The sequence below is a fragment of the Microtus pennsylvanicus genome, chromosome 9 (genome assembly GCF_037038515.1).
Source record: "Microtus pennsylvanicus isolate mMicPen1 chromosome 9, mMicPen1.hap1, whole genome shotgun sequence".
In the NCBI taxonomy this organism is placed as follows: Eukaryota; Metazoa; Chordata; class Mammalia; order Rodentia; family Cricetidae; genus Microtus; species Microtus pennsylvanicus.
The window spans coordinates 60,773,567-60,916,368 of record NC_134587.1 but is presented as its reverse complement, the minus strand read 5'-3'; the positions used below and the strand labels follow the sequence as shown (position 1 = coordinate 60,916,368).

Here is a 142,802-nt window from a genome sequence, read left to right as displayed (position 1 = left end):
CCATTGAGAAGTCAGGTGTAATTCTAATAGGTCTGCCTTTGTATGGTACTGGATCATTTTTCTTGGAAGCCTTTAATATTCTTTCTTCCTTTGGTATGTTTAATGTTTTGATTTACTGGTCCAGTCTATCTGGTGTTCTGTATGCCTTTGTACCTGAACAGGCATATCCTTCTTTAGGTTAGTGAAATTTTCTTCTATGATTTTTTGAGAATATTTTCTGTGACTTTGACTTGGGTTTCTTCCTCTTTCCTCCATTCCTATTATTTTTAAATTTGGTCTTTCATAGTGTGCCAGATTTCCCAGATGTTTCATGTCAGGAGTTTTCAGATTTAATGTTTCCCCCGACCTAGGTATCTATTTCTTCTCTCCACCTTCCATGCCTGAGATTCTCTTCCATCTCTTGATGACCATCGCCTCTCTGGTTCCTGTCTGAATTCCTGAATTATTCATTTTCAGACTTCCCTCACCTTGAGTTTTCTTTATTGATTCTGTTTCCATTTTCAGGCCTTGAACAGCTTTATTCATTTCCTTCCACTGTTTGTGCTGTCATGGATTTAAGGAATGTATTCATTTCCTCTTTCAGGACGTCTATCATATTTATAATGGCTGTTTTAAGGTCTTTTTCTCATGCTTCATCTCTGGGGGAATACTGAGAGCCTGCTGTGGTCAAGTTGCTGGTCTCTGGTGGAGACATACTGTCCCGGCTGTTATTGGTTGTGTATTTATTTATTTTTGCTGGTGTCTAGGCACCTGGGCCTGGGAGGATTATACTTCAGGGTGCTGATACCTAGTTTTGTCTTCATTAGGTGGGCTCTTATTCCTTGTTTTTGTTTTGTTTTGTTTTTTTGTTTTTGTTTCCTTCCTGGTTCTTAGGAGAGTGTGGTAACTGTTTACTGCCTGGTAGAAATTTTCTGTGGCCCTGACGGGTGTGGCTACTGGGGTTCCAGTTTCTGGGTATTCTCAGCTCTTCTTAGGGATAGGCTGGGGTTTTGAGGGGACTCACAGGAGGGAGGAAAACAAATTCACCAGAGTTCCACCAGGATCTTTGGAATGGAGGCAGAGGGTAAAGTGAGGCTCCTCTAGAAGGTCTGCTATGGAGCTGGGGATGAGCCTGGGGGATTGGATTTGGAGAAGCAGAAGGGGAGGGAGGATCTGTAGTCAGCCTGCCTGTTTTAAGGGCAGTACCGTGGGTCCCAGGTACTGCCTGCTGGAGTTGGGGAGACACTGAGTTTTTAAATGTTTGCATTTTTAATGACTGTGCGACTTTTAAAATTTGGGATGTTTTATATTGTGATAGTCACATTAGTGTGAGATCTTGGGGGTGGATGAATGGGAAAGGAGGTTCGAGGCTTAATAAATGTTTGTGTGTCGCGCTGACAGGGAGTCCATTGTGATGGCTGGTATTATGTCAGCTTGACACAAGTTAGTGTCCTTGGAAAGGAGGGAAGCTCAATTGAGAAAAATGCCTCCATAAGATCTGACATTAAATAATAATTAATGGGGGAGGGCCCAGGCCATTGTGGGTGGTACCACCCGTGGGCTGGTGGTCCTGGGTTCTATAAGAAAACAAACTGAGCAGGCTATGGGGAGCAAGCCAGTAAGCAGCTCCCCTCCATGGCCTCTGCATCAGCTCCTGCCTCCTGGTTCTTGTGCTTTTTGAGTTCCTGTCCTGATTTCTTTCGATGATGAACCATGTTGTGGAAGTGTAAGCCAAATAAACCCTTTCCCCCCCAACTTGTTTTTGGTCATGGTGTTTCGTCATAGCAATAATAACCCTAACTAAGATACAGACAAGGTGCAGCCTGAAAAAAAAAAAAACTATTCTATATGATATGGATTAACTCGGGCAGAGCCCAGCCTGATCTCAATGCCATTCCTTCATTCTCTTGGTGAAGGGTTGGGTCCTGCAGGCCCCCAGAGAGTGGACACAGGATTCTCCTTGTCATTACCCTGCCCTGTCCTCAGGCTTTTTAACCTGAGTTCTGTGGAACTTGCCAGCTATAGGGATCATTCCCTTCCCTCGCAAGTTTGTAAGGGGACCAAAGGGCAGATCAAGGGAAGAAAAACCATTGGCTTGTTTGTGCCCGGCATGGGAGACAGGAAGCAGTGAGGAACTATGGTAGCTTGCCATCCCCAACAGAGATGTGGCTTCCAGAGGCAGACAAATGTACTATGCTAGAAATAAAGGGATACATGTGTGTCTTTCCATAATGTCATATTTTAATGGATAAAAATAAGTCCACAAGCTTGGGGGGTGCAATTGTCCTTGTGTCGTGGTTCTTTTCTTGTTGCTGTAATAAGATAATCTGGAAAAAGTGTGGAGAGAGGAGGGTTTTGTTTTTTTCTGGCTTACATTTCAAGCACGAACTCCGTTGTGGTAGGACGTCAACGCAGCCAGGGCTTGAAGCAGTCGGAAACATCTCACAAAACTGAGTAGCAAACAAAGTGTTTCTGGTATCCACATCCACATATGTCAGAGGACTTATTTATAGAAGGGTTTGTAGTGTATGGGGTTGTATGTATGGGTGTGGTGTGTATGGTGGATTATGGGTGTGTGTGCAGTGTGTTGTGTATATGTGGTGTGTGTGTGTGTGTGTGTGTGTGTGTGTGTGTGTGTGTGTGAATGTGGTAATGATGTATGGGGTGTGTGTGTGGCAAATTGAATGATGTAGTGTGTGGTGTGGTGTGCATGTGTGTTTGTGTGGTGTATGGTGTGGTATGTGTGGTATGGTATATGGTGTGATATGTATCTTGTAGTGGGTGGTTGGGGAATGTGAGGGGGTGTGATGTATGGTTTGGGGTGTGTTGGGGGGAGGGAATGCATGTGGGATGTGCGCGTGTTTTGAGATGGAGTCTAGGCTTATACAGCCTAGGCCAGCTCTGAACTGTGGATCCCCTAGCTTGTGCCTTTGGACGCCACACTAAGATCGCAGGTGTGAGGCATCACGCCAGTCATAAAAGTTGTTTTTTAGCAGGCTCTCGGTGGCCGCTCCCTTCCCATACAGGCTGCAGGAGCCCCTCTGCTCTGTCGGTGCCGCAGACTGGTGACTAGGAGCAGAAGGAACAAGAGTATGTAAACATTAATGGGCTTCCAGAACGCTCTCATCCTGCCAGCTGGAGGGCTTGGACACAGTTTACCCAAACAGTCGTTGCCATGGAGGCAAGGAAGCCTGGAGTCCTGTTGCCAGCAGGATTCTGCATGGCTTTGGCTTGGGGAGGGACGGGAGGGGGGTTTTGGCCTTGCGGGTCCTTAGAGGGGACGATTTGAAACGCTCTAAGAGCAGGGGCCAAGAGGCTGGCAGACTCTCTCGGACCAAGCACGGCCAAGCCTCATGCAGTCCCCCCTCCCTGGATCCCCAGGCTAGCCTCTTGCAGCAGGAGGTAAAGAGGCCAAGCATTTTTGGTTAGGCTGCCCACAGCCACGTTGCTCATAAAAAATTTAAAAAAAAATTAAAAAAAATAGCCAGGGCCAAAGGCCTCTCTGCCTGGTGTATTCAGCCCTAAAAGTGGCTTTTCAGAGCTGGTCTCCTCTTCTTTAAGTTACTGGGTCCTTGGGGGAGTCAAGGTAAGGCTGAAGCATGAGCCAGTTGATCATGGAGTCCTGTTACATCAAAAACCAAACAGAGGACCTTCCTGGAGACAGAAGAGGGTATAGCTTCTTGGAGTTGGGGACATCAGAAATCCAAGGTGTCCCCAGTGATGATCAACCGGTATCATCAGAGTGTTAGGGACACAGCCGGGGTCCCAGAAACCCAGACAAGTTAGATCCAGCCACCCTTCCTCAACATAGCAGTTTAAACAAGTAATAGTAACAACCACAGAGAGGGATCTAGTCACCCTGACCATATGAGAAAGAGGAATGAAGATGCCTAGTGGCCTCAAGTCATCTCCAGAGCTCTGATGCGAAGTTTAGCCTTAAGTAGAGGGCAGAGAGCAGAAGCCCATCATTGACCCGTCTTCGTCTGGGCTCCAATCTCCTTCAAAGTGGCCTGACCAGCTGTCAATGCTGGGAAATTTCCTTGTGAGAAGCAATTTCACCTCTGGCTGCCACCAGAGAGTCATCCTTTCTGCTGAGATGTGCCTTGCCCAAAGTTACTTTATATTATATAAAACACTGGTTTTTTCCGTACTGTACCTTGCCTCGAGAGACTCCATTTTACAAGCAGCTTGTTGAGGGCAGAAGCTAGTGTGTACTTGGGCAGACATGTGAGTGGAACCACCTGCCTGGCCTTACCCAGAGAGCATAAACTGGTAAATGACTTTCCTGGGAGTAGAAAGCATACTGCCCTAGAAACTTTTTTTTTAGATTTATTATGGATACAGTATTCTGCCTGCATGTATGCCTTCAGGCCAGCAGAGGGCACCAGATCTAACTATAGATGACTGTGAGCCACTGTGTGGTTGCTGGGAATTGAACTCAGAACCTCTGGAAGAATCAGTGCTTTTAACCACTGAGCCATCTCTCCAGCCCTCCCTATAAATTCTTTAGGGTGAGCTGGCTCAGAATAAATCAGAAGACAAAACCCCCGAATGGCAGTCATCAGAGTGATCCAAAGCGAGCAACAGCTCAAAAGAGTCCGAGCTACAGGAAAGGCAGCGTTCACTCCAAGTGTACGCTCACACTGGGGCCAGACGCTCTCGGGAGGCCAAAGCAAAGCACCCATTCCTCCGCATCACCAGGCTTGATGGAGCACACCTGTAATCTCAACACTGGCGGCTGAAAGAAGGGGTTGGCTACAAGCTTGAGGGCAGTGTAGACTACATAGTGAGTTCCAGGCCTGCTCCGGGTACTGAGTAGGGGAGCAAGAGGGAGAGGGGAGGGAGAGACTTGACACCAAATTAACCCCACTGGCAGAAGGGATTTTGGAGGACAGGCCACAGGCCTGGCCCCAGCCTTGACAAATCAGAAGGGACATTGACCTCCCCAGATGACCTATAAGGGACAGAGAAACAGACAGGACTGGGTTGAAAATAGATGGTCTAATTCTGGGAGCAGTGATTGTGACTTTTAAAATGTTGGGATTTTTATGCGGCGTGATCGAATGAGAATCAAGTACTATAAACTGTGCATATGTCTGCGGGGCACGATCGCACGGCTTCAGGTGCTCAGACACTAGCGTCAAGAGACAAAACTGTAGCAGATGTAGTTTAAAGGTACCAGGGCTCTGCTCTGTGACTCCAGTCGGGGATAAACTACTTCCAGCAAGCAGTAGTTTGCTGTGAGTGGGGGGGTCAGCAGGGCTTTGAGGACTAAGGACGCAGAACGGACTCAGAGATGGTTCCACAGCTGGTTTTTTTGCAGTCAGGTGGTAGAGCCTCCTTATCACCCTGACTGGGGTGGACTGGCCTCTCACGGTGTGGAACTTTCCAAATGATTACTTCTTTTAATGTCTTCATGGTAGCCTGTTCTGGTCCATGAGCCTTGCTCAGTGTTCTACACAGAAGCCTTCTTACCATAACCATACCTTAATGCATTCTTTCTGTCTATGACCCCTCTCCCTCCCCATCCCCAGAGGCTGGCTTCTATTCTAGGTCTCAATGAGGACTTGTAGGTTGGGAATCGTGCACGGTAAGAGCCTTAGCCATGGCCTCTCCATGCTCTGGCTTCTGGTATGCAGCACAGAGATTCTGAAATTCTTTCGTGATGGTGCACACAGTTCTAGTTTCTTTACATCGTCTGGCATTCCCTTGTACCATACACGACTCTTTGTGCACAGATGACCAAATGGTGGTCATTTGGAGTTCATGATATTGACTGTCACAGGCAGAGCCTCAAGTGTACATCCTGGTATCAGTGGGGTTTTGTTCTTGTGGTGTAGTCACGTAGTGTTGGGTGGAAGAGCAGTTACGCTTAGGATTTAGTTTTCCAAAGCAAGCTGTGTATGAGGCACCTGTCCCACATCCCAAGCTTGGTCCCATGCGTCTTGCTTCATCAGATGGTTCTGCTGGTGGCAATGGCATCACACATCTCTTTCCAGGCATGCCAACCCTTCCTCTGTGTTCCCATATGAGCACCAGCATAAATCTGAACAAATAGGAGGCCAAGGTTTTAGAATTTGAGGTTTAGAATTTTTCCATTTTGTAATTTATATTTGTATTTTGTAAATCATTTAGAGTTTTATTTGTTATGTTGTGTTAGATAAAGGTCAGGGTTTTAAAAGTAAGTCTGAATCTAATGACTGTTGGAAAGACTTTTTTCCAATTGAATTAATTTTGTACTCTGATAAAAGTTAATTTACCAGGAAAGCAACCCTGATGATATCTCTGTAAGTCTAGCTCCTCAGAAGTCAGGCATGAGTCAGAGGCCAGCCTAGACAACTTGGGAAGAACTTATCAAAACCAGTCACTGCTAGAAGGATAGAAAGTGGGGGCAAAGAGAGGCGCAAGGGAAATCATCTACCAAATGGATCTGACCTGTTTGTTTCTAACCGTGGCTTTTAAAGAAACAGTGCAAGATGTTTTCCTCTATTCGGGGCTGTTCCATTCTCTCTGGCCACTGCACATAAATACATATGCACATACTTAGGACCCAGCAATCATAGCCCAGGTGTTGGTCCTCGGGCAATAAGGCTTTGGTTGCATATTTCCAGAGATTTATTTTATAACTCCTGGAATTGGCCACACAGGTTGGGAGAGCATCACTCCTGACCTAGGCCATGACTTGGAACCTTGGAATCATGCTGAGGCAAACCCAGACACACACTGTATCACATAACATTCCTGAAATGATCAATTATGGCCATGGAGAATAAGCCAGTGGCTCTGAAGGCTGCAGAGGGGCCCAGGAGGTATAGGGTCTATGTGAATGACAATTAAGCTTAAGGCAGGCCTACAACCCATCAGAATGGCCACTCTGAGGGCTGACCGTGAACATGGGACAAATAATTCTAGAGACTGTTGGCCGGTACATAAAGCAATAATAGACCAATGGAGAATGGCTTGCCAATTCTGGAACAAGGTAGATAGGTACTCTTCCCCAGCCCACACTTTCTTTTTCTGGGTGCTTATGCAACGATTGGGATACAGATGTTAGTAAAAGCTTAATCTGTCTGTGATTGCTCAATCCAGAAGCAACCCAGATGCCCTTCAAAATGATAGGAGGTGAACAAATCTAAGAGACTCACAAAACGCTATTGACCAGGATTGGGAAAAACTCAATATAACTGTGCTGCATAAGCAAAGAATGGGCAGCAAAAGTGTTTTGCCACTTATATCAGATTGCAAAGCCTGAAGAACACAATACTAAGAAGACATGTTATCTAGGGAGAAGAGTAGGGAGGGAGAAAGCTTTGGGGTGACTGGTGAATTCGTGCTCTTGACTGTGGCTCTGCATCCAAATATAAGACTTACAAGACCCTTAGATACATCTCAGATGCAGATGTCCCCCTGGGTGCCGAGAATACATGGACAGAGATAGCAGTGACCTAAAGTGCATGAAAATTTACATTCCAGTGGAGTGAGTTGAGGTCAGCAAGCTGCAGAGAATCGTCACCAGAGGCCACCAGTCTCTGAGGCGCTCTGATACCTACCGGTCAGGTGTGTTTAAACCTTAGGACTAGCGAGGACCCTAAGCTGTAGTGCTAAGCTTGCTAACTCACATACTATCTTGTGTTGCCCGTGGGAAGGATGGAAATAAGTGGCTGTACCTTTAAAAGTCTATACCAGTCCCATACACCGCAGCAGGAGAATTTCCCAGTGAGGCAGATACCTACTCCATCACGTCTTCCTTCGTCCTCATCATCCTCTCCCTGGGTTCAAGGCCACATCCTGTCTAACAAGCTATTTCAAGAGTTGACAAACTGGGAAAAGGGAATGCAAGTGTTACCTCCATCCACTGGGAACCTTCCAGATTCAAGCAAAGAAGTCAGACAGAGTACGCTGTGGTTTTACTTATCTCACCGTCTAGAACAGGCTTAGGAATCCAAGTAAGCCAGGAGTCAAGTTTGCCTCTGAGATAGCTCAGAGGACACCTGGCGTCTGGCTACATGAGTGTCTCTATCAAGGGAGCCTGTCTGCGTGGGGACCTCTCAGAGAGACATTGGGTAAAAACAGTCACAAGACATGGAAGCTGCTGTCCATGTTTTCCAACCATGTTAGCCAGCCTGAGTCATTCATTCCCAGTCCAGCCTGGGACCCACAAGTCATCCTCCCTCCTGGTCAGGAGTCATCTCCTCCCAGACCCCCAATGCCCAGGAACCCCTCTGCTTAGGCCACTACAACTTGGTTAACTGCTATGCCTTCACTGTCTCTCAGGAACATGGTCATCTTCATGGGTGAGCCTGCTGTCAAAGCTCATGACCACAGCCACCCTTAATCCCACCCCTTTGAGGTGGGCCTTGGATGCTTCCACTCTGTAGCCCAGCTCAGGTCCTTGACAGTAAAGAGCATCCCGAAACCTCAGCACCACCGAGATTCAAAAGGAATGCAGTCAGACAAGGATATGGGACATCCAGGGACATTGAGCCCTCAGACACAGGCATCTCGACATAGAGGCCAGGACAGTCTAGGTGGGCCTGGATATCATGCTGGAAATTCAAAGGAAATGGCTTAGAAAGAGCTCCTATTGCTCATCTGCCTGATCTGAGGGGTGGACTTTTCCCACCTTATGCAGTCTGGCAGAGGTCTGGCAGCTAGCCGACTCGTGGCCAGTGACACATTTCAGAATGGACCATGGAGCGGAAGCAGGGGCTGATAGCCTCTGCTCCCGAGCCTGGGCTGGCCTCCAGATTCCCCAGGAACTTTTCTGCCTTTGCCCCATGCCTCATCGGGCCAAGAGGCAGTATCACATGGCGGCCTTGGTGGCTGAAGCCCAACATGGGTGGCAGATAAATAGACCTAAAACCAAAACATCTCCTCTGAGCCCAGGACTCCACTGGGGTCCAACATGACCGCAGGAACACATGACCACAGCATGACCAATCACCCTGACCCCAGTGGGGGGGCATCCAGGATGGCCCCAGGGCTGTGTCAAAACCAATTATGGTTTCCTATTAGAGACCCAACAATCCAGGGGGTAAGGAGAAAGAGGCCTGGGTAGCATGGCACTCAGCTACCCAAAGAGAGATCGGAATGCTAAAAACGCTAGGGTCCATGCCTTGGCAGTGTCATTGGGGCTTGGGTACAAGGACTATTGGGGTGCAGTCATCATTTAGAGTCATCCTGGGTGGCAGTGCACACCTGCACTAGTGAGGTGGCTCACCCCATACTTTATACAGTAGATCTCAATGACCTGCAGTGCACAATACCGCCCCAGCCCCCAAAGAGTCCACTCTCTGCCTACAGGTTGAGAAACAAGGGCAGGACACAACCAGGCCAGAGCACTTCAGCAAACAGTGGCAATCTCACTGTTGCCTCCCTTATGCCCCTGGCTCAGGAAGCTACTCACGAGCATGTGGCAGGGACTCCATCCAGAACTGGCCATCCTAGGACAGTGGGGACCAGGTAGCTTGCACCAGGACATGAATGGCTGGCCATGGCGATCCCTAGTCATCTGTGGGAGTTGGACATCCCTGGGGTACAGTGTCCAGATGAGAACAGCACATCCCCCAAACCCCAACAACTCAGGCCCTCAAGGTCTAAAGGTCCTTACTTCCTTTACTCTCGGCTTCTGGAGGTTCTGAAGGTGATGGAGGTGGGACAAAGGGTGACTGCAGGGTCTCCATGTGCAGGACAGGAGCTTCTCCTCAAGACTGTGGCAGATGTAATTCCTCTCCTGGCCGAGAGCCTGGTAGTTGGATCCTGTGGATTCTGGCGAGGACAGTTAGGGCTTGGCACCCTCTGGCCTTGGCTTAAGTCCCAGCCTCTAAAGCCTCAGCTCTGAGTTTCTGCCTTACCAAGAACACAGGAAGCCCCACACTGGGCCGGACAGAGGGGCACAGTGACCGAAACAAAGCACTTAGTGTCAACACAACCGGTGTCGACAAAATGGGGAACAGGTCTTCCGTGGGCACCGAGGGTGTGAAACCCTTGGAAGGGGAGACACATTCACCTGCAAGAGAACAGAGGAGGAAAATGAGGGTGGAGAGACTTCGAGCCTGCCATGGGATCGCTTCTACCAGCCTTGGTGAAGTCACCCAGGAGTGTGGATCTCTGGCAGTGCAGACACTGTCTGAGGTGCTGCCTCCTCTCAGGTACAGTTTCCTTCTGCCTGACTCCGGGGCTATACTCCCTCCCCCTGTCCATCCATGAGCTGGCTCACATCCAGGGCCCGGGGAGGCTCCAGCTGGTCTATGAGCTGAGGAGGCCATGGCTGAAGCTTTCCCCTGTGCAAGACCGAGGGCCCAGCACAAGCCGGGCCAGCCCACTCCTCTGGCAGACCAGGCAGTACCCACAAGAACATTCTTCCTGGCCGCAGTGTCTCCACAGAACCCATAAAAACAGAATCTCGACGGCCTCACACCTCAGGAATGCAGCTGTCTTCCCAGACAACAGAATCTCGGGCTCAGTGGTGGTCAGGCCAAAACCCTGTGCCTCACGTGTTCTGGAGCTGACAAGATAAATAACTGTCACTTCCAAAGAAAAACAGAAATTCCACTTTTCTTTTAAATACCCTGGCTACACTTGGAGTTAATGTCTCTAAATCTGGAGGAACATGAAGTTTCTCTTCCAGGAATCTCCTTAGCTCTGCGGGCTGCCTCAGAGCCTGCAACACGTTCCTTCAGCAGCAGAAATAGGTCTGAGTTCACACCACTCACACGGACAGGCAGCCTTTCTCAGGGATCTGGGCATGTACGCTTGAGGCTTCTTAGGAAGGGTCCAGGTCTCAACAGAGCTGGGGATGGACAGTATGGTAAGGTGCAGCCAAGACCCACTGAGTCTGCACTGGGAGGCAGACGGTTCCTAAGCTGCTGGTGAGGCGATCTGTACTTGGCCAGGCTGGGAATTCTGGCAGATTGAGATGTAATAAACCTGAGTCATGATTACTAATGGCTCAGCTCTTGCTGAAGCAAGAACACTGATGTGCATGGGTATAGCACAAGCCGCCCACCCAGTGATGGTGATCACTGGGCAGACTGGGGAAAAACAGGTCTCTGCAGTGAAGCATCGACCGTGAAATGAGGGCTAGGCATCTCCACAGAAGACCCATGAGCCTCTGCAGGCCATGAGGAGGGCACGAAGGGAATGAGATATTTGTGAGCCTGGAACCGTGGAACAGCCACGTAGCGTGCCTATGGATGTCTAGCGCCACAGAGGACTCAGGCTAGACCTCCTTCACAGTCCCCAGCCTCAGGGCAAGAACCAAGGGTCCCCTCCAGGAACTGATATTTTCTTGCTGAGTAAGGCCCACCGGGGAGGTACTTCTCATCGGCCAGAAAGGGGAGCTGTGTTTTGTTGTTTGTTTTAGGCAGTGTTTTGTAAGCCCCACACAGTCGCTAGTGACAAACATGAAGGCTAGAGGTGTAGGGGAGAATGCCTGGAACTCTGCAGAGGCCTTGGAATAAGTGGGAAGGTGAGATCTCCCATACTCTGGGCAGTGGCAATATCACCTGCAGCAGACAGTAGACTAAGACCACACACAATAGAGGAGAACCCAGGGACTGTCTCGGTGGCTTTCATCTGCCGCTGATATTCATCATTGTCCTCTTACTGAGGGGACAGTCGTAACCTACCTACCTTCTTAGAGGCCATCTCAGGTTTGCACCACCACATCCACTCTTGAGTTTCTAAACATTGTCAATCCAGAAAGGCACGTGCCCCTAAGTAAGCACCCTCCATTCCCTTCCCTGGCCACTCAGACTGTTTCTTATTTCTGTGGACTCGACTTCTGTCTTTGCCGGTGTTAGGAATATTTCTCAAGACGAGCTTCCCTGCCGATGCAAATAATTCCCATCAGACCAATTAGACCAAATAAAAGATGCCCGTGTTTAATTAATGCAGCGCTCCTGGGTGGCCTGGAAAAGCGTGGTGAGGGAAAGAGAGCAGGGGAGACCATGCAAAACCCAGAGACCATGGGTTCCTTTTCTGGGCGGCAGGTTCTGTTGCCTCTGTCTCCATGTCTGTCCTTGGGAAACCCTTCACAGTTGTTCATGAAGTGGGATATGTGAGTGACCTTCTCTGGTCTGAAAGCCCTTGTCTCCCTGAATTCATACATTGAAAGCTAACACTCATGGTGATGTGGAGGCGGGACACTGACATGTGACTAGGTCGTGAAGGCTTTGCTTATTCCCAGGGAGCCCCTCTGTTCTTCTGCTTGAAGACACACAGCAGGTAGCATTAGGAGGAAATTTTCTCATCAGACTCCCAATCTGTTGATGCTGTCATTGGCTTTCGTGTCTAGAACTGTGTGATAAATTCCCCTTGTCTCTAAATTGCCCGGACTAAGGCATGTTTAATGAATGAGAGCATTGTTTAATTTTGATTTTTATACTATTGCTTGATAATTTGGCATCCCTTACAGTTCCACATGAAGCCCAGGACTGGCTTTGCCATATATGTGTTTGAATGGTATGGGGATTTTAACAATGTACTGAATCAGGGGCTCCCCTTAGAGTGAAGGGCCTTGGGGGGGGGGGGTCAAAGATGACAGGGCAGATTTTACAGGTGAAGTATTTAGTGTAGATGAGAATTTCTGTCCCACTTGGTCCCACAGCCATCCAGTCTGAAATAAACACACAGAAGCTTATATTATAAACAGTTTGGCCTGTTGTTCATGCTTATTACTAACTACCTCTTACAACTTAAATTGACCCATAATTCTTATCTATGTTTAGCCACGTGGCTTGGTACCTCTCTTCAGTAAGGAATTCTCATCTTGCTTCCTCTGTGTCTGACTGGTGACTGCATCTCTGCCTTTCCTCTTCCCAGAATTCTCCTAATCTGGTTGCCCCACCTATACCTACTGCCTGGCTATTGGCCAATCACATTTTATTAAACTAACACGAGTGACAGATCTTTACAGTGTACAAGAGCAAGAGTGTTATCCCACAAGACCTAAGAAGGGGACCCCAGAAGCCTGTAGAGCAATCTTCCCCTGGATGGCAAGTCATATGCAATCGTGAAAGGGCACCTTTGTTTCTCAAAGCTAATAACTACTTGCAGAGAGCCGGTGACTGATGGTCAGAGCAAGTCAGATAACACACGGAGGCCTGGATAGAGGATGAGGACTGAAATTACATCCCAATCCTGTAAGAGCCTTAAGGAAATCCTGAAGCCCAGCTTAAGAATTCTTTTTCCCCCTGAGGAAGAGATTTATACTCCAGATCTCTCCACACAGGCAGAGCCAGGGGTGACACAGGGTAGGTCACATGACATTCTCTGTGTGGTCTGGGCATCGCAGGGCATAAACAGCAATCAAGGTTCTGTGAGTTCAGGAAACACTGTCTGCTCTGCTCATTGCTCAGCGCCCACATGTGGTGCTCACTGAAGCCTGCTGTGCTCCCCATGCCTCTGCAGTGGTGCTCAGCACCCGCACGTGGTGCTCACTGAAGCTTGCTGTGCTCCCCATGCCTCTGCAGTGGTGTTCAGCGGCTGCATGCGCTGCTCACTGAAGCTTGCTGTGCTCCCCATGCCTCTGCAGTGGTGCTCAGCACCCGCACGTGGTGCTCACTGAAGCCTGCTGTGCTCCCCATGCCTCTGCAGTGGTGCTCAGCACCTGCACGTGGTGCTCACTGAAGCTTGCTGTGCTCCCCATGCCTCTGCAGTGGTGCTCAGCACCCGCACGTGGTGCTCACTGAAGCTTGCTGTGCTCCCCATGCCTCTGCAGTGGTGCTCAGCACCCGCACGTGGTGCTCACTGAAGCCTGCTGTGCTCCCCATGCCTCTGCAGTGGTGCTCAGCACCCGCACGTGGTGCTCACTGAAGCCTGCTGTGCTCCCCATGCCTCTGCAGTGGTGTTCAGCGGCTGCATGCGCTGCTCACTGAAGCCTGCGCTGCTCACTGAAGCCTGCGATGCTCACTGAAGCCTGTGGTGCTCACTGAAGCCTGCGGTGCTCACTGAAGCCTGCGATGCTCACTGAAGCCTGTGGTGCTCACTGAAGCCTGCGGTGCTCACTGAAGCCTGCGATGCTCACTGAAGCCTGCTGTATGACAAAAACGGAGCACTGTGAGCAAGACTCATAGTCTAACTGTAAGAAGCCATGACTTAAAATTGCCCCAGAACCAACAGTCGAGTGAATGAACCAATGAGAACTTTATGGATCCTGCCACTGTGGCTGAACTTCACTCATCCCCACTCATAGACAGAGTTCAAAGTCTTGTTTCCATGGTATTTAGAGCTGGGGGCCTTCCAATGGTAGGTTTAAATGAAGTCCTGAGGGTATAACTCCCACAGGAAACAAGAGTCTGACATGGAGCCCCATCCCCAGCTCTCTGCCACATGAGAAAACAGAAAGTCGCTGCAGGAAAATGGTTGTATTCCTCAAAGTTTATAACAGCAAATGAAATGCTTGAGAAATTCAATGCTACCCTTCCTCAAGTCAGGCTGCAAAGGTAAGGCCTGTACTCCTGGCTGCCCACCGGATGCTCTGCCTTGTCTGGGCCCCAGTGTCTTCATGTGTGTGACATACAATAAATATGCCACAAAAGATGGGCAGTCCGTTGTAGACATCAAAGCTACTAACGTCTTTGTGTCAATCAGGTTTAGGAGAACAGTGTGAAGAGGAAGGCATCATGACGTAACCCAGTCCCACAGTGCAAGTACACAGCACGACTCATCGCCAGGAGAGGGAAATGCAGGCAGCACGGCCCTGAGTGCTGGAGAAGAGCTGCGCACACAAGGTCTAGGAGTTTCCTGGAGAGCATGGCGGGAGTGTGAAAGAAACTCCCGCAGTAAAGAGACAATTCTGTTGGATGAAGAGAGAAAAGAAGCAGGTTCTGGGCCCCTGACTTGGTTTCTCTCCCTGCTCTGTCACCTCACCTGTTTCTCTTGCCTTTGTAAAGCAGGGTCAAAGCGGCATCTCTCTCAGAGGGAGAGAAACTCACACGGTCCCATCGCATCTACCAGTGACTGCTACCCAGAATCCCTCATCCTGGCCCCCTGAGAGCAATGCCACCACTGCTCTGGGTGGCTAAAGTTCTCATCCTGTTTACATGTGACTCTGTTTGGAAATAAATCCTGCGGCGGACTTCTTGACCGGAGACGGAAGAACGACCACCACACCAGGATTCCACTCAGATCACGCTTTACTGGAGTGCCCTTGATTGATGGGGGGCAAGGAACGGAGGGGGCAGGAAAACGAGGGACAGGGAGCGAAGGGGCAGGGCGCACAGGGGAGAGGCAGCAGGAAGCGAAGGGAGAGCAGGAAGCGAAGGGGAGCAGGAAGCGAAGGGGAGGGAGAGCAGGAAGCGAAGGGGAAGGAGAGCAGGAAGCGAAGGGAAGGGGGTGCACTTAGGCAGCCGCTTAAATAGGAAATTGGCACACGGGTCGCCCTGTGATTGGCTGCCACCAACAGCTGACACCAGACCGCATCGGGATAGGCTCAAGAATCTACATCCACCGCGCATGCGGGAAGCGGGAAGACACGCAGCTCTCAAAGCCAAAGCCAAATATGGAGTTGTTTGTAACAAACAAGACAGGATGTCGGCGCCATCTTGTAATGGCGATCCTGTCCGGCTCACTACAAAATCCCGTGCAAATAGAGGAATTAATAGAGTCAACTCTCGAATATGGCAAGTCCGGACCTAAGGAGACAAGAAAATCCAGCTGAGAAATGGTGCAAACTACAAAATCTACAAACCAGATGATGGTGGCTCACGCCTTTAATCCCAGCACACAGGAGCCAGAGGCAGGTGGATCTCTGTGAGTTTGAAACCAGCCTGGTCTACAGAGCAAGTTCCAGGACAGGATCCAAAGCTAAACATAGTGACCCTGTCTCAAAAAAATAAACAAACAAACAAACAAAAACATTTACAACACCAGCCCACAGAGAGGGTGTACCTTGATTTTGCCTATCTGGTCTCCAGGACTGCAAAATGGTGGGTTTTTGAAGGCTGAGGCAGGAGAATCGAAAGTTCAAGGCCAGGGGACTGGAGTGATAGCTCAGAGGTTAAGATCACTGGCTACTCTTCCAGAGGTCCTGAGTTCAGTTCTCAGTAGCCACATGGTGGTTCACAACCATCTGTAATGAGATCTGGTGCCCTTTTCTTGTGTGCAGGCATATATGTAGGCAGAAAATTATATAATTTATATAATTCATAATAAATAAATTAAAAAGCAAATACAAAGGATATTTTTTTTAAAAGTTCAAGACCAGTACCACGTACATACTGAGATCTGTCTTTTAAAATGTAAGAAGACATTTCTACACAGAATAATAGCAAGCAGCGGTCAGCCCCATCGTAGAAGAAGAGTTCACGAGTCCAATCTGTGTTTACCTTAAGACTGCTAGAGCAGGTCAACGTTGGACAACACCATGATCCAGTCACACATCAAAAAGAAAGGCTCGGAGAAGAAAGCTGGGAGTTGTTGTTGTTGTTGCTGCTAATACTGAAAACATATGGATAAGATCTTGTGACTTCATGTCATAATGAAACTGGTTTTTGCTCCTGTAAGCTGGTGGGAAACTGGCTTAAGTGTGCCTGACGTGCCAGCTTCATCCACCTCTCCTGGCAGAACATCCCGAGAAAAGCCGTAAAGCCCTGTGTGATGACAGCCCTTCTGCCTGGAAATACTCCCTGGCTGGCTTTGCTCAGTGCGTTTCAACATTATTTTAGACTTTAAGATTAGTTGGGGCGGGGCACATAAAGCGTGTGTGAAAAGATCTCTGTTAGGCATTGTGACTCTCAGGGTGGCTGGGAGGTAGAAGGGATCAGGCAGAGAACCCATAGGGAACCACTAAGGGAACAGAGAGCCCTGGGGTTAGCAGGCAAAACTCCCAGCGCCTGGCCCATCCAAAGGCTCAGACCCCAGGGCCCAGCCTGCCTCAGGCACCCTGGCCCTAGAGTCCAGCCCATCCAAAGCACTTAGACCCCCATGCTCAGATTTTTGGCCGCATTATTTCTCTTTTTTAAAGTAGCTAATATTGATACCAAAAGCAGAGGCAAGAGACTGGCAGGTGGTAGGTCTGAGGACAGGAGGAAACCATGTGACGGATGGAGAGCCGTACCCGCAGGCTTGAGAGTTTGTGTGCGCTGAATGTTTAGTTAAATAAGTATTAACTGGACTGTAGCAGGGACCTAGCCATGATAACACAGGAATCCCCCAGCCTCATTATCACGTAGTCTGTAATAGTAGGTATGCAGGCTGACTCACCGTTCTTGGGAGGCTCGCTCTGAATTCTTTCCTCATTGCATGGCTGCCTCTGCTTGGCAAGAGTATAAATTCTGTATGTGTTCCGAAACCCAGCACTTGGGACTGCAGGTTTGATCTGCCTCTGCTTACCCTGGAGCAGACTGTAGATGCTTTCGCGGTGAGACAAGTGACCAAGCCTGTGGAATCTTTGTTTCTCTTCCATCTTTGCCGTTTCCCTGTGTGCCTTTAGTTTTACTGCGCTGGGAGGCCTTTTGCCAGCTTAAGGCGACCAAGTCGCTCTCACAGAGGCTGCATTGAGAACCGGCAGACTGGGATCGACATGCCGGCTCCTACTGTGCCCTAGCTCAGTCACAGGTCAAGGGAAGCTTAGGTCTTTATGGTCTCTGGTGGGGTGTAGAGGAAAACAGAAGCAGGCTAACCACGTCAAACACAGCCACCTGGGAGTGCCCTGGATAGGGAAGTAAGGGTTCCAGTTCAAATGCATAGGGGCTGGCTCAAGGGCAGAGTGCTCACTCAGTGTTTTCCAGGCTTGGTTTGAACCCCAACATCCAAACAACACCAAAACTCTGAAGTTTCCAGCTGCTCACCTTGGTCACTGTTGATGTGTTTGTTATTCTTGCTTTTTTTTCTACTTAAATCCAGATTTCAGTTTCGCCTCCCCTTTTCGCATTCCCATTCCTTCATGTGTTTCAGCAAGAATCCAAAAACATCTGCCTGTTTTCAAAAGGCTTTAACATTTCCTTCCTACAGTGGCCAACAGTGGCCCCCCTTGTCATCCCTATGTGGCATGTCGTCTGGGGAGGCCGCGTTCCTGTAGCCCATAGTAAGATGCTTTGACTGGCACATGGGTATTCCCTAACAGTTTCCGATTCACCTTGGTGATCTGCAGGAAAACAGTGACACAGATCCCTTCCTTCCCAGTGACGCCGAGTGCAATGAAGTGCCAAGACCCGAGTCTGCTACAGAGACATTAATCACAAGGCTCATCAGATACAATTAGATCCCTGGTTCTCTACCTGTAGGTCGTGACCCCAGTACGGGGTAAAAGACCCTTTTACAACGGTTGCCTAAGATCATCAGAAAACACAGATTTTACATTACAAAAAATAGTTCTGAAGTAGCAATGAAAATATTTTTGTGGTTGGGGGGTCACCGCAACACGAGGAACTATATTGGAGCATTAGGGAGGCTGAGGGCCGCTGGGCTAGACGATCTGTCCTGGAAAAATTCTGCAGCAGCACACGAGAGGGTGACATGTGGAAAACATTGAGGAGAACTGAGGAGAAAGCCACACATGGGATACACTGCAAAGAGCCTACGTTTAGGGCTTTGAGTTCCGTTCTGATTGCGTCCCTTATAAACACCATTATGTCTTGACTTAGGGAAGAAGACAATCTCAGTATCTGTAAGCTTTTTTTTTTTTTAAATCATTTCTCCTGTTGTCTCAATATCATTATGATTGGATGCGTGCAAGTTTTTGTTTAGTAGTGGTGTGTGTGAGTGCATGCATGTGTGCTTATGTATGTGTTGTGTGTGTTTATGTGTGTATGTGTTTGTGTGTGTATAGTATGTGTGTGGTGTGTGTATATGGTGTGTATGTGCAATGTGTGTGGTGTGTATTGCATGTATGTGTAGTGTGTTTTGTGTGTGTGGAATATGTTATGTGTGTATGTAAGTGATGTATAGTGTATGTGTTTTGTGTATGTGTGGTATGCATTTGGTGTGTGTGTGTGTTAAATTTGAGACCGATCTCTATATAAGCTGTATGTCCTGACCAGCATGGAGTTCATTGTGTAATCCTTCTGCCTCTGCCTCCCGAATGCCAAGATCACAGGTATACACCGCCATGCCCAGTGTCACACAGATGTTTTAGAGATTTGACTGAAGCATCTTTGTCTCCTGGATTGAGTTTCTCCAGTATTATTGTTGTTCAGTGTTAGTGAGTCTGGATACTGAGACACAGTCCACCCTGACATTGGCAGCACCTTTCGGTACCCTCTAGTCAGATGAAGCTGGCACTTTTTTCTTTTGTTTTTAAAGATTTATTTAAGTGGGCATAATGGTGGCACACGCCTTTAATCCCAACACTCAGGAAGCAGATGTAGGCACATCTCTGTGAGTTCAAGGCCAGCCTGGTCTACAGAGTGAGTTCCAGGACAGTCAGAGCTACATAGTGAGACCCTGTTTTGAAAAACAAATAAATAAATAAAAATAAGTAGTCAAACCATGGTGGAGCACACCTTTAATCCCAGTACTTGGGAAGAACAGGTAGGCAGATCTGCAGCCTGGTCTACAGAGTAAGTTCCAGGACAGCCAGGGCTATACAGAGAAACCCTGTCCTGAAAAAAGATAAATAAATAAAGATTTATTCTTAATTTTAATTATGTGTGTTGTGTGTGTGTGTATATACATGTGCACAATGTGTGTGCAGGTTTCTGGAAAGGCACCAAGATGCCCTGGAACTGGAATTCCAGGTGATTGTGAGCCAGGCAGTGTGGGTGCTGGAACTGAACTTACGTCCTCTAGAAGAGCAGCAAGTGCTGCCAACTGATTAGCCGACTTGTAGCCCTAGAGCTTGGACTCTTGGCTTCATCTCAGAAAATAACGTTAGGGTGAGCCAGTGTCAAGCAGAGTTTTAGTTTTTACTAGGAAGAGATTTTAAGGCTGGGCAGAGGTAGTGCACGCCTTTAATCCCAGTACTCAGAGGCAGAGGCAGGCAGATCTCTGTTAGTTTGAGGCCATCCTGGTCTGCAGAGTGAGTTTCAGGACAGTCAGAGCTGCATAGTAAAACCCTGTCTCAAAAGAGAGAGAGATTTTAAAATAGATTTAATCGTAGAGGTTAATAGAAGGGTGCTCAGGAAAGGACAGTATACACATAAGCAGGAGTGTGAGCATCCTAAGAAAGCCATGCTTAAGGCTCAGCAGTAAGCAGTAGCCATATGATTTAGTGTGTGTGTGCATGAGTGTGTATGTGTGTGTGGTGTGTGTGTGTCTCTGTGTTCATGTGAGTCAGAGGGTTCCTTTCAGGACTTGCTTCTCTCTGTCTGCCATGACCACTGAACTCTGGTGACCAGGCTGGGTGTCAAGCCTGTTCCACATCTCATGGGCCCGTATAGAAGATCTTGATGGCTTTCTCAGAGGATTGCTGAGAGCCCCTTCTTCTTGCCTTTTAGTAAATGAGATCGTAGGGTGGTTCCCAAGGCACCGTGAGTAGGAGAGCAGTCTGATGAGGTAAGCAGTGGACCGCATGGGTTGCAGAAGTGGGCTGAGGCAGAACTTTCACGAGAAGTGGGGTTTCTGGTGAGATTCTAAAAGGTTGTCATATCACAGCTGGGAAGAGAAGAAAGGCCTTACTTGGTCACATGTGCTGAAGCCTTAGGAACAGTTCATCACTATTTTAACATTCTTATTTGAAATAGCTATATGAGAAGAATAATGTCTTTTGCAGCTAGAATTCTTTTTTATTTATTATTTTATTAATAATATTCATTTTTATTATTTTTGTTCCAAACCACTTGAAAAAGTCAGTTTTTTCCTTCTACTGTACAGGTGTGAGGTATCAAACTCACATTGTCATGATTGGAGGCAGACTTTATCCACTGAGTAATCATCTCATTGGCCTGCTAGAATTCTCTGACACTCATTGGTCAAGAGATCACAACCAGACTCCAGAGCAAGAGGGCTCATTGGCCATTCTATGTGCCCTAAGTTTTGACATATTTCTATCTTTCAGTTCTATTTTGAAATAGAACAAGCTCTCTTTATCAATATATGTGTGATCTAAGTACCCAGCAACAGGGTGAGACTCCACTCCTAAGGTTGCTTAGCAAGCAGGCTAGTTGAACACTCAACAGCCATACCACTCTCTGCCCCACTGACACCACTCTGCTCCAGTTTGAGTTTAGCTGGGGTCATTCAGAGTTCTCCAGTGCCTAGGGTGCACTGGTTGCCTGAGGAACTCCAGCCTGGGAGAGAGTTGGATACAGGGACCCTCTAGGCATAGTGGGTTGAGTGAGCAGTGGAGTTGGGAGGAGGGAACTGTTGTCCAGAGGGGTTGATGCTGGTCTGAAGAACAGTCAAGTCGGTTGGCTTGCCTTGAAATATCCATTGGGCTGTTACAGGTGGAAGACAAACTGTCACATATCCCTAAAGTGCTCCATCTCTGGGGAACTAATTCCGAGTTGCTCAGCACCTGTATCAGTTTCCCTTTCTGTAGCTGTGATAGAATACCCAGATGAAAGCGCCTTGGAAGAGAAGGTGCTGATTTTGGCTTACACTCCAAAGGGAAAATAGTCCATCACGGTGGGAAAGGCATGGCTGCAGAAGCATGAAGCCAACTGGCAGTCTGGGATGGAGTGATTACGTTTCAACACACATGGGAAGCAGAGGAGAGAGAGAGAGAGAGAGAGAGAGAGAGAGAGAGAGAGAACAGCAAGTAAGTCATGCTGTAAAACCTCAACACCCACCGAGGGATGCACTTCCTCCAGCAAGCCTCCACCTCCTGAAGGTTTCTCAATCTTCTCAAATAGTACAGCCAAGTGGGGACTGAGTGTTCAGATATATGAGCCTATGGGGACATTTCTCATTCAAAGATGTCTTAGTTTGCATTTTTATTGCTGTGAAGAGATACCATGACCACAGCAACTCTTATAAAGAAAACATTTACTTGAGGGTGGCTCGCTTACAGTTTCAGAGGTTTTTGTATTATGACCATAAAGAGGAGCGTGGCAGCGGGCAGGCAGACGTGGTGCTGGAGCTGAGCGTGCTACATCTTTTAGGAAACAGGGTCAGCTACAGTCACACTGAGGAAGCCTGAGGACAGAAACCTCAAAGCCCACCTCCACAAAGACACACTTCCTCCAACAGGCCACACCTCCTAATAGTGCCACTCTCTTTGGGTGCCATTTTCTTTCAAACCACTACAGAATACCACCACTGCTGTGTAGCATGAATTCTAATTGGTCTTAATAATAAAAACCCATAGTCAGATATATGAGTTAAAGCTGAAAGATCAGAGAAGCAAATCAGCCAGCCACTAGTTCTTACCGCTACTGAATCCTCAGATCAAAGGGGTGCTCCTGTCCTTATGAATTCCTCTCTGCCCAGCCATATCCCTTCTGTCTCCACCTCCTTAGTGTTGAGATTAAAGGTGTGTGAGCCGCCACCACCTGATTCTTTCTCTCTTTTAGACTGGATCAATCTCGTGTAGCCCAGGCTTGCTTTTGAACTTAAAGAGATCTGTCTGCCCCTGTCTCCCAAGTGCTGGGTATGAGCCACCACTGCCTGGCCTCCACGGCCAACTAGTGACTTAGCTCCACACTCTGATCTTTAGGCAAGCTTTACTTGTTAAAACACAAACAAAATATCATCACACCACTGTTTTCCTGTCTCCATGACTGTCCATGAGCCATGAAGAATCCATGAGATTCTTCCTAGTATCTTCAACTTGGTAAGCAGGTGCCAAGTGAGTGGGCTCCCTGCAGAACGGCTCTGGATGAGCTTCCACCTACATGTCTGCCCCATGAATGCCAGGACTCCCTGATGGTCAGGGAACTTTCTGGAAGTAAGCATTGGGTAAATCATTGCTATGTCTACAGTAAGGTCTTAGAAGTTGTATCTGGGTTGTGAATGTGTTCCAGCTTACTAACTGAGCCAATGCCTGCTTGGAACTTCTGAGAACTTGGCTTACAGCACAATTGTCTCAGGAGGGAGCATGATCAAACCAGTAGAGGGATTTGGAAAGGACTTACACTGTTTCCAAGAAGCCCATCTATAGACCACAAAGAGTACCAATTTCCTAATACCCTGACTCCACCAAGCTGTGAGTGCATCCTCCCCTCTGCCCGTTTCTTAACCTTGCGGGTACGTACAGGTAAGATATCCCGCTGTCGTGACCAGTCACAGCCTTGCAGCCCAGCCAGGCACTGTGGGCTCCAGGGCTCTGGAGCAACACATTTGTTCAGGAATGTTCAGGGCAAAGTAGGAGTGTATTGCACACACAATGAGGTGTCAGGAGGGTAGAAACCACACAGGCGCGAGCAGAAAATAATGTGCAGGTTGAAGCCAAGGCTTTTTGGAATTTTCCATTATGATATACTCGGTGTAGGAGATTTGGGAAGGGATAGCGTGGGGAGAACGGAGGATCACCAGATTCCACAGAAAGTCATGAACATTTAGGGCCTATTTTCCTTGCAAACTTTATACTATCGTTAAAACTATAGTTCTTCTATGTCATATATAAAATTTTACATTTCTTGGAGCAGAGTTGCCGTGCAGAACCTGTTACCATTCACAGGGGTGGATGAGTGAGTGTTCACGGAATGACTAACTTTTGTTTCTTACGGGCACTCACTGAGAGTTTCCACAGCCTGTTTACCTCCTGCAGGACATTGAGATTTTCAACATTTCCCGCTATGATTAAAGAAAAATGCTATGCTGGAAGTGAGTTCAGGGGACATTGGGATTTCATTTCACACTTTCAGTTCCTTCTTCTGGATCCATTCCCAGAGTAAAACCCTAAGAAGAAGGGCACCCCCAGAGACTGTGGGGTTCTGTACTAACCTGCGACCTCACGCCAGTGCAGCCTCCTAGTTAATTAAATGTATTCCTCCTGGAGACGTTTTTACTTTGTTGGTAGTTGAGGAAGAAGTTTGTTTTCATGCTTGGAGAACAATCGGAAATATGCTAAGACACCAGAAGAGAACGAATGAGTTCCATGGTTCATCCCACGATTTGGGGAGCATCTATTCCTCAGAGAAAGAAGAGGCCCAACTCCTTGGTCACACTGTCACCTCCTGGAGTTATGACCAGAGTGAAGGAGGTTCTGAGAGTCTGTCCTGAAGTAGAAGTAGTCATGGGGAGCCCTGACTCATGTAGCAGTGCTCCATTGTGCAGTGGGACATCCTGCAATGGCAGTCCACAGTAGGGCACCCCGCAGTGGGACACCCCGCAGTGGGACACCCCGCAGCGGGACACCCCACAGCGGGACACCCCGCAGTGGGGCACCCCGCAGTGGGATAGCTCGCAGTGGGGCACCCCGCAGTGGGACACCCCGCAGTGGGACACCCCGCAGTGGGGCACCCCGCAGTGGGACACCCCGCAGTGGGACACCCCGCAGTGGGGCACCCCGCAGTGGGACACCCCGCAGTGGGACACCCCTCAGTGGGGCACCCCGCAGTGGGACAGCCTGCAGTGGGACACCCCGCAGTGGGACACCCCGCAGTGGGACACCCCGCAGTGGGACACCCCGCAGTGGGACACCCCGCAGTGGGACAGCCCGCAGCGGGGCACCCCGCAGTGGGACACCCCGCAGCGGGGCACCCCGCAGTGGGACAGCCCGCAGTGGGACACCCCGCAGTGGGGCACCCCGCAGCGGGGCACCCCGCAGTGGGACACCCCGCAGCGGGGCACCCCGCAGTGGGACAGCCCGCAGTGGGACACCCCGCAGTGGGGCACCCCGCAGTGGGACACCCCGCAGTGGGACACCCCGCAGTGGGACACCCCGCAGTGGGGCACCCCGCAGTGGGACACCCCGCAGTGGGACACCCCTCAGTGGGGCACCCCGCAGTGGGACAGCCTGCAGTGGGACACCCCGCAGTGGGACACCCCGCAGTGGGGCACCCCGCAGTGGGACACCCCGCAGTGGGACACCCCTCAGTGGGGCACCCCGCAGTGGGACAGCCTGCAGTGGGACACCCCGCAGTGGGACACCCCGCAGTGGGACACCCCGCAGTGGGACACCCCGCAGTGGGACACCCCGCAGTGGGGCACCCCGCAGTGGGACAGCCTGCAGTGGGACACCCCGCAGTGGGACACCCCGCAGTGGGACACCCCGCAGTGGGACACCCCGCAGTGGGACACCCCGCAGTGGGACAGCCCGCAGCGGGGCACCCCGCAGCGGGACACCCCGCAGCGGGGCACCCCGCAGTGGGACAGCCCGCAGTGGGACACCCCGCAGTGGGGCACCCCGCAGTGGGACACCCCGCAGTGGGGCACCCCGCAGTGGGGCACCCCGCAGTGGGGCAGCCCGCAGTGGGACACCCCGCAGTGGGACACCCCGCAGTGGGGCACCCCGCAGTGGGACACCCCGCAGTGGGACACCCCTCAGTGGGGCACCCCGCAGTGGGACAGCCTGCAGTGGGACACCCCGCAGTGGGACACCCCGCAGTGGGACACCCCGCAGTGGGACACCCCGCAGTGGGGCACCCCGCAGTGGGGCACCCCGCAGTGGGACACCCCGCAGTGGGGCATCCCGCAGTGGGACACCCCACAGTGGGACACCCCGCAGTGGGGCACCCCGCAGTGGGACACCCCGCAGTGGGGCACCCCGCAGTGGGACACCCCGCAGTGGGACACCCCGCAGTGGGGCACCCCGCAGTGGGACACCCCGCAGTGGGGCATCCCGCAGTGGGACACCCCACAGTGGGGCACCCCGCAGTGGGGCACCCCGCAGTGGGGCATCCCGCAGTGGGGCACCCCGCAGTGGGGCATCCCGCAGTGGGACACCCCGCAGTGGGGCATCCCGCATAGACACAGCAGCAAGTGCCAGCCTAGGCATTCCTCTCTCCCAGTCCATGTGGAGTAGGAAGAGCCCTAAAGGAGAGCAGGCTAATGAAGCTCAAGCCTCCTTTTCTGTAATTTATTGCTCCTGGTAGGGCGGCCAAGCACATTCTCTCTCCTGAAACGACCCCACAGGTTCTATAGGAAGCAAAGGGGGTGGATGAGGAGGGCAAGGAGGGGCCACCTGGGCTGGTGGATGAGCAGCTTCCCTCCTACTGGGTCAGATTCTGATCTGCAGGCTGACTGCCAAGCGTGCTGGAGAGCTGAGCTGTGCTTGGCTTGTGGTCCAGATTTCACCGAAGAGGCTTTCATCTTCCTCCAGCAAGTGTCTGGGTGGTTCTGATAAAGTGGTCTTTGCTGCCTTGTTGAAGCTTGGATCCAATTAATCATGACATGTTCTTACTCTAGGACCTTTAAGGTTTGGAGCAAGAGTCCAAAGCCTTTCCGATGAGCTGTAGCCCTGGCTTTGTTGACATCAGCTCAGAGTATCAAAACCCCTGACGTTGCTGGAGGGAAAACAGACCCTCGGCAAGAGTCTAACCATAGGCCATGGAAGACAATGTACAGCCTCCTTCAGCCTACATCCCAGGGGGCCCCTCGGCAATGCCAGTTAACCCCTCCACTGCTATGACCTGATGTCAGGACAGGTGCCCTTGTGATCCGCCCATGCCTTCTATGGCTACTACTTCTCTGTCACTCATCCTAAAGTAACTCAGTGGTATTGACGGCCAAAACTATTCTTCGGAAACCACTTTCTCTGAAACAGCTTCCTTCTTCACACTCATATTTTCCTAGAGTCACTGGGAGGTGCTAGGAGTTATGACAGTACCACATGAAGACAGCTCTGGGCAGGTGAGAGACCGTGGTCACATTTGGGCTGTGGACTTATAAAAGCCAGTTCTGTGGTTAGGCCACCCTGCCCAGGAGACCAAAGATCTCTTTGCATGGGGCAACCTCAGGTCGACCTGTAACTTGCCCATGCTTCAGGCTGTCAGATGTGAGTGGTGGGCCCTACAGCCTTTGGGAGCCTGACCTATGTAGTTGGTTTACAGCAGGGATGGGAGAGAAGTTTGAGTAAACTCAACAGTAACATTGTAAGTTGTTAACAGTGTGACCTGGAACAATGTGTTTAACTTGATCTCAGATGTGTCGCCAGTCAAAGGGGATTGACACCCACTTTCTAGGGTAAGCATTGAGGACTTAAGGCAAAATATTTAAATCGTAAGCTAGTCAGTTATCAGTGTCAGGATGATCACTGTCCTCTTGGTGAACATAAAACTCCTGTTGTATATTATCATCTCATGTATTGAAATTTCAGAATAAATGCAGGATATGAATGAATAGGAGGAGAAAACAGATAGACTCATCACACACACACACACAGAGAGAGAGAGAGAGAGAGAGAGAGAGAACCAGAGAGAGAGAGAGAGAGAGAGAGAGAGAACCAGAGAGAGAGAGAGAGAGAACCAGAGAGAGAGAACCAGAGAGAGAGAACCAGAGAGAGGTGTCCATTCTGCAATATTGGAATGAAGGCCTCCTAAGGAAAATCTGAACATCTTTCTGAGATGAAAATATTGAAAATAGTGAGGAAGTGGCTGATACAGTGAACATACCCATGGCCAGAATAATATATTGGATTTTTCCTTATATGTGTGGGCAAATATAAAAGAGATGACCTGCCTTATCTCACAGTACAAGTGTGTTTTAAGAAATCATTCATGTGATCCGCAGGATTGCAGAATAAAGAATTCATTCATAAGGGAATTATTATAAAGGGGCCTTTTGGCAGCTCTAGAGCTAACATGATATCATGGGTTAGTAGTGTTGTCCGCAGACAGGGGAAAGGGGAGAAACACATTTGCTGCTTTCCCCCAATCCTGTCCTGACATCAAAACAGGACACAACAGGAATTAAATAAGTCCCTTAATCCAGGCTAAAGTCTGTTTCCCTCAGCTCCCTACCCGTGTAGAGAAGGGAGTAGGAGAGGATGGCAGGGCTAGGGAACAGGAGGGAGAAGCCAGCTGCTCAGTGAGTAGGTTCTCTGGATGCTGGAGGTGACAGTGTCTCCCATTAGCCACACCAGCCTTGAATGGGACTGTTCCATGGGATCTCGAGCCCAGAACTCCCCAAGGCCAGGGCAGATTTTCACTCTCCAGAACTTGAATGGAACCAAAGCACTTGTGAATAGAGGCCATGGCCGGTACCCAAATGTATGTACACTGCCTCCTTCGCCCACATAAATGGTCAGGTTTTCTCATTTTATACTCTTTATAGCTGGTTGGATGAACTTAATTTTGAGACATGTGGTGCACATTCAACAGAATTCCAGCAAACTGTCCTGGGTGAGCAATGAGTGGACTCTAAACTTGAACCATGGAGTTGTATCTGCTCTCAGAGTGTCAGCTGGACAACATGGTCCTAATGTCCCTCCCGGTCCTGGAACCTGGTTGTCATGTTACACCATGAAAGGGTCCTAGCAGAGGTGACTGAGTCAGGAACTGAGAAGCAGTTTGTCCAGAAAACTCAATGGACCCCAAGTAAAAATGACAGGTCCTGCTGAGAGAAAGACAGACCACTGTTGGGCTTTCCCTAAGGATGGAGGGATGGCTGTGAACTAGGCATGCAGTACCTCTAGGAATGGGCACCACCACAGGCATGCCTCCAGAGCTTCTGTCAGGCATGCACAACCCTTGGCCCATAGGCTACAATTACCCAAAGACGGCTATGAATGTGATCCATTACAAAACCTTAAGCTTCCCTGAAAAACTAAAGGGTGTGTGAGAGAGAGAGAGAGCATGGGTGCTCCTGCGTACACATGGGTGTGAGGACCAGAGGTCCACATCAGTATCATCTCAGTTGCCCTCCGCCTTAGGCTTTGAGACTCTTTGAAACTTATTTAACCTGGAGCCTGCGGATTAGACTGGGATGGCTAGACAGTCATCCCCATCCTCCTGCCTCCCCATCCCCAGTACAAGGATTATAGGCATACGTAGCCAGACTCTACTTCTATGTGAATAGTAGGAATCAGACACAGGTTCTTGTGTGTGTACAAAAAAATTCTTTAGTGACTGAGCAATCTTCCCAGTCTTTTGATATATTTTTGGAACTTAATTCTGTGGTTCTATAGCATGAACTTATATATAACATTGCTGTATCAGAATTATCAAAGGGTGGGAAACCCTGCACATCTACAGAGTAAAACTGGACACATTCACTTCAGAACTGTAAGATAATAAATGTGTGTTGGGGGCTTTTTGTTTGTTTTGTAAGGGAGCTAACCCAATTAACTGTTTTCTTTATAAGAGTTGCCGGGGTCATGGTGTCTCTGCACAGCAATAAAAACCCAAACTAAGACAGAAGCTAAAACCAGAAGTGGGTCATTGCTGTGACAGACCTGACCATTTTTGGGGAAGGGTTGTGGAAAGAGTTTGGAACTTGGGGCTAGAAGAACCACCAAGTGTTAAGAGCTCCATGGGATGTTCTTTAGAAGCCTGGAAGGTAAGAATGTTAAAGGCAATGCAGAGGATGGAGGCCTGGCTGGCAAAATTTCAGAGAGAAGTTTAAAGATTCTACCAGGGTCATTTATTATTTTGAATTAATATTCTATGCTTTTGATTAGCTGGGGCTGAAGAATCAGCTGTTATTAACAAGAACCCAGAACTGCTGAAGCAAAACTTTGCTTTCCTGGGGTACTTGATGCTGGTCAGCTGGAGCTAAGAAATTAGTGGTGATTCAGAAGAGACCAGTATCACTGAGGTGAAATCTTCTGGGACGTGTTTCCTGAGAGCACAGAGGAACTGTGTTCCAGAGGCAGCCAAAGCTGTACCTTGTGCTGGCAGCTGGACTTGTATAAGAGTCACTCAGGTGGTACTGGTTTTGAAGGCATAAGGAGGTCAGGGAGAAGAGCTGAGACTTGGCACTGTGAGAGGCCACTGGAGAAGGTATAGTCTCAGTGGCAGTTGAAGGCCCAGGACTGACGGGGTCATGCAAAGAAGTTGAACCTTGGCCCCATGAGGAATCTAAAGAGGTTATTGGTGAAAGTGCAACCCAGTTGCAGCAGAGACCCCAGTGTTTTGGAGATGCCAATACCACGGGGTGAGCACCAAGAACAGCAGCGGCAGTGGAGTGGACTCATCCGGAGCCCAGAAGACAAGCTGTGTGTGCTGCAGAGGGCAGAGCTGGAGAAGTGACCGAGGGCCTTGGAGGAGTTTAGAAAATCATGAGTAAATCCCAGATAATTGAACATTGAGTTCTTTATACTGTTGGAGTTTCATTTTGTTTGGTTCAGATTGTGGTGGTGCCTTGGTTCTTCCTTCTTGAAGAAGGTATAACTTTGATTTTTAAAGTAGCCCACAGATGAAAGACTTGAACTTTTAAAAGAAATTGGATTTTTTTTTTACATTTAGTATATATACAATGTTCTGCCTGCATGTCTGCCTGAAGGCCAGAAGAGGGCACCAGATCTTATTATGGATGGTGGTGAGCCACCATGTGGTTGCTGGTAATTGAACTCAAGACCTCTGGAAGATCAAAACCCCACTGCGATTGTTCTTGAGTTCTCAGTATTCCTCATTGTCCGCTATGTTCAACTAGTCCGGATTTATCCCATGGTTTTTCAGACCCGGGCCAGCTGGCCTTGGTGAGTTCCCGATAGAACATCCCCATTGTCTCAGTGTGTGGGTGCACCCCTCCCGGTCCTGAGTTCCTTGCTCGTGCTCTCTCTCCTTCTGCTCCTGATTTGGATCTTGAGATTTCTGTCCAGTGCTCCAATGTGGGTCTCTGTCTCTGTCTCCTTTCATCGCCTGATGAAGGTTAATATTCATGAGGATGCCTATGTGTTTGTCTTTGGATTCACCTTCTTATTTAGCAGTGGGTTTTTGATCCTACTGCACTTACTGGCTTTGGGGGAGCCTAGGCAGTTTGGATGCTCACCTTACTAGACCTGGATAGAGGTGGGCGGTCCTTGGGCTTCCCACAGGTCAGGGAACCCTGATTGCTCTTTGAGCAGATGAGGGAGGGGGACTTGATCGGGGGAGGGGGAGGGAAATGGGAGGCGGTTGCGGGGAGGAGGCAGAAATCCTTAATAAATAAATAAATTAATAAAAAAAAAAGACCTCTGGAAGAGCAGCCAGTGCTCTTAACCTCTGAGCCATCTCTCCAGGCCCGAGATTGGATATTTTAAAGAGACTGAAATTTTAAAAACCAAATTTGTAAGGACTGTGGTCCTTTTAAAATTATGATTTTAATGTGAGATCTTGGGGATGTATAAGAAAGGAAGGGATATGGCTTAATAGTGATGTGTTTGTGTGTCCAGTTGACAAGGGGTCAGTTGTACTGTCTGGTTTTGTATGTCATCTTGACACAAGCTAGAGTCATTAAAGGAAGGATCCTCAGTTGAGGAAAGGCCTCCATGAGATCCAGCTGTAAGGCATTTTCTCATTTAGTGATCAATGGGGGAGGGTCCAGCCTATGGTGGGTGGTGCCATCTCTGGGCTGGTGGTCCTGGGTTCTTTAAGAAAGCAGGCTGAGCCATGGGAAGCAAGTCAGTAAGTAGTTCCTCTCCATGATCTTTGCATCTGGGATCCTATCCTGTTTGAGCTCCTGTCCTGACTTCCTGTGATAGACAGCAATGTGGAAGTGTAAGCCAAATAACTTGCTTTGTCATCATGAGATTTAGTCACAGCAGTAGAAGCCCTGACTACAACACTCATCCTGTATAGTCCACAGGCATCTCAAGGAGAATAGCATCCTTGCATGAAACAGATGGTACAGAAGCACCAGGCAGATGGGGCCTGGGTGGTCCAAGAGCAGGAAAGACATGTCAGACTTATGAAGGACCTTCCACAGGTGGCTCAAACTGTCTCCTTCCTCTGTGAGACTCCTTAAGTACAGATTTCACAAGAGAGTGCTGGGCTCTTTGTCAACATTCCTCGGGCTCAGGACCCCTGGGTTTCCTAATAAACAGTCTACCCTTTGCAAGCCTGGCTGTCTTCTCCTGGGTCCGGCCTCAGAGAAGTTAAAGAACCTCTTAGCCATTCCTAATGAGCTAGACTCAGCTACCCGTCCTCAACACACCAATTGAACAGACAAGTAATAGTGAAAGACAGAGAGAGGAGATGTACTTAGTGTGGCCACATTGGGAAGAGGAACGCATACAGATGCTAAGTGTGTCTTCAGAGTTCTGATGTGAGGCTTAAGTTCAAAGAGAGCTAGAAGTGCATAGAACTCAGTAGCTCAGTCAAGGTGTGGTCCTGCCCATCACTGGCCCATCCTTGTCTCAGCTCCATTCTCTTCTGTGCAGATGGACGGGTTGTCAGGAGTGTGTGAAACCTCTTTCTGAGAGACAAGCTCTGCCTCTCACTGGCATCAAACGTCATTCTTTTCCTTCTCCCAGCGTGAGATTCCTGGGGAAATTCCAGCTTGTTGGAAGCCATTGTTTCAACCGTCTGATAGTAAAAGGGCAAAATGTCTGCCTTCAGGATGTCTCTGTTCTGCCAGGAACAATTGCCCATTCTTCATCTTTCTACTTCAGTCTTTTAAAAATGTTACGATTTGTCTATCTATTTATATATTTAGAGTTTGTGCATGCCAAGGTGAATGTGTAGAGGTCAGAGAACGACCTGCGGGAGCCATCGGTCGGTTCTCTCCCACCATGTGGTTCTGAGGATTGAGCTCAAGCGTCAGTCTTGGTGACAGTGTCCTTTCCTGCTAAACCATCTCAGTCTTGAGGGACTCGGTGTGAAATTTCCTGAAATGTGCCTGTGTCTGAAAGAGCACAAGCAATACAATTAGTTAACAGGCACTTCCGTTGCTGTGAGGTGACCATGTGTAAGGACCACTTCTCCACCACCTCTCGGATGTCGTTACGTTTGGAAGGGCTGGCACAAGTGACTTGGTCTTTGTGGTTGGCACTGAGATATCTTGTCATGAAGCCCAGGCTGGCCTCAAACTTACCACTCTCCTGTGTCAACCTCCCACCTGCTAGAGTTAGAGGCAGGCATCAGAACGCCCGGTGCGACTTTGATTTAGAAATTTTCCTGCCGTATCTCTGATCAATTTTTTCTAAAGATATTGCTGATTATCTACCTTGTGCTTTTATCTGTCTCTTGTCACCAGGATGAGGTCAGTTCTAGTTAGTCAGACCTTACTCTGTGGGATGCATTTGTGCATGCGTGTGTGTATATGCCTCTGTGTGTGTGTGTGTGTGTGTGTGTGTGTGTGTGTGTGTGTGTGTGTGTGTTGCGGGTGAGAAAATGTAAAGGAGTTAGTACCAATAAAACCTGTTTGCCTCTAATCCCAGAACTCGGGAGGTAGAGGCAGGTAGATCTCTATGAGTTAGAGGCCAGCCTGCTCTACAGAGTGAGTTCTCGGACATCCAGAGATATACAAAGAAACCCTGCCTTGAAAAACAACAAAAAATATTATATTAATATATCATCATACTATTATATAATATACTTAACCCTACAAACTTTGCCCAGTGCATAAAGCTCACACACAAATGTTATCCACACATTTTCAGTCACAGAGCCATAGGGTCAGATGTGCTAAAGCCACCTAAAATTAGTTGCTTATAAAGTGGTCATTTAAAAACATTGCTAATAAACAGATACTTATGAAAACCCTGACTCTGTTTAGACACAATTCTTTTTTAAAATAAATTTATTTATTCATTTTACATCCCAGCTGTAGCTTCCCCGTCCTCCTCTCCTCTCAATCCCTCCTCCCCCTCCTCGGTTCCCCACACCAATCCACTCCTCCTCTATTTCTGTTTAGGAAAGGGCAGGTCTCCCATGAGTATCAACAAAACAAGCATATTAGGTTGCAGTAAGACTAAGCGCGTCCCCATGTGTTAAGGCTGAGCAAGGTGACCTAGTATAAGGAGTAGGTCCCAAAAGCCTGTAAAGGAATTGGAGACAGCACCTGTTCCTGCTGTCAGGAGTCCCATAAGAGGACCAAACTACGCAACTGTCACATATATGCAGTTCCTAGGTCAGTCCCATGCAGGCTCCCTGGTAAGACAAAATTCTTAAGAGGTTACAAGTCCAACGCAATCAGTAGGAAAATGACTATCTTAGAAAAACATAAAATCCTGATAAACAGATACTGAAACATCTAATCTCATAGAATTATTTACAACAAAATATGCTACCTATCTGCAGTGTATTAATATTGAATGATAACTATTATCCCAATAGCAAAATTAACCCTTCTCAATATTGACAAAATATATGGACATGTCATATGGGGCAAAGCCTAGGAACCATTAAAGAATTTCTACAAATAATGCATTCATAAAATTAATCTTTTAAATTTAAGTTTGCCTTTAAAGGGAAATTTTAGAAATTTCCTGAACTTTAGCAAAAGCATGGCTTAGCAATCTAATTGCTCTTTAAGCTATGAGCTGCTTATATTATAATCCTGTATCGAAGTTGCTGAAGAAGGCAACAACACAGGTCACCTTTGGAGATGCTGAGAACTTACCTTTACGGAAGCTGGTGAATAGGCAGGAGATCAAACCGTTAAGGGAAGCAGTTCAGCTGGTGAGACAGGACAGAAACCAGCCTTGCTTTGCAGCTATGCAGAGATGCAATGGAGCACAAAGGGCGTTCTAGGCCCTATACCCCACAGGAGCAGCAGACGATACGCTGGCACATGGCTTCCACCAAATGGGCCACACTACAGGCAAGACATGGGACCCATAGGCCCAAGAGACAGAACAAGCGTTGAGGGGTGGCCCATACAGTTAGCCTACTCCCAGCCTGGAGAGTCAGAAGAGTCAGAAGAACAAAGGAAGAAGGTAGAAAGTCCTATAGCCCCCAAGAAGAGCAGTGAGGAGGGGCAGTGGGCCACCAGGAGCCCAGCCCGCTACCTGGGCTTCTGAATCCTCCCTTATTTCCGGTGCAGATGTAGGATCAAGGTGGTGGAGGAGTTCCCGTGCTCTTCTTCACAATTGTTTTCTAAGAAATTTCTGAACACAATGTTATTATGCCATGCTGTGGCATTTGAGACAGGTGTGTGTGTGTGTGTGTGTGTGTGTGTGTGTGTGTGTGTGTGTGTGTAGACGGCTAGCATGACAGTAGAAGTGAGGCACATGGGCCATTGTGGGGCCTCTGTTTTCTTTTCTGTCCGAGAGCTTCACAACAAATTCTCCGTGTGTGAGCATGGTGCCCTGGTTATAGACTAGCAAGCTGCTGGAGCTGGGAGTCCAGCCTCTGGTTCCCAGGCTCCACAGACAAGGTATCCTTGAGCCGTGAGGCCAGTGTGTAGCCCCCTCACTGTGGGGGTTCACCCGCAGGAATTTCTGCTGTGTATTGACATCCATTTCAGGCGCACGCACGCGCGCGCACACACACACACACACACACACACACACACACACACACGCGCGCGCGCACGCGCGCACACACGCACACACACTCACATCTGTCTCCTAGTCCTATCGTCTTTGTCCTCTTCCATAAAATGGATGTCATCAGCTCGTCAACCATGACTTGCTGTTTTACAAGGAGTTCAGGAATACGGGACACATGATGGGCTTCAGACAGCTGTCTTAGAGATGCTGGGCTACACCTGCCTCCTGTCTCTCCTCAGGGTTTAACTACCCACACCCACTCCGAGTGTCCCATGTCCAGTCACAAAATATGACATAGCTGTCCTGAGGCAGGGGCCACTGATCAGACATCTGGGATGCACACGTGGTGGCATTTCAACTGTATTTTAATAAAGACTGCCTGAAGATCTGAGAGGAAAACAGTCCCACTGGTCAGCCTTACAGACCAGGTTACGATAACACACACCTTTAATCCCAGTAGCCACCCTAGTTGCCATAGAAATCAGGTGGTGCACGCCTTTGATCCCAGCCATTGAGAGGAATATAAGATGAGGGGGGAACAGCTGTCAGTCACAGTCTCATTCTGAGATTCCTGGAGGCAGGATCGCCATTTCAGACTGAAGTAGAGGTAAGAGCCAGTGACTGGCTGTTTTGCTTTTTGGGTCTTCTGGTTGGACCCCAATTATTTCTGACCCTGAGTTTTTATTAACCGTGCTTCACACACATACACAACACACACACACACACACCACACACACACACAACACACACACACACACACCACTGCCGTGTATACAGAGGAGGTAATGTCTTAGAATCCCACATCGCATGCACAGAAAAGCCGAGAAAAGCTGGGCAGGAACACCTTCCGTGAACATTCTCGTTCTGCTGTGGCCGAGTACCTGTTCTCAACTGCAGGCATAAGAGAAAGCACCCAGCGCCCTTTCTCCTTGCAGGGCTCTACAGCACAGTGGCTCCACCTTCTTCAGCACCAACACCTGAGCCCAGAGACCGGTCCGTCTTGAGATGTAAAGGCCAAGTCCACAGTGTCAAACAAATATAAATCTTTATTACTGCCCCTCTCCTTTGGCAATACCACCTTGCTTCCTCTATAACATCCCACAGTGTCACGGACGCCAACCGCCCTTGAGTTTACAGTACCTCTGTTAGTCTATCCCCAAGTTTCAGAGACAGAAATGAGAAGCCAAATCTGAGACCTCAGTCACAATTCAGCTCTTGAGCTTTGCAGCCCTGACAGACAAATAAATATAAAAATATAATCTCTCTCTCTCTCTCTCTCTCTCTCTTCTCTCTCTCTCTCTCTCTCTCTCTCTCTCTCTCTCTCTCTCTCACACACACACACACACACACACTGTGCAGCATGGGCTGATGCCAGCCTTGCTGAGTCAGGACAGCATGTGGTAGGGCTGGCGTGTGGCCAAGGGCAGGCGAGGTGCCCTCCGGAGCCAGCCAGCAAGTGAGACAGGATTGGAACATTGGCTGTCAGAGAGTGGGAGTGAGTCGTGGGGACGGTCAAGGTCACCCTGAGCCATCCCGCAGCATCTCCATTGTGTGTCTTATATCACAGCGGCTATGGCTTACCCTAGCCCTGCCACTGAACTGACCAGGGTCACATCTAAACCGTGGTTGGTAACAGAGAAGAGCTGGCACACAATGGCTTCTGAAAATATGGAATTCATTTCTCGGCATCTTTTCAAAGTTGCCAATCCCATATGGTCACCATGACCCCGTCCCTCAGTCTTGTTGCTCTTCAACAAGAGACATTTTTTTCAGGGACATTTCTCAGTAGTGCTGGAGGCTGTGAGCTTCTCTAAGGAGTTTGGTGAGCCCACGGCTCAGCCTTCAATCCATAGCTCCAGACCTGCCTCTTTGTGAGAACTTAGGTACTGGTCATCCAAGGAGACGGGACAGGTTCCAGGTCTGGATCAAATGACCTCTATATCCAAGTTGCCTGCCACTCTCCCTGGTGACAAACGCTGGCTGTTAAAGGACCCAAAAGATTGATGAGCAGTTTCCATTATTGGCCAGATCTGCTCCTGCTGATGTCATACCTGAGTCTCTCATTTTGTAAGTCGCAGGGCTCAGGAGTGACATTCTGCCTCTAAAGGATTTAAGGATGCTGTTGAGGTCACCTTTCTCTTAGAGAAGTCTCAGAGGAACAAATTCTACAAAGGGATCTAGACCTGGGTAATGTGCTGCATCCCTCCAGGGTGGAGGATAAGCAGGGCTTAGAAGACATCTGGTCACACCTTTCTTCTACCCTGTCTGGATACAGGAGTTCCAGTGTACACTGCAGATGTGATGCAGGCTGGTCGGCTGGTACACCCTGAGAATGTGATTGTCATGTGATGTCAAATTAACGTGCCATGCGAGACTTTGGATGCAGCCTTTTCCGTGCCTGAGCTTCCAATAGCATTTTTCACAAGAAGCCCCGATTCCTTATAAAGAGCAAATGCACCCCAGGGGCCATTTGGGGACATGAGTGGTCTCCAGGGGTGTTTCCGTGTGCACCTGTATTGAATTTGCCAGGGAAATCGGCACATTGTAAAATTTGTATATCAAGAATTTGTGGGTGGGGGTGGAGAGATGGTTGAGTGGTTAACAGCGCTGGCTGCTCTTCCAGAAGACTCTGTTTGGATTCTCGGCACACACACAGTCGTTTCCAATCAGTTTCTGGGGTTCTGTTGCCCTCTTCTGGCCTCTGTGGGATCAGGCACAAACATCGTACACAGACATACATGCAGGAAAAACACCCACACACATAAAGTAAATTTGAAAAACAGAATTTATGGCTAATGAATTTAATCTGGAAATGTTCTTTTCTTGTCTGGAAGGAACAGTTATGTCACAAAGGACACAGAGGACATCCAGCATGGGGAAAAGTTCTCCAAAAATACTGTGTGGCAGGGACAATGGCCTCTCAGGTAGAGTGACACTCGTGTCCGTCTGGAAAATATCCCTGACTGAGAAAGCAGGTCAGGGAGCACAAGGCACAGCCTTATCCCCAGCCCTACCAGGATGTTTGTCACCTGGCAGGTGCCCTTGTTCACCTTGCTGCTTGATCTGAATACTTGGTGACTCTAGTTACACATTAATCCACAGGCCTTTTCCAGTAAAGAGGCACTCAGTGTTTGCCCACAAGAGTCAATAAGCATATGGGCCGTGTCCCCATACATCCAATGTCATCAAAGGACGGAGACTCCTTTTGTGCCTGACCCGGTGATCTGGTTCTCCTGTCCCTTTTTGAATCTGAAGAAGCCATTCATTCCTTAAATCACCTCTGAAACCCGTCCTATCTGCTTTCTGCCTCCTCTATTAACGAACAACCAAGTTGGTAATTTTTCCACAGTTCATGTTGTGTGCGTGAGGGCCTAGTTTAAGGATCATAAAGCTTCTGTCCCTGAGAAGGAAAGACAGACCAGGGCATGGCAGCTGCAGAGCGATAGCACCCAGGGGACCGTCCAGTTCCATCCCAACCACCCCCAGGAGACACAGGTATGGATCCTACCTTAGAGGCCAGCAGGGAAGGCCAGCTCCCATGAGTCTTTCCTAGTTCACCAGTTGTTACTAACCCTCAGAACTTCAAGCTGACATCTCACAACGGGGTCCTTGCAGAGGTAATTAGTTAAAGTGAGCTCACACTCGGGTAAAACTGGCACCAATCCAGTAGGCCTGCTTCTTTGGGCAGAGGGGAGCCAGGTGCAGACACGGAACTCTAAAAGAGGCAGAGACCAAGTGTGCGACCAAGAACACAGAGACACTTGGATGGATGGAGCTGGAGAGACAGAAAGGACATCTTGGGAGATACAGGCTTTCTTGACTTTAGGCTTTGGGGGAATAGGACTGACAGAATGAATTTCTACTCTTTTAAGACCCTCCCCCAATAAATGGACCACTTGGCTGCCCCAGAGCATTGACATTCACAAAGCCAGTGTCCACAAGGGCACATTGGTCTAGCGAACAGAGCTGGGCTGTCCTGGAGCAGCCTAGAGCTGACTGTCCATTCTAGAAGGTTAAAAAAAAAAACAGTTACACCAAAGTAGCTGTGTCAGTTCCAAAGATGTGTACAATTGCTGCAAATGCCTTGGATATCCTCCAAAATAATATTTGTAGGCCTCTTCCTGCTCTGCGGGGAGCCAGGTTCCTTTTTCTAAGCCAATGAATGCAAAGCTCATCAGTTTGCTTAACATAAGACATCAGCAAACCACAGCCTCTGACAGGAGATGCCCACGCCAGTCTGACGGCTTTCCTGTCGGCTGGGCTACATTCTTAACCCAGGGCTTGATCCCTGTGGGCACTGTCTTTATCAGGTGGTGTGGCTGGATCACTACAGGCTCAGTTCAAGCCAGGATGGCCTCCAACTGGCCATGAAGGACATTTCTGATTCAGTGCAACTCCACGCAATGCCTGTGCCGGGGGCCCTGAGTCCTTCCCCACATGGACATAGACAGAGAAGAGTAAGCCCTTGCAGCCTGTGGACATCATCCCTTTCTTCCAGATCACAAGGCCAGGGCTGAGCACAGCTGTCAGTGTTTCTGGTCAGAGGGAGGCATCTGGGCCGGGGCTGCGGGTCTTCTTTGTAATTCTGCCATGTATTTCTGTTATACAAACTGTAAGTAAAAAGCCGAACTTTAGGCCAAGGGACTTTGCAAGGACATCTTCACCTGTGCTTCTGTCCCAGAAACCCACAAGTGACCTTGATCACCGTGTGGGAGCCCAGAATTCATATTCCTTAATGGTTTTGCCAGAAAAGTCAAAATTGCTTCCAAATCTGACCATGAGAACCACAGGACTCCTTGGTCCTCTCCACAGATGGTTTCCTTTCCTACGTGGTAACTCTTCAAAGACCTCCGAGGGCCGCCGCACAGGAGAGCAAGGCTGCCACTCACTCCCCATCATCAGTGGGCCTTTACAGTCCAAGGCCACAGTTGCACTAGTCACCGGCGCACTGGAGAGCCATGGGCAGCTGCTTGGAGTCTCTGTAGGCTACTGGGGGCTTAGGCCTGCTGCTCCTATTGTGACTAGCCTGCCCCAGTTGCTATAAAATGCTCCCTCTGCAGGAGACACAAAGCTCATTCTCAGAGCTGCCCCATTAAATCATGGTTGTTAGAGTGAAATACATGGACATTAGGAAAAAATTTCGATGTACGAAAATGCGGTAAAAGGCCAGTTTCCTCTCCCTGGTAGCATAGGTGTAAGAGGTTTTATTAGGCGTGTGACATAAAGTCTGGGGCCATAGCTCAGCTCCCTTAAGGGCCAGATGAGAGAGCTTGCTTCTGTCCCTTGCCCTTGGGCCACACACGGTGCTCCTTCCATCCCTTAGGTGATATTTTTTCTGCCCTGGGTCCCTGCCTGGAGAGCAGCAGTCAGTAGTCTGGACTCTCTCTTTTTCTCCGAAAGTTGTAATCAATGTCTCTGTCTTGGGCAAGTCCCTCAGGAAACTTTGGGCACAGTGCACCTGACTGAGGGACCTCAGCAGGGTGGGCCACACATCCTGGGATATCAACCATCTTCCCCACCTCTCTTGGACTGACCTTCTCCCTGCTGCTGTTTGCCCCTCCGCCTTTGGCTAAGGGCTCCGCCTGCTGCTCTGACTTGGCCCCAGCCAGTCTGTGTTTAAATTACGTTCCTCGGCTGGGGCCCTACAAGGCACAACCGTTTTCTCATATCCCCCTCCCCAGATCGCCTTTGGCCTCTATTTTCAGTACTTTGATGAAACGACCGATGCAGGTGGATGCCGTTTATGACTTCTCCTTCCTCTCACACTCTTCCAGACTCTGCAGATTTATTCTTCGTGGCATTTATTCTTCGTGGTCCCACTTCTTCATCCTGTCCCAGGTCTCCAGATCTGCTCATCATTAGGGCTAGCTGGGCTCATGGTCCACCTTCCTCCCACCAGCCTGTGCCGCCCTTCCGGAGACGTGAAGCTCCAGAGCTTTCTGCTGTCTTAGTGTGGACCACTGATGCAAAAGATCTCAGACGACGTGACTTGAGTGTCATTCTCACAGTGCTTAGGGCTAAAAGCCCACGGTCAAGAAGTCAGGAGATGAGGTGTGGGGGCTTCCACGAACAGCAGGTCTAAGTTTAGAGGTGAGGCAGGTACGTCTTGGTGGGCCCTCATGTGATGGAGAAGGATCACTCAAGTCCCCTGCCTCTTCTCATATGGCATCAATCCCATCAGGAGCTCCACCCTCACGACCTACCCTTACCCCAATCCAACCCTGGTGGCCCCACCAGTGGCACCATCAGTCTGAGTAAGAATTGAACAGAAGGACACACATCTTCATCGCATAGCACCATCTTTGTGGTAGACTGGAGTATGGGTGTACCTAGCTAGGCATAGTATAGGCAGACCAGTTCCTAGTATCCTAGACCCTGCCCTCAACAGAGAGCTGCTGGTCATCTGCTGCTCTGGAGTTGGGACACCACTGTGCCGCTGCTGACGGGGCTCTGCTGGCTGCAGCAGGACTGGGGAGTGAGTGGGTGTAAAGTCTCCATTTCCACACGCCAAGGACTTCATACTTGGTACCTCTGTTTTCACACTGCACCCTAAACAAGGGCATGGCTTACACCTCTCTTTGCCTAAGGAAACCTGGGTGTGAAAAGCAAAAATGGCTTTCAAAAGTCTAAACAGGCAACAGTTGGAAGAGCTGGAGAGCTCCCACCAGCACCAGAACACTTTCCTCTTGTCTCATCCCTTTTGTTCTCAAACACATGAGGCCGAGGATCCAGGATCAGGACTATGTGTGTGGTAAACTGCAATCAACCTGGCTACAGCAAGCAGGTTAGACTGGGAGTTAAAAACTGTATCCTGTTGGGAAATCAGTACAGCGCTCCATAAAGTTTCTTCTCTGAGGATATTTGGCTGGAAAATCTCATTATTGGTTGTCAGGCTGTAAAGAAGGCTCCAGGAGGACAGAGTGAACAGAAGTATCTCAGTTCTGGGGCCAGAATTCTGGATTCTACCGCTGTTACAGAGAACGCCCTGTAAAAGCCGAATGCGTTGGTACCTAGAGCTGTGGGACATTCTTCACAAGGACTGTCGCCTTCGAGTGACCAGACCACTTCATTCACAAAGGTTAGCACAGTAGTACAGCCTGGTCATCACACACACATGCACAGATATAGTGGAAACGGGAGATTCCTGCCCACAGAGATGGCCCTGCGGCTCTCTCTTCTGTACTTTTAAAAATCTACTGGTTAGAGGGCTCAGAGGTGGCTCATCAGTAAAGAGCATTGTTTGCTCTTACAGAGGATTGGGGTTTGATTCCCTGTGCCCACATCCTGATTCATAGCCATCTGTAACTCTAGTTCCAAGAGATCTGATGCCCTCTTCTGTCTTCTCTGTGTGCCAGGCATGTGTGTGATACAGAGAAACACATATGCAGGCAGAACACTCATGCACATAAAAATAAAATAAAATTATTTTTTAAATCTACTGGTTAGTAAAACACTAAATTAATTTCTATAATAGGTTGCAAAGAATGGCTGGAAAATGTTCATTAAAATGTGCCTGGGGACTTTTGCCTCTGGACAGGACAGGATATCAGGGTCCTCAAGTACCTGAGTAATTAACAATAGAAAATCATAAGAAATGACAGTTTTGAGGAATAGGGTGACAGTGGAGAGTGTGCCCTGAGAAAAACTGACAAAGTAAAGAAGAAACTCCCTACCACATCCTAGAGAGAGAGCAGCCCTGCGCCTGTCTCAGAAGCCAAATGTCCCCGTGAAACCATGTCCACAATGAAAATCCAAGTTCTACCCAGCATTGCTGGTAATCAGTGGCAATCAGTTAACTAAATAACACAATTCTTCATAAAAACAGAAGGGGTGGACACTGATCTATGAGGCCAGAGTTCGCCGGTCATCACACTAGATAAACAAAATTAGTGAAACCCCAGAGCGATCCTCTCACAATAAGGATTCTTACCAAGCAAGCAACAGTAATTTACTAGTAATAATTTGTCAGAACCAAGTGGGGCCATCCCAGCAACGCAGGGTTCACTCAACATTTGATCAATCAAGGCCACTCACATGTTAAAGAAAAAAAAAAAAACAAGCATGGTCACCTCAATAAGCCTAGAAGAAGTGTTTAAATCATTTCAGTATCCATCCCTATGTTTTTGGTTGTGAGCCTAACCTTTAATGACTAAGTCATCTCTCCAGTCCCAACCCTAATTTAGAAAGATTCACATAAAACTCAGAATAAATAGGAGCTTTCTCAACTTGATGAAGGGTATCTGTGAGAAACACAGCCAGCACCATGCTGAAGGATGAAGGACTGGGGCACTGGAATGTCCTCTGTCCTTTCTGCATTCCAATAGAGGTCACTAGGTGGTATGATGAGCCAAGAAAAGAAATAAAAGTGTGTGTTGCAGAGGAGGAAATGGAAGGCTTTATCTACGGAGAGGGTGACCACCTCTGCAAAACTTCCTGAGTCTACAGGGAAACAGCATAGACCCACTGGTGGACTCAGAGTCGTAGGATACAAGATAAACATTAAATGCTAAGCAATCAGAGATTGAAACTGAAATAAAGCAAACAAACAAAAAATCCTTGATGGGATGGAGAGATGTCTGAGAGGTGAAGAACGCTGGCTGCTCCTGCAGAGGACCAGGGTTCAATTCCCAGCATCCACGTGGCAGTTCACAAGCTCTAGTTCCAGGGGTCTGACGTCCTCTTTGGCCTCTGTGGGCACCAAGCACACAAGACATATACAGACACACATGCAGGCAAAACATTCATATACATAAAACATAATTTTTAAAGATCCACACTAGGCAAGTTGGTACACACCTATATTGCCAGAACTGGGGAAATGAAGGAAGGAAGATCAAGAGTTTAGCGCTGCATAGACAGCTCATTTGGGAAAATGTTTTGCTATACAAGCATGAAGGTCTGAGTTTGATCCCCAGAACCTACAAAAACATGGTTTCTGAGTCTGGAGGTGGTGGCACACGCCTTAATCCCAGCACTCAGGAGGCAGAGGAAGGCAGATCTCTGTGAGTTCGAGGCCAGTCTGGTCTACAAGAGCTAGTTCTAGGACAGGTTCCAAAGCTACAGAGAAACCCTGCCTCGAAAAACCAAAAAAAAAAAAAAAAAAAAAAAAAGTGGTTTCTGTTAGTTTGTTTTGCTTTGCTTGTTTTTTAACCCAGGCATGACGTCAAATGCTTTTAATTCCAGCTCCAGGAAGGTGGAGATGGGAACATCTCTGGGGCTTGCAGGCTAGCCAGTGACAGCCAAATAAAAAAACCCACTTTCAACAAGTTGGAGGTCTCCTGAGCTACACAATAAAACCCTACTCCAGATCTAAAAACATTGAAATAGAATGAAATGCCGAGGAACAGGTCTGCTGTCTGTACACCACTCCTGACACTGAGTATTGTAAAATATTGCTGAGATAATCTAAGGCATGTGTAATAATAAAAGATGCTGACCATATCCACAGACCAGGAGATGGGAGACTGTAAAAATGTTTTCTCTCCAAGACGCTTTATAGATTCAATGTAAGCCCAATTAAAATTCAGCATTTCAGGAGAACTGTTCTAAAATTCACATGTAAATGAGAAAACAGAATAAACTAATGATTTTGAGGAAGAAGGGAACATTTGAATATTCACACTACCTGACTTCAATTATTGCAAATCTACTATCATAAAGAAGGATGGTATTGGCCAGGTGTGGTGGCATCCCTTAAATCCCAGCTCTCAGGAGGCAGAGGCAGGTGGATCTCTGAGTTTGAGGTCAGCCTGGTCTACAGGGCGAGTTCCAGGACATCCAGGGCTATACAGAAGTTACAGGATAGCCTGTCCTGGGGGGGGAGTGTGATATTAACTTTAAAGAGAAATGAATTGAACAAAACAGAGTCAATAAACAGACCCACGCATGTATGATCAATTGAGTGCTGCCCCAAATACAGGAGACCAGCAGTAAAATTGTTGTCAGTAAACAGAGTTAAGACAACAGCACACCATTATCACATACATACACACACATGCAGAGTCTTCAGTGTGCAGAGCTAAGACAACAGCACCTGTTACCACATACATACACACACATGCAGTCTTCAGTGTGCAGAGCTAAGACAACAGCACCTGTTACCACATACATACACACATGCAGTCTTCAGTGTGCAGAGCTAAGACAACAGCACCTGTTACCACATACATACACACACATGCAGTCTTCAGTGTGCAGAGCTAAGACAACAGCACCTGTTACCACATACATACACACATGCAGTCTTCAGTGTGCAGAGCTAAGACAACAGCACCTGTTACCACATACATACACATGCAGAGTCTTCAGTGTGCAGAGCTAAGACAACAGCACCTGTTACCACATACATACACATGCAGAGTCTTCAGTGTGCAGAGCTAAGACAACAGCACCTGTTACCACATACATACACATGCAGAGTCTTCAGTGTGCAGAGCTAAGACAACAGCACCTGTTACCACATACATACACACATGCAGTCTTCAGTGTGCAGAGCTAAGACAACAGCACCTGTTACCACATACATACACACATGCAGAGATCTCTGCACTGCAACCATTTACCAAAATGCTGTCTATAAGCCACTATTAGTCACAATTAATGACCAAATGATTATATGCACCTGAATAAAACATCACTAATTTAAAATGGATCATGTTCCTAAACACATAACTTACCTTTGAAGTAGTTCCTAGAATAAAATCTTTATGACATCAGACTGGACAAATACAACACCAAAAGCATAAGAAGGGGGCATTATCTCCAACTTAAGAAGCCCGCTCTTTGAAAGGCGATTCTAATAATAGAAAGAAACACAAGTCCCAGGATGGAAATAAATATCTACAAACCACACATCTGATAAGGCACCCTTATCTGGATTATTTAAGGAATTCTTGAAACAACAATTGGAAAAGCAAACATCTCAAACAGGAAGGAAAGAGGGAGGGAGTAAGGAAGGAAGGAAATTAGAACATACACTTCAGCAGAGAAGTCATTGGGATGGCAAAACACACTAAACCTCACTTAAAATCATCCGTTGTTAGGGAAATTCAAATTTAATCAATGGGATGTCTCTGCGTATCTACTAAAATGCCTAACATTTAAAAACTGGTGAATATTGTTGAAGTGTAGAACTAGGACTTTCGTGTACTGTCAGCGGGCATGAAACGATGCAATCACTTTGGGAAAATGCTTTCGAGTTTCTTTAAAAGTTAAGTGAGTATCTGCCACGTGAAACAGCCGTTCTGCTCTTAAGTCCTTTCCAAAGAGAAATGAGAGCATGGGATGCTGAAATGGCTTAGGTGTAAAGGCTGGAATGCTGAAATGGCTTTGATGTAAAGGCTGGGATGCTGAAATGGCTTGGATGTAAAGGCATTTGCAGTCAAACCTGATGATCTAAGCTCAACTCCTGGGACTCGCATCGTTGGAGCAAGGAGAGACTCCTACAGATTGTAAATGTGCTACACACACACACACACACACACACACACACGAAAGGAGAGAGATGAATTCTACAGGTTGCATACGCACATGCATGCACACACACACACACACACACACACAATAAACAACGTTTAAAAAAAAAGTCCAAGCTACCTCCTCAATCGGCCACTCCTGTGCTGCCTGTGTGCTCCTTCAGTGGGGACCTGGTGACTCTTCCATGAAGTGGCTGCTGAGAAGACTCTGGCACGCGCCACGGCTGAGAAACCTAAGGAAGGAGTAGAGACTGAGAAGAATGGTCGTGTTAATCTGAAGGTGGCAGGCAGATGGTTCTATGGCAAAGGTGAAGATGAAGAGGCAGATGCCACTTAGTGAACGAAGGAAAGCCTACTGTGAACAGCAAGGTTTAACAAGGAGCAGATCAGATTCCAGTGTGGTGGGCAATGGTCAACCTGCACAGTTGGGGAAGGAGAATAAGGAAATGGTTGGTGTGTTCCAGCAGCAGACAGGAGGTGTCTTGCTACTTTACTCCAGAATTTTATTAGAAAGCCACAATTTGGTTCCACTGCAGCCTGACTACTTCAGTATAGTTTTTTTCTATTCTTCCATTTTCCTGTCCCTATCTCATTATTGTACATTAAGTAACGGGCGTATGTGCACAAGAATATTGCGATTTCTTTCCTTTTCCTTTTTAAAACTAAATGCCCCGATGTTCTGTTTCTGCTGCTATCAGGTGGGGATGGTTCTGGAAACTACCCCTCTTTCTCCAACAGTAGCACCCTCAGCAGCTCTTGTTTGTCTATTCCAGTAAGTTATTTTGTTCTCATTTTTTAACAGAAGAACCCAACAACATAAAATTCTTGCACACTGTCTTAGTCAAGGTTTCCATTGCTCTGAAGCGACACCATGACCATGGCAACTCTTATAAATGAAAAAATTTAATTGAGGTGGTAGCTACAGCTTCAGAGGTTCAGTTCCTTAGCATCATGGTAGGAAGCATGGCAGTGTGCAGGCAGATGTGGTGCTGAAAAAGCAGCTGAAAGTTCTACATCTTATAGGCACCAGCAAGTGAACTGTAACACTGGGAGGTATCATGAGCACAGTAGAACTCAAAGTCACCCCATAGTGGCACACTTCCTCCAACAAGGCCACACCTACTCCAACAAAGCCACACCCCCTAATATGCCACTCCCTATGAGCTTGTAGGGGCCAATTACATTCAAATATAACGTTCAATTGGAGAATTTTAATGTTTTTCATTCATCATTGTAAGATCAAAGATAATTTTGTAACGCTTTTGTACCTAGCCGTTACATGTAGGACAATCTGTAAATTACTCTTGAACAAAATGATCCTAGATAGTTTTCTCTTCAAATCAGCCGTCTTGTTTAAATAAACTTCCTGTTTAAAATAAAAAAAATGAAATTCAAAAGAAATGAAAGCATATCCTTGTATGATAACTGTGCATAAATGGTCCACAAGAGTTCACTTGACAGCCTATTTTCCAATTTAAAAAAACAATAGATAATATATATCCGTACAATGGCATATACTGAGCAAAAATGAAGATATGCTGGTTGAAAAGGCCAAGCAAAATGTGTACACTATAGATTTGCTTTTAGATGCAGTGCTAGAAAATACAGGAGAGTCTATAGCAGCAGAAGCTGTTTTCTGGAACATGGGAACTCAGGAGGAGAGACACAAGAAGCAGGAAGGATGGGCAAGGGCCCAGGGCACTTTTTGGATGTGTGGTGTCATTCTGACTGCAGTGGCATCACGGGTATACACATAGGTCTCAGGTATGTCAAAACCTAGCGTGCTAGCCTATCCACGTATTGATAAGACTATCAAAACCACAAACAAAGAGAAACCAAACATAATGTTGGTTTGTTCCACACCCAGGAAAAACTGCTTTGAAACAAAAACAGAAGGTTCACAGCTAATGTGTCCGGACAGAGAAGAGGCAGTAGGGGCAATGTAGAACTGGTTCTGTCCAGACGCCTTGCCTCCACCCAATCTCCGTAAGTCACCCTAGTTTGTTCCTGATGGGAGAAACCACCTGTTTTCCTTCTTCATAGGACCTCCAGCCGTGTGGGGCTGAGCCATCTGCCTCGCCTTTCCTAGCTCAGGGCACATCGAACATGGAATACTTATCTGATTGTTTCTTACCCACTCCCATTTCTGCCCTAGAAAACTTTTTTTTTGTACCAGTAACTTGTTTAAAGATTTTAAAGTGACCCCCTGCCATCAATCGTCCACCGCCCTCCACATCTGCTTCTTCCTTGCTCCATTTTCCAACTCAAAACCAGGAAGCGAATGCACTTTATTAAACCAAATGTCTAACGGGAGGCATCTTTACTGGGGTACTCAGTAAAAAGATTGTACTGAAAATGGGGTGGAGAGGACCGAGGTCTGGGCTTAAAGGAGCCAGAGGACCTGGACGACGCCATCTAGTTTGGTCATCTGAGCTCTGGCCACACCCTAGAAGCCAGAGAAGCCTCCTTTCATGCAGGTAGGGTACGGGTGTCATTCAAGTAACTGGAAACTGCGTCTCTTCTTCAAAATTCCACGGGTGCACAGGCGGCAACTGCAGCTGACATGCAGGAGCCTGCAAACTGCTTGACCGCCTCCCATGACCCCGACTTAGAACCCTGGGAAATGGAGGACAGAAATGCCAGCTCTCTATCTACTTGGCTCGCGGGGAGTGTGCCCGTGGAGGGATGCGTGAATACCCATGACATTTTTGGAACCAGTGTTTCTTCCTAAGGAAGAGCAAAAAATTAATAAGGCAAAGATTCTTCCCAAGTGCGTGATGGTGTTTATAGGGCTGAAGCAGCCTTGGGAATTTGGGGTGCTCTCTGGCTTCTGAAGCATTTGGCTTTGTTTCAGGGGAGTGCCGTGGTTCTGATTTGGAAGCAGGCACAGATGGCTTATCTAGTCAAGTTTTAATTCCCTTTCAAGATTATTCCCATGACATTCATTTCTCTGAAATTAACATATTTGTTAACTCCACCTTCAAACGAATGACCTTAAAGAATTCCAGTAATGACCTTGTGTGCTTCCAAGAATCTGGGTTGCACTCGCCCAGCGAAAGGGAGTGACTCCCTAGCCTTTTCCCATCAGCATGTTGAGGTAGGGGTGTCTTGGGCAGATTCCCCTCTTGGGGTTTGGCCAGCTGCTGCATAGCTGCGTCCTGTGCTTGGTCTGCAAGGTGTGTGTGTGTGTGTGTGTGTGTTTGCCTATGACCTTGCAAAGTGTTCTGAGACAAGAGATAAGGAAGCTTTGGCCCTGGAGAACACACAAGGCTGCTTTCAGGGAGTTGTGTGGAAACCAGATTACAGAGGGAATGGCATAGACTTGCACCGTGAACCTCCTTGCCATGGTGAATGACCTCAGTAAATTTTTTCGTGGATTTTAAATATAAAAAAAAATGCGCCCGATGAAGAGTCCAAAAACGATGTCTGCAGAGGAGGGTAGAAGACAGCCAAATTGCACCTGACCAGGGCGCCAGATCTTGTTCTCCTTTCATTTACACCAGGATGGCAGAGAAATTTCTTTGCGGATACTGGAGTGGAACTAGACAGCCAGCCTTGCCTCACCCAGCTCGGCCCCGCCCCCAAAGGCCCCGCCCCATTCAGGCTAGGCCCCACCCGCCCGCCCCAAGCCACGCCCCCATCCGCAGCCTCCTCGGCCCAGAACCGCAGCGAGCGCCGGTTGCGGCTCTGCTGCCTCCGCGGGGATGTGACCTTCACCGCCGCCTGGCCAGGATGACCGGATCCCCTGTCCCGCGGCATCCGCGGCTTCCCTCAACCTCCCGGGTGCTTTGACTGCACGTTCCCGGCTGCCCGGCTCCCCGGCCAGGGCCTCGCCATGCCGCCACCGCCCGGGCCCGCCGCCGCCCTGGGCACTGCGCTTCTGCTGCTCCTGCTGGCCTCCGAGTCTTCCCACAGTGAGTACCGCTCGGGCCCCCAGACCCCGCCACCCCCTGGAGTGGGGCACCAGGCCTGCACCCGACCTCGGCATCCTGGTGTGGAGTATCCCAGTCACCCAGGCATCCTTGTCCCGGACCTCTGTGCTCTAGACATCTCAGTCCCGGAGCATCCCAGACACATTGGCATCATGGTCCCCCGAAACCCCGACCTGAGACATTCCACCTCCGAGTGGGTGCAGGTTGACTGCATACCCTTCTTTCTGCAGCTGTGCTGCTGCGGGCGCGAGAGGCGGCGCAGTTCCTGCGGCCCAGGCAGCGCCGCGCCTACCAAGTCTTCGAGGAGGCTAAGCAGGGTCACCTGGAACGGGAGTGCGTGGAGGAGGTGTGCACCAAGGAGGAAGCCAGAGAGGTGTTCGAAAACGACCCCGAGACGGTGAGCGGGCCCCGAGGTCTCAGGGTGGGGCCTGCGGGTCCCAGAATGCGCGCTTCTGGATGTCACAAGTCCTGGCTCCTACCCTGTGCAGGTCTGGGGGACGGGGAGACTGTGGAATCCTAGACTGTGGAATCCAGAAACCTTTTCTGGAAGCTTGAGTATCCTTGTGGGGACCGCTCCGCAGCGTGCACCCTGGAACTCTTAGACACCGAGCCTTGTGCCACCCCACCCCCTTTCACATCATCACTCTTGAGCCCCTGCTCCCCTGGTGACCCCAAGTCCTCTCCTTTTCAGGAGCAGGAGGAGGCGTGTCCTTGAGTGGGGTCCACTGAGGTCCATGCGGGAGCCTGAGGGAAACTGAAGGCCTGTTCAAACTAAGCTTTCTCCTATTCCCAAAGAAAAGGCACCCGCGGGAAAGGGACACAGTGGTTTGAAACTCAAAGGCTTCTCCCAGGTTGCCCTGTCCCTAAATTAGATTGGAAGTAAGGGGTGGAGCTCCTCTTTGGGTCTTCCTCCAGAGGGACCCAGGGTTTTCCTGAAAGAGGAATTGAAAGATCTCAAGGCTGGAATTGCTTGCAGCAGCACATCCAAAAATACGATGGCTGGAATTGTGCAAAGAACATACATATGGGGGGGGGGCATAGGGAAGGACCGGCACCTGCCTCTCTGAGGGCTCTGCTGGCCCAGGACAAACTTCTATTAATAATGTCCTTGGGGAACGGAGCAGGCACACAGCCAACTGCAGCCAGCAGTCCGTGTGTGCACAGGAGTCTCCACAGACAGTGACTGTGAGGGCTGAGAGGGCTCATGGGGGAATACACCCCAGACTAGGGCATGCCCGAGGTTAAGGTCTGGATTCTGAAGCTCTCTGAAGCTCGCAGGTCCCCTTAGTGATGCCGAGGACCTCCTGTCACCTGCCAAATCGATATGATTTCACAATTCTGGGTTCCGCTGGCATTCTCCTTTCAAAGAATTCTTCTGGGATGAAATAAGGATCACATGATAAAAGGATGGATTTGTGCGAGCCGCTAGGGCCTCTGCTTTGACTCGTGTCTAATCGGCTGGCAGGGCAATCCCTGTCAAAGCTGCTTTTCCGATACCGGCCCGGCGTCACAGCTGCTGTCCCCAGAGCTGCTTTGGCACTGCTACCCAGGGTGGAAGCCAAGATCAGGTGACAAGCCGTGTGTCCCCCTCCCCCCATGGTACCGCCCCAGGCATCAGCTGCAGTATGGGGGCAGATTGTTGATCTTTTTATACCCTCACCACTTTCCTGCTTTGATGATGATTGCTCCTGACCCAATGAGTCCAGCTACCAAGTCTAGGGCAGGGCTCCCGGTCCTCGGTCACCTGGGCTGTGGACTTAGGTGGCTGGTTCTGCCTGCTTCCACTCCACCGTCCCATGGAGCTTTCTGCCATTCAGAGTGTGGACAGGGCTTGTGGTGACAGGCATTGAAAGCAAGAAGGCCACCGCCCAGCCACAGAGTCCCGCCCCTCTGCAGCCTGCCTGCCAGGGCAGACAGGCCCAAGCTGGCCCCTCCTGGCTGCCTGGACACGGAGCTGCTCTTCTTGAGTCAAGTCCCTCCGGTTTTATTATAATTTTATTTGCAAAGGTGTGAAATGAAGACATGAAAAAGAGTAACGTATTCAGGACCCCTAACCCCTTAAAACATCTCTTCAGTCCATGGGAGGGTTTTCCCTTTCTGTCTGCACTTGGGTAAAACTCCAGGCTATAATGCTGGGAAAGGCAGTCCCCTCTGGTTCTGTCACACCCTGTCTCCATCAGGACTTGACAGACACCTGTTCCCATTAGAGCCATCTAAGAATTGTCCACAGTCCTTTCCCCTTCTGCAGTCCCTATACCCCCACACATGAATTTTCCTCTCATGAGTCAGCTTGCATGCCTGACCTGTACCTCTTGCCTGTGGTGTGGGAATTACTAACCCTGATGCCCAGCTTCTCCCTGGTCTCTGTGCACAGAGTTCCAAATCAAAGCTCTCTCTTGGCTGCCACCACCTTGGTCTAGCTGCTAGTGACTTTTTCTCCTGTTGTCATGACTCTATGGGCAATGAGGCAAGCCTCAGGAAGGGGTAGGGCTAAGTCGTGCTGTGGAGACCTGGTGCCTGCAGGGATCTTTTTGACTGGAGTCTCCCCTACTCCATATCCTGGGGAGGCCTAAGACCTGGGCCAATGGTCCTGCAAGCACCACTCACCTTCATGGCCTTGAGAGACTGGGAAGGAACTTACCTTTCTAAGAAAATGCTAGCTCGGTTTTCCTGTCCTTGAAGCGTAGCTCATTTCTTGTATTGAAGGAGACCCATGAGACCGTCTAGACAAGGGGCAATGGCCTGGGTTTACCTGGAACGTTGTGTGTGACAATGAGAAGCTGTGATCTACAGAACACCTGAAGACCAGTTTCTCCCAGTGGTCCTAGAGAATCCTGACTGGGCCACACATAGAGGCTGGTCTCGTAAGGGAAATTTTAGGGCGAAAAGGCCAGCCAGGTCTGGGAGTCCCAAAGACCTAGGCTTAGCCACCTGTACGACTGTACCCACAGAGACCAGAAATATTTAGTCAACGCACACTGAGAAAAAGAAGGGATCAAGAGGCCCGGTGGCTTCAGGGCTGCCTTTGGGATACAGATATGAGCTTTAAGTTTAAATAGAAGGCTTGGGACATGGGGCATGAGGTATACTGAGTTATGCAAGGCTCGACAAGAGCGGTCTGGTTGGTGCTGCTGCAGTTCTGATTCTGCAAAGCGGCTGGAAGAAGTCCTTACTCCTTGCAGGGACAAGGTGGTCCTAATTGTTCTCTGGGGTCTCCCTGAGACTCTGTTGTCCCTTGAGACCTTTAACTTCCCTTGGGGGTCTGGGACAAGACACAAAATGTTGACATTTGGTCCTCTTGTCTCTGTGCCTTCAGCTGAGCAGGGGGGCGGGGGTGAGATAGGTGTGTCTCTGAAGCTTTAGACAATGCTTGGGGGATTAGCACGCCTGCCTACAAAACTAAGCAAATGACCTGAAATAAAGGAGAGAGATGCAAAGTGATGGCAGAGGTGCTTCATCCAAGTCCTCCTGGGGACCTGAAGGAGGAGTCAGTTGGTTTGTTTGTTTAGCTTTTTTTTTTTTGTAAAAGTGTTCAGTGCTTGCTATAGTCGTATTCTGTGCCTAATTAAAATCATTTTGTGTTTACAGTGCTGGGATAGACAGTCCTGTTGCTCCGAGTGGCGCTCTGGCCAGTTGTAGCTAAGACCCTCCTGAACACCTGTGGCTCCTTACCCTTGATAGTAATTCTCGGGACCCTGGGAAGGGAATGAGAAGGAAGTCTAGGCAGCTGGAACCAATGGGCTAACCCCCTGGAAGGAACCACAGGCTTTTTCTTCCCCCTCAGTGTGTATGCCAAGAGCCTGACTCTTTCAGTTCAGTTAGCATTTCTTCTGCCACTGGGAGGGAAAGTGTGGGCCCTCAGCTCTCCAGCAGCAGAGCGAACTTCACGGACTTCATGGACACTGGTAGCTTCTTATTAACTTTCTCCTGGGAGGGAATGCAGGTCCCCCCTCCACACACTTCCTGTGGCCTCCACCCACATTCCTCAGTGGCTGCTCTCCTGTGGTGGCAGCCCTGGCCGCTGCTTGTAATCACTGTGTCCCTTCTCTCCCCCACAGCTTCCCTGTTATCTGGTTTTTCTTTTTATTGTTACTGTCCCTTCCGGCCACTTCATTCTCACTGGCTGGGTTCCCTGTCTGCGTGGCTAATTTGGAGAGGCCCTGGAGCTGTAGCCCTGCCCCAGGTGAGGGCCTGCAGAATCTCTTCAGTCATTTTCCTAATCCTTTAAGGCCCTGTCTCCAGTTTAGGATGTTGGCCTCTAGAGGCTCCTAATCAAGAAGTTAATCCCAGCTGGAGCCTCCACGCCACACTTTGGCCCTCACCTACTGGCAGGAGGACACGCAGGCCTTATTGATGACTGGCACCTGTGCTACTTAAGATACAGAGTGCGTGCAGCGTTGAAGGGCTCCTCGTGGGGTTGACTGCTGTGAGGAATAACGCCCCAGGAACCGAAAGACAGCTCCCCCTTCCCGATGGTCTCTTAACTCTCAGGAGCTCAAGTTCCCTCTCCCTGCCTGCCCACGGGTGCAGTGGCCCCCTCTCTGCTGCTGAACTCAAACCTAGAGGACCATGCCGCAACCATGTCTACCCACTAAGGGTATTTTCCCTAGGTGGGCTCTCCAAGGACAGCTTGGGGAAGGCCAGCTCCAGGGTAAGTGGACTCCCCCCCCCCCGCCCCTCCGCCCCTCCGCCCCTCCGCCCCATTTCTTCTTATACAACAGGGACAGACCCAATTTAGGAAGTTTAAGGAAGGGGACGTCCTAGCAGGAAAAGAAGCTCTCTGAGACTTGGAATTTGGGCTTTTGGTGGAGAAGGGACATTGGGTGAAATACTCTGCCTAGATACATGCCCCAACGTATGTGTACATATTCAAAACATAAGTACACATTCATATGCTTACATAGACACACATGTACCCACACACACGTAAGCACACACTCACACACACACTAGGCTCCTCTCTGGGTCTCACCTCTCCAGGCCTCCTTTCTGCTTCCCTCATGTTGAGGGTAAGGGTCTACATACAGGCCAGGGCCACCAAGCAATGACCAAACTGTCACTCTTCAGAGCTGGCCTGGCATGGGCTTGAGCCTGGCAAATGGGTCAGGAGACAGGACTAGCCTCCTAGGGTCCCGGAGGTGAGCTTGGAAAGGAGACAAGCCCTCTGGTTCTATGGGCACTGGGTTCCGTGGACGATAGTGCGGGTGTCTACCAAGGAAGAGGTGTTTGGAAAATATCCTTCAGGAAATAGACAAAGTGAAGGGCTCCAAGTCAGAGCTGGGACTGCAGCAAGCCAAACCCTCCCAGGTAACTCACCCAGTGGCCCTTGGCCAGGCCCGTACTTCCTTCCTGCACAGAGATGCAAGACAGGGCTCAGGTGAGAGCTGCAGTGGCTTCGGCCATGCAGAGCGCCTGCCCAAGGCTTAGGGACTGGTGTGAGAAGCCTTTGTTGACACTCTGCCAGCACCTTCTCTGCACAGCCTTTCGTTTTGACCTTGACAGATTATAAAGTGTGTTTTTATGTTTTCAAGGGGTTTTTTATAGGAACTGGTAGGGGAAGAAGCTGGAAATGTCAGTTATTTTCCCTTGAGCTACATGGCTGTGCAATGCATGAAAGAAAACCATGGGTACTAGTCTCCCCGAGTCCCCTTTAGTGGGTGTGCCCTTGATAATGAAATACACATTACCACGTGGATCCCTCAAACCTGCTGTAGATCTAGCTTTGGGACGATCACAGAGCACACTTCTAGGCCCAGGCTCTCCATTCCCAGGCTCTGTCCTAAGAGAGGGACCAGGGATTAGCTAGCATCAGTGGGCCCAGAGCCTGTTCTTGGATAGTCACAGACTGTCTGAACCACTTACAGGCCAATTGCTTAGTTGATCTACCTTTAGAAGCTCAGGGTGGGGATCCCCCCAGAACTTAAAAGCTCTCCCCAGCAGCTGCACCTCACAGTTCTGCTCTGATAAAGACGACCGTGGGAACCATAGGTGGTACTATGTGCCTAGAATGTTCCCCATACTCAGGTGAACAATACAGCTTACACCTTCACACTCTGTGTATGGAGCTGATGAGGTAGAACCTGGGTTCATGCTACACGGAGCTTCTGAGACTCAAAGTTCACTGCGAACCAGCTCTCCATAAAGTCTGTCTATGAAAGCTGCACCACAAAGGTCTACTGAGGGTCTGGGTGTGAGCATTAATGGGGCCTACCTGTGTATAGGTGTGAGCATTAATGGGGCCTACCTGTGTATAGGTGTGAGCGTTCATGGGACCTACCTGTGTATAGGTGTGAGCGTTCATGGGGCCCACCTGTGTATAGGTGTGAGCGTTCATGGGGCCTACCTGTGTATAGGTGTGAGCGTTCATGGGGCCTACCTGTGTATAGGTGTGAACGTTCATGGGGCCTATTTGTGTATAGGTGCGAACTTCATGGGGCCTACCTGTGTATAGGTGTGAGCGTTCATGGGGCCTACCTGTGTATAGGTGTGAATTTTCATAGGGCCTACCTATGTATAGCTGTGAACTTCATGGGGCCTACCTGTGTATAGGTGTGAACTTTCATGGGGTCTACCTTTGTATGGGTGTGAGCGTCATGGATGCAGGGCCTGTTGCTGCCTGTGAGAGCAAGTTTTGTGGGGGGCTTTTCTATGCCTGTGAGGCCTGTGTATGATGACAGTGCTGTGTAACACGCCCCCACCACCACCACCACCATGAGGAAGTCAAGAGGAGGGCTAGAAGCCCAGATTTTGGCCTGCTAGCTCGTTTCTGCTAGGCAGAGATGTCTTCACCTCTAAGAGTCTGAGAGGACTCATAGATCTAGGTGAGAATGATATTCTACAGGTGGCAGCTGTGTAGAGTAAACTGGAACCTTCCCAGTTGGGTGGCATGGGGTGGCAGCTGGGGTGTCCTCTTTGTAATTGTGAAAACTGATGTCAGTTCACTCCACTCTGGGCTCAGATGTTTCTCCATCTTGTTATGCATGCTTCCGACCGTGTCCTCTTGTATGGGTTTCATCTGTCTTGGAAGCATGAACTGTCTTCAGATTTGGCCTGGTCAGGCAGCCGCTGAAGCTATCCAGCTGCAGTCTGCCAGGTGAGGCCGCCCAAGGAGGTCAGGAAGAGTGGTAACTGGAAGCCATGGCTACCATCCCGCCTGGTCCCTGTGCAGGGGTGACAGGGAGATCAGTTCTGAGCGATGCCACTCTTGGGATGCTTCAAAGGCCGCTAGGTCCTTCTGAGCTGGATGCTAGGATTGCTGCATCCCTCCAGGAGAAAAGTTGGCCTTGTGCTGGCCTCTAGCCAGCCCCAACAGCAGTGCCATGGGGCAACATGAGCAGTACTCTGTTACCTTTGACCTTTCCATGCACCTGGCTGTGAGAGGCTATTCCTAGCAATGTAAACAAACTTCTCTCCCTCGCTGTCTCTTGCTGCCTGCACCCCCACACTTGACTCTATAACATGAGCGGAATTTTGCCATCTAAGTTCTTTGCTGATATTCTTTCTAAACCTGGAGAAAAGCAGCCCCCACCCCAGTTTTGGGAGCCTTACTCCAGCTTATTCCATCCCTGTCACTTCTGTTCTCAAACACATAGCCCCTCACCAGGGAGGAAAGTGAGAGACGACAAACAGGGACGCCCTTCCCATTGCAGGTGTGTGTGTCGGGGGTGGTCTGCCGAGGACTGTGACTTTGGGCCTGTGTGGAGGCCAGTTGCTCACAACAGTCCTGAACCAGCTTCTAGCCATCCTGTCACCGGCCCAGAATGGCCAGAGGGCCTGTATACACCCGTGTGCAGTGTGGGCATACAGAAACAGAACAGACCCTCTGGCCTTGTGCTTAGACAGAAAACATGTTTTACCAAGACAATGTATGCAAACCCATGACAGGAAACACCTAAGGCTGAAGAGAACTGCTGGATGGTTCTATGTCAACTTGACCCAAACTAGAGGCATCTGAGAACAGAGAATCTCAATTAAGAAAATGCCCCCCATAAGACTGGACTGAAGAGCTGGGTGGTGGTGGCGCACACCCTTAATCCCTGCACTCGGGAGACAGAGGCAGGCGAATCTCTGTGAGTTCAAGACCAGCCTGGTCTACAAGAGCTAGTTCCAGGACGTCTAAACTCTGTCTTGAATGCCCCCCCCACCAAAAAAGCAAAAACCTCTAATCAGGGGAAGCTGGGTTTTTGTTGTTGTTGGGCAGTAGCAGCACACACCTTTAATCTCAGCACTCGGGAGGCAGAGGCAGGTGGATCTCTGTGAGTTCAAGGCAAACTTGGTCCACAGAGCGAGTTTCAGGACAAGCTCCAAAGCTATAGAGAAACTCTGTGGTGGGGGGGCAGTTGAACTTTAGACAAGCCTGTGGGGCATTTTCTTAATTGGTGGTTGATTGGGGGCAAGGCAGGCAATTATGGGTGGGACCACCTCAGGCTTATGGTTCAGGATTTGATAAGAAAGCAGACTGAGCAAGCCAGGGAGGGCAAACCAGTAAGCAGCACCCTCCATGGCCTCTGCATCAGCTGCTGCCTCCAGGTTCCTGCCCTGTTTGAGTTCCTGTCCTGACGGACCACAACATGGAAATGTAAGCCAGATAAACCCTTACTGACTTGCTTTTGGTCATAGTGTTCATCACAGCAATAGGAAGCCCGGCTGAGACAGAAGTTGGTACCAGGACGGTGGGGTATTGCTGTGAGAGACTTGCCTGTGTGTTTGCGGGAGGATTGTGGGAGGACTTTGGAACTTCCGACTAGAAAAGCCACTGAGTGTTGAGATCGCGGTGGGCTCTGTAGGAGTGTGGAAGATAAGACTGTTGAGGGCAGTACAGACAGCGCAGGTCTGGCTTGTGGGGTTTCAGAGGGAAGTTAAGAGGCTATTGTGGGGCCATGTGTTGTTTTGAATTAAGATCCTGTGGTTCTGGTTAGCTGGGGCTGAAGAGTCAGCTGTGATTAACAAGAACCCAGAACTACTGATGTGAAACCTTTGTTTTGCTGGGGTAATGGTTGCTGCTCGGCTGGAGGTGAGAAATTAGCGGTGATTGAGAAGAAACTGGCCTCACTGAGGTGAAGTCTTCTGGAAAGTGTTTCCAGGGGTTCAACACACAGAAGCTGTGTTCCACACATGGCTGACGTTGTATTTTGTGCTGGCTGCCGAACTTGGTGTAGTGTAAGAGTCACCTGTGGCGCTAGTTTTGAAGGCGTGAAGGGGTCGGGGCTGTGGAGAGCAGCTGAGGCGTGTCTCTGTGTGGCAGGCTTTCTCAGGAAGAGAGCCCAGGAGAGGCTATTGGTGAAAATACAGCCCAGTTGCTGCAAAAGACCCCACGTTTTGGAGAGTCTAGTACCGTGAGATGACCATCCAGCAACAGCCGTGCAGTGAGACAGCCAGAGCCTGGAAGATAAGCTGTGTATGCCACAGAGGGCAGAGATGGAGAAGTGACCCAAGCCCTTGGAGGAGTCCACAGTTGAGAGATTTCAAACTTTAAAAGGAGATTTTGGATTTTTAAGAGTCTGGGTATTTTAAATGGACTGAACATTTAATGTGTTTGATTTTGTAAAGACTGGGACTTTTAAAGTTATGTTGTCAGAGTGAGAACTTGGGAATGAATGGGAAAGGTGAGGTTGTGACTTAATATTGATGTGTTTGTGTGCAAGGGGTCACTTGTGCATAATAGTTTTATGTCATCTTGGCACAGCTAGGGTCATCTGAAAGGAGGGAACCTTTATTAAGAAAATGCCTCCAAGCCGGGCGGTGGTGGCACACGCCTCCCAGCACTTGGGAGGCAGAGGCAGGCGGATCTCTGTGAGTTCGAGACCAGCCTGGTCTACAAGAGCTAGTTCCAGGACAGGCTCCAAAACCACAGAGAAACCCTGTCTCGAAAAACAAAACAAAACAAAAAAACCAAAAAAAAAAAAAAGAAAATGCCTCCAAGCTGAGCAGTGGTGAGGCACGCCTTTAATCCCAGCTCTTGGGAGGTAGAGGTGGGCAGATTTCTGTGAGCTAGAGGCCAGCCTGGGCTACAGAGTGAGTGCCAGAACAGCCAGTGCTACGCAGAGAAACCCTGTCTCAAAAAAAAAAAAAAAAAAAAGAAAAGAAAGAAAGAAAGAAAAGAAAAGAAAAGAAAGAAAAGATACCTCCATAAGATTGGCTGTGGGACATTTTCTTAATTATTGATTGATGAAAGGGCACCCAGTCCTTCCCCTGGGCTGGTGGTTCTGGGTTCTATAAGAAAGCAGGCCAAGCAAGCCAGGGGGAGCAAGCCAGTAAGCAGCAGCCCTCCATGGCCTCTGCATGAGCTCCTGCCTCTAGGTTCCTGCCCTGTTTGAGTTCCTGTCCTGACTTCCTTTAATGATGGACTGCAATGTGGAAGTGTAAGACAGATAAACCCTTTCCTCCCCGTGTGCTTGGGTCATCGTGTTTCATTGAAGCAACAGAAACCCTAACTGAGACAAGAACTCTGTGTCCTTGGGCTGAAACTGGGCTACCTGGGATGTTCCTGTCCTACACACATTTCCTCAGGACACGTGGGAGGCACGCTCTAACTAGCTATGGTGACAGCAATTTGCTTCTTCCTGGGGGTGGCCTCATGCTCTGCAGCCACACTGCAGTGATCTGCAGAAGCTGAGTCAGCAGAGGCCTCCTGTTCCCTTGCTCCTCTCCCTGGCCTCCTCTCTGAGCAGGACTTCTAAGTAGCTCTACCGCTGAGGGAGCCACAGTGCAAGGTTTTCTTGCTTCTGGGTTCCTGTTTCCACGCTTGATTAAACAGTCCTTTTTAAGAGGCCTCGTGCTGTGCCCATTAACTGTCGCCCTTCTTCTCTTTCACAGGACTATTTCTATCCAAGATATCAAGGTAAGTTAAAGTTACTGTTCCGGCTTCGTTGTCAGACAGGCGCAGTGTCTGTTTCGTGTTGCGGAGATCCCATCAGCATGTTACTCCAGGAAGGAGGAAGCTGTAAGGGTAGAGCCCTTGGGAGCACTTGAGTCAAAACTTGAGTGTGAGATTTATATATATATATATATATATATATATATATATATATATATATATATATATATACACTATCGTTTTATCCCAAGTTGCCTGAGCCTCAGACTAACACTGCTGTTTTCAGATTCTTTGATTCCAGGCCCTGCCCACATGAGGAAGTATGATTGACTGAATGCCCTCAGACTTTCTGGTCTCAGTACTTCTGAGATTATTGAGGAATGCCCTCCCGCCAAAAAAATTTGCTCCTGTGTAGTGTGTTTTATCAAAATTTGCTTTATTATCAGTTAAAACTTGCAGAAGGTTTTTACGTAGTTTGATGAATGGGGAGCACACACATACACTCAGCCCCTGCAGTGGGGCACCTAGAGGCATGAGAAATAATATGCTCTAACAGGACAAATAAAAAAATAGGGTTCTAATCTGGAGGATAGTTAGTTTGCTCCTCAAGAAGCCCTAAATTCTCTGAGCGCTGTTTGGTCAACACCCAAAGTACTTTGGATGCATATCGCATGTAAAAAAAGATGCTGGCCTTCCATTCTAGAAGCACCTTCTTATAATCTGTATTAAGCAATAAATAGCACAGAGGACCAGTGACTTGCCTGCTGAGACTCTCCAGGCTTGGGTACCAGGATCTTGGCTAGGGGAGACAAGGGAACAAAGAAAGGACAGACACAATTGCAGTCAAGCTGGGCTCCGTTGGAGTCCTCTAAGGCAAAAACTGCCACCCAGAACCTCAGTGGGTTTATTAGGTACAACGCAAAGGGAGGGGTTAGCTCATCTCAGTAGGCCTCTGTAGGTGAGCAGTATCAGGCTGTAGACATCTGGGAGGAGCATGCTAGTCTTTGCTCACACTGATCAATTGTTCGCAAACACTCTTTTCCAAGGAAGGCTTTGCCATTTCTCTTGATCCTGGCCCAGATGGGCAATAGCTTTGCTAATTTCCCATGGGTCAGTTGGCCTTGGCATCCTTGGCAAGCTTTGCCTGTATCAAAATACACATTCACTCAGGACCTCACTCACTCAGGCCTCTCTGGTGCCTGCACTAGCCCAAAAGGCCTTGGGCCATCTCTAGTACCAAGACAGAGGGAGACAGCTAGCCCATCCATGCATCCTGACTGTACCTTCACCGTATTGTCATGTGACCAACTGAAGGCCAGAGAGGATGGCTACACGCCATCACACACGCCATCGTGTACTGTGTGTGTTCAAATGCTGTGCTTCTGGCTCCCTTGTGGAACACACGTGTCTGCCAGGTCTGGTGTCCTGAGGGCTTGAGAGGGCACTAAAAAGCACCTGTACTTTCAGACAGAGGACATTTCCTGCCCAGATCTCTGTGATCTTGAGGTTCAGTTCTTTGGCTGTAGTCAGACGGTGTTAAAGTTCCCGGTGTTCTGTGTGATGGGAGGATCCAGCACTCACCATTCCGGAGTCAGGGTTCTGTCGCCCTGGGGTACCTTCCTGGGGTAACTTCCACCAAGTGCTTTATACTGATAGCTAGGTCACCCACTCCCTGAAGACCCATGTGTCCAGGCAAAAAGGAAACGTGTCGGTTGGCACCGACTTGGACACCTGCTCTACCCCAGAGATGACAAGTGACTGTGTTGTCTGTTTCTTTCTTTCAGAGTGCCTGAGGAAATATGGCAAGCCTGAAGATAAAAACCCGAACTTTCCCCCTTGCGTTCAAAGTAAGTGTCCCCTCCGGTCTCACTTGACACACGCACGTACTGGGTAGCTGTGGCTCAGCTGTGGTTGGGATAAAGCTGGTGCATGTTCCATCAGCGTGAGACATTGTCAGGCCTGCCAGGCGTCTGCCCCTTGCACACTGAACTTTTCTTCAGGTAAATCTTGGTTTTGTTTTTTTAATGATCCATAAATATATTTGCTGGAGGGCTCCAAATATTTCATAGGGTATGAAGTTTGTCCCTGCCTTCCGTCGTGCAGGCAAGACCATCTTTTCAGCTCCCCGCTGTACCTAGAAGTACAGAAAAGGCTTCTGCACACTTGCGTCACCCCGTCCCTAGTCACTCCCGTGTTTGGAGTCCCCTCCAGTGCAAGAGCGCTCACATGGCCCGTCCGATGCCAGCTGCCTTGTCTCAGCTTAGCCCAGGCAGGTTGATCAACTTTGAGGTTATTTTGTTTCTGTTACCACAAAAGCAGAGTGATGTCTGGTGCGCCCGTCCACAGTTCGGGTTCCTGAGGAAGGGTCAGAGACAAACCTACATTCATATTTTACCTTGGGAATGGCTTCTGTGACTCAGGTGTCCCTGGCCCTTTGAAGGAGCCTTTCTTTGCTTTTGTCGCCGATTTGTTGTTAGGTTAGTTTTGCACTTCTCTCATTAACTTGGTTCTTGACACTTGGTATATCAAGTATGGCCATTTCTTTCCTTACACTTTCTAATTTGTTGGTGCATATGATGGGTTGGTGCATTGATCCTGGACTTTTGGTGCATTGATCCAGGGACCTTTGCTCCCTGGGCTCTGTGAAGTTATGCTACTGCTTTGGTTGGTTGGTGGCTAATATTGTGGCTTCAGAGCCTCTTATGATGTTTTGAATTGCAATGACACACTGTGGGTGGGACTCGAGATTCTGCCCCCCTGTGGTGGTAGGTGACCTAGAAGAGGAGGATGAGATTGTTCCCACCCCCAGAGCCTGTCCCTGAACTGATTAAATGATAAACCTCCTGTATCTTCTGGTGCCAAATATGCTAAACCCATTTGCCAGATGCCTTGCCTGCTCAGGGCAGAGGCTTTGCCAAAGCCCCTGACACATAGCTACCTTCTGCCCGACTGTGCTCATCACGGGTCCCATGGGCATGTGCCCCTCATGGTGGCTGTACCAAAGTGCCCCATGACCATCATATCCTTCTACTGAGCCATGGGAAGACAGGGATACAAGCCAAGCCCACAAGCCCCCCAGGTAGGCAGCCTATTGCTCTTTGTATCTGGTTCTTTACCCCATGTCTATGGTATGTCATAGCTTAAACACTCTGAATACCCATTTTTGTTAAAAAATTAAAACGAAAGCCTTGCTGGACCCATTCTGGAACTTCCTAGAGAGCTTAGACCTAGACTTAGACAAGCCTTTGACCAAACAGGCCTCCTGGGAGACCTACACCTAACCTCGTGGGGGCTGATCACGACGCCAGCAGCAGCTAGAGTGACAAGGGAGAAGCCATAGGCTAAGCTTACACTCTGATCACTTGATGCCAGGAAAAGCATCCATTTCTTTCCTTTCTTATAAAGGCTTCCAGGCTCCCTGCCCTGTCCAGTGGGAGTCTGACAGACATGTTGCCAGGAAGGTTGCTCCCCGTACATTATATCAGGCAGTGGTGGGCGAGTCAGGTCATCAGGATTTTCCAGGGCTCAGGGTTCTTTTCTGGGCCCAGAACAAAAGGCCTAGATTGGACAGGACTGCTGCCCAAGTCCTGACTTGCCCCTTAAAGAGCCAGCTCACACTTCATACTCTACCTACAGCCACACAAAGAAACAAGGAAAGACTGTTAAGAATAACAGCAGATCTCTGTGAGTTCAAGGCCAGTGTGGTCAACAGAGAGGTCTAGGGCAACCAGGGCTACACACAGAGAAACCCTGTCTCAAAGCATAACAGCCTGCCTGGGGAGGAGCTACCTAGGCTGCACAGTGCCTGCAAAACTGACCATCTTTCACCTTTCAGGAATGTGTCCCTCTCGCTGCAGAGATCTCTGGGTACCTGCCAAGGGTCAAACGTTGGGCTTGGTAAATTTCCAACAGGAAAAGAGATGACGTGTGGTGGGTGGTATTCCTCTAGGGACAGATGGACAAGGGTTGTGGTGTTGGCTTTGTGTTGGGGGACTCTTAAAAATAATATTACCCCATTGGAAGTTGGCACTGCCCCATCTCTCTGCCTAAGGACAGATTTTGCAAGGGTTGCTGGTATTTTTGGCCAAGTAAACCAGTCCTCGTGCCAGATTTGCTAGTGTGTGCTTTAGAAATAAATTTAACCCTCCAACCGGACACTTAAGTGTGCCGGACACCGTATCCTGGCTTCAGGCGATCTCTCATGAGTGCACAGAGGTTGTGGAACAATGAGGACCTCCAATCCTGACTCCTTATATACAGGCCACTCTGACTTTATCCATGCTTAAGGGGAAAATGGCATTTTATAATGATCTGCTAGAAACTATTCTGCAAGAATCTCAAAACTACTTGAAGATTCACAGGCGTGTTATTGGCTGTGGTTTGTGCAAACCCAGCAGACTTTGGATGTAAACGTGGAAAGACCACAGGGGGGAAAAAAGGCAAACAAATTAGATCGCAGAGCTTCCCTGAGAAGCCTAGACTTGCTTCCCAGGCCTGCTTTGGGCTCGGCACCTAGCCCAGCCTGGCCCGGTATGAGTAGAAACTGCCAGCAATGAGGCTGACCTGAAAACCCTGGATGAGCAAAGGAATGCATCTGGGAAATCCAGAGGTTGGCTTCTGCCTCATCGTATGCCAGGTCCTCCCCATCCCTGCCAGGCAGCAACAACCCTCTTTGTCTAGAGTTCGGGTGTAAGAAACCAGAGGCCTGTGGGGAGGGCCCCCAAGAATGGAGCAAACCCAAGAAGGGTAACCTGGAAGACCTTTTTGACGTCCTGCCAGGACGGCCTCCAGGAGACATTGGCCGGGGCTCCGAAGGCTCTTCTGGCTTGTCCTGACACCGTTTCTGTAAATCAAAGAGGAACAAATGCTGGCTTCAGACCCATATGGGCAGCAAGTGGAATAGGGATGCCCAAGAATCAAAACCAGCAATGTGAGTTGTCATGAGACTCAAAAATGACTCTTCCCCAGCTAAAAGCAGAGAGCAGTACAAATCTCACAGCTGCTTCCTCCAGGAGAGATAGCTCGGCCTGCCTCCTGGTCCTCAGCTCTTGGGTCTCAGCTTTTCCTGTACTGCAGAGGGCCCGCCTAAGCCAGAGCTTCCCATCGGATGCCAGGAGAGTGAGAACAGCATCACCTGCCAGCATGGGCATGGGCATGGGCTGGCGTTGAGGGATACAAGTATGGCTGTGCTCTTGGAGTGCTGGACTACACCTGACCCCTGCCCTCTGGTGCAGATCTGGGATTTGGGTGGCCGGATGACAGTGACCACACCTGAGGACAGGAGGGAAATAGGGTGGTTACCCTCGTCCAATCTGGGTGTGCTGTCTGGAGTCGGCCCCATTTCGTACCTTCTAACGGTGAAAATCTAGAGCCAGTCTTCAGGCAGACCTACGTCAAGGAGAAGGAACCAGGAGAACATCACAGAAGTGGCAAAATACCTCTGAGCGATGGGATGCCAGTCCAAGGAGGCCACCAGTCTGATACTGTTTAAGCAGGCAGAGACTGGTCAGGGCTGGAAAGTGTTACCCTTGAGAGCGGCTCAGGAGCTGACCCCAATAGTAGTTCTCAACTTGTGGGTCGCAACCCCTTTGGGGTCAAATGGCCCTTCCACAAGGGTCACCTAAGACCATCGGGAAACACGTTTACATAATATCTGTAACAGTAGCAAACTTATAGTTATGAAGTAACAACAGAAATAATTGTATGGTTGGGGTCACCATAGCATGAGGAACTGTATTAAAGGGTCTCGGCATTAGGAAGGTTGAGGATCACTGCTTTAGAGCTATAAGCAGGAGGCTGCTTGTTTGTCCTGGCTGCCCAGAACTAAAATAATCACACAGAAACTGTATTAATTAAATCACTTCTTGGCTCATTAGCTCTAACTTCTTATTGGCTAACTCTTACATATTAATTTAACCAATTTCTATTAATCTGTGTATTGCCACATGGCTGTGGCTTACTTGCTAAAGTTCTGTCTGCTTCCGGCGGGGCTACCTGGCTTCTCTCTGACTCTGCCCTCCCTTCTCCCAGCGTTCAGTCCAGTCCTCCCCGCCTAGCTCTCCTCCACCCCACCCTGCTCTGCTTTAGGCTCAAAGCAGTTCTTTATTCATTAGCGGTAATCACAGCATACAGAGGGAAATCCCACATCCTAGAGCTGTCTAGCTGTTGGTAGGTAGCAGCTACCCTACCCCATCTAGGCAGACTGTAGATCCTTCAGATGGGGCAGAATGAAGGAACCAGGCCTCCTATGCTCTGAGCCATGCCCACATCTGTTCAAACTCTGGAAGGATGCCTTGAGAACGGGATATAATAATGCTTCTTTCTGGAACTCCCCTAACCTTCAGATTGGGGCACATACCCAGCTCTCCCACCCCCACCCAGGGCACAGTCGAGGCTACATCTGGAGGTCTCAGCTGTGGCTCTAAGGTACTGCATGGAGGGAGTTAACATTGTGCCAGCCTGTAAGCTGAAGGCGGAAGCTGTGTGGCTCAGCCACCTGTGTGTCCTGTTCAGCTGGCCACAACACACCTGACTCATCGCCTTAGTGCTGATGTGTGTGTTGGCAGTACTAATGTCTTTAAAGAGCCCTCCTGCCTATTCAGCGGACTCCTCCAGTTCTGTGTCCTGTGGAGAGAATGTGCCCAAGCCCTTCTAGGGGACCTAGAAGGCCCATTCCCTGGAGGCCTGAGCTGACAGTCCCTCTTTGCCTGGCCCGGTGACAGACATCCCAGTAGACCTGGGTGGTATTGCTGGAACTGGTCCCAGTGCCTTAAAAGTTCCTCACGTTTGTTCCTGTCCCAAGGTGGGGACTTCCATCACACTTTAGCCTGCTTTGGAACCCCAAGGAGCTCCACTGAAGCCCCACCAGTGGCTCTGACCACCACCAACTGTGTGAGGTAAGACGTTCAGAGAAACCCTGAGTGATTTTCTTTTTGTTTGTGTCCTTCAACTCAGACTTGCCTGACCAATGCACCCCAAACCCTTGTGATAAGAAGGGTACTCAGCTCTGCCAAGACCTCATGGGCAACTTCTTCTGCCTATGCAAAGCTGGCTGGGAAGGCCGGCTCTGTAACAAAGGTGAGAGTCCACAGCCTCGCTCTCCCAATCACACTCTGCCTCACCCTTTCCTCACCCCCTACCCTTGCCTGGGAGCTCAGCCATTCCTATAGCCTGTCCTGGGATAAGGCCCTGATGGACAACCTCTTGGGAACCCTTTGCAGGTCCAGGGTGGAAGGCAACAGCTCTGAGGGTCACTGGAGCTGCAGGCTCCTAGAGAGTTAAAGCAGCCAGACAGCTGTTTTAGGGCCAGGATTGAAAGGAAGGAAATATCACGTGGGTCTTAGCAGCTAAAGAGCCCTACCTTGATTTACTCAGGTGAGGGCGAGGTGCTAGATAAAGCTACAAACAGGATAACAGAACCTGCCAAGCCCTTCACCCAGGGCAGCCTAGCTGCACCCACAGGTCATCTGGATAGTTTTGTTCAGGGTACCAGACCAGGCTGTGTGTAGGTCTCGTGACTACTAAGCACTGATTAGTAGGTCCATTTTGTCCTTCTCCCTGTCCCTTGTCACCTAGAGACCTTCAGAGTTGAGTCTGTGGCTGTCCCCACCAGCTGCAGTTCACAGCTCTCTGGCCCTCACTCTGTCTACCTTATCTACATGAGGCCAGCAGGGAAGTGTCCGGGTAGGAGCCCCTCACTCTTTCTTCGTGTCCAGATGTCAATGAGTGTGGCCAGAAGAACGGGGGCTGCAGCCAGGTCTGCCAGAACAAGCCAGGAAGTTTCCAGTGTGCCTGCCACAGCGGCTTCTCGCTTGCCTCGGACGGCAGGAACTGCCAAGGTAAGTCGCTGACTGAGCCATTGCACCTCACCTGCCTCCCTATCCTGGGAGGGAAATAGCATCTTTTGGAGATGGTCCAGTCCAGCATCACCTGCCTCCCTATATCCTGGGAAGGGAATAGAATCCTTTAGAGATGGTCCAGTCCAGCATTACCTGCCTCCCTATCCTGGGAAGGGAATAGCATCCTTTGGAGATGATTCAGTCCAACATCACCTGCCTCCCTATCCCGGGAGGGGAATAGCATCCTTTGGAGATGGTCCAGTCCAGCATCATGGACATGAGTCCCTGTGAGAGCAAGGGTGAGGACTGGGGATGCCCATCCACACTAGTGTTCCCAAGTACATTCCAGGCCACAGAGCTGGCAAGACAGCCTGTGTGGTCACAAGGCCTAGATCTCTGCAACTGACTTCAGGGACCTCGGCAAGGTGGCAGGCCCCATTACCTCTGAGCACCTACCATACCTTCCAGACTCTCCCAGCACAGACTCCCTCTACCCTGTCCCCAAGAACATGGAAGCAGCTGGGCCCTCCTTACTGTGTGTGGTCCTGTTTCTACTCAGCCCAGAGCAGGGAGCCTGAGGACACCCAACAAATCTCAGAAGTGCATCTGCCACCTCTTCCTCCTGAGCTGTGCTCCAACACAGATGTACCCAGAGTGTCCCTGAGTAACTGAGACTCACTGGGGCTGGGCCACACTGCTGTGTGGATGATCCGAACAGCTGTGTGTGGGGTGGAGCAGGGTGAGATTCAGGAGTCAGCTCATGGTCTGAGCACAAATCGGATGAGACAAACGGGGGGGGGGAGTTTTTATTTTCATTACCTCAGCATTCACGTCTGACAATCCAAAGAATATTCTCAGAAGGTGTAATTGTGTGGGTGTCCTCATAGGTGAAATATATAGGATATGGATATAGGACTGTCTAGGCCTCCCCTCCTATGCCCTTATTCCAGGAACAGAGGCCCTCTCCTTGTGGCTCTTGTCCTGGCCCTGACCAAGGGACACAGCCCCCACACTTTAGTAGCAGGTCGAGGTGACCTGCCTTGCTGTGTGGATCCCAAGCAACGAAGTCTACAGTGTCCCCAATGTGGGTGAGCAGTATGTGGTCCCTGGGCCCACCATGATTTGGCACGCACAGCGAAGGCATCGTGCCTTCGTCCTCCTGTCTGGGGCTGTTCTCGCCCTTTATCCGCAGAGGCCACGGCCACTGTCCCAGACTGATGGGTACAGCTTGTCCTGGCTGGCTTCGCTTACAGATATAGATGAGTGCGGAAACTCCAACACCTGTGGGGATGCACGCTGCAAGAACCTGCCGGGCTCCTACTCCTGCCTCTGTGACAAGGGATACACCTACAGCTCCCAGGAGAAGACCTGCCAAGGTACCATGCTGCACCACCCAGGTTACTTCTTTGACCCTTAGCCTAGGATACACATGGGTCACTGCCTGGATGTGGACTGCTTTGCTCTAAGGCTGGCGACCAGTGGTCCAGCATTCCAGGAAGTCTATTGTACACACATGAGACTTGGAAAAAATCTCAGGACCTCCTGGGAGTCTCCGTGTACCTTCGTTGAAGATGACCCCTCAAGTCAGTCCTGTCTCATCATCAGCTTCTGCTGGCCCCATTGTGTCCGTATGTGTATGCTCACACAGAGTGCTCTGAAACATGTGTGTTCCAGTGCATACTCTGTACCGTGTAAACACACCTGCGTGTTTTCCTTTCTCCAGATGTCAGCAGTGTGAGCGAAGATCCCGAATTCCTTAGTAGACTTGGGCTTCTTCCCAGCCTCTGTGTGCCCACAGTAGATGGGGAGTGATTGACTTATTCTCTCACTTTGGAGGCTCACCACATCCTGAGGGCAGAGACCGTCTCTTCCTATAGTCACACCTTTCTGGGAATTACAAGAGACTCTGAGAGATAGCTATGGGAGCCCAGGGAAGGGAGCATAGAGCCAAGGAGTGGCCTGCCCTGCCCCATGCTCCACAACCCACGCAGACACTCTTGGTCCCACCATCCCTGGTCGATCAGTCTGAGCCCAGTCCTTGACCATCTTCAGCTCTTCGTTTCTCTCTAGGAAGCAGGACCTAAGAGACAGGCCTCTGAGGTAGCAGGCTGAGCAATGATGTCTACAGCATGTCTCTGGGAAGAGGGGGGTTGCTGAGTGTTGGAGCCTTCCCCTTGTCTACCATGAGTCCCTTTGCCTGCAGATGTGGACGAGTGCCAGCAGGGGCGCTGTGAGCAAACCTGTGTCAACTCCCCGGGCAGCTACACCTGCCATTGTGACGGGCGAGGGGGCCTAAAGCTGTCCCCAGACATGGATACTTGTGAGGTAGGTGACCTTAGTGTCTACTAGATGGCCTCGCAGAGCCCCCGTGCTGTGCTTTGTATAGGACCCTTTGCCACTGTCAGGTTGTGGTTGACTGAAAATTCCTACAGGCTCTCGGGAGTACATAGCTAGCCAAACCTCTGTTTGGTGGTGTTGATGAAATCTCCCTAGCAACTCCCCACTCTCAGCCATGTAGCCTGCTGGTATAGACCCAAAGGTGTGACGTGTTCACACCAGGATATATACGGTGCACACACTCATGCATGCACACACCCCGTTCACTCAGGGCTCTGTATCAAGCTAAATAAACTGCAGGGAAGTTGTACATTGACCGCATTTTCTGGAAAACAGCTGCAAGTGACCACGCACTATTGATGACTTTGCAAGCCACAGGCCTGGGAAGCAGGGGAAGCATTTCTCTATTACAAGCCTGAATCCCAAGTCCTCTAGGTACTTTGTGAGACTCCTGCTGCATGAGCTAGTACCCTCCTGAGGGGCCAGGGGACCAGCACCTACATGGGCTCTGCCTCAGGCTCCCTGCTGGCCAGGGTGACAATGCAGGACCCTCCTGTTCCCTCATCTCCCCCTGGAAGCCAGCTTAACCTGTTTTAATTCCATCCTCTCTCTGGTCAGTGGGAAAGCCCACAGCATAAATCAGGGAAGCTTCTTGAACCATATTCTTCAAGGCCTTCGTTCTGTTCATTTTGTTGATAGTGTACTAAAAATTAATTTTTATGAGTCTCTGTACTCATAAAATGAGTTTGAAGCATTTCATAATTTGAACACCACTAGCAAATAAGAACAGGCAAGAAAAAAGCAGGTGGTAGAATTCAGAACCCTGGGCCTCTGCCTGGGGCACCAACGTGGGATGGGTCATATGGACTCTGGGATTTCCAGGGATGGGCTAACCCTGGCAATCTGGAAGGTCAGAGAATCTCCCCAGTATGACCAGAATCTGAAAGCTGTTTAAATGGCAGCCACAGGGCTTCCCCTGCCCCAACACATTCCTCTCATGGCAGGACATCTTACCATGTGTGCCCTTCACTATGGCCAAGAGCGTGAAGTCCTTGTACCTCGGCCGCATGTTCAGCGGCACCCCGGTTATCAGACTACGCTTCAAGAGGCTTCAACCCACCAGGTGAGAGCCAGGCACACAGGACAGCAGAACCCAGGTGAGAAGGCTGGTCCAGGGCTCCTCGTTTTCAAGATCTCTGTGAACCAGCTCCCCATGTCCTGGAAAGCGTCACGGGGTCAAGGCCCTGAGACCAGGCAGCCCTGCGCCTGCTCTGTACCCCACTTTATGTCTTGGGTCTGTTTACAGGCTGCTGGCCGAGTTTGACTTCCGAACCTTTGACCCGGAAGGAGTCCTCTTCTTCGCTGGAGGCCGTTCGGATAGCACCTGGATTGTCCTGGGCCTACGGGCCGGGCGGCTTGAGTTGCAGCTGCGGTATAACGGGGTTGGGCGCATCACCAGCAGCGGGCCAATCATCAACCACGGCATGTGGCAGACGGTACGCGGAAAGCCAAGGCTAACCCTCGCATTTGGTGTTGGATGTAGCCTGTGGTACCCAGAGCTGCTGCTTCATTGGCTGAGTATGGCTTTCCCGTGAGAGCCATGTGGCGTTGGCCCGGAAGACACTAGAATAACTACATGAGGGTGTCTACACATTGTAGGACACCCCAGGGGATAGACAACCAGTACAAACCACCGTGAACCCGAGCCACTGAGAGCAGGGTCCTCTACCCATCTGACCACAGGGGAGTCTTCTCTCAGCTCTGGCTGCTTTCCCCACTGGAGCTGGGGTAATGGACAATGACCTCCTATACCCCAGGCAGTAAAACAGACTTGGGAATTAATGTTTGACCCCCCCCCCAAAAAAAAACCAAAAAGCAGAAAGACTTGGGTTTTCCCTTAGCAGTGAAGATAAAATGAGAAATCCCCACACTGCTTTACAGACAAATATGGACCCCTGCCATTTCTCCAGCTACCAGGTGCCGTCTGTTCTTCCTGGCTTAGAAGGATCAGGGACTCTAGCAGCACAGGGGAGGGTCCACAAGGAAAGAAGCAGCCTCAGGAGAGGGTGCCCTCCACATAGCCATGGGGATAAGCCTGGGCTAGGACCCAGGCAGGACTGCTGGCTGGGACTGTGACAAACTACTATCTAGGTGGCAGCTCACATACCCTGAACTCATGGCTCAGTAACAGAGCAGCCCAAGAGGCCAAGTTCTGCCCCTTTCAATGCTGCCTGCCCAGCCATTCATAACTCTGCTCTTCTGACAGATGCAGGAAGGCCCTAAGTACGCCTCCAGCTCAGCTGAAAAGGATCCTGCTGTTCTGGAAGCCAGGGGCCACACCCTGTCTAATGTACATTCCCATACAGGCTTTGAGGCTTCCCCACGTGTGGTGTCTGAGGAACTTGCTTGTTCGTTCAACAGTGCTCCATCCTAGACACAAACTGTTAGGAGTTTAGAAAAATTTGAAATATGTATTTTTTCCAGCCACAGCACTGACATGGGGAGCCATGACATAGACAGATCACTGGCTGATGGGATACTTCAGGGTCAAGGATGACCAAAGGAGGCAGGCATTAGGACCTAGGGGACCTTGTGAGTAGCAGAGAGCTTACATAGGCTGTAGAGGCAAGAGGTTGCATAGGCCACAGACATGGGGTGGTTGTGGGGGTCTCTTTTAGGCTGGAAGTTGGGCAGACACACCAATGGGAAACCCAGAGTGAACTGACCTCCAGGCCTAGGCTGGACTGAGGAAATGTTGGGGTTTCTTCTGGAGACACTGGGAAGCCAGTGGAGGCATGTGCAGGGGGCAATGGTTCTTCTCTCAAAATAACAATCCCATTCCCCTTGGACCATTATGGGCACCTAGCCACAGCTAGCTGTGCCAGCCTGCTGGGCTGCCAGGCCAGGGAAGCAGACAGGCGGGCTGTGAGGGTCGTGGCACCCTTCACAGTATAGTCTGTGATGTAGTACCTGGGACCTGGGGTGTGACTATTGTCTCCACAAAGCTTCACTGGGCTGTTATCTGACACTGTGTTTGTGTCACATGTGAGAAGTGGTCAAACATGGAGCGTGCCAGGCTTCAGTCTGGCTCTGACCCAGCATTTGACCGGATTCAGAGTCCACTTTGGAGCCTGGAAGTCCCTGACACAGACACACACGCCACTGGGGGCAGCACTCCATGCCAGTCCAGTGTCCAGTGTCATCTGGGGATGAGCGAGATCTTATCTCAGTCTACCCAAGTCAAGTTGGATTGTGGTTAGTGTGCTCCCCCTGTCATAGAACACCCTAGACTGCCAGGCTGCAGTGTCCTGTGAGGCTCGTGCCGCAGCAGACAAGGCTCTCTAGTTCTCTCTAGTTCTTTTAACCCAGCATGAGCATCAGTAGGACCCTTCAGTCCTACTGATGCTCACCTGGTGGGAGTCACTGAAGGGTCCTACTGATGCTCATGCTGGGTTAAAAGAACTAGAGAGCCATGTCTGCTGCGGCACGAGCCTCACAGGACACTGCAGCCCGGCAGTGACTCTCACCAGGTGAGCATCAGTAGGACCCTTTAGTGACTCTTTTCTGGTTCTTTTGATTTTAATCCAAAATGTGATGGGGGGGGGGGGGCTAGCCCTTTTCACATACTAGATCTTGTCTCCACTTTAAACCTTGACCTGTGAGCTCACATGGGGAGCTACAGTAGTGACTCTGAGCCAGGAAGGGTGTGGGGAGAATCCACAGAGGTGAGAGTAAGCTTGGCCTCCAACAAGGCTTAGTTCCTCCTGGACCCAGGTGATATGAGTGTGGTCTTGTGAGGTCTTCCTGGACATCTTGGATATTGTTTCGCCTGAGGTCCAGTGCCCTTGACAAGCCCAGGAGACATGGGCATGGTCTCATGGGTCAGGCTCCTGAGTACTGGTAGCATAGCCTGTCCCCCACTGAGGTCAAGTGTCTTGGGCCCACGTGACACATGTGTAGGCTCGTGGGTTGGGCTGTGAGACACAAATAATATGGAATGCCTACCCTGAGGTGTGGTGCATTTGACCCACACGATACGCTCCTGGAGCCTTCCAGAATGATGATCCTCCTGACCTCCCTGCCTGACCCCCTTCAGATCTCTGTGGAGGAGCTGGAACGCAACCTGGTAATCAAGGTCAACAAAGACGCTGTGATGAAGATCGCAGTGGCCGGGGAGCTGTTCCAGCTGGAGCGAGGCCTCTATCACCTGAATCTCACCGTGGGCGGCATTCCCTTCAAGGAGAACGACCTCGTCCAGCCTGTAAGTCCAGCCCTGACCATGGAGGGGTCTGCAGCCAGCTCTGGCTTGGCTGTGCCCAGAGGGGCTTGTCCTCCAGCTGAGCCCAAGTCTAACGATCACGAGGGGTCCTGCTGGCAGCCATCATGGTCCATCAGTAACGGTCAACTTCTTGGACGTGTCTCAAGACACTTTAGATTGTTAGCCATACCTAGATTTCCTGTGGGAGAGGCTTTTTTTTGGGGGGGGGAGGGTCACTTGTCAAAGTCCTGGCTTTTTTCTGCCTACACCACACCTGGCCTTTGTAACCTCATCTGTCTCTAGCTCAGTGGTCAGAACCCTTGTTTTGGGGATGGCAACATCCAGTGCAGATGGAAAATCTGTCTGGTATGTGATCGAGTCACCACCTCAGGAAGAGTCCCAAAGGGATGACAGCAAATGCATGGTTGCAGCTCTTCAACACAGAAGATGGGGTGGCCTGGTTTGATTATTTAACAGTCTGCACACAGTGTGTGGTCATGAGGGAGACCTGATTTGATTATATAACAGCTTTTACACACACACACACACACACACAGAATGAGTGTACAGTCATAAGTGAGATTTGATTTGATTATATAACAGCCTACACATAGTGAGTATATAGTCATGAGGGTGACCTGATTGGATTATATAACAGCCTTGTACACAGTGAGTATATAGTCATGACAGTGCCCTGATTGGATTATATAACAGCTTTTGCACGTGCACACACACTGAGTGTACAGTCATAAGGGTGGCCTGATTGGGTTATATAACAGCCTGCACACACACACACACACACACACACACACTGAGTGTACAGTCATAAGGGTGGCCTGATTGGGTTATATAACAGCCCACACACAGTGAGTATACAGTCACGAGGGTGACCTGATTTGATTATATAACAGCCCACAGTGAGTGTACAGTCATAAGGGTGGCCTGATTGATTGGGTTATATAACAGCCTGCACACAGTGCGTATATGGTCAGTCTGGGACTGGCATCTGTGGCCTGGCCTTTCTAGCTTTGCTTTGTATCCCCGAGTAAGGGGAAAGTATAGCCACAGTAAAATGCCCAACCTGTGCGGTCCAGTGGCAGGTACCTTGTCCCTTTCCCTACAATGAGGAGACACGGCAGACAAAGCAGGTGGCTGCCACACGGGTTCTCATTCTGCATGGATGCAGGTGTCCCGAAGTCTTTGAAATGTGAAGAGCTCTTGTGGGGGTGGGGGAGGAACCCTCCCTCTATTTTTACACTATAGATTTATTTACACGTACGTAAGCCAGAGGGCCCTGCCAGCAGGTCCTGTAGCACCAGGCTCTGGATCTTCCTGCTCCAGCCTGCCATTATGGTGTCCTGGCTCAGGAAGTCACCAGGAGTTACCTGTTTTTCCAGATTAACCCTCGCCTGGACGGGTGCATGAGGAGCTGGAACTGGCTGAATGGGGAAGACAGCGCCATCCAGGAAACGGTGAAGGCAAACACAAAAATGCAGTGTTTCTCTGTGACCGAGAGGGGCTCCTTCTTCCCTGGGAATGCATTTGCCTTCTTCAGCCTCAACTACAGTAAGTGGGTAGCGCCCTGCCTGGGGCCGGCTGTGGTGGGACTTCCAGGCAGCTCTGCTGAAGTGTGAGCATCCATCTGACTGGTTCCTACCACAGTGACAAGCCTGTTAACCCACAAGCTGGGACAGGGCTCAGCGGGGAAGGCAAGGCCCAGCTCCCAGGACAAGTATCTGAACTGCACATAGTTAGCCATGGCCCAATGGCTAGAAAGTGGTAGGATGGGCAGGCCCAGGGGGAGGGGGTTACCTGGAAGAAAACCCAAAAGGTCAGCACTGGACGTGTCCGAACGCATGCAGCAATTCTCAGACGTGTACCAGGCCTTCGCTGGCCAGTGGCTTCATGAGGCTTAGCAATCAGAGGAGGATTAGAGACGGAAAGAGCATGAAGACAGGAAGGTCCATCTTTATCACCCTTGGAAGGGGCCCTGCACCAGGCACTCAGGCCCAGATGGAGAGAAAGCAGGAAGGGGTCTGGCAAAGGTGTGTTCTGCTGTGCTTCTCGGGCACAGAGTAGAGGAGAGAGGATACATGGAATCTACAGCTACCAGTTGCTAGGGATGACCCAGGAAGCAGAAGGTTGTACACTCAGGACTTAGGCCGCTTTAAAGCAGAAGCCATAATTTCTTAAACTGTAACAGCCATTGAGGGTCATTTTGGGGCCTTCAACCTTAAGTTCTAACAGCAATGACATGAATGAGTCACCATGCTGAGAAAACTCACCAAACTGGCAGGGTCCGGTTTCCTTTGTCAGACACCAACCAGGTAGAGTGTACACTTGGCCCCTTCCATCACACCAAAGTGTTTATTATTGTTGCAATCTGTGTTCATATACTCAACGAACTATTGAGAATTAACCCCTATACATGTCAGCTAGAGAGGCTAGAGGAAGTGATCTGATCTATTGGGGGGTGGGGAGGGGGAGAATAGGTCAGCCTGGGAGCCTCCAACACACCATAGTGAGGCTGACCTACTTGATTAGCTCCCAGCAGCTCTTTCTAGCCTCGGTGTTCTTCATGAGAGACAGACTTAAATATTATGATCTCTTCTGGCTCTCGGTTGGTGAAGGGCTCCCACGTGGTGAGGAATACAGGCTCTTTGCCCTGGAAGAACCAGAACCCACCTGTCCACTTTAGTGCAAACCTAAGATGCAGATGACATGAAGAGTCACCCAGCTGTGTCTTAAACATGCGGCATCCACACGTATTGCGTGGGGATGAGTTCATGCCATGAGGCTCTGGAATGCCAAGCCATGCCACCCAGAGCGCAGACACACGTAGGGCTTGCTGGAGCCATGTATCTCATCTCTTCGCCGGCATGGCCTCGTAAGTTTATGCCCACTTTGCATGCTTCAGAGTGTCCTGGAGCTGGCAGAAGGGAGGCAGACCACGGCCTGGAGCTGTGGTAGGTGCTTCGTGAACTCGGCAGAGGTGAAGCAAGGAAGTGGATGGCCCTTGGTGCTGGCCTTGTGGCTCCCCGGATAGGTCTTTGTTACCTGGAGGGCACCAGCAGGGTACTTCGGAGTAGGGAGTAGCCACCCCCAGTGCCCCAGAGTTGATAGTCTACATCCAGTCTAGCGAGCTTCTCCTTTCCTTTCCGCGTGCTGTCTGTTGAGACACTGGCGGGTCTTAGAGGTACAGCCTTGTCACATCCTCCCCCACCTGCCTTTACCAGGAGGTCCCCTCCCAGGGTGTGCAGAGCTGTCCCTTGTGGCGCTCCGGTCTGAGTCGCCGCTCACTGTTCTCTCTCTCGCCTCTCTCCTGCTTGTATTGCCTTGTAATGTGCCGCTTTCATCGCAGCCCGGACGTCACTGGACGTCGGCACGGAAACCACCTGGAAAGTAGAAGTTGTGGCTCGGATCCGCCCTGCCACTGACACGGGGGTGCTGCTAGCCCTGGTGGGTGACAACCACGTCGTCCCCCTCTCTGTGGCCCTGGTCGACTACCACTCTACAAAGAAGCTCAAGAAGCAGGTAGGATTGAATGGAGCTACAGCAGCAGCTAGAATATGAGGCCAGGTTAGCCTGGGATACCCTGGCCTCCGAAAACCCTGTTTGACCCCCATTCTTCCCCTTCAAGGAAAAGTCCCACGGCCCTGCCCACTCTCTGGGATATTGACACGTTGAACCTTTCCCTGCCCTGGAGACTCCTTCCCAGACACAGATATCTACCCAGGTCTGCGTACACACAGCTGGGTGATGCCCTCTGACTTTGCAGCCAAGGCTGCAGTACAGTCACGTGGGCATGACTGTGAAATGAAACTACACTGGCCAAGGCGGATGGTGGTGCAGCCAGGGTCTGCAACCTTCCTGTGAGCTACTGCTGGACCATAGGTGTAGGGTGTCCCACACATGGAGTGGCAATGTCATAAGAGTCCCATAGTGTCACTACACAGTGAGATTTCCAGTTTCTTTCAGAGTCAGACCCACTAACCTCACCATAAGCTGTGATAACTTATCAGATGATCATGGTGAGTGATGCTGGGTGAGGATCTGCTACCTCTCCTCTCCCCACCCCTATTCTCTTACAGAACATGAGGCTGTTGAGAGAGAGGAAGACTTCTCTCTCATGTCCCAAACAGGAGGGTTCTATCCCCCACCTGTGCAGCCCATAGAGCTCTGCTGGCTACTCACACTAACTATACCACCATGGGGACCAGACTTCATGCCACTGGGCATCTCAACCCACCCCTTGCCTTGTGATAAAAAGCCAAAGGCTCCTGCCAGCACAGCCTGTTCACCCCAGGGAGGCTAGGTAGATTGTGTGCTCTTTCCTGTGCTGAGACCACAGCTATGTATGACAGATGTGTCCTGCCACATCCTTAAGTCAGCTCAGGCTGGGTGACCTGGGTGAACAGGAGTGTCCCAGGGACTTTGAAGTTTTTGTATGGAGGTTGTGCCTGCCTTGTACGCATATGCATCGTGTACCTGTGTAGACCAGGAGAGAGCGGCAGATCACTAGAACTGGAGTTAAAAATGGTTGTGAGCTATGGGATTGCTGGGAAGAAAACCCACGTCCTCTGTAAGAGCAGCCACTACTCTTAACCACTCAGCCATCCCCCCCTCAGTCACCTCTCAGCTGTCCCCTGCTTTACATGCAAAGATTGGGCCCCCGTCTAGGAAAGTACTAGGGTTCCGAGACCTCCTCACACCCAGGGTTGCGAGCTACAAGAAGGGAGTAGTGTTGAGGTGGCCAGCCTATGAAGACCTAGAGGCTAGTAGGACAGAAGGGGAACACTGACCCTGTGTAACCCTACACTTCTATATCCCCTGAGCACTGTGCTGGTGTCCCCTGCAGTTGGTGGTCCTGGCAGTCGAGGATGTTGCCCTGGCACTGATGGAAATCAAAGTGTGCGACAGCCAGGAACACGTAGTCACGGTCTCCCTTCGGGACGGTGAGGCCACCCTGGAAGTGGATGGTACCAAGGGCCAGAGTGAAGTGAGCACTGCCCAGCTGCAGGAGAGACTGGGCATCCTCGAGAAGCATCTGCAAGGCACTCTGCTTACCTTTGTTGGAGGCCTGCCAGGTAGGGGCGCTCTCATCTGATCCCTATCATGGGCATTCCCTGGGCGGAATGGCTGACTTGCTTCACCCATGGGCTGTGCTAACGAGTGAGACAAGGTTCTAGTTATCAGAAATATTCCATGGCTTCTCTGCTGGAACGGGAGTGGGAGCTCTTATTAGTTCAGTCCTCTCTCTGAGTCACCCACTGGAAGGTGTGGCCTGGGAGTCCAGGAGACCAAACACAGAGGGGAGGGTTAGCAGGTGATGCAAGAGTCAGGAAACTAGCTACTGCTGCCAGAGATCTGCAGCCTTCGTAGCTGCCAGAGCATCTGCCAGCCCTTCTTACATCTACCAGAAGCAGCCACCTTACACAGACCCACAGGGGGAACAGGGATGATACCTATAGAGAGGCCTGAGTCCTCTTGCAGGCACAGTCTTTTACTTTTAGCAAACAAGCTCTCTGACCTTTTTTTTTTTTCTTAACCAATAAGGCTTCAAGGGAGATAAAGAGCCCGAGGCCCTGAAGCATGGGAACTCATAAGGCAGACAAACAATATGCATGCATGCCTGGGAGGGGAGTTTAAGGGGTGAAGACAGACCATATGTATGTGTGCCTGGGAGGTTGAGGGGTAAAGATGCTGTATGCCTGTACAGATCTGTATCCCCAGGGATGGTGCCATGAGCAAATGCCCTGCAGAGAGAATGCAGGCAGGGATGGTCATAGCAATAGAGAGGATGGTAAGTGGGACTCCCTGGATTTCTGCTCAGATGTCCCAGTGACTTCTGCACCTGTCACGGCATTCTACCGTGGATGCATGACCCTGGAGGTAAACCAGAAGACCCTGGACCTGGACGAGGCCTCCTACAAGCACAGTGACATCACCTCACACTCCTGCCCACCTGTGGAGCATGCCACGCTCTAGCACCCATGCACAAGAGGCCTTTGCACCTTCCCAACGGCAAAGGGAAGCGGAGGTATGGACACACTGGCTCCTCCCAAGCAGGTCCAGCAACACTGGAGCAGGTGGGCTACTGCCCTTGGGGCTGTTTTTTTTCTTGGGATATTTCTTTGCCTTGTATATATATGTACATAAAGGGACTGGTATCAGGTCATTGGCTGCTCCTAGAGCCCCTTGGCCTGCTGGGAGCTGGCTAACAAGGGTTGGGCTGGAGGGCTGGCAATTTGCAGCTGAGTGGATTTGAAGAAAATAATTCTGTTATTTTTATTACCACATGCTTCTTTCTGATTCTAAAGTATGGAAAAATAAAAATTTACAGAAACCTTTTTAACCCTGGGTTGGTCACGGTCTGTCCTGGGCGTGTCTCAGGACTGAGCTGCGTTTGGGGTAAATGGGCTCTGAGAGCATCATGGCACAGGCCCACAGCTGGACGGGCCTTTCCTGGGATCCTTGTGTCCCAGGACAGGCAGCTGTGGACTATGGCAGGAGCCTCTCCTCACAAGGGCTGGGACTGGGTTCACCAGCAAGCTGCAGAACCTCAGCTTTCTCTGCAAATGGAGACAGTCCTACACACCTCTGCATCAGCCCCCACAGAGAGAACTCTTCTTAAAGCTGTCCCTGGCAACCAGGATGTAGGGGTGGAACCTATACAGATTCTCCCTTCTCTCCCTATACTCTCCATTGCCTCTCTTGAATGCCCCCTGTTCCATTTAAAAGAAAAGGTCTGGTTTTCTGTTTCAAGGCTACTCTGCAAGCAGAACCGAGGGAACTGCACCCTCCCTGGGCAGCAGGAGACACAAGAAACAGCAGCCCAGTGTCTCTGAGCTACTATTTCTTCATAAGGGAAGGAGTTAGGAGCCACTGATTTTAACCCCAGCATCCTATAAGTTATGGTGAAGACAGAAACAACACTGTTGAACACAACTCCAAGAAGGTAGGAAGTAGAGCCCTGCCCGGGGCTCCTAGCTGCCTCTGTTTATCCTCAGGCAGCCACAGAAGCCCACATCTTATTTAAACTGGAGAGGCAGCATCCCCTAGACCTCAGTGGTTTTTCCATGTGTTGGAGGCAACTCTGGAATGTTTTCATGGAATGTTCTCATGAATGTCCTCCAAGCAGCCCCAGATCTCTCCAGGAGGTCACGAGGCCAAGAACAGAGCAGGACAAATGCTGGTTTGGAGCTGGACCACACAGACAAGGGTAGTGGGGGGCAGCCACATACTTGGCATTCCTTATCTGCCCTAGGGAGACAACAACACTGTGGGAAGAGCAGACACCTCTCCTCCCCAATGTTGCACCCATCCTCAGCCTTGGCTGGCACCAAACCTTCTACCATCTCCTGCCAAACAAAGCAATAATCATCTGTCAGCTGCCTGCCATGGGATCCTCACTTCCCTGGGCCCAAGTGGCCAAACTCCAAGGACACCCAGGGGAGTACCGGAACCTTTTGAGGGAAGACGAGGTGAAGAGGTAGGATGGACTATGAAACTATGATCTTTATCATCTGAATTCATTGCAAAGCTCTTTTTCTAGGGATGAACTTTTACATTTTTCATTGTATCCTTGGGGCTGTTTTCTTCAGCCTGGGACCCTACCATGCATTCAGGCCGCTTGTCAGCACCACATCCTCCCTCAGACACATAGTCTGATAAAGAAATATGTCTCTAGATTTTTCCAAATGTACCTAGGGCAAAGTCACCTTTTAGAAAGCAGTTTCAGGGCAGGAGACCAATTTCACTGTATTTCTCAACACAAAGCCTGCAGATCTGCATTTAAACATGAAGGAAAGCAATGTGCTCTAGCTGGAAGGTATTGCAAAAACCCAAGATCGCAGGGTCCCTTTCCAGAACAGACAACTTCCTACAAACCTAAGAGTGACCACGTGAGAGAGAAGCAAGTATGAGACCCAAGCAGGCCCAGTAAAACATCCTGTGTGGCCCATGTCATCCATTACCAAGCTCTTGATAACTTGGGCTGGGAAAGCAAAGCTATAGTGGCTGTGACCCACAGAGGAGATGGTGCAAGTGGAACCCTGATTCAGGCAGGCTGATCCGGTAAGCAGAAGAGCTCAGTGTCTCTCACTAGTGGGCATGACCCACACCATTCATACCCACGCACACTCACGTGAGCCATCAACGGGTACCATACCACAGACTCGGGACAAGCATATCTTACATCATCCCAAAAGCAGATGCGAGTGACCAATTCCACGACAAAGCAGGTGACCGAGAACAAATCTCACCAACCAGCACAGAAGCCAAGCACGGAGCAGACCCTCGGGTGACATTCAAAGAGGCCAAGTCATCAGGACCTGGTCCAGAGCCACCAAGCATGCAGGCTCCAGCTGGCTTCCCAGCCTTGTCCACACGAAGGCAGGACACTCAAGAGTTTCTGCCTACACTGCAGGTTAGTGTGGGTTGTGGGGGCAGCTCTGGAGACTAGGGTACAGGGCCTTACATTCTCTGCCAGAGACAAGGGAGAAATTTTTGTGGCAATGAACACAACTGTTGACGTTGGCATGCAATGTTTCATAGTTCTTGGCTCCAGTGAGCATGGGCTCACTGCAGTTTTATTGTTCTTCAGAGACCTGGGGGCCAGTTTAGGAAGTTCAGAGGTCAAGCCCATTGGGCCCAGGACACGGGACTGAATATAAAACTGGGGTAGTGTAATATAAAAGTAGATGGGGGGTAGGACCCTGCACCCATCAGCCTCCAGAGCTGGCTCTTCTCTGTACACTCACTACACAGACGATGTGCCCTCTGCCCCAATCCTGTAGAAAAGCCGCCCACTGTGTGGCTTCAGCAAGGATGCCTCCTCATGCATCTGGTCAACCTCATCTTCCTGAACCTCACGCTTACACATAACAGGAATCTTGCCATTGCTGTGTAGGATACCCTTCTTCCACAGCCAGTATTACAGCCAGTATTGTGGCATATCTATGCCCCTTGTGAGATCTGGTTAACTGTGCACTCTGGGTAGGCCCCATCAAGAAGCAGTGCCAAAGCCCCCCCTCCCTTAAAGTCCAGAGACGATTTTGTCCTGCTGCCTCCAAGTGTAATTCTTAGGAGACTTTCACAAATGCCCCTGAAACTGTGGTACTAAGAGATATTAAATAGCCTAGTATAAACACTGGTATAAATATAAATCCGCAGACTATTGTTTGATATTGGTCTAGGGAGGCTAAGGTCAGGTTCCTGGAGATTGTAGGAAAGCAAGATCATGCTGGATCCAAGGTCAGCCAGCATCAAATAGAAACCACCATACTCGCTTTCTCAGGCTGCAAGGCCAAGTGACTAGTCCTCAGACCAATGGCTGCCTCAGCCCTTCAAGGATTCGTGAGCAGTTCTCGGGTTTACGGCACATCTCCACAGACAGACCTGTCAGCTTCCTGTGTTGTGGGCCTTTGTGGGAAACCCTATTTAGAAAATATCTCTAGCCTGCCTGGGTGAGATCTGCTGGACAGAGTGGCCTTGACCAGCAGGGGGCGCAGGAGCTGCATCTTCACAAACTGGTCCTCTCTACCTGCACCTGCTAGTTCTGGACCTCAGAGAGGGGAAGAAAGGCCCCAGTGTCACGCAACAGCTAGCCAATGCATGTTCCAGTAGCGACAAAACAGAGCACCACAGGGGAAAATGAGTATGAGATTCGGAGTCTGCCAAAAGGTGGATCTTGCAGAGGCAGAAGTCAAAGGTCCCACATCGGAAAAGCAGAGCTCAGGGGTTCTCTCTGGTCCTCCTCAGGACATACTCACAGAAGGGGTTTGGTCTATTCCTCCTGGGGGACACGCTCATGGAAGTCTGTCAACCTGTGATGCCTGTCCTGAAGGAACAATCTTTACCAAAGAGGTGACTGGCTACCCTCACATGGCAAGAAAATAGCAACTGAGAACCAACCAAGACTAGAGGTGAAACAGAATGCTGGCGGGTGCAGAGAAGCCCTTCTGGATGGCGGGGCTAGGGTCTCATGTGGGAGAGGGGACAGCAGAGGTGGCATTGGGCCAGACAGCTGACTCTGCTTCCGCCTCTGCTCCTGGCCTGTCCTGGCAGAGGGCGTGTCCGAGAGAAGAAAGTGCACAGCTTCAGCTTCCAGATACTTCTGAATTCTGAGGCTGGCTGCAGAGGCAGGCTTTCTGGATGTGGCTTTATTAGTTTTGTTTTATTTCTGGCAACCCCAAACCAAGTTACTTTTAGATGTACTACCTCCATGTCAGGGTGCGTAGGGGGGAGGCTTCTCCCCGGGGAGGAAGTAGGTTGGTGTGCAGAGTGAAGGAGCATTAGGAGAAGGCCCATGGCTGGAGTTGCACTGGGAGGGAGACTCTGTGTCCTCGGGCCGAGAGAGGTCAGCAGAGGACGAGGCCGACAGGGCACTGGAGGGCTGCAATTAAACAGAGAGGTGTCCTCGGTCAGCAGGTGGAGGACTCAACTACGCCCTCCAGCATATATGCCAGAATCACATTGGCCTGGTACCCTACCAGACCAGGAGCTACCTGCTCACCAGGACCCCCAGGAAGCCTTCCAGGCCTAGGAACAGCCAAGAGAGGTCAAGTGTCACCCTAGCTGGTCCTCGAATGGCACAAACTTGGCTTCTAAGGCTGCTGGGACCCCCGGGGAAGGTCTCCAAAGCTCCAGACTTCCTTGGCCTACTTAACCTCGTCAATTTTCACTAGCAGTGATTAGAAGAGCCAGGATGGCCTAGAGTCAGGTGCTGGGCACTTACCAAAGAGAGCAAGATCATTAACACCCTAGCACAGCAGAGGGGTTCATAGGTCAGTGACTATAAATGTGGTCAGCCGTAGATGTTTAAGGAAGCTTGTTTTCAGATGTAATTAACATTTGAACAGCTCCTTACTGTTGGAAAGTCTGCTCCAATCAGTTGCAGACCTTATGAAAAAAAGGCAGCTACCCTGAAGGAGAAAGAAATCCTGCCCGTGTGTGACCGTGGGTTACAGTTCCCAGTGTTTCCCTGGTCCTGAGGATAGTGGACCGGCCTCTCCTACACTCGTGACAGTCAGTCACTAAAACAAATCCCTCATATATACACCTTGTATTCTGTCTCTGAAGAACCCCAACAACACCCTCGCAAAATCAAGTATGACTTCATGTGAGAAGAGGAATTTGGGGAACAGCACAGATCTGAAGTAAATCTTTTCTAAAGTACTAGAAGTTTAAAACTTAAAATCGGTATTTAAAAAACAAATTCTGAACTGAGATTTTTAAAGTGACTTCTGTATGCTGTGGTGTGGTGCTCCTACCAGCTGTATGCTGTGGTGTGGTGCTCCTACCAGCTGTATGCTGTGGTGTGCTCCTACCAGCTGTATGCTGTGGTGCTCCTACCAGCTGTATGCTGTGGTGTGGTGCTCCTACCAGCTGTATGCTGTGGTGTGGTGCTCCTACCAGCTGTATGCTGTGGTGTGGTGCTCCTACCAGCTGTATGCTGTGGTGTGGTGCTCCTACTGGTTACCTCTGGGGATCCTAAGCAGCCAACTCATCTTTCTGGTGCTGGAGTCAGGCTCTGGCGGCATTTCCTCCCAAGGCAGGGCTGAGGCTGAGGTCTCCCTCATCCTTAGTGTCATGCTGGGCAGTCATGTGACAACCCATGATGATTGTCACAAAAAATTCAACTGTGGGCTCAGGAATTTTCTCTTGTTTCACCCTCAAATCTGTATATGTATTCCTCTAACCACAGGGACCAATGCATGTAAGGTCATCCTTTTAGGTCTGCTAGGATGGGCTTCCCACCCTGTCAATTCTGCTCTTTTCTAAAAATAAGTGAATACACAAACCATAAAGCAAGCCCTTAAGAGCCACAGTGCAAGCTCACAGGAACCTCAGGATAAACCACCAGGAACCACGGGATAAACCATCCAGAACCTCAGGATGAACCACCAGGAACCGCGGGATAAACCACCAGGAACCACAAGATAAACCATCCGGAACCTCAGGATGAACCACCAGAAACCGCGGGATAAACCACCACCTCAGATGAAACCACCTCACTAAACAAGGCACATTAAGGCAGGCCCTGCCTACGTGGAGAGGACCAGCCCCGCAATACTGTTCAGGCTGACCTTAGTGTCGTGCTGGGCAAACTGCTGGGTGTTGGCACAGGCCCATTTAAAGTTTTTCTTCTGACTAACTTCCTAAAACACCCCCACACAGCCATCTCCCTCCCTCCTAATATTCAGGGATGTTCGCTGGCTGCTAATGACTTCAACAGGACACTTAAAATATCTCCTTCCGTCTGCTGACCAGTGGCGACAGCATCCATTCCTTAGGAAACACGGGCTCATCTGATACGCCTGGTCCCCAGAAATCTGATTACCAAGCACATGTGGCAATTACACTCCCACACACGCTGCCGTGAAAGCTGCTCAGCCCTCTCAGGCCGCCTCTGGGAGGAAGGAAAGCATCCACTATCTACAAAACTCCAGAAGGTAGAAGAAGAGAAGCACCGATGGGAATTGGCAGGTCATCTTCCAGGTTCCCAAAGTGTGCCCATGTTAAAGGACTGTCCCCTATACACCACCACAAGGGGCATTTGTCCTTTTCAACATGGAGCAGGCTGGGAGCCCCTCCACAGCGGTCCTTTTTTCCCCAGGCCAGGGCTTCAAGACAGAGAGGCAGACAGGGACCAGGACTGGCCCAGATACATTAGACACCAGGTAGGATGGAATGGAGCCCCACATTCCCTGTTCATCATCGTCCCCTGTGGAGAGTTGCGTGCTGCACAGGCTGTGCTCTGGAGTTGTGTTCTCAGCATCTATGTGATTTAGGCGCTCTGTGTCCAATGGCAGCCAGACCGACTCAGGGAGCCCCACCAGGTCTACCCAGAGGTAGTCCTAAGAGTCTCACGTGGATCTGACAAACTACCAGGAGAACAGAGCAAATCCAGGATGAACCATGACCTCAGAAGATAGTGTCCTTCCTGGGCTAAAGACTAGGAAGATCCTTCTCCAGGCCAATACAGGAAGTTCCATGAAGGACAGAGGCCTTGGAGTGGCAGCTACTCCTGCTCATACCCTTGAACCATCTCTTTTCCTAGACGTAGCTAGACATAGCTGCTTCCAATGTTCCAGAGAGGGGAGACTTGGTCCTGAGGCAGGCTTTACCCACAGGGCCTTACATTCCCTGATTTGGGGTCCCTGTGACTCCAGTGGACGAGGGTCCAGTTCCCTTTGGGAAGTCCCACTAGCACAGCCCGGGACTGTCACACTGAGAGCCCAGACCCAGGACCCAACACTGCAGTGGACCACTGCGGCATCCTTCCTCCAGACCCCAAAGGACCCAAGTAATTCATGGATTACAGCCCCAGCTTCATTTTCAGGTAAGCAGAGGAAGCTGAAGCACAGAGAAAAGGGCGGGGAACAGCAATACAGTGACCTCACATGAGCCCGGGGCACCAGATACTGGGGTTCCCATGCCTTTGTCCAGCCCCCACTTCACATATGTGGAGCCCGGATGGTCAAGAGACCCGCAAGCATTACTCCCACCTGGCTATTCTATAGGGTCAGTCCCGGGGCCCTGACGGCTTTCTCCATCCAAGATGGTCAGAGCTCGACACTCGAGCCACACACCCCCTCAAACAGTCACTTTGCCTGGCAAGGCCTCAACTTATTTCAGTGTGACTCACTAGGTGCAGGTCTCCTGGGGAATACCCGAGGACGTGTGACTTCAAAACAAATGACGTAACCGTATTCACCTGGGCCCACGGGCCAAAGAGACTCACTTCAGCTTAGTGTGATGACACAGATACACTCGGCACAGCCCTGAGGCTCATAACTGCTTCTGTTAGGGCCATAAGACAAGTCTCCGAGCAGCCAGCCTGCGTGAGTAGGGCGTCACCCCGTCTAGAAGGTTTGTCTAGACCTGGATTCTCAACCTCCCCACAGGAGACACTGGGCAACGCCTGCAGATGGTTTGGCTTTCGTGACGAGGGGTTTCAGGGTAGGTAGGAAGAGGACAGGGCCTGCCTGACACCTCAGAGTGCTAAGATGCAAGCCGAGAGGATCACACGTCCCCAGTGCCAAGTGCAAGTCAATATAGTGCCATTAGACAACGGGGACCCTTTTTTACATGGCTACCAGAGCTTTGTAGGACACAAACAAGTCAATACTAAGAGTGGAATAGAGGCGAAGCCTTGTTCAAACAAGATCTTATTCCAGACTCCTCTCCTGACGGCCTCAAGTTCACATGTGCAGGGCACATGAGCCCCTATAGGGTTGTTGGCTTTGTAGATAAATTTCAGAGAGTGTTGGCATGCGCCTGGTTCCACTTAGAACACTCAGTGTCATACAAGTGTTCAAAATCCAGGTAGCCAGTGGCATCTCAGTCTCCCTGACCTGTAAAAGGCCAGTTCGTGGCTAAGATAAGCAGTGTATAAAACAGCTAAAAACAATGTATGCAAAAATAGTTCTTCCAGTAGGAAGAATGCTTTCGTGGGTTACTAGGGCTGTGGGCAGCAAGGCACCTTGCAAAGACATGACCGACCCCATAACGATCCAAGTCACCATCATCTATATCAAAGCACACCCTCTCTATGTGTAGCCCTACCCTGTCTACTCAGAAATCCACAGAAACAACCACTCACTCGGTGGCATGCCCAACCCCAGCAGGTAACACTTGCCTACCTGAAGCGGCAGAGGATAGGAGGAACAGGTTGGCACAGTCATAGACGGAGGGCACAAGCCGGTGTAGGCCAGGATCTGCTGGGCAGGGTTGTAGAGGATCTGAGGTGGCGGAGTTGGGCCATAGGCCATCTGAGACAGGGGGACCTGTGAAGAGAGGGGAAGTGACCACCTAAGTCCATGTTCCTTCAAATCCATTCAAGGCAGGATTCAGACCCACAGCTTGGCCGTCTGGGGAGTCCTAACCCAAGCCATGAAGAACAGGCCAATCTGTCCTTCATGCATTCTCTACATATGGTCTCTGGGTTAGAGTCACCACCTGGAGTGACCATCGGATGAGGCAGCCAGGCAGAGCCCAAGCACTAGACTGTGGGAATTCAGGGCCTAACAAGACATCCCTAAATCTCCCCAGCAACAAGAAACCTGAGACAAAGAGCTAAGTGGCATCTCTGGGCTGCAACCAAAGGCCAGAGCCCCTGGGACACCAGGATAAGCATAGAAAGAATCACCCAGAAAGTGTTTGGCAGTCCTGTGGATCCAGAAGAACCCCTGAAGTTGCCATGGACCCCAAAAGGACATAAGGAAGATTCTACCCAGTGATGAGAAGGTAGCAGGCCCAAGCTCAAGGGCAGGGTCAGTGGGGCTAGCTCAGAGAGAATGAGATACGGGTGAATTTCAGTTCTCTCATTCAGCTTGTTCAAACTGTGTCCAGTCCCCACCAGAACCACACCCAGGCAACCGGGACCCTCACAGTGACAGACTAGCTTTGCCGACGAGTTTCCATCTTTAGCTGGCAACAAGTTCTGCCTGCCTAAGAGGGTAGGAGAAGATTGAAGCAGCTGGTGGCTAAGCACTGTTTCCAAGGCAAGGGATTGGTAACCCTGGTTGCCATCTGACATGCAGAATTGCTCAGGTGTTTAGATCCTTTATCAAGGGGACCATAGGATGGCACTACTCACCATGTCCTTAAAGGCCCCTAGGACTGCAGCCGTGATAATGCCAAGGCACAGGCCCAGAACATTCAGCACCGTGGACACCCAGAGCAGCCGGTACAGGTGGATCACATCCTGGCAGCTACGCACACCCACAAATTCATAGTAGGCAGGAGAAGACTCTGTGCTACAAGAGAGAAGACCAAGTTACTGCTCATTGCTAGAGCATGGCCAGGTGACAGCATGTTAGACCACAGTCAGATGATCACCCCCAAGTATATCTGTGATTAGATGACAATCATTGAGTGCTAGGTCTATGGCCAGTGAACCAACCTATGTGCAGGAACTGTTGCCAGGCTATAGCCCAGGACATCATGCCATGGTCAGTAGACCACACTATGAGTTAAAGCTATGTCTAACCAATGAAGCTCCTAACTTAGAGCCACAGTTAAGAACATTACCACTGGGACAGTGCAGGCTGGTGGGAGGTTAGTAAAGGAGTCACATAAGCCCTCAGCTTCCAAGCCAGAGACCCAGGAGACTTTGGGCCACTCTGACTCTTGAAGGGAGAGGATAGAGTGGGGCTTTAGGCAGGCAGTCTTTCTGCTGACATAATCCCCAACAATAACCTTAAAGCTAGATAGAAGTAGTCTTGACACACACCCCAAAAAATAACCCAACCCCCCAAAAATATATAACTCCAATCATAAAAATAGCTACAACCAAACACTGTTTCCCTGAAGAAAAACTAATCCCAAACAAGGCAAAAATAGCCCTAGAGGTAGTCATGGCTATAAAATGTCACAGCCACAAAACTTACCCAATCAAATGTCCAGCCAAGTGATATTCATAGCCTTAAAACTATAATTCCAAACACAACCTAAGCCCAAAGCCTAAATATATCACAGTCATAGCCCTAACCCTAAACTTATCAGGTCCACAATCCAAACCAAAACTTAACCCTAACCCCCTGGTCCTATCCTTATCTCTAATCTTAACTATAACGCTGACAAATTCCTAATTCTAACCATAATCACAACCCTAACCATATATAAAATTTCACATAGCATAATCCTAAAATTGACACCAAACCGAAGCCAAATCATAGTCCTATCCATATCTAAATTTATCATTAAGCCAAACCATAAACCTAAGAATAAACCCTAATTCCAAAACTAGCCCTAGCCTCTAACACTAGCCCTAGACCCTAGCATTAACATTAACCCTAACCCCAACTCCAATGTCACCCCTAACCTTTCACATGCTCCTCTACCCTCAGACCAAGCACAACCACAAGACTGCGGTCTTGACTGTGTTACAAGCACATCCAACCCCCAACTCAAGATATAACTTTGACTCTTACCTTAACCATAGAACCAAGACTATTAAACTCAACACCAACACCAAACACCAGTCCTAACTATAGCCTTACCCTCAACACTAGTCATAATCTGAATGTCCAACCACATGCTAACCCTCCAATACTAAGCCTGTCAATAACCCTGAACCTAAATCCAATTCTAATTCTAACATTGAACCCATTCCAACACTAATCCTAACTATAGTACCAATAACAACCTAAAACCAAGCCATAGTTCTGGATCCCAGCTTTATGTCTAACCCCAACCCAGCTGTAAACCTAAGCTTTACCTTAACATGTATTGTATCTTAATATAACATAAACCATAACTCCAGTAAACCAAAGCTCCAACAACCACCCTAACTCTTAAACATCACTAAAACTAACCCTCAAATTCAAATACAGCCCTTACCCTAAACCCCATACAGAACATCATCCCTAACCCTACATACAACATAACCTTGAACCCCAACTCTAAGACAAATCCTAGCCCTCATCACATCCAGTACCCCAACACCACCCAAGCTAAACCTTCACTATGTTATCCCAAAACTAGAACAAAACTTCTAGACCCTAATGTCTACTCCTAACCTTAATCCTAGCTCCAAACACAAATCCTAAACCTCAACTCCAATATCAACCCTAACCTTTCATATATCCCTATGGTCCCAAACCAAATATGACCACAGACTTAATTCCAAATATAACCACAATCCTGTAACCAACCCTAACCCATATCCTAGCCCTAAACTTAACCTAAGCATAGCCATAGCCATAACCCTAATGCCAAACATCAATGCCATCTAACAATAGGATTAACCTAGATCCAAAGCTAATCATAGCTCTGACCCTAAATCCCAACCTGAGCCCAACGACAGTTTTAATCTAGTCTCAGCCCTACACTGAGTTAGAGACCTTTCTACTTCTCTGAGGCTCCATCTGCCTTTGGTGGGGCTAACCAAGGAGTCTCCACCAGGCCTCACAGTACAGTGGAAAGTGGACACAGGATATTCCAACTCACTAACCCTGGACCCTTAATAGCCAGCTAGGATGGTGGCCGAGCTACCTCCCATGCCAGAATAATAGGCAAGCATTTTGTGTTCCCGTTTTCCGTGTGTATCCTATCCTAACAGAAAGCTGCAGGTGGGTCTCACCCCTGAGAGGGAGCAGAACTGGGATGTACTGGTGGCCACCTGATAGTCAACTGCCTCAAGTGTGTGACAAACAGGGCCAGGCCAGGTTTCAGAACTTCCACACTCTGTGTGTGCTCTTGGGTGGTGGCCCGATCACTCAGAATCCACTTTTTCACTGCTGAAACTAGATCCAGAGAAAGACGTAGAAAACATAAGTAGATATAGGAAGGGAGAAATGGGGGCCTCGCTCATGGGCGAGACCCTATGCAGAGTCTCGCCCTGTGTGTGTGTGTGTGTGTGTGTGTGTGTGTGTGTACGGGCTCCTGATGTGCCTTACCTCCCGCAAGCATAGAGGTCACAGCAATAGCAGGTGTTGCTCCTCACTCTCAGCTGGCACCTTCCGCTCAGGGAGTAGCAGGTGACCTGGGGCAGAGACAGGGAGGTTCATACTTTATTCTGCATAGACAGCAGGCAGCCTGGGTCCAAGACCTTGCCCTGACCAGAAGCAGGGCTGCACTACCAGGACCCTTCTCTGATTCCTGGCAGGGTGGGGCAGGGCAGGACATAGGACAGGACTGGGCAGGGCAAGATGGGACTGGACAGGACAGCACTAGGCAGATCAGAGCAGGACTGGGCAAGGCAGGGCTCTGAGAGTCCCCACCCGCATCCCCCAAGCACCTAACATTGGCATCTCTTTTCTGGAATGTCCAGCACATGCCTTTTCAGTCTTTTGCAAGTCTGAAGACCCCAAGAACAGACCGAGATGAGAATCTGGTACCCACTTGCTGATTCCTGCCCCTCCTTGGCACTGGCACTCTATGTGAGCAGCCTTATTTATCTAAGCACACACATCCCCATAGCGCTGGTGTAGACAGTCCAACTAAGCCGCATACCAGCGCCCACCTGGGCTGGTGTCATAGGTCAGCTGCTGTGCACACTTGTCCTTCCTGGCGTCTCACTTAGCAAAAGAGTGAGGTCACGCTACAGCTGTCCCCAGTCCTTGAACACTGCACATGTGTTGTCGCAGTGATTAAATCAGTGAACATGCTAATTGAAATGCCATTTTAACCAGACCCAGAAGACTTGGGGGGATATGGAAGCCACACTGGCCAAAGGGGCTCACCTCTGTTTGATAGACGTCATACAGGTACCCAGTCCCACTGGAGTAAAACTGGCACCGTCCTGTGCTGAGAGGCCTCGGTTCCTAGAGAAATAAATGTAGAAGGGATGGTCATCAGTGGTGATCTCAGGCTTACCGTCCACGGACTGGAGCTGAACCAAGGCCACAAGAATTATTGCATGCCATAGTATTGTGTGAGGCATCCAGAAGGTTGCTGAGGAGAGAATTACAGACACCCTCCATCTATCCGCTGGGCACACACATCAGCACAGGGACAAGGGGAATGGGACTGAATGGGCCAAGAGGTATTCTATACCTCACCAGGGGCACTAGGCTTTTCTCTTCCTAAAAGCAAAATGAGTTCCTTCTACTAGGAAGGGAAGAAGGAAGATTTGGGGCTGACCCACTCATCCATCCAGACTCCCCATCTATTCGTCCAGTAGTCATTCAACCCACCCCTTGACATGAGCTCATCCATTCCTAGCTCACCATATCCCCACTCCTGTGTCCCTGACATTTATGGACCCAACACAGTGTTGAACCCCGAGGAAGCCAAGGTAAGGGGGAGCTGTGGGTGAGTGAATTGGGGTGGAGCGCCAAGCAGGGCAGCTTCTACAGCTGCTAAGGCAGAAGGCAGCTCATGCCTGGACCTGTGAAGTGCCGTAGAAGCCATATAATCCAGAAATGCTTCTTTGGGTTCTTTACTGTGTGTCAGTGGGGTCTCTCAAACTACTTCTCCTGACCTAAGAGGTGTCTAGAAACCACGAGTCATTCCGGCAGCAGACAAAGAGTAACTCAGGAGTCACAGGCAGCAGCGATCGTGGAGCATAGCACCTGTATAGCACCTGTATGCCAGGCTGGGCGTGGATGGGTTCAGACAGGAGGCAGGCCTATTGGCACCAGGTGGTACATGAGGGGAGCAGGCAGGATAGCGATTAGAGATACAGGGAGTCAGTAAAGACAGGTAGAGAGCTGGCTTCAGGGTGGTCAGATTTACACAGTCTTCATCACAATATGACAAGACTCAGATCCTTCCCCAGTGGACTTCCCGGTATATGTTTGTGTCTTCTGTGTATGGCGGGTGTTTGTGCCTGCTGTGTGTGGTAGTGTTTATGTCTGCTGTGTGTGGTAGTGTTGTTTGTGCCTGCTGTGTGTGGTATTTGTATTTGCTGTGTGTGGCTATTATTTGTGCCTTCTGTGTGTGGTAGTGTTTATGTCTGCTGTGTGTGGCATGTGTGTTTGTGCCTGCTGTGTGTGGCTATTATTTGTGCCTTCTGTGTGGGGTTTGTGTTTGTGCTTACTGTGTCGCTTATGTGTGTGACCTGTGGGAGGCTGAGGCTTCGAGTTGCGGAAGTCAGACTTGGCAAGAAAAGGAAGGCCAGCTGTGGCAGCCCGGTTGAAGCCAGTGTGAAGATGTCAGAGTTGGGCCCTGTGACAAGTTTTGTTTTCCACATGGACATTGAGCCCTAGAGACAGACTGCGCCAGTGGAAGGTGGTACTCACGATGTGCCGTGCTGCAAACACGCCATCGACTATGGCACAGCAGAAGGCCGCCACGACACCAAAACTGATGAAGACAATGGCCGCCACCAACTAGGAGAAGAAGAGAGAGGAGGGTGGGTCTCAGCCTAAAAACAGCCTTGGACGCATTCAGAGGTGGATGTTTGTACCTCCTGGCCAGACCACCATGGCTTTACTTCCACCAGCCAGTGTCTCAGCCACATACTCACCCATGTGGGGCACTGTGGGTTCTGCACCACGAGACACAAGGGGCAACCACTGCATGCATATTCTCTATGCCTCACCTCTGCACACCCAAATGCAATGTGTCTCATTTTCATGAGTATATATGAATAATTGCCCTGGGTCTTTAACATAACTAGATTCATCTGTACCAGTCCTGGCCTGCAGGGCCCCTTAGACACATGTGGCCACAGGCTACTAAGTACCTGCCCATGATATTTAAACTGTCTGCTATAGAGATTCCAAATGCTAGTCACTATAAAATTGTATGGGTTCACAAATGGGTGTTTCTATAGGATAAATTCCTTGAACATGTATTAACCTGATACTTTGACATGTAGCATACTTGGGTTCTTTGCACTTTAAAATTTTAACAAGGAAATGCTACACTGTTCTATAAACATGCTTAACCATCAACAACAGAATGTCCACTTCTGTGCATCCAGAATGATGTGAAATTGGTGCTAAAAAAAAAAAGATGCTTGCCTCAATTTACATTTCTCTGACTATGAGGGTGAAGCCACTCTTATAGTGGTTGGATGCATTTATTTCAGTTTTTCTTATGACACAGCTCCAGATTAACAAGCAGGAAAACAAACTCAAGGGACTCCTGGACCTAAGTGTGGCAGCACACTCATAATCCCAGTGCCCAGGAGGATGAGGCAGGAGGATTGTGAGTTCAAGGCAGTTCCAGCTACCCAGTGAGATCCTATCTCAAAAAGAAAGAAAGAAAGAAACCTCCATTTCCTTCCTGAGAGTTCCCCAGGTGTTTACGCCTTCTAAAACACGCGTGTGAACACTCTCCCTGTCTGCAGTTCCTCCCCCACCAGGAGAAATCTGTTCAATGCATGGATTTAGTGCTCAGTCCTGGGAGATGCACAAAGCCATTGGGAATTACCAGCCACAGAGGAAAGAGAGGCAGCCACCGAGAAACAGCAAGCAAAGGCCATTTGTGGTGGTACACACCTATGATCCCAGCCCTTGAGAGGCAGATGGCGGAGCATCTTTGTGAATTCAAGGCCAGCCTGGTCTATAAAGTGAGTTTGAGGCTAGACTGAGTTAAACAGTAAGACCTTGTCAAAAAAGAAAGAAAAGAAAAAGAAGGAAGGAAGGAAGGAAGGAAGGAAGGAAGGAAGGAAGGAAGGAAGGAAGGAAATAGCAAGTATAGCAAGCACAAGCCACTCTGTTTAGCCCCACGGTAGCATCAGAACTCTCAGGCACGGGGCCGGCCATGCACTGATGGTGTAGTTGCACTCTGGTGATGCTGACACTGTCTTCTGGTGTCCTCTGCCTCCTCCTCACTCATCTCCTCCTCACTCATCTCAGTTTGTTTGACATGAACCCGAAAGACAGAACTCTGCTGTAAGGAAGGCAAGGTCAGAGGCATCCTCCAAGTTTGCCAGCCAAGTCCTCCTTTGTGTGCGACCTGTGTCCTGCACCTGCAGCTGCACCCAGCTGGAGCTGTCACACCCTGTCAGCCTCCACAGCAGGTTGATTAACAAGCAGGAGGCCAAGAGCCAAAAAACAGATCTCAGCCCCAGGGTCCCTAGCATTCTGCCCAGCATCCCAGCACACAGCATGGTGACAATTCATGACAGTTACCTAGGAGACACTAGACTCCTCTCACAGGGAACTGTCAAGATGTACCACATGCGTGCCTGGGACATGACCCCAGCACAACATCACACAGCCAGTCTGTCACTTCCACATCCTCAATCCCTGTGAATTTCACACTGATGAAGACCCCTCTCCATCCTCCACATTGCCACCCACCCAGTCACAGACCGTCAGGCATATGGCTTCACAGCCTTTCCTGAAGCCTCTGGATGGGCCAATGCTGGCTGATTTCCTCCACAGTTCCTGCCAGCCAATCAGGGTGAATTACCCTAACCAGCACTCTGTTGTCTTCACCTTCTAGGTCGCCAGTCATCCCAGAACCTGAAGGCCATGTCATGATAGCAGGAGGTGGCAGCGGCTAGAGGCTACGCTCAAGTACTAGACAAAGGGGACAAGGAGGCAGCACACCACAGAGGCTGAGGGCGGGTGGATTACCCGCACATCTAGGGAGAAAGCAGCACCCTCTGATGAACAAGGACCATCAAACAGGTAGCAGCAGGTGTTGGGTCTCCAACCCCATCAGTGCCCAGCACAGACACTTGTCACCCGCGCAGTACTGGGAGCTGTTCCGGGTGCTGAAAAAATGGCTGCACAAATGCTGCCTGCTTTCTGGATCAAGGTCTGGAGAACTCAGCCCTTCCAAAAACAGAGCCACGGCTGGGCACCCCTGTGTTCCATGTACAGGAAGGCAGTATTTCTGCTCCATCCATGACGATGCCTGGAAATCCCCCTGCCATCTGAGACAGTGTAGCCCACACAGTTGGTGAATGACTGAGCTGGGTCCAAGTCAAAGTGCAGGAGAGAAAAAGACAGTCGTTCCCCTCCCCCAGCATCCCATGGACCTATGTGACAAAATGGAAAGTAAAGAAACCCTTCAGTGTGCCAGTCCAAGAGAGAGAGAATGAGGGGGGATAAACAAACAGAAACATACAGAGAGAAAGTGTGTGAGAGGAAGAGAAACAAAGACAAAAAGAGAAATTAAGAGACAGAGAGAAAGAGATAGATGTAGAAGAGAGAGAGAGAGAGAGAGAGAGAGAGAGAGAGAGAGAGAGAGAGAGAGAGAGAGAGAGGAAGGGTTGCAGACTGTCTTGGCAAAGTGCAGGTCTTTCCTCAGCCCCCATAAGAAACAAGGGTGGGCCTGTGACCCACAGCTCCACTGTGGTGGTAATGGGTTCAGGAGGGACACACAGGCCACACCTGCATCAAGAGGGTGAGTGGCAGGTCTATTGACAGGAGAGAGATCCAGTTGCTCTGTGTGCTTCTTGTGACAAATTGCTACAAGAATTTCTTGTTTCGAACTGACGGTACTGTCCCTCCCAGACACAGAAGCACCATCTCTGAGTCAGGCGGATGCTGAGAGCTACTGAATGAAGGGAAGTGGGAAGGGAAGGGGTAATGCTAAGGAAAGCTTGGCAGGAGGCAGAATCCCTCCCCAGGGAATGCGACTTGTCCTCCTTGCTGTAGAAGAGCCCTCCCTCTGAGTCCTCCTTTGGCTTCCACTGGAGATTGCCATAATCATAAGCAGAGATAATGGTGAAATCGTTTCTAATTAGATTTCACCCCTAGAGTGGACAGATTGGAGCAGGCACAAATGGAATCAGAGTCTGGGGTTTGCCTCAACCTCCCATGGGAAGGGAAGTACAGAAGGAAACAGATTCGTTCTGAACTTGCTGATAGCTGGTGGGATACATGAGGACATTGTGCCATTCTGTCTGCTTTTACATATTCTTACAACTCTCTATAGCACAATTTTAAAACAAAGAGAAATCAAAAGAAAAGCATTCCACACAGCTGGGACATAGCTCTCCTTGGCTAAAGCTGCCCTGCCTGCTACCATCCCCTGGAACAACCTAAATTCCCCCTGGAGACACAACATAATGGCCCCTATTTCTGAATGCTCACTGTAGCCAGCTGTGTGCTAGATACTCCCTCAGGTACCTGCCCTGCCCATGGACTGGGCCTTCCCCATAAAACTAATTAAGAAGATGCCCTACAGCCTGGTCTTATGAAAGCATTTACTTGAGGTCCCTTAGCTCAGATGACTTCATCTCGTGTCAGGTTGGCAAAGACATATCCAGCACACCAAGACACACTGAAAGAGTGACATGACAATTAATCTTCCCTAGGGATAAGCCCCCCAAATGATTATCCAATAGCAAGTGGTCAGCCCTGAAAGTGTATACATACAAGCAACACTGAATGGACTTATCAGTTTATAGATTATATATGTATATATAATATGAGAGCAATAAGATTAAGTTTACATGGGTGGGGTTGGAGGGAGGAAAGGGATGGGGTAAAATGACATAATTATGTTTTAATTTTTAAAAAATGAGAAAAGTTAAAATTTTATAGTTAATTTAAAAATGGATTCCAGGGGCTGAAGAGAAGGCTCAGTGGTTAAGAGCACTGCCTGCTCTTCCAAAGGTCCTGAGTTCAATTCCCAGCAACCACATGGTGGCTCACAACCATCTGTAATGGGGTCTGGTGCCCTCTTCTGGCCTGCAGACATACACGCAGACAGAATATTGCATACATAATAAATAAATAAAATATTTAAATGGATTCCAAAATGTTCATACAATGAGGAAAGCACAAAGGAATTTCTGGACGCTCTGCTTCACATCATACATAACCAAACTAAACTAGATCAAAAGCCTGGAGGTAATGGAAGTGTTAACCTCACCAAAGTTGAAAACTGGGCCTAGCAAGTTAGTACAGCCAGTAAAGCAACTGCCACACAAGCATGAGGACCTGAGTTCAGATCCCCAGAGCCTGTGTAAATTGAGACATGGTGGTGAGTACCTGTAATCCTAGCCCTGGAGGACGGGAGACTGAGGGGATCCCCAGAGCACCCCACCAGGACTCACACAGAAACTATAACCACTTATTTTTACAGCAATAATCCACAGCAGCGCACCAACAAATATAGTCTATAGTCCCCTGTACTATTCATGGCTGCTAATACTCTCTGAACATGGACAAACAGCATCACTAAATGTCTATTATTGTGTTGGTCTGAGTAAGAATGTCCCCCATATGCTCATACATTTGAATGCTTGGTCTGCAGTTGGTGAAACTACTTGGGAAGGATAAGAGGTGCAGCCTTGTTGGAGGAGGCGTGTTACTGAAAGTGGGCTTAGAGGCTCCAAAGTGCCACACCATCTTCTTCAGTTAGCGCTCTCTCCCTCCTCTCACCTTGTGCTTGAGAATCAGATGTAAGCTCTCAGCTACTTCTCCATCACCATGTCTTCCTGTGCCTAAGGCCATGCACACCTCCATGTTGATCATGGACTCAACCTCTGAAACTGTAAGCAAGCCGCCAACTGGCAGTGGCCATATCAGAGGAGCTGCGGTCAGCAATGGATCTTATGGAGTGCCACTCATCAGATAACATAGCACAGTTGCTATGGGTGCACCCTGGAGAGACAGGTCCCCAGGGGGATTGTCTCCAGAGTTCCCCTGGCTTCTGCTGTGCCTTCTCCTGCCCACTGCTATCATGTGTCTACTGTATTTGGCATGGTGTAGTTACTATGTAAAAGAATCCCAATGTATCTAGTATAGGGTGATTGATTCATGAAAAACCCCCCTCCTCACTGGACAATATACTCACAGATCATAATTTTTACACAGCAATGTGATTTAAAGATACAAGTGGTTAGGACAATTAGTAAAGATGATTAACATGATAGTTTAGGTTGTTCTGCCAATTGCTCTAATAAGAGATACAAGAGAGAAAAAAATAAGGCTAGAAGTCACCTTCCCTTTTTCCTAGATGTGAGACTTGCCAAGGATAGAAACAAGAACAAGGAAGCTTCCTGCATTGTACCCATGAATTCTACCTGTGTAAGAACAGGCTGATGGCTAAAGAAAACAATTATGTCTTTGCACCCAAGATTAGGTCCAAGTTCCTTGATCACGTAGCTTACAGAATTAATCACAAGCTGCAGCATGCACCTTGAATATAGTTGTGAAAGGAAATTAAATGACTCTAATGTGTATAAAGAAAAAGAAAGATGGTTAGCTAGACCACTTGAGTAAGGTTTTATAGAGTAGAAAGAGGACAAGCCTTTAATCCCAGCACTCAGGAGGCAGAGGCAGGCAGAGCTCTGAGTTCTAAACCAGCCTGGTCTACAGAGTGAGTTCCAGGACAATCATAACTACACAGAGAAGCCTTGTCTTGGAAAAAGAAAAGGAGAGGGGGGATGAAGGGATGGAGGGAGGGAGGGAGAGAGAGAAGGAGGGAGGGAGGGAGGGGGAGGGGGAGAGAGAGAGAAAGAGAGAGAGAAGAAAAGAGGACAGGAATCTGCTGTACTGAAACTGCCAACAGCCGCCTGAAGTACAATTGGAACTGGCTGAGACATACTTGATTTGCTTAAAATTTAGTTAGTAGATAATAAAAGAATCATTGCTTGGGGTAAAGATGCTATGGTTGGAGAAATAACACAAAGGAAAACATTTGACTACTTGTGGGCTCCTAAGGAAAACATGTAACTTGTGATCATAATAATGGTTTCTTCCTGTGTAAAGACTTTTGTTTCTGGAAAATATGTAGTGTGTGGTAGTAAGGTAATTTCTTCTTGCATAGAAGTGTTTGTCTCGGGTGGCATAAAAAGGACAAGAGAAAAATAGAGATAGGAGAAGAAAGAGAAAGATAAAATGAAGAATTAAGCTTTGCTCCCTGAGTTACATCCGTGTTTAGTAGCACTGGCCACCATCTCCTCCACTTTCTCCCCCTACTGAAGCTTGACTTCAGCAACAAATTTAATGGTTGTTTTTTTTTTTTGTACGTTGCCTTTGTTACACTGTCTCTTCACAGCCATAGAACAGTAACTATGTTTCTAAGATCTGACTCCAGATTCCCCTGCTCTGTTTTCATCTCTACCTCTCTTTCTCAGTGGGGTATGCTCATTGAGACCGAGTTATGAATGGCACCAATGAGACCCTGTTTCTTGGGTTGTCTAGAATATAGGGTCCAGGGGTTGCAGACAAATGTGGAGAGGAAACCCTCACTATGACTGTAGCTTCCCATATTGAAGGACCAACACTCTCACAACCCCATATTGAAAGAGATTGTTCTTACCATTTGTCTTCTATTCTCCACCAGGTGGATGCCAACGATTCCCAAAAAGGACCCAAAGCCCAGCTGAGAGGAAAGAAAGAACAAGAGAGAGATGTCTGGTTAGTGTCAGATTGACCTATCACAGTTAACAAGGCCCCTTGGGCTGGCAAGATGGCCTACCACGTAAAGACGCTTGCTAGCAAGCCTGATGACCTGAGTTCAATCCCCAGGACCCACATGATATAAGGAAAAGAACCAATTCCTCTGACCTCCATACATACAAAGTAAAAATAATTTTTAAATATTTAATAATTCACCCTTAAAATATTTTGTCCAGTTGGGTATGGTAGCTCATACCTGTTATCTTAGCACTTAGGAAGCTGAGGCAGGAGAATGGCCAACTTGGGCTACCAAACAAAACACTGTCTTTAAAAAACAACTAAAAATAAAATTAAATACTTTGTTGGGAGAAGGGTGTGGCCACTCCCACCTTAGGGAAGCACCACACAGCATGGAGTTACTTTCCCTAGAAACGGACAGCACACCCACCCAAGCCTGTCCATGGCACACCATGCCCACCCAAGCCTGTCCACGGCACAGCATGCCCGCCCAAGCCTGTCTGTGGGACAGTACGCCCACCTAAGCCTGTTTGCAGGACACCATGCCCACCCAAGCCTGTTTGCTGGTGGAACAGAAACAGAAGCTGATGCTTCCATGAGATCAGTTCAACTCAGTCTTGGTAGGGACCTTTGTAGGGACCTCACACTGAGCTTCAGACATGCCCTCTCTGGCCAGCCCAAGAAAGACGGAGAGAATTTTGGCAGCTGGAACTTTTGGGGTTTCAGCAGAAGAAATGTTATGACCAAGACCCTGCCCACACTGGAGTCTTCAAACTGAAGCAAGGACAGCCGGTAGGCTGGGCATGGAGAAAGGCAGCATAGAGGTTTGGGGTCCAGGAGCTCTCCCCGACAGAGGCACAGTCAGGGATTAGGGTCGTATGCTCACACCTGTCCTCATCTTAAAGCTGGGGCAGTGGCCCTGAGTTGCAGTGGTGTCTGTACACACTGCTCTGGGCCTGTGCTACTCTGAGGGGGTCAATTGCTGGCTCAGGAGGCCCTGCCCATCTTTTTTTTTAAAAGATTTATTTATTATGTATACAGTATTCTGTCTGCTTGTATGCCTACAGTGAAGGAGAGAGCACCAGATCTCACTACAGATGGTTGTGAGCCACCATGTGGTTGCTAGGAATTGAACTCAGGACCTCTGGAAGAGCAGCCAAGTGCTTTTAACCTCTGAGCCATCTCTCCAGCCCGGCCCTGACCATCTTGTCTCTCAAGAATGGTATCTCTCCAAGTACTAAGCTTCTGAGGGCCTCATTCCTTGCCCACAGTTCACAAATGTCAGAGTTATACTAAATTTAATACTTTTGAACGTGACTTTTTGCCAAAAATGATGATTTCTCATTCCCAGGCCTCTCTCCTCCTAGATGGCCAGCACCCTCAGCTCTGCTGAGTGCAGGGGCTGAGTCAACTTTTACTCCAGTTTCTCTAATTTCACTATTGTCCCCACGAAGATGCAAAGTCCGAGACAAAGCTAACTCTGGTGAATACAGTGTTAGTTCATCCCTCAGGAAAACATCTCCTTTCCTATTACCCTCAGAAATACTGTTATGTTGGGATGTAATCTTCTGGTGGTTAGCTTTATCATCTCATCACAACCTAAAGTCAACCAGGGAAGAGTCTCGAAGAAGGGGTGTCTACGTGGGGTTGGCCTGTGGATGTTGTCAGTAGGAGACTGGACTATTTGATGTTGGAAGACTCAGCCCATTGTGGGAGGCACCATTCCCTAGGAAGGAGGTCCTGAACTACATGAAGAGGGAGGAATCGAGCTGGACATAACCAACAGGCAGTCATCATGTGCCTATTTCTCTCTGCTCTTGACCATGAATGTGGTGCGACCAGCTGCCTCACGCTCTCGTTACTGTGACCTCCTCACAACAACGGCCTATAAGCTGAAGTGGTGAGCTAACATAACCCCTTCCTCCCCTCTGTTTTATTCCATCAGGGTGTTTTGCCACAGCAACAAAGAATGAAAACTAGGACTTCCTGGCGTGAGACTCTCAAACAAATATCGCTGGAGGGAAGCAACAGCAACCACTCAAGGCTAATCTCATGTTTTTCAGAGAATCAGAGATGCTCCACCTAGCTCCTGAATATCAGAATTCCCTCTCTGCCCAAGGGAATGCGGCAGAAGATCCTCGTGTAAGGCTAGCATCTCTTCTATGGACTTCATGCAGTGTTACAGTGAAACTTTCACACAGGGTTATCTGAATTATACTCAGGTGGATAACATGACTCACGTGTGTAAAGAACGATCTAAAGATAAGATGAACAGTAAAGTACGTTTAGATCCTGAGGCTGAGAGACCTGCCTTGCTGACAATTTTGATTCTGTCACTAGAGTCATTTACCCTCCTGTGGGAAGTCAGAAGTCAGCACAGATAGACACTTCTTTCTCAACAGTGGCATCATGAACAACAGCTTGAATCCATGACCTCCCGGGGGGGCTCTCAAAGCCACTAGCCCATCTTCCAGGAATTAGGTTGGGGCTGCTGTGTGTGTTAATGTCCAGGGGCAGGACAGCTGGTCCTTCGGGAATCTGAGATGGTGTTTCCATCTCTTTGGACTTCTCCAGACTCTGGTCCTTCTCAGCTTCAGACCCTTCCCTGCTTTCACCGTGGAACCTTATGTGGCCCCAAACCCACCCTACCTTCACCACGTCACATGCCCCGCCCCGACTTCCAAGGCCCTGTGACAACATTGGCCCGCCATCATGGTGCAAGACAATGGCCTCTCTTAGGGCCCTCTGACCAGCAGCCCTCAGTCCTCCCACTTTGCTGAACACTCTCAGATACTAAGTATTAGGCTGGGGTCATTTTTCCTAGGACTGTGGCCCCTTCCCACTTAGACTAGCAGGAAATTTGTCTCTCCACATAGAACACCCTGAATCTCCTACTCAGTCCCCCAGAGCCCTTTGACTTACGATGATCCCTGGGTAGTAGCCGCCCACAGTCACATTCTCTGTCCTGGTGGTGGCAGCAAGGCCGATGGTCAGGATGAGGGTGGACACCAGCAGCAGGGAGCCCACAAACCACAGCGAGATCTTCTTTCTCCTCGCAAAGCCCTCTATGAGGAGGAAAAGAGGGGGTGTTAGTGCGCTGGGTGCGAATTCCCCACTACAGTCCGGGCCCATTTGGAATTGTGGGAGGCCATTCCTGTCCTCTACCATCAAAGGGCAAACCTGGTCCACGCTGTGCCAGGCCAATGAGCAGCCTGTCCACCCCTCCATGGCCCTGAGCATAGCCAGGGGTCACGGCCTGAGGCTGGGAGAGAGGCTGGACTTCATCCCTCTCAAGTCCAAGGGGAAAATGATTTCATGGGAAACGGAGGAGGTGCCATGAGTGTCGGAGGCAGCTGTACCCCAGATGTGGCACCCTCTTGTCAACCTCTGGGGCTTTGGGTGCGGACCCACCCGTCCAACTAGAAGGTGGCACCTGCAGCTGTAGGCTGTGAGATTGAGCCCTGCACATACTACAACTCAGCAGAGATTGCTACCTCTGGGAGCCCGACTCGTCCCCTAATGATCTGGAGGGGCTGAAGTAGCTTGTCCACTGAACACACCTGAACCACAGGCTACGGTCAAAACCAAGTGAGAAGGCCGAGTTTAGCTCTGATCCGGCCAGGCATTTGACCAAGTCATAGCAAACAGAAGTGGGATGGTGGAAGGGTCGGTGACCTTCTTGACTCCAGAGTCCTAATGAGTCAACATTTTGGGTGTGTACACACAGGCATGTATTCACACTCACGTGTGCCTCTATGTGTGTGCACATGGCACAGTGCCTGCTTCCTCAGGAAGTGGTTTGCCTACCCAGGTACATCCCCCTTTCAAATGGCCACTGCATCTGAACGGGCAACTCTTCACGCTCTAAGGGATTCTTATTTGAGGATTTCACACATCCTTGATCCCACCAGTGAAGAAGTTTTACACAGGTCAAGGTTGTGACACCTAAGAAAGGGACTGTTACAAGCTCAAGACATAAATTCTCAAAGAACCACAGATGACTGCTCACACTCCAAACAACCCAACCGACCAGAGAAAGGCATTTTATCTGGCTGACCCAGCAGTAAGACTCCATTCCAGAGGTCCTGCTTATCCCTCTCCAGCATTCTCAACCTTCCAGACTGGGGTGTGACAGATGTCTTCTCAGAACCTTATCCTAAACCACCCTTCAACCCTACAGAGGGACCAGATCTACCATTTCCCAATACAGTAATCACTGGCTCCCAGGAGCGGGTCCCCAGAGGTTGTAGAGGATGGAAGTCCTGTTAACCAGGCTCTTTAAGTCCTGGCCTCAGGTATGGGTCCATTTCCCCTTCCCATTCCCATTTCCCACTGTTTTGCCTCTGAGAGGAAGGTTTATGTCCAGACTGGGACCTTTGTATGTGCCTCACCATTTGGGCTACTTGAATGTCACCTGCAGAAATACCACATGTGAGCACTCAGCCCTATACTATTTCCAGCTCATTCTCACACTCATTCCCCACTGAACTGTTCATCACATACAGATGCTTCCAAATCCCAGACACACTGCCATGACCACAAGGTGAATCCTGCCCCCCACTAGAAGCTTTTATTCTTGGGAGAGAAGACCAACATATATAAGATGAGCCACGGTATATATGGGCTTTATAAAGTGCCAAATTCAATAGCAAAACGAGGCAGGGCCTGAGGGGGACAAGAATTCAGGAAAGTGTGAAAACACCTCCCAGAAATGAGGCCCTGAGGTGTTTGGGATTCTGTCCAGCACTGGGTCCAGAGGGCCTTGAGAAAGCCCAAGGCTGGTGCGTGGCAAGTGGGCAGCCTGGGTGCTGAGGTCCAGGGAGCTGGAGAGACCAACGTACATAGCTGGGTGAGAAGGAAGGGAGAGACTGTGATTCTACCTTCTTCTACATCCACAACACCTGGGTAAATTTAGGAGAAGAGAGTCAGGCTGAATGGAATCCACCCTGGAGGGCTCAGGCCTGTGAAGGTGTGCGGGTAAGCCAGCAGGAGGCAAAAGGAACACCCTTCTTTGGAAACTGCAGGAACAGGGTGCAGAGCACCCTTGGCAGAACAAGGGAGAAGGCTTTGAAGCAACTCCTGACTTATCCACAATGCCCACAGCCCTACCAAGAGGCCAGCACCTGTACACACTCAGCCTCGGGAGCAAGCAAAGGGGCCGGGGCCACGTGAGTAGGCAGGGCCTAACTACCACCTGGTCATGCCTAGCAAGCAAGTGCTAATGAGCCTTAGGTATATGGTTAACCACACAGGTGCTTTCTCACCTAAAGGGTTTTACTCCCCCCCTTCCCCCTCAGTGCACTGCACACCAACTACATTCCAAACAACCAGTAATGACCTAGCATGACAGACCTAGGGGGACCCTTCTTGCAGAAACATCTTTCACCTGGGGCAGCACCAGCCCATGGCACCCTGGACCATGTCCTCCTCTGTGTTCGGTCATTAGCATGGCATCCTAGGCTAGTGACATTTAGCATTGTTGGGCTAATGGTTTCTGACCTGAAAAATGCCACTTGACCAAAGATCGGGCTCTTGAGACCATACTTTCACCCATTCGTGTCCCTGAATTGAGGCAGGAAGAGAAGCCCCAGCCAGGAGGACAAGATTCAGCAAGGCTCTTCATCATAACCTTGATGCCTACAGGGCCTGAACCCTCAGAGTGAGGTTACTCCTCTGGGGCCTACTGTAATGGCCTGGGTCCCTAGTCTCAGGTATTAGGGATGCTGAGGTACAAGGGTCATTTGAGCCTGGGGATTTGAGATCAGCCTAGGAGATCCCATGAGGGTGTATCCTATTGCAGAGGCAAAGTGTTCCCAAGTAGCACAGAGCTGGACACTGCTCAGCCACCAGGTTCTGATTTTATATCTAACACTGCTCCAGGCTGTAAACAAAGAAGCTTGAGTATAAAATTGTCGCAGCCTGGAGCCACCCAGGCCGGTAGTGGCTTTTAAGACTGTCTCAACAAAAGACTCCCACAGACCATTTTAAAGTCTGGAGTTCCTTATTGGAAGGAAAGGGTAAGCCAGGAGCTGCCCTTAACCACCAAGTCACCCTAGCACAGCAAGGGGGGCAGCCGTTAGAACAGCGGCCAGTCAACACTAGCTAGCTAGACGCTTCCCGGGAAATGAGTGAATGACCACAGAGCGTCCGGCCTTAAAGAGGAGAGGGCACAACCATCTCTTAGAAGCCAGATTCCTTAATTATTATCTAATAGCATACCAACTTGGCTTCTGAAGATTCCCCAAAAGTGTCTCAGTGAAGGGTGGAGGCTATCACTTGGATTCTTAACTATGAGGCCTCATCCAGAGCTCCCTCTTCACCACCGATCCCTTAATCCCATGGCCGAGGGTCACCCAAGGTAGAAAGTCTTTTCTGCTCCAAGTCTCTCCCACCCTCTGCCCTCCTGGAACAATGCCTGGCACCCCTCCAGGGCCTGGCTACCTCCCAGAGGAGCACCCAAGCCCAAGCCAGGAGAGCCAGAGCCGGCAACAGGTTTCCTGGTTTCCCAGAAGGATCTGGCTTCAGCTGCTTCGGGCTTTCTGTGGGAAATCACACAAAGATGGAATGGCTGGGGAGTGAGGCAGTTGGAAGCCCTGGAAGCCCTCGCAGGCACCAACACCACTAAAATGCCCTGAGCACCTCTCGGGCAGGAAGCGCTCCCTGGTTCTTTCAAGCAAGCATTTCCCACAAGAGTTTAGAGACTGAAATAAATACAGTAGAACTGGGAAGGTGTGGGTTGGGGATGGCGACGCTTATTAAGTACTCCGGTCCGTTAATAAAAAGAGTAGGGGGCAGAAACAGGTGTGCAGCATAGACAGATGTGCAGCAGAAAGATTAGGTGGCCCTGCCACATGACCTGAACCCCCAGCCTCAACCCCAAGGGAGTCCTGTGCCCAGAGCCCTGAGCTGTGTCCGGAGTTCCCTTACCAGCTAGAGACTTGTAACCCAGGCCCCCAAATCGCCTGCCAGTGGTGGATATCCCAGGGGCTGTCAGCTAACCTGTGGTATCCAGCAGGGCCAGAGGGCCTGGCACAGGCGGCGGGAGCGGCTGCATTCCCCAAGTGCCCTCTGCTGGGAGGGCAGCGCTCTGAGGCGGCCACTTGGAGGCTTCTGTCTGGTTAGGTTTCAAGAGGCCCAGGAGCAGCAGCAAGAAGCAGCCCTGTATCTGCTCTTCTCTACTCCACGGGCACTTCTTCCTACCTCTCCTATCTTCCTCTCTCCTTTGGTCATTTCCCCTCTCCCTCCACCACCACCCCTCTGCCCCCTTCCTACACCTCCCTTCCTCCCTCCTAGGTCCTGGTGCCTGTGGCTCCTCCTCCCGTTTTCTCTCCCCCTCCTCCTCCGCTTCTTTTCCCTCCTCCCCCCTCTTCTCTTTCCAGTCTCCAGCCCCTGGAAATCAGAGTCTAGGAAAAGATCCTGAGCTGCCTCTGCCAGAGATGGAAGGCCAACCCAGTGTCGGAGGGGTGTACCTGAAGAAATACTGTACCCAGCCCTCCATCAGAAGCGCCATGGACCGAGAACTAGGTGCCCAGATGGAGGGAAGCGGAGAAACTCGGCAGAGGCAGAACAGGGATTCTACACGGGTGCTAGAGAGGACTCTGCTCCTGGCTATTTCAGACCCCTAGTGAGCTGAGCCCTCCCACCTCGGTCATTAGGAAAAACGCTCTGCAGGCGTGCACGCAGGTGATGTGGTGGAGGCTTTTCCTCAGCTGAGGCGCTGGTGGGTCTGCGGTGCAGTGTGGAAACTTGGGTTCTGTGGTGGAGCATGCCCCCGCCTGGCACAGGGGCCTTGGAGCCCTGGGGATGCTCTCTGGCTACCCCACTCCCAGCCAGACTTTAGATCCACGGAACTAAAGTTCTGCACGGGGCGGGGGGGGGGGGTGCTGCAGGTCAACGAGTGTGTATTGGCAGGGCTTAGCTTAGGCTCCCTTTGCTTTCCTTAAGACGCCATGACCCAAAGTAGCTTGGGACGAAAGGGTGTCTTGCCAGTTGTGGCGCTCACCTTTAAATCCCAGCAGAGGCAGGCAGATCTCTGTGAGCTGGAGGTCAGCCTGGTCTACAAGATCTAGTTCTAGTTCCAGGACAGGCTCCAAAGCTACAGAGAAACCCTGTCTCACAAAAACCAAAAAAAGAGAGAGAAGAGAGAGAGAGAAGAGAGAGAGGAGGGGGGGAGAGAGTTGGGAGAGAGAAGAGAGAGAGAGAGAGAGAGAGAGAGAGAGAGAGAGATATTTTGGCTTACATGTCCAACCACAGTCCGTCATTGGAAGAAGCCGAGGCAGGAACTGAAGCAGAGACCACAGAGGAACTCTGCTGACTGACTTGCTCCTTGTGGTTTGCTCAGCCTGCTTTTGACCACGTGCCCAGGGGTAGCCCCTCTCCCAGGGAGCTCCTCCCACATCAACCATGGATGAAGAAAATGCTCTACAGTCCGGCCCACAGGTGACCAAATGGAGGCATTTGCTCAGGGGAGGCTTCTCCCCGACTGCTCTAGCTTGTATCAAGTTGACAAAAACCAATCAAGAATGGGCACCATGAATAACAACAGTAGGGGAAACTAAGTCTTTTAAAGAATATTAATGTATTGTTAAAAGATATTTTGAGAATCAGGAGTATAGTGCTCAATGGTACAGCTCAACAATGGCATAGCGTTTTACATAGCTCAACAGTAGAGTGCCCCCATGGCATGCACGGTATGCAGGAGGCCACAGGCTTGATCCCTAACTGGAAAAAGATAAATAACAAGAGAAGGAAGGGGCAGGGTATGTGAAAGAATAATGGGGACCAAGCACTCCCCACCAAGGAAGGCACTTGACTGCTGGGTCCTTGGTGAGCCACAGGTGAGGACAATTAGGTCATTTTGAGCAGGCTGAGTGGGGGGGGGGGGCGGTGTTGCAGGGAAGCAGGAGAGTAGGTGGGGCTAGCTTAGGTTCCTATTGCTTCAATAAAGATACTAAGATCAAAGGCAGCTTGGGGATGGAAAGGTGTCTTCTGCTTACAAGCCCCATCACAGACCACCCCTGGAAGAAGCCGGAACAGGAACTGAAGCGGAGACCATGGAGGAACTCTGCGTGCTAGCTCACTAACAGTGGAGAGAATTTAGGAGCCTGCCACCATAGTGAGGGCGTGGGCTGCCCCGTGTGACCTCTCAGCAAGCAATACTGAGGTGCGCTGATGATATTCCCACAAACCAGCAGGCTTTATGAGTGGCCCAAGAACACACCCTCAGGAAGTCCGCAGGAAGAGCTGTGGTTTTACACTTCTGGTGCTGCCAGAATCATCAAGTATTTTTTAAATTACTCTTGTATCGGGGCAGTGTGGCTTCTAGGAGTACAAATTCACCTGGGAACCCTGCTGTCCTCCTAGGCATCAGGTGGGACAGAGAAACTTGTGTATTGTCACAAACAGGTGGCCACAAATGCTTTTCACAGGCTGTGACAGCCACACAGATGGTCCCAAACAGAATGTCCATCCCCAGAGAAGAAGCTGAGCCATCCAGGGAAAGCACGGGGCATCTAAAGTGCAGGAACCACACAACCCAATCTAAATAGAGACGGAATATGGGGAGCGTTAAATCTCCACGACCACAGAGAGCAGGGCCGTTCTAACCTCCCAGTGCTCTCCTGAGCCTCTTGCTCTAGACACACACTCTCCCAGCCACTGGAGGCATTATCAGTGACCAGAGCAGGTAAAGATGCTGGTGTCTCGAGACAAGGCGTGTCTCAAGGGGCTCGGATATTGGCAGCTTGGAGGTCAGCATGCCAGACAGTGCAGCATCTAGCACATAACAATCTGAAAGGTCTCTGACCTTTTCTTGAGGGATATGGCAAGGGATGGGGGGGGGGGCTTTGGGGTTTGTTTAGACCATGGTAGGAGCCAAGATCTGTGTTGGGGAGGTAATGATCCAATGAACCAAGACAGTGGCCTGACCAGGATAGAGATACACAGAGGATGAGGCGTGGCTTGGCCCGAGACACACCATGCCAGTGCGTGACTTCAAAGGACACTGAAGCCAGTATGTAACCACCAGGGAGACTGAGGCTGGTAACTGAGCGCCCATGCACTGGGGTGAAGACATAACCAGAAACACTGAGAGCAGTACACAACCAGGAACAGGGACCCTGCAACCACTAGTGTGGCACCTTGGCTGCTGGGGCCATAAATGCCATTGCAAATGTCTAGATACAAATATCAGGAATTAAGTTGAGTATGATGTCTCATACCTGCAATCCCAGTCCTCCAAAGGCTGAGGAAGAATTGTTCCATGAGTTTGAGGCTAGCCTGGGCTATAGGGAGAAACCTTGCCTGACATTTGTTAAGGACACGGAGAAGTCTGTGCTACCCATGCATCAACACACGCTATTTGGAAGGTTTCTGTGCGGTGTTTTTAGGTTCTTGTTTTGTTTTGAGGCATAGTGCAGCATTGAATGGTTTCCAGTTCCTAAAAACAATTAAAAATAAGAATTAAAAATAAAAATGCAGGAACTCCTACAGAGCCTCTTCCCAGAACACCAATTGTTCGTAGGATGAGGAGGGAGGAGGCTTATTTTATTCTGGGGGGGGGGGGCAGGGCCACAGTCCACTCCCAAAACCAGACCCATAGCAGCTCTTCTGTGTGCCAGTTTCCACGGAGCCGGTCAAGGCCTTCGAAGGAAGAGAGAGGTTTTCCTGGTAAACACGAGGAGGTTGAAAGGGGCCTCGGACTGTCCCAGCCTTCCTTCATCCTTTACCCACGGGCACCCAGGGACTTACCACAATCTAACTCTCTAAGGGCCCGTGGTGTCTAAGCCACCTGGGAGGTCGGGGGAGGGGTGAGATCCCTACCTGTGGGGGAAATCGAAGCGGGTGAAGCAGCAGACAGGCAAGGTAAGCACCTTTGTTCTGAGTGCTGGTTGCTCAGACCTGGCTAGGAGCTAGTCACTGCAAGCAGAGAGATGCCCCTGCTTTGCCCCGAAGGATCCCAGACCCTGCTAAGGATGCAGACATGGAGAGATGTGGAGACAGATGGCCTCTAAAGAGACGCTGGGCATGTTTCCAGCTCAGCCAAGAACAGAAGACTGGGTACAGGCAGGTGCTACATGCAGCTGCAGGAACCAGGCAGGCTCTGCAAGGGTCTGGGGCTAACAGAAGCTTGCCCAGGACGTCTGTGGGTGCCAGATGCCCGGTTGCCCTAGTCCAAACTCCAGGAAGTGGGAGACATGCCAGGTATTTTACAAAATTGGCCACAGTCGGACTGTTCTGAGTCTAAAGGGTTGTGTATCCACATTAGCAAGCTCTGTATAACTAAGTTCAGGAATATCTGGTGCAGGCCAGTGGCTGAGTTCCTTAGGTCTTTGGAGACTTCCTCTTGCATACTGCAAGACGGTGTATGTCTGCACACTTCTAAAAGCTTCCTTTGGGGAGAGGTGATTGGCATACAACATACTAGTTTTGTGAAGTTGAAAATTATAGATATTTTAAATATTATGTATACACGCAATTGTACACACATGCTTGTACGTGTGCCATGTCATGAGTGTGATAGTCACAGGAGGACTTGTTGGGGTTGATCCTCTCTATCCACCATCAGAGGCTTCGAACTCAGATCATCAGGTTTGGCGGCAATCACCTTGACCTGCTGAGCCATGTCCCCAGCCCTGTGACTTTGACATACACACCCACAAAATCACCGGCATAGTCATGATGGGAAACACGCATGATCACTGCTCTAGAGGTGGTGTGAACCTGGGAGAGTGGGACCTATAAAACAAGGCTTACCAAAGTCTCATGAGATAGCCAACTTTATCCCAAGCATCAGACAGTTTATACTCTCAGGGTTAAGAGTAGGTCACTGTTGCATGGAGGGCTGCTTGTTGGTTCCCGGCCGCCAGCCTAGCTTAGACCTGAAATAATCACACAGAAACTATATTAACTAAATCACTACTTGGCCCATTAGCTCTAGCTTCTTATTGGCTAACTCTTACATATTAATTTAGCCCATTTCTGTTGATTTGTGTATCGCCACGTGGCAGTGGCTTAACCAGCAAAGTTTCAGCATGTCCTACTCTAGCGGCTCCATGGTTTCTCTCTGACCATGCCTCCTTTCTCCCAGCATTTACTTTAGTTCTCCCGGCCTAGCTCTGTTCTTTTGCCCTATCACAGGCCAAGACAGTTTCTTTATTCCTTTACCAATGAAAGCAGCACATAGACAGAAGGACCTCCCACACCAGGTCACCTGAGTAAAGTTCACAATCACAAGGACAAGCTGCATGAGGTAAAACCATGTTTTTCCATGGAGGCACATGAATAGCAACAGCTGAAGGGAGCTCACTCCTATCTGACACACCTGGGCAGGGCACGAAAACACACTCCAAGAACAAGTCTGTGCTCTGAAGACACTGATGTCACAAGACTCGAGTCTTACTTTCTTCCAAGCACTCAGAAATCTCCTCACAAAGCTCCATTCTGGGACCGTGTTCCCACACACAGCCATTGTCTCTGTCTTGGTATAGATAGTTTGAAAACGAAGTTCTCGTGCTACCAGAGTATTAGATCAATGGACCCCCAAAAGTTGAAATTTCCCTGAGAATCTGGTGTTGATAGAAGGGAAAGGCTCAGGCCCTGATGCCAGCCAGAGAAGAGACCTCATGCAGTTCTGACAACTGAACAGATCATCTCTCAGGATGACCAGAGTGAGACAATGATGGGCCAAGCACGAGTATTGGACCGGGACTTCTTAGTGATTTACCTCATACCCTCTTGATAAACCTAAACCTCATATTAGTACCCTGAGACAGACTTGAGGTTACTGGACATATGTCTTTGTTTCTCTTCCTGAGATGGCCACATTGAATAAATCCTGTTCTGCTCTACACATCACTCTTTCTTTAACTGCTGTGCTGGAGACAGGAGCCAAACCGTGCTTGTTGGGAATGCCAGGGCCCAGGTTTGCACCCTAAAAAGTCCAGTATCTCTGCCACTCCCATGTGTCTCCTGTCTTTCTTGTGAAACCCCCACATAGCCCCTTCCTCCCTGGTGCTCAGACAGTACAGCATTTTAGAAGTTACCGTGATGTGCTGCTTGGCTGGGCTTCCTTCCACTCAGAGCTCTGAGCTGAGATTCACACAGTTACTGCCTTGAATTGGATTGTGTCTCTCTGTGACAACATGCTCATCCATTCATCCAGGGACCATGCAGGCAGGCGGTAAGGTCAGGCTGCTCAACGCAGAGCTTCCAGGGGGTAGTCCCCACCGTGTGGGTGCATGCTCTCACTTCTCTTCGTGGGCAGACTTGGTGGGTTAGAAGGGTTAGAATATGTTGTGATAATCTAACCTCACACAATTCCGTAGCTGGAAAACGCAGGACCAGTTTTTAAACCCTCTTCATAATATTGTGAATGTTGATGAGAGTTGTTCCAGGTGTCATTTTGCCTGGACTGAGGGACACCGTCATAGCTCCAAGGGCTAATTTATGGGAGGGTGTCCTCAGGAAATTAGAGTAGAAAGGGGAATGGCCTCCACCATTGGTCATAGTATACAGTGCACAAGACTTGCTGGAAATGGCTGTGCTGTTTTTATGTGCTATCACACGGCTTGTTATTTTAGAACATGCCCTTCTACCTACATGAGTTTCCTGTACAGAAAACCATCGCATTCTCATCCGTCTCCCCCATGCCATCCCGATGCTCAAGGCCTGGGCCTGGCTGCAGCAGGGCCTAACTCCACGGGGAGCAATTGTCTGGAACCCGAGTATTTTTAAAACGTAATCTAATTTAGATTTCCCAACAAGCAATCATGAGAGATGAAGAAATCTGTCTTCTGCTGGCCTGAAGATAATCAGAGAGACCTGTAAATCCCTTGACATTTGGAAGGTAACTAGGCAGTTATGACAAAGGCACACGCTTCCTCGCCAGACCCAGGTTCCTTCCTGTTTGCAATAAAGTATTTACCATGGCCTTGGGCTTCCTGCCTGGACTTCCTTTCCGTGAGCTAGGGCTCAGTTGTTGCCTGAAGGACGGGTCTTCTAGCCGCTCCCACATCCAGGAGCAAGCCCTGCCTTCAGAAGACTCCAAGAACCACAGAGTCCAAAGCAGACAGGCCTGGCCCTGGTTGTGTACCTACTGTGTGCCTCACACCGCGACAACACTTCTCATATACCGCCTATTTAATCCTCATGTGTGTATTAGAATGTACACACACACACACACACACACACACACACACACACACACACGGGCTCACGCGTGTATCAGAATGCACACACACACACTGCTCACACATAAGACTGGCTCTTAGTTCCAAGTCTACATGGAGACATGCCTCAGTGGTGAGTGACAGCTGAGCAGACGCATATCTGGCGTGATCCGCACATTTCTTCCTGATATCCACCCTAGACCAGGGAGCTTTACGTGACCTCCTTTCCACTCTTGTAACTGCACCTCTTTTAGTCGCTGTCCTCACCATCTCCTCTCGACTCCAGGAGTCTTCCTGGTTTTAAAGAGGCTGCCACTGCCTGTGAATCTTTGCCATCCCTGTTTTCACTGCTGTTCATGTCTGCTCTGGGTTTAGGCTTTGGAGAAACCGGAAAGGGAAAGGCTTTTGAAAATGTCCACTGTCCCTCTGCTACATGAACCTCACAGTAATGAAATGCCCTGCCTTGTGTCTGGCGGGCTGTGCAGCCCGCTCTCTTGGTGCATACTGAGGTTCTTTGGCCATTTCAGGAGAAGGGAGCTGGCCTAGGTGACCAGGAAGACCAGAGCGCTGAGACTCAAGGGTTCTCTTTCAGGAGTAAAAGAGATGAGAGCCGTGAGTCCTATAATCAGACCAGGTCTCCTAGGAGGTTCATTTACCCCATGTCTTCCTTCTTAGATGGAGTCTGGATCAAGAGATACTAAAAATGTACTGGAGGATGACCCGTTTTATTGCCCCCAGACTCCGGGTTAGCCTCTACCACCTGCGGGTAAGAGCATTTAGAGGCCAGCGCTCTGGGTGAGCCTTCACCCACCTGGCTCTGGAGTGAGGGCTCAGAGCCCCACATCCGTCAGATTGCTAAGGCCCCCACTGATGTGAGGAGACAGGTGATGGCTGGACCCTAAAACAAGGACACAGGCTTCATCTGCTCTCAGCATTCAGCCACAAAACTTGGGGTCACCTTCCCCAGGCATATCCGCAGTTTGGCCTTTCCCCACAGCTATTTGGATGGAGATGGCCGGAGCCCTTTGTCATCTGCCGGCTCAGGGCTGAGGAACTGGGTGGTGCTGACACATGCAAACCCTCCTGAAACTAAATCGCCCATGAAATGAAGCTGGAGATGAATAATGCAGCCCCAACATCAGGGAGACGGAAGCAGCCGCACTCCTGCATGGACAGGTGGGAAGTGAGCTCAGCAATGAGATCTCCGTGAAGACATGAATTTTTAAAATTAATAACATTTCAGAATGCTGCTAGAAGGATTTGGCCATGGTGACACATGATATCACTCATTCTGGCTGAAAGTCACAAGTGAGTCTCTGGTGGCTCACATTTCCACAGGACACGTGACACCCCACTCCCAACTCATCCCACTGAATGGGGTCTTTCCTGGCAACCATCAATTTGTACGATTTCTCCTGGTTTAGCCAGAAAGTCTATGAAGCACCGTATTCAGCAGCCCTATCCCATTGCTGAAAGGAGAGAACACATGCACTGGCCGGCCAGGAAACAAGAGCCAGCCACTCACTAGGCCTGGGTGCCCAGAGCGTATCAAATATTGACCTGTCAAGGAGGACAGGCTTGGGCAGTGGAAGGACAGCGGGTGCAAGTTCTGCTTACACCCTATGCCATGATCCTGGTTAGGACCCCTAGCCCACTGGTCTTGGCATCGAAAAACATTGCTATGTAACAAGGGCTTTAGAGCTGGTTTTTAGACATTAGATCAAACTTCATCTTGAATGTCTCAGCAATCACATTTATTTTCAATTTTCGGCATCATGTTCTCAAGGATGTCTCCCTTCCTGCCCTTCTTCCAGGGGCTGTGATTCCTGGCCCCTGGAGGAACATGGTACACAGGTCTGAGCAAAGAAGACAGACTCTAATGTGACAGAACGGGTGTAGTAGGATGATGTCCCAACATTCCTCGGAGACTTGATTCAGCAGAGCTCATGTCCAGGATGGTATGTATCTGACAGACCCATAGAGGATGTCAACTACAGAAAAATCAGCAGCGGGCCACAGTGTAACAATCCCCTCTAGTAGACTGAAGTGCTAATATACCCATCTTTGGCTCATGGGACAGAAACCCAACCTTACCCCAATTCATTTGGTGGGGGCCTGGCCATGTCCAGCATCTTGAGTGATGAGTTCAGCAAATCTTTCTCCACCTGTCTCATGCCTGTGTGGACACCCCATCCTGAAAGTCCCTTTCATGGGCTCTAGGGGATATCTCCATCCTTCTGCACACCCCACCTATCTTGGGTTGGCAGAATGTTCTGTTCTAATCTCTACCTTGAAAGTATGCACATACTCTAGAACCTGAAAGAAAGACACACACGTGCAGATACATGACATCAGAGGACCACCAAACATGATGCCTACCTGAAGGCTCCAGGGGCCACACCAGGGCCGAGGAACAGGAAGTAGCGCCAACTTGCCTTAGAAACTTGATCATTTGCCCACATCTCCCCATCTCCACAGTCCTGTCAACGATCCTCATTCGTACCATCCAGGGGCTTAGCTGTACTTACCTGAAGAAGTGCAAAAGGTGTGTGTCTTAGTCAGTGTTCTATCGCTGTGAAGAGACACCATGACATGGCAACTTTAATAAAGGAAAGCATTTAATTGGGGCTTGCTTACAACTTCAGAGGTTGAGTCCATTATCATCATGGCAGATAGCATGGCAGCACATAGGCCGACCGTGGTGTGATCCACAGGCAACAGGAAGAGAGAGATATGGGGACTAGCTTTAGCATCTGAAACCCCAAAACCCACCCCCAGTAACACACTTCCTCTAACAAGACCACACCCACTCCAACAAGGCCACACCTCCTAATCTCTCTCAAGTAGTGCTACTCCCTAATGACCAAGCGTTCAAATATTTGAACCTATGGTGGTCATTGCTATTCAAACCACCACTTTCCACTCCCTGGCCCCCAAAGGCTTGTAGCTATATTTTAATACAGAAAATGCACTCAGTCCCACTTCGAAAGTCCCCGTAGTCTATCACAGTAGCAACCCTATTTAAAAGTCCAAAGTTCAAAATCTCTTCTGAGACTCACAGCATTCTCTTAAGTATACACCCCTGTAAAATAAAAATCAAAACACAAATCACACACTTCCAACATACAATGGCACAGGATACACATTACCATCTCAAAACATAGGGAAGGGAGCATAGCGAGGAGATACTGGACCAAAGCAAGACCAAAAACCAGCTGGGCAAACTCCTAACTTAGCATCCCCATGTCTGATGTCAATGGGCTCTTCAGATCTCCAACTCCTTTCAGCTTTGTTGACTGCAACACACTTCTTTCCCCCGGGCTGGTTTTGCTTCCTATTAGCACCTTTCCTTGGCAGGTATCCCACAGCTCTGGCATCTTCAAAATCTTGGGGTTTCCAAGGCAATCCAGGCTTCACCTTTACAACTTCAGGCAATGGCCTCTCTGGGCCTCCATGCAGGGACACCATGGATGCACACCTGGCCTCAGCAGCCTTCCTCAGTCACAGAGGGAGATTCCACACCTCTTTCTTCTGTCCTTGACTCTAAACTACGTGGCTAAAGCTACAAATTCTGCTGTTTGCTGGGGCTGGAACATGGCCCCCTATTCAACTACATCTCTTGTTGATCACTTCCTTTACTTCTTAAGATTTCTTTAGTTCCTTTTCACAAGTTGGAAGTTTAACTGGGTGGAGTCTTGCCCTGAGGTCACCACTCCCTTTATTCCACTTAGCATCAGGCTTTTCTTAAATCTGTTTATTTCCTTGAGCACAAGACTTAGCTCCATTACACTTCCTGGTGCCAATTTTCTCCTCAAATTGTACATTTTGTATTTTTCCTTGCTCAGTTTGCTCTTTTTCATTATAGATCTGCATACGCATGGCCACTGATAACCACATGTCATAGTCAATAATGGGCTGTGTAACATCTCCTCTGCCAATGCCATCAATCCCAAACTCTTATATTTAGCTTCAGGCAGACTTTTCAGACAAAGGCAAAAAGCAAGCCACATTATTCACCAAAATATCACAAGAATACTCTCTATGACACTTACTCACATGCTTCTCCTCTGAACCCTCCTGAGTCAGTCCATCATAATCTAAATTTTTCTGGCACCACTGTCTTCCACACCCCTACCAGGATGGCCCAGTAAACCTCAAAAGCATTCAACTCAGTTACTTTCCTAATCCAAAGTCCCAAAGTCCACATTCTATAAACAAGCAGTGTGGTCAGGTCTATCACCGCAATACCCAGCTCCCTGGTACCAACTTCTGTCTTAGTCAGTGTTCTATTGCTGTGAAGAGACACTAAGACCATAGCAACTCTTATAAAGCAAATAATTTAATTGGAGCTTGCTTACAGTTTCAGAGGTTTAGGACATTATCTTCATGGCAACATGTCAGCAGACATGCTGCTGGAGAAATAGCTGAGACTTCTACATCTGGATCAACAGGCAGCAGGAAGAGAGAGATACTGAGCCTGGCTTTAGCATTTGAAGCCTCAAAGCCCATCCCTAGTAACACACTTGCTCTAACAAGGCCACACCTACTCCAACAAGGCCACACCTCCTAATCTCTGTCAAGTAACTCCACTCCCTAATGAACAATATATGAATGGAGGCCATTCACATGTGGGGGCCAATTCAAACCTATTCAAACCACCACAGTGTGTGTGTGTGTGTGTGTGTGTGTGTGTGTGTGTGTGTGTGTACCATCTTGTCTAGATCCAGAAGTCTACTTTGTATCAATGTAAAACTCTAAAGTTAACAGTTTATTCACTGTTAGCAAAATATCCACTATAGCAAAATACCACAGAGAGGGTAATTTGTGAGGAGGTTTATTTAACCCAGTTTGGAAGCTGGAAAGCCAAGATGAGTGACCCCGTTAGTTTGGCCTCTGGTGATGGCATAATAGACTCACTGAGAGCACACACAGCTGCGAAAGAAAATGTAGACAGACAGGAAGCCATGGGGCTCAGAGGTCAGACTCACATCTGCAGTGGAACCCATGCTCTTACAGCCCAGACAGAAATCCACAGAATTAGCCAAGCCTTTCCAAAGCACTGCCCCAAAGACCAGCTCTTATGCTCCATCTCTTAAATGTCCCATACTACCTAGATTACCTCACAAGAGGTACAACTTCCAAAACACAGAGCTTTGGGCACACACTAAACCTTCATCAAACCGCAGCCAGAGACTTGGGCACTGAGCCTCCCAGACCTCTTGTGATGACTTTGGGTTTGGGAAGAGTTTCAGGGCCTGCTATTGAATGTCACAATCCTTGATAACTATTCCTATAATTATCAATAATGTCCATAAAAAGGAATAAAATTCAAACTCAGTTTGAATACAACACTGTAAAAGCTGACATGTCCCTACTGCTCATAGTGGGATCCTGTCCTTCTCCAGATGACCTCCAACTCCCAGAGTCCTCTCTGTCTAGTCTCAGGTGCCTCCTCTACCTCTAACCTCCTGAGAGTAAAGAATTATTAGAGTTCATTGCAGAATGAATGTCATCACAGTGGTATATCTCCGAGTGGCCAAAAGTGAAACAGTTCTCAACATGTTAGTGACCTGAGTACAAGACAATCTATATCTCACAGGGCTTCCAGGTGGGCTTCCGGTCCTAGGGATGTCTCCTCATCTTGGGTAAGGAAAAGTCCTTTCCCTTCCACAGGCCTGCATATCAGCATCCAAGACATCCTACAACTAGTAATGATATGCTGTCTTCTGGAAGGTTAGAGCCAAGGGGGCCTGGCAACTGTCAGAACCACAGTGGGTGACCTGTAGCTCCCTGGGATAGGTGCCCAGGCAAGACCTGAGCTCTAGGACCTAAGCGTTTATAAACTGTAGAGGTAAGGAGGGACCGTGGCAATGGGGAAGCTCTCTAGGCTGAAAGTTACTGTCCCTGAGAGAACACCTACGGTGGAGGTCCCTTAAACCCGTCAAAGAAATCTCTAGGAAGAGGAGTTGGCTAAAATCTCTACCCAGAGAGCACAGAGCAAGCAGTTCATCTTTCTCCACTCAGCACCTCCCCCTGGTGAAGCTAGCAGTGCCCTGTGTGTACAGCCAAGAACATGGCTGCTGGGTGTCTGTGCTCTCTAACAGCCTTGGGATGTGTCTCTTTGAGTGACATGACACTCAAGCTTACGTACGCGAGCAGGCCCGAGTGAGGAGAGCCCTCCCCTGACCAAGAGACACGGAAAAGCAAAGCAGCATTGCTCCCAATTTCATCCCTGCTTGATGGGTCTGCAATAGGCTGGGTAGATTTAGAGTTTTAAAAAAGACCTACAGAGCATCCAATTAAATATGAATTCCAGACAAACTATGAAGTTTGAGTGGAAGTATGTCCCAAATACTGCTGGGACATACTTACCCTGGGAAAGTGTTCACTATTTGTCTGAAATTTAAACTGGACTGGATGTCTTGCTCTTCTGTCTGTAGCCCAGGGTGAGGGAGGACCCAGGACAGAGCTTGTGAAGTCATACAGATTCTGCTGTCAGATCCATGAGCTCTAGGCAGGCCAAACAGGGATGATACTTAGTGTACCAAGGACTAGGCCTCCCCAGAACCTGCTGTGGCTGCGGAAACCCACCCTTTTCCACGCCTCCACCCCAGTGAAGATGAGGATGAGACAGCCAAAGTGCCAGGGTCTTCAGCCAGGAGCTGTTAAATGAGCTCCCAAACATAATCAAATAAAATACGCACGCAGCCCTTGATACTTGTGAGATGCTCTACAGGATGGAGGGAGGTGGGATGGTGGAGGGTTTGTCTTTATATATATCACTCAGCACTAATCAGCTGCAGGAGGCTCCAGGCCATGGTCCAGAAGGTATGAGCACGGACCACCCCAAGACCCTTCCAGAGCACCCCACAATTCCAGTGTCAGGTTCTCTGAGAAGAGCAGAATCCTGGCACAGACTTCTTCAGCATCCAGCATTAGTCCCCGGGATATCATGTGTGCAAGGCGCATCTATAACAACATCTGGAATCCTGCACAGTGCAGCTGGCCTGGGGTTTATTGGTGACATGCTCTCGACAGATGCTTGTACCCTCACGCCACTTGGGGGGATGCTGGTCCAGGGTTGTCATCCAGTGCTGGCTTCATCCAGCAGTCTTCCAAAATGACCCGGTACATGTAGGTCACCTTCCCTCATAAACAAGAAGGGGGTGGCAGAACAAAGATGGCCCAGGAACACGACACCCACTACAGGTGTAATGACGGAGTGAAGACCCAGCCATACATCATACGTGACATTAGCATGTAAAGACTTGGGCTCCCTACCACATGTGACATGACTATGACGATTTGAGTATATACCATATGAGATGTTGACTGAGAACAGAGACCGTAGCTATCTGAGGTAGCTGTCTCTGTTCTTGAGAGGAAGCAATGACTCTCAGCTAAGACCAGGTCCTTTTAGCCTTTCTACTCCCTGAAGATTCACTAGCTCCAAACTGGGGTTTGTGGAGCAGGTGGTGACCCAGTAAAGGCAGCTGAGGAGGCAGGAAGCAGGCAAGGAGAGGTTCAGCATGGACCCCCAGAGTACAGGCCTGCCCTGAAATGTACTAAGACATCCATGCTGAACGTGGGGTTCTCAGCATCCACGCTCCTGGCCACACATCCTACGCAGAGGTTCTTTGAGAAGTTGTACCTTGCTGTTCAATCTGTGGTGGCCTTTTTGTATCTTCTGGATAAAATAGGACAAAAGAGTTGGTCTGCCATGTCTGTAGGGTATAGACAGAAAGTCTCACTTGCTCCACAAGGAGACACAGTTGCATGGTGTCACGGGTGGAGTGAGCACGGCTGAAACCAGGGTCACATTTTTCCCATGAGCTCAGTACACTTTCCTCTCTGCACACAGGCAGCTCCGTGCTCTCCTCAGACACTTGGCTAAGAGATGAGACACATTCCCGACTTGGCTGTAGGGGCTGCCTCCTCCACGCTGATTCCCTTCATGTCATCCGGCATTTGACCATCTGGGCGCCACACATTCAGGTCCCCAAAAATACCAGTCTCGATCATCTCCTCCTGCCAGGGAATGGAGCAGTTGCCAGAGGCAAATTCTTGGAAGAACTCTGTGTCGGTTTTATCAAAAACCACACCCTTGACGGTGGAAAAGGCACCCACATCCTGTATGTTCTTGGCATAGACAGTCCTAGAGTCTGGGATGAACGGAGGGATCAGCATCCCTGTGAAGAAACATGAAACAGACCAGAGATACCCATGGTGAGGACACTGCTGGGCCAAAGGGTCCCCACAAACGCATGTTCTTCTTCCTAAAAGCTGGCAGAAACCAGCATCCCAAAGCAAGCAGCCCCATCCCTTGTGCTCACAGAATGGATGATGGACAGAGTGTAATATGCCCAGATCTGGATAGAAAGGTGTGTGTGTGTGTGTGTGTGTGTGTTTGTGTGTGTGTGTGTTTGTGTGTGTGTGTGTGTGTGTGTGTTTATGTGCGTGGAGGCTGGCCTGAAGTCACAATCCTCCTGCCTCAGCCTCCCCAGTGCTGGAGCTACTATGCCATCTAAGAAGCCTTTCAACAGAAATCCCAGAACTTGCCTCCTATACCTTCCTCAGACCCTCTCCCCAAAGTCCCCTTGTGAGCATCTTGAAAACAGGGCCTCAGTCCCTCACATAGCAACCGCACCCAGGCTTGGAGCTCTTGCCTGGCCCCAGGTAGGCATCACCATGATGTATGTTGAACTGAACTCTGCATCCTCCCTCCCCAGAAACTACAGATGCAGAATGCTGTTGTTTTTACAGAGCCCAGGTGGTGCTCACCTAGTCACCGGCTCTGGCTTCCTCTGAACATTTGAGCCTACCCTGTAACCCTGCTGAACATAAGCCACTAACTCCAGCTTCCCAACAGGCCTCTGCTGGTCCAGGCAGTGTGTGGGCACCCAAGTGTAACCTCTTGGCCTGACTCAACCTTCCTGGGCCCTGCCACTCCCTTGCACCTCAGAGACAGTCCTGGACCTCCTGATCCAGAACCCTTCCTTTCCTCAGGGCCTCATCATGAAGGCTCTGCCAAGAACAGAGCTCTTCCACCCAAAAGTCACGTCTCCCAGGAGAATCTTCTCCTCCTCTCTGTGGATCCTAGCTCATACTGTAGTTGATCCTAATTATGTTGAAAATGCCACCTGGCTCTTCCCCTCCCACAGATTCCTATAGTCACCCTTGAAAATACACACACATATACACACATAGGGTACACACCCACCCACCCACACACACAAAACATACATACCACACCACACACACAGGGTACACATACACACAACATACATACCACACCACACACACATAGGGGTATACACACACAGAGGGGTATACACACCATACCACACACAGATATTAGATGTATATATAGACATGCACAGGCAAGTACCTGTTCACACAGGCACGTGAGCATGTGCACACGTGTGGGCTCACACACAAGCAGCTATACACACATAAATACCCAGACACGTGTACACACGGCACACACGGTATCTGTGGCTGCAATATCATGACAAACAATATGGAGTAAATGAACTTCTCACAGGCAGACAAACTCTGCCGCCCTTGGATCTTGGATCTCTAGAATGCAGACTATGGAAGGGAAATACCATGAGACAGACCTACATCTTCAACATTGGCTTGCTACCCGCTTTTCCCACCTGACTTCAACCCGCGTGACCCCAGTGCCCATTCATGAGATACTGGAGATGAATGGAGGACCAGATGAGCTGCCAGAGGCTACCTAGGGTCCCACAAGTCCTCCGCTCAGTCCGCGGCTGACCCCATGGCTAAGGTAAGCCATCAAGGGTCTACAGCATCACCCCCTAAGTCTTCCCAGGCTTATGGTACCAACCCTACCGGCTTCAAGCTGCCTCCAGCTGATGTCTTTGAAGAGGATGTTTGCCCTCAGTGCATCACAGGTCCCATTCCGGAAGCCCAGGCGCTTCTCTGGGTCCTTCTCCAGCAGTGCCTCGCAGAAGTCTTTGCTGGCCTTGCTGAACTTGTCTGGGTACTTCACAGGCTCTGAGATGATGCGCTGCTTGAGTTCCTTGTTCTCCACCTACGGGGCAGGCAAACGGACCACTCCACTTGAGCCACGGCCAAGCTGCAAGCCTCACTACGGTGGGCGTGGCTAATGGCACTTTGGTGGGCCCCTCCCAGTGGTTTGGCATTAAAAGGCTCAAATCTCAGGACAAAGAGACCGAAATCCCAAGGTGAAGCTCCCATCCGATTATCTGCACATGTACACAGCTAGTCCACTGCCACAGAAAAGGACCAGCGGTGAGAGCTTGGCAGGGACGGGGGTGAGGGTGAGGGTGCGGGGGTAAGATCTCACTCAGCCATCTGACAGAGACCTAAGGTGAGAGCTTGGCCGGGACGGGGGTGAGGGTGCGGGGGTAAGATCTCACTCAGCCATCTGACAGAGACCTAAGGTGAGAGCTTGGCCGGGACGGGGGTGAGGGTGCGGGGGTAAGATCTCACTCAGCCATCTGACAGAGACCTAAGGTGAGAGCTTGGCCGGGACGGGGGTGAGGGTGCGGGGGTAAGATTTCACTCAGCCATCTGACAGAGACCTAAGGTGAGAGCTTGGCCGGGACGGGGGTGAGGGTGAGGGTGCGGGGGTAAGATCTCACTCAGAGACCTAAGGTGAGAGCTTGCCTTACTCCTCCTGTTTCACTCCTGGTCTCCCACACAAAGCGTCCCCCACACCAGTGTGTGATAGGCACAGCATGGCTTACTCCCCAGACAACCCTTGTGGCAAAGCCGACGCCCCCATCCTCTCTCCTACAGGTATGGACAGAGCAGCGTAGCCCGTGAAACCTGAATGAGCAGGGCTGTTAGAGCACACAGCTTGTCCCAATGCCTGCCACCTGTCACCATGGAGGCCTAGGAGCGCACAGCTTGTCCCAACACCTGCCACCTCTCACCATGGAGGCCTAGGCGTCTGAGACCCTACTCCAGGTGGGGTCAGGATCACATGACAGCATAGAGCTGTAAGCTCAGGCAAGGACAAGACAGTGACAATCAGGTGGACCCTGTCCCTGCTGAGGCACAGGAGATGGTCCCTGGCTTCTGGCCTCTATGTAAACATAAATGAGGAGCAGGGAGAATGCCTGGGGTGCTGTTCAAAGTCCCAAGAGCAGTGGCCTGATGGCCACAGTTAGCTAGGGACCCACCAGTGGCCTCCTTTGTGTAGTCTGCCCCAGAAGGGCCTAATGCCCGCTATCTTACAGGGAGACCTGGCCAGTCTAAGCTAGTGCATGTTTGCTCTGCCCACCTGCTGCCTCTGGTGTGAGAGGACAGATTTAGAATTCCTCAACAACGCCACCTACAGGTCTCAGGAACAGGCAGGCCTTGGGACAGAACATCACCCAGAGCCTACACCCCAGAGCCTACACTGCTTATCTAGTCCTTGGCACAGCCCACCCATCCACGTCTGCCCCAGAATGGACCCTTTCAGGACTTCTTGCCAGGCAGCACCTACCTTCTCTCCTCGGGCTCGGAAGGGTCCTCTGGCTGCAATCATCTCGTACAATGTGACCCCCAGGGCAAAGTAGTCTACAGAGAAGTCATATTCTTCCCCTCGGAGGAGCTCGGGGGCCATGAAACCTGCCATCATGAACACATGTAGGTTTCAGATGCAGCTGTTTTCCCACAGCATGGTCCCTACCGAGCAATCACAGAACAACGGAAGCTTTCATGATTCACCTCCGTTACTCCCCGCCCCCACCGGGGGGGGGGGGTCTCACCACCAGTGATTTTGAGAACAGAAACCTCTTTGTTGTCACTGAGGGACAATTGAACTTAACCCTGGCTGCTACCCATTGGATGTCCACAGTTGTAACAACCAAAAATGTTTTCCAACATAACCAAATCTTCCTAGGGGCAGCATTGCCACGGTCAGGAATCTCAGTCCTCGTGTGTAATATGAAGCCTCCTTTCCCCTCCACGCAGACTCAGGACAATGCAAACAGAACAGCATACGGCGTGCAACTCTGGGGTAGACAGATGCAGACAGACCTTGCTGTGGCTTTCTGATCCCTCTCCTCTTACAAGGACGTGGAAGTGAGAGCCATGCCCCCATGATGCAAAGTGGACCAGCGACAAAGCCCGAGGGACGCCCTGAGGTCACAGTCCTATGCCTTCCTCAGGCACTCTGTCTTCTTTTAGCACCTACAGGGAAGCCACAGCTAGGCTCTCTCGCAGCCCCGCCGAGAGCAGGGCACACACCTATCACGTTCAGCCTTCAGCAAGGTGTGGAGCAGCCTGATAATGAGGAGGGAACTTGCTGAGGACGGCGCAGACCAGAGGAAGCAGAGCCACTAGTCTGGCTTCACAGAACAGCGCCTGATCACACAGCTACTGTATGGCCTTCTAGACAGACATGCCCTCCCTAGTCCTCCTAGCTGTCTGGTCACAACTCGGACATTTGTCTAAAAGTCTCAACCCCCTGCCACACAGTACACATGTTAATGCCCAGGGTCAACAACACAGTGTCTAAACCATCTCCTACCGCCCATCTTTGGAATATTTCCTGGGCCCCTGGAGGATTAGCCCTTCTGGAAGGTGTGCTGTTGACAGTTCCTCCCGCAGCCACGCACGCCACTTCTCCACTCCAAGACATCACCAGTGTTCACTCAGCGCCACTCCCAGCGGTGCCAAGCGAAACCCTGATCATGTCACCCTTTGTCTTCAGAGTCTGGGATTTTGCAAACAGCATTGCTACGGCAGAGTCTGCACCCATGAGTTACTGGAAGAGGAAGCAAGAGGATTTCTGCTGCCCCTGTAACGAACTCGCCCCCTTGTGGCAGGAAGCGGAAGACAGAGGCCCACTTTTCTTGTACTCAAAGGAAGACCCTCTCCCATGCACAACCTACAGCCGTGGCCAGAGCTGAGCGTGCAGAGCACGGAGAACTGTCTAGAACGGTGCTCATTGGTTAGCACTTTTGGAACAGCAGCCTCTAGTTTTCCTCCTAACTTGGCATTTCCAGCCTATACTGGAGTCCCAGCCAAAGGTCCCCATGAGTGTAGAGATGCCACTGGATCCACCTGAAGAATCAGTGCCAGCTCGGTGAGGTGGTGATTAGGCAGGCAATGGTGCCCTCTTGTGGCCAGTCGGGCCTCATACTCAGTCCTGAGCAGGACCAGTTTCTGGTCTCAGGTCTTGCTTCAGTGGATCTGGTACTTGCAGTGGACTAAAGAGATCCAAGTGGAGTTTGAACTAATCCATGAAAGCAGGTGCTGTGCCATGGCTCCAAGACACGCTGCTTCCAGAATCCTCTTCTCAGATCTCTGTCACCCTGTGCCTTTCACGGGGCCCTCAGCACCCATCAGCAACCGAGACCCAAAGCTAGACTGTCACCATGCCTCCTGGGGACCAGTATGGATTTGTCATACCCCAGAATGTAGGGGGAAGCTCTTGTCTCTCTGCCCACCATGGCATCAGAGACAGTCTCAGATGGTACCCGAGGCACAGGGTCCTGGTGACAGAGGGACCTTTCTGTAACCCAAAGCTACCACTCTATATACATCCCAATATAGGTACTGTCTGAAGCCAGAGAGCCCAGGGAAGAAGGAAAATATCTAAGAAATTCTGTCAGACATCAACCTGAATATGACCATCTAGAATGTGGCGACAGGAAGGACTTAACTGCAGGTGTGTCTACTTCATGCAAGTGCCGGGTGTGTAGTCACTTAACAGACTCATGAGCCCATGTGTTGTGTTAGAACCAGGGCTCTGACAGATTAAGCACACCGTCTGAGGTCATCTAGCCACAAAGCATGGTCCTGGATCATGCATCCTCTCCACCTGACTCACGTCTCTTCTCTCCTCTACACAGGCTGCGTCTCTCCTTTCCTCTGAAGAAAATGATGAAGGAAGCAAACCACAAACGGCCACAAGTGTGCACGCACTTAAACACAGATACGTCCACAATCATACATATATGCGCAAGTGTGCATGTACACAAAGCATATATACATCCAGAGATGCACACCTGTATATGCACAGATACAGGTACTGAGCATCCACACGGAGATGCCTGTACACATTCACACATGAATGCACTCATATGTTCACAGGTTCATACGTGAAATATGTACATCTACAGAGGTGCACATAGACATGTATATGCACAAAGACACATTTGTTAAGATGCGCACACATACATGTTTGCATATATGCACACAGAGACTATACATACACAGAGGTACCTTCATACACATACGTGCATATAGACACACACAGAGAGTTGTGTGCCTACACACATGTACAAAAAGATATGCACAGGTGTTCACAGATACACATGCATGTACAGGCTCATGCTCATCCATACATGTAGGATATAAAGGCATCCATGTTCATACTCAGTCACACCTACAAGTCATACAACTATATACACCACATGAGAGCAAGCATACATGTGGGAATGTGTGTACACACAGGTAGGCATATGCACACACAGAGACACACATGTGCATACCCTGCACATTGGTGGATACCTACCAGGGTTTTACTGATGCCTAGCAAGCGCTACCTGTCCCCAGTGTTCTGTGACATGACCCACACGGTGACCCCATGACTCCCGCTCTTCCATGAGACACCCTGGACAAACTCATTCTGTCAATGTTCAAGAAGCCACTTAGAGTGCAAGCCTTGCATTCTCTCTGCCCATCAAGGTGCCAAAGGGGCAGCTTTGCCCAGAGGGTGAGGCAGTAAGCCAGCGAGACTGCTAAGGCAGGGTAGGGGTTATCATGGCAGGGAACAAACAGTTCTTGAGCTGCTGGGCAAAACCTGATTGCCACTGTTTACTCTAGGGGATAAGGGAGCCACGCTCCACAACCCCCACTCTCTGTATTATCACCTTAGACCTTGGAGACCCTACTGCCGCTGGCTCTGGAAGAGAGGATGTCCCAGGATGCAAAGCCTCTCCAGGCCCCTCCCCGATCTCAGGTCTTACCTGGGGTCCCTGCATAGCCCTTGGTCTTATCCTGCCCTTCTATCAGCTCCACGGCCAACCCAAGGTCAGAAATTCGGATATTGCCTGAAAGTAAATACAAGCTGAGATTACACTCACTTCACAGAAGAGAGGTGCCAGGTGAGTCCAGGGCTCGGCAATGCTCCCCTGCACAGTAGGAAAACACACTCCACATGTTCTATGTACACAAATACCACACTCTAGACACATATCCACTCTCCACAAAGACATATCATACACATAGTAGGCATTCCACACATACCTTACACACAAACATGTAACCCCTGCCACACACATATATTCAGAAAGACAGACACACACACACCGCACAGCTTACACCATGGTCCTTTATACCCTAACACCCACTCGGCCCCTCTGCAGTGACGTTTGAAGGTGCTGATGACACCATGCTGTGGGCCGCGAGCACTGCTGTGGCCTCCATCCCTCCAGGGCTCACCATCATTGTCCAGCAGCACGTTCTCCGGCTTGAGGTCGCGGTAGACGATGCGTCTCTGATGCAGGTGCTCCAGGCCACTGATGATCTGTGCTGTGTAGTAGATGGCACGTGGCTCTGGGAAGCCTGGGTTCTCCTCATCCACATTGTAGATGTGGTACCTGGGGGCCAAACACCACGGGAGGTACACACACCCCAGGACTTAAGGGCAGTAAACAAAGAAATAGCCTGGGTCTCAGGGCACACGCGTGTCAACACAGCATGGTCACCTTGGGACCAAGCATCAGAGTTCTCCTGGAGAAACCCAGGACTAGAGGCCTCAGAGAGCTCACACCTTTCCCAAGACTGTTAGAGGACATACAAGCTTGTTACCTAACGCCTCCTTCCTTCGGACCCCAAAGCAATGCCAGGACAGGGCCAGGGGAGGGGAGTCAGCCTCACTTTCTTAAACACAAGTGGCTCCCAGCTCCCTAAGTACAGCTGTGGTCTGCTCCAGCAGACCTCGAACCCTTGGGTGGATTTGACGACGGCCCCTCCTTCACCGCGGACCCCTGAGGTCTGTCCTTTTTACACTCTTTCTTGCATGTCCCACCTCAACACCTCACAGGGAAATGAAGCTCACAGCTAGAATGACCTAAGCTGCAGGGAGGTTGGGGGCAGACCAGGGGCCTGGAAGATAAGCAGAGGCCCCTGGGGTGGGGGATAAAACAGCCTGCCATGCTAGAATTCCCAGCATTCCTTGCAGCCCTCTTTCCCTTCTACAGGATTCTCGCAGACTGGCTGTCTAACCCCCGTATTACTCATCTGAAGAAAAGGCAGACTCTGTCAACGGTGATGTCAATAAGGCAGAGGAGAGGGAGGGGCACAGGTATTTGGAAGTCATAGCTCCCGTTAGTGACACTGGGCATTCCCAAGGCACCCCAGGGTCTCACCGTGTTAGCCTCCTGCACCAGGTACCCAAGAGTCTTGTCTTTTTAACTTTGTGTGCCAATTACCCTAAGGTCCCACTGCTCCATCCTCCTGACACTGATTTGTCATTATTATTAGTTTCTTTTTAACAGAACAGGAAACTTGATGTAGGAGGGTCTTCTTTCTATCTGTTGTTTTATTGGTTAATAAAGAAACTGTCTTGGCCTTTTGATAGGGCAGAATTTAGATAGGTGGAATAGACAGAACAGAATGCTGGGAGAAAGAAGCAGAGTCAGGCAGTCGCCATGAAGCTCCGGCCCAAGATGGACATAGGATATAATCTTCCTGGTAAGCCATCACCTCGTGGTGCTACACACATTAATAGAAATGGGTTAATCAAGATGTGAGAGTTAGCCAGTAAGAGGCTAGAGCTAATGGGCCAGGCAGTGTTTAAATGTATACAATTTGTGTGTTGTTATTTCGGGTATAAAGCTAACTGTGTGGGAGCCGGGCGGGACGAAAAGCAGGCCTGCTCGCTTCCTCACTACAGAAACTGAGGGAAAGAGTGGTGAAGTCACCAAGCCAGTGAAAGTTGTGACCTGGCCTCCCCAAGGATGCAGGAACAACCTCAGAGCACAGTCAGGCTCTGCCACCCAGGCACCGTCAGGGGTGGTACTCTCCTATGTAGGCCATAGGCGAGTTGTCTCTAGCTGGTCTTCCAGGTCTCTGTCCCTACTGATGGAACTGTTCATTTTACTCTCTTAGCCCTCCCAACCCCCAGTATCCCCATCACAGCACCATGTGCCCTCTGTCACCTGTCCCCAACAATTGCAGGGATACCCAAGAATGGGCAATGACTGGGCCCAACTGGACATGAACCGTGTGCCCTAGTTGAAACAAACCCCAGTTTTGGATACCATTACCTTATGTCACCTCCATTCATGATGGTCATCACCAGACAGAGGTCAGTCTTGGTCTCGAACGCGTAGGCCAGAGACACAATGAACCTACTGTGAACCTTGGTCAGGATCCTCTTCTCAACTATGGCACCCTAGAAGCAGAGTTGTGGTCCTCAGTCCTCAGGAAGGCACTGGGCACAGCACGGGGCAGGCTTGTGATGGGTGGAGTATAGCATACATTCAATCAATCGGGTATAGCCGTGGTGTCCACCAGGATATCCCCATCACTGCCTCACCCACCCTCTCTCTGCGCCTTGCTCACTTCACCGCCATCCAGTCCTCACTTGTATCCTCGCTAACTCCCAGTGCAGCCCAAGTTTCTGGCAGACCATGCTTTATTGTTCATCTAAACATGGCAAGTGTGGAAGGGATGAGGACGCTGGGTGGAGCCAGTTCATTCTGCGTTTGTCTCATTGGGTCACTGAAGCCAGAAACGTTTCAACGTTGTACTGGGTTACATGGAGGTGTGGGTGACCCAGAACTCAGACAGACGTGGTCTCACTATGTAGTCCTGGCTCTCCTGGAACTCTCCATGGAGACCACTGGACTCACAGAGCTCTGCCTGCCTCTGCTTCCTGAGTGCTGGGATTAAAGGCGTGGGCTACCACGCCTGAGCATAAAGCTCTTCTTTGAAGATTAACATTAGACCACAGTGAGGTGCGGTCCCCACGGCCCCTGGTAAAGGTGCCTGGATTTGTCTGACTCTCTACCTAATGTTTGACCTCTCACTGACGTCTCGGGGCCCTACTGGGGGCTGGTGTCTGCCCCTCAGAATTTCACAGCATTACCTATTCTGTATGGTGGGGCTGTGTTCCTTGGACAATAAGCCGCTTTCACTGATCCTGCCTTAACCAGACACTGACGCCACCAATGAAGGAACTAAAATACCAGCAGCCTGCCTAAGTCCTCCAGCCATTCTTGTCCCCTGCAAACCTGTGTTCAGGAAAAAGTAGTCCTACACCCCAGCATCACAGATAGTTTCTGCCTCATGTCAACAGTGTCTGCTGAAGTGATGTTCCCCTGGCAGAGTCCCGCCTCACTTTCTCCTGCATGCAATTGCAACAGGAGTCTCACTTTGAAGAAAATTCGAGATAGCCAGACACACTCCAGACAGCAAGTGGCTCTCCCAGGAACTGCTCCTCAGGGTGGGGCAGATGAACTACTCCCCAGCTAGTGGGGGGGGGGAGTGTCCAAATGGCAGGATACACGCACAGTAGCTAAGGCCCACGTAGACCTCCACAGATGGGTGGCCAACACCCTCCCATCCCTCCAGCCCGAGAGCATCTTCTGCATGCCGGGCTTCCTACCTGGTAGCCCTTCCTTTTCTTTAGCCGCTTCTTGTTGAGCTTCTTGCAGGCATACATCTTGCCGGTCGCCTTCATTTGGCAGGCAGACACCTCCCCAAAGCCCCCTTTCCCCAGAACCCTGAAGTCCAAGAACCAGTCTTCACCTATGGGCTGGGCTTCCAGCCATTTCCACTGGAGGAACCGCAGGAAGTACAGGCTTTCAAGGTACTCCTGAAAGGGGGCCTGGCTCAGGTGATCCAGGGTGGCCTGCAGCAGAGGTTGGAAGAGGCCATCTTGGCTCCCGGGGGGCCCTTCCCTCACCTTTGCCACCATGCCCTGGTCCAGAAAACTGCAGAAGTGTGTGGCCTGTGGGTCCAAGTACTCAGCCAGGATGGCCTGTGCCTTCTGAGGCCGCAGGTCATCATCGGCTGTGTCATAGTCCTCAATGTCCTTCCAGAGCTCCAGAGCTGGCACGTGTCTCTCATCTGTCTTCAGGAACTGTTGGAACAGTCTCTTGCCAATGGGTTGCTCTGAGCACAGGCTGTCAAACTCCAGGCTGAGGCTGTCACGGAGACTCTCACACTTGGACAGTGGGGGCAACCGGAGCTTGGCTAGATACTTCTTGTCCCGGGAAGAGGGGGTGCTGCTTCCGTCAAAGCTGCCACGGGCAGCGATGAAGGCAGAATTGGCCACAACAGTCTCCAAGGACCCGAAATCCATCCTGATGATGTCTTGTGTCCCCTTCAAGTGTTAGGACCCATAAGCTGAGGTGAAGCTCAAGGTACCTGCATCTAAAGCAGGTCCGACCCTATGCCCTTGGCCTGTGGCCTGTTCCTGCCCTTGTGGGACAAGGGAGGCATGTAGCTATGGCCAGGATGCTTGGGGAGCCTCTAAGAAGCCCAGGGAGACCAGGGCTAACAAGCATCTAGCTAAATCCCAGTCCTGGGGTCACCAAGGACACCTTAGGAGTGACAAAACAGGTGCCAGAAAAAGACAATCCCCTAAGCCGCTCCTAAGCGGATTAGAGTTCATCTGGGCTCCCTCCCCCTGGGTGCTGCCTTCATGTTCCCAAGGGAAGGGCACACCGCAGGCTCCTGGAAGCCCCTGGGGAGCGGTTCTGTCTTTCCCAGGCCTTGGCAGGTGCACAGGACCTGTCTGTGTCCTGCTGGGATGTGGGTCTGGAGTAGAGGGCAGACAGTCCCAGCAGCCGCCTCCATTTGTAAAGATGGCTGTTTGCCACACTGTGTTTCCTTTTTATCTTCAAGAGAGTAGCAGGCCAGAAGCCTCCTGGTAACAGGAATGGGGAGGGGGATCCCACAGTGAGCAGTTTCCCCATCTGTGAATGAGATCACGGACACTTGATGGTGTGATCAACCAGTCTTCTTGAAGAACTGCCACAAGATGGTTAGAGGACAAAGACAGGCACAGGAGAGCCACCGACCTTCACGTTGAGTCCCCTATCAAGCCAGAAGACTCATGGGACATGAGCCAGGGATGCACCTAGGACACAGCTTGTTCAGGTGGGCATACCTGAGACAGACTTGGAACATCAGGGACACATCTGGGGCACACTCAGGACCCAGCTTAGACAGTAATCATACCCAGGACACACCCAGGAATGGTAGAAGGTAAGGGCATGTCACCATCTCGTGGGGCCTCAACTGTCATGTCTGTAGTGCTCCTGACAATTTGAGGAGGAGTCACAGGGAGGGAGCACTCACAGGGAGGAGAAAGGGAAGTCGTGCAGAATGAATGAAAGCCCAAGTCAGAAGGCTAAAGGAGCGTTTAGCCCACCCACCTCCTCTGAGGGGCATCAGGGTGTATCAAGTGAGGACAGGGTCTCCTGTTGTGACTGCGAAAGAGAAAAGAGAACCTTCTGGTGAATGCCAACCCCCTCTCTTACCTCCCACCTCTTAGCAAGGGCTTGTGACAGGAAGATTGGTAAGTAAATATTTGAGGTAAACAATATCTCGTCCCCAAGTGACCTCTGCTAGTCCCAGCCCTGCCACTTAGCAGCTGGTGACCTTGGACAGACCATATCTGATTCTTGTACCAATCAGGACCGAAGGGGACATGGTTCTCAACCACTGGGTACCTTGTCAGCAGAGCCACCCAGAGCACTGAAATCCACATTCCACCTGGCTCAGCGGGCTGGCGGAACTCAGGCCTCCATTTCTGACAGGCTCCTGAGTGGTTTACATGGAAGCCGTAGAACAGGACCAGGAGAGGTTTAGGGATGAAGAAATCCAGACTGCCTTCACACCAGGAAGGCCCCTTGTGGAGGGGGCTAAGGAGAATTTGTCAACCGAAGTAGGACAAGTTCGGTTCCTGGCCCAGAATATTTAGACAAAGTCTATAGTGTCTCCCAAACTCATCTCTGCGTATCCTTGTTATCTAAACCTTTGAGGTAATGACAGAGTACACACAGCTGAGGGGTCGTGAGAAAAGGAGGGGAAATAAGGAGGGGGTCTCTCAACAGTAATAGCGGATACCTGACACAGGAGCATTAGATTCAGGGTACCCATGGCACCAGGACCCCTGAGCTGTCCTTTGTAGACAAAGCCTTTCCCACACCCTCAGCCCTCCAGGAACCCACAGGTCCACTCTCTGTACTACTTACTGCAAGGGTGCTCTCTGAGCACGGGCCCTTTCTCAGGAAATTCTCTAGAAGTAGAGGCAGGTGCCCACAGCAAGCACCTTCCTTCCTGTGCCTGACTATTGGTCCATGATCCATGCAGATGCTCCTGATCTAACCAGGCATCCAGAGAAGGACATTTGGTATTCTCTCCAGGTTTGGGCTGTTACTGTGTTTTTGTCTGTAGATTTCTACTTCTCTGGGATAAATGTCCAAGAGTGTAGTTCTGGGCAGATGTGTTTGATCTAAAAACATCTGGCAAACTGACTCCCAGGGATGTGCCTATCTCTCATTCCCACCAGCAGCCATTGAAGCCGGACACCCATGTCCTTTACAGGGCTGGAAGCTTCCTTGTTTGGTCATTCATTCTGCCCTGATAATGTTCTCCATTAGCATATATTAATTGTACAAAACAATGAGTCTCTCTGTGACATTTTCATACATGCATAATGTACTCTGAACATATTCCCTCCCCCATTACTCTCTGGTTTCCCCTCCTCTTCCCACTGATTTCCTTCCCAAATAGTCCCCTCCCCTCTATTTTCACGTTTCTGGTATTAGCCTTGTTTTTATTTTGTATATGTTGGGCAGAAGTGGTTCTGTCCAATTTGTAGGTTTCTTCTTATGGATTCCTTTCTTGGTGTTGAGTCTAAGGCCTCCTTTGGCTAACCCTAGGTTCACAGATTCCGTCCTTGTCTTCTCCTGAGGGTTAGAGTTTCACTTTTACATTCAAGATCATGATCCACCTTGAGTTCATTTTTGGAAAAGGTAGGAGATATATAGTTGAAGCTCTTTTTCCAATGAAGGTCCAACTACTTCAGCACCATTTGTTGAAATGTAAGGGCGAAAGAACCAGCTCCACAAAGTTGCACATGTTCACATGCACACACACATACACACGCACACACACACACATACACACGTGCACACACAATACACATACACACAGTAAATACACATACACTCACATGCACATTATAAACACACACACAGTTCCTCATACACACCATAAACCTTGTGAACAAATAATCTGCAATTTTACTTTATTAACGGAAAACATCATCAAAATAGTATGATGAAAGCCTAATGTTCCTGTGTTGTGTTTTGCAGAAGATCTCAAGGTAAAAAGGCTTTTAGCATACTTTGCTCCAAATCCCACCATGGTCAGACCCAGGGCCACACCACAGCACACACTCTCTTTTTGGAGGAAATTTGTGTTGTGCTGTCAGGGACTTGTGTGCGTGTGTGTGCGTGCGTGTGTGAATGCGTATGTATATGTGTGTGTGTGAAAAAAAAATCTCATATATTCTTTAACTATTCCTCTGCTGTTGAGCCCTTAGGCTGCTCCTATAGCTCAGCTGTTGGGACTACAGCTGCAGCAAACACCGATGTGTGAGCATCTCTGGGGTGTGCTAACCTAGAGTCCTGCGGATGAATATAACCAGGAGTGGTCCAGCTGGGTCATAGGGAAGGAAGACCAGCTCTAAGATACCCTTTCAATGTCCTGTGTTCTCTCTGTGGTGCCTGCTCCTGTTTAGTGGAAGGAGTTGGTGGAGGCAGGTGCTTTTTTGGGTCTTTTCCCTCCTTGTCAAAGTCCAATGGATATTGACTTTCTGATCAATTTCCTCATCGTCACTGAGCCTCCCTTCCCAGAAGCCTGCATCGCTGACTGCTCTGCTGAGTCAGTGGATTTCTCGGGCCATCTATTGGCATTTTGTGCCTCAATTCGACTCTAGCTTTACAGTCATCCATGGTCTTTGTCCACTGTCCATTTCTGTTCCCCATGGGTCTGAAGCTCACACAGCTTCAAGGGAGTTCTTCTGTCTTCAGCTTGAAAAGGTCCCAGAATTGCCCTAAAATCTTCCTACTTCTCTCCAACAGCCAAAGGCACGGAGCCCAGAAAGTTACCCTAACACAAACCGTAGCTGAAGCTAAATGATGGGGCAGGAGAACAAAGATTCCATTTGCTTATGGCTCAGGACAAAGCACAGTGTGGGTGGCTTCCCATGAAGTCCTTCTCCCTTGGTGATGTCACTAGAGCCTGTCTAGACAGCGGCATGACCACTGGGCCCTCTAGCCACCCTCTCAGGCAGGTTTGCTGTCAGCACATTCTCTAATTTTCCCCCATTTGACAATGTCTAGAATTTCCCCTTACCTCTGAAGATTTTTTTTTTCTAGACATAAGACTCTGGCTTGATCATTCTTTTCTTCAGGCACTTTTAAAAAAGATTTATTTTTCTTTCATGTGTTTGGGTATTTTTCCAACATGTATGTAAGTGCCCTACATATACCCATGGGGATCTGAAGAGGAAATCAAATGCCCTGGACCTGGAGTTTGGATGGCTGTGAGCCACCATGTGGATGCTGAGAACCAAGCCCAGGTCCTTCGTAATCACAGTCCGTGCTCTCAACCACTGAGTGTGTCTTCATTCCCCTTTCGATACTGCAAAATCTTTGTGAAATTCATGCTGGCCACTAACACCATACGTGGAGGAGAGGGGGGGTTTACAACTGCCAGGTGGGGTAGAAGTCTGGGGCTCCTTTTCCTAGAGCTGTTTGGTGGGGCACCCAGTTCTGCCTTCCTGGAGTGCACTATGGGAAAACAACCCTCTACCAAGATCTCGGTCCCTGCTCCCACAGGCACATGGTCAGGTCACTCTGACGGTCTGTGTGTGGTCCAGAAACTCGGAGGTGGGAAGATGGAGCTCAGTGAGGTTCAGAAATGGCTCACGTTTTGTTCACATGTAGAATATTTCCATGCCCACTAACAGATGATGGTTAGGTGCCCAGGTGCGTTCAGGGCCCTCTTGGCCAATCCGCAGGCTTGGGTCTACACATGCCAGCTCCAGCCCCACAGGTATCTTCAGGTGCCCACACATCTGGCTCCAGACCTACAGGCAATTTCCAGACCCTGCACATCTGGATCCAGGTCCATGGGAGCACCTTTAGGCCCATGTAAGATGGGCCCCAGGTTGACAGGCATCATCATGCACTGACACATAGGCCCTGGACCCACAGTTTGTGAGTGGTGAGATCTCAGCCACTGCTGTTCACTCACCTTTACAATCCTAACATCATGAGAGGATCTGTGCCAAAGAGAGTACGCAGGGCTGCTTCTCTGAGAAGCAGGCTACAAGGATATAAATCCTTTTAAATTTCAGCATCGTCTGTTTGCAGGCAACTAAATCATATTGGGGGGGGGGGTGCACAAAATGAAAGCCAACAGCTTTTCAGGGTTGCTTGTCTTCCCAAGAATCCAGTTTGGTTGCGCGGTCACTGGGAGGGAAAGCCTGCGCAGATGTGACAATAATAAGTTCCCAGTGGTGACCGCTCACATGGGCCAGACTTTGTCTTAGCTACACTTGAAAAGGAATAGAGCATGTCCCCCTTCCTTGGCCGACCCTCCCCTTTCAGGAGTAGATACCTGGCCATGGGACGCTGCTTTCAACCTGAGTTGATTGCACATTCAGAGCATATGGTTCTCTTCCCATCTGACACACAGGACAGTGGCAGAGGGACACCTACCCAGTGCCCGGTGGGGACAGAAGCCAGCATTTGTAGCCCTCATGTGTTGTCCACGGACACTCTTGAGTGGACCTTTGCAGGCATCCAACTGTCAGCAACCCATCAAGGTATGAGAATGGCAGAGGCTCCACCCAGCAGCTCCAACATCAGAACCTCATCAGCAAGAAGTTGGGACAGAAGACACAAAGCCGGGGAGCGCCCCCAGATCCCCCGAGTGGGATTCTCCCTGCAGACACACAAGGAATCTTAACGGTGCTCTGGTCCTACTTCCAGCAAAGGGCAGGAGAGCATTATCCTCATGGCAGAGACTGGAAGACAGGCGCCCTCCCTGCAGTGCCTCCACCTTTGCCCAATTCTGTCCTTCACCATTGTTTACCCAGTCCCTCTGACGTTCCCGTTGA

General features: G+C 49.8%; 3 protein-coding genes across 3 annotated transcripts; 1 reads left to right on the top strand and 2 right to left on the bottom strand.

The window, feature by feature from the left end:
* The first annotated feature begins 50,214 nt into the window (after positions 1 to 50,214).
* On the top strand, positions 50,215 to 82,111 carry Gas6 (growth arrest specific 6). The gene is made up of 15 exons (XM_075986234.1): positions 50,215 to 50,489; positions 50,738 to 50,904; positions 61,323 to 61,347; positions 63,108 to 63,170; positions 68,278 to 68,400; positions 69,039 to 69,161; positions 70,415 to 70,537; positions 71,365 to 71,486; positions 72,503 to 72,621; positions 72,805 to 72,994; positions 75,595 to 75,759; positions 77,154 to 77,322; positions 79,118 to 79,290; positions 80,615 to 80,843; positions 81,590 to 82,111. Exons 1-15 carry the CDS (start codon positions 50,411 to 50,413, stop codon positions 81,742 to 81,744), a joined length of 2,025 nt encoding a protein of 674 aa, XP_075842349.1. The 5' UTR covers positions 50,215 to 50,410; the 3' UTR covers positions 81,745 to 82,111.
* A 3,784-nt stretch (positions 82,112 to 85,895) lies between these two features.
* Positions 85,896 to 110,723, bottom strand: Tmem255b (transmembrane protein 255B). The gene is made up of 9 exons (XM_075986236.1): positions 110,487 to 110,723; positions 106,410 to 106,552; positions 103,390 to 103,452; positions 96,450 to 96,539; positions 94,950 to 95,030; positions 94,164 to 94,249; positions 91,361 to 91,520; positions 90,405 to 90,548; positions 85,896 to 86,152 (listed from the first exon to the last, which is right to left on the bottom strand). The coding sequence occupies exons 1-9, from the start codon at positions 110,539 to 110,541 to the stop codon at positions 85,985 to 85,987; spliced, it is 990 nt and encodes a 329-aa protein (XP_075842351.1). The 5' UTR covers positions 110,542 to 110,723; the 3' UTR covers positions 85,896 to 85,984.
* Positions 110,724 to 120,265: 9,542 nt separating this feature from the next.
* Grk1 (G protein-coupled receptor kinase 1) lies at positions 120,266 to 136,961 on the bottom strand. Its single transcript, XM_075986233.1, has 7 exons — positions 136,263 to 136,961; positions 134,920 to 135,047; positions 133,091 to 133,248; positions 132,616 to 132,699; positions 129,141 to 129,265; positions 127,514 to 127,715; positions 120,266 to 125,844 (listed from the first exon to the last, which is right to left on the bottom strand). The coding sequence occupies exons 1-7, from the start codon at positions 136,959 to 136,961 to the stop codon at positions 125,546 to 125,548; spliced, it is 1,695 nt and encodes a 564-aa protein (XP_075842348.1). The 3' UTR covers positions 120,266 to 125,545.
* Between the last annotated feature and the right edge of the window lie 5,841 nt (positions 136,962 to 142,802).

Bases quoted from the DNA above. Each gene is read 5' to 3' on its own strand.
- Gas6 (XM_075986234.1), top strand. From the start codon at position 50,411: ATGCCGCCACCGCCCGGGCCCGCCGCCGCCCTGGGCACTGCGCTTCTG. The intron at 50,490-50,737 runs GTGAGTACCGCT...TTCTTTCTGCAG, and splicing joins GGCCTCCGAGTCTTCCCACA to CTGTGCTGCTGCGGGCGCGA. The intron at 77,323-79,117 runs GTAAGTGGGTAG...CTTTCATCGCAG, and splicing joins CTTCTTCAGCCTCAACTACA to CCCGGACGTCACTGGACGTC.
- Tmem255b (XM_075986236.1), bottom strand. From the start codon at position 110,541: ATGCAGCCGCTCCCGCCGCCTGTGCCAGGCCCTCTGGCCCTGCTGGAT. The intron at 106,553-110,486 runs GTTAGCTGACAG...TCCTCCTCATAG, and splicing joins GGCCCTGCTGGATACCACAG to AGGGCTTTGCGAGGAGAAAG. The intron at 95,031-96,449 runs GTGAGTACCACC...TTATTTCTCTAG, and splicing joins TGTTTGCAGCACGGCACATC to GAACCGAGGCCTCTCAGCAC.
- Grk1 (XM_075986233.1), bottom strand. From the start codon at position 136,961: ATGGATTTCGGGTCCTTGGAGACTGTTGTGGCCAATTCTGCCTTCATC. The intron at 133,249-134,919 runs GTAATGGTATCC...TTTGGCCCCCAG, and splicing joins ATGAATGGAGGTGACATAAG to GTACCACATCTACAATGTGG. The intron at 132,700-133,090 runs GTGAGCCCTGGA...ATTTACTTTCAG, and splicing joins CGTGCTGCTGGACAATGATG to GCAATATCCGAATTTCTGAC.